General features: G+C 57.6%; 2 protein-coding genes across 14 annotated transcripts in view; both read left to right on the top strand.

The window, feature by feature from the left end:
* The window catches only part of GPR20 (G protein-coupled receptor 20), a 12,207-nt gene extending 340 nt beyond the window's left edge, over nt 1-11,867 (top strand). For both annotated transcript variants that reach the window (XM_072774684.1, XM_072774685.1), the window contains exon 2: nt 10,373-11,867. In XM_072774684.1, the coding sequence (XP_072630785.1) occupies nt 10,399-11,469 (1,071 nt within the window). In that variant the 5' untranslated portion in view covers nt 10,373-10,398 and the 3' untranslated portion in view covers nt 11,470-11,867. The remainder of the gene's footprint in view (nt 1-10,372) is intronic.
* Nucleotides 11,868-48,219: 36,352 nt separating this feature from the next.
* On the top strand, nt 48,220-130,497 carry SLC45A4 (solute carrier family 45 member 4). Of its 12 annotated transcripts, XR_012006929.1 has the most exons (10): nt 50,350-50,489; nt 87,100-87,198; nt 90,199-90,919; nt 118,070-118,258; nt 120,072-120,251; nt 120,804-121,840; nt 122,457-122,556; nt 123,642-123,853; nt 125,712-125,791; nt 125,900-126,038. XR_012006929.1 is itself a non-coding variant. In XM_072774674.1 (9 exons), exons 3-9 carry the CDS (start codon nt 90,667-90,669, stop codon nt 126,254-126,256), a joined length of 2,328 nt encoding a protein of 775 aa, XP_072630775.1. In that variant the 5' UTR covers nt 48,220-48,332; nt 87,100-87,198; nt 90,199-90,666; the 3' UTR covers nt 126,257-130,497. The 12 variants fall into 12 exon arrangements, 11 of the variants coding, with proteins under 11 accessions (XP_072630775.1, XP_072630776.1, XP_072630774.1 ...); XM_072774674.1 differs by lacking the exons at nt 50,350-50,489; nt 125,712-125,791 and adding an exon at nt 48,220-48,332 and having other exon boundaries at nt 125,900-130,497; XM_072774673.1 differs by lacking the exons at nt 50,350-50,489; nt 125,712-125,791 and adding an exon at nt 49,171-49,219 and having other exon boundaries at nt 125,900-130,497.
* Nucleotides 130,498-138,695: the final 8,198 nt, after the last annotated feature.

Genomic DNA, 138,695 nt, shown 5'->3' with positions numbered 1-138,695 from the left:
TAGGTGGAGAGAGGGGAGCGGGGACTCCCGGGGGCTGTGGGGGCCTCCCTCCTGACCCCGGAGCCCCACCCTTGCTGCTCCCACGCCCCCTTCCCTGGATTTCATTCATCCGCGCGCTCATTCATTCAGCATCTCACTGCTGGGCTGCGGGCGCCCAAAGCTGTGCCTCAGTTTTCACACCTGTGGAGGCACAGGGGCGGCGGCGGAGGCCAGGCCCCGGGAGGCCCGGTGCTGAGCAGCGTTGGGCCGCTGGCCTCCGGGGCTGGGGCAGGGCAGGGGTGCGGCTTCGAGGGCTCGGGCTCTCGAGGGCTCGGGCTCCCGGCTCCCGCTCGCAGCCGCGGGGAACCTGAGGCCTGGGGCGGCTGGCCCCCCGCCCCCCGCGTGAGCCCAGGAGCTGGCACTGCCCCCGCCTGGCTCGGGCCGCTGCAAGCGCCCTGGGAGAAGGGCTGCGGGAACAGGGTCCCGAGGGGGGCGGGCGGGTTGGGAACTGGCCTGTGGCCAGGGTGCCGGCGGGACAGACAAGGAGCAGCTGTGCAACCTCGGGCGCGCCGGGGCTGGAGAGCCGGAGGGGTGGTTGGGGAGCTTGCGGCCCTCGGGCCGCGGCTGGGCCTGCCCACTGGCCCCCGAGTGGCCACCCCCAGCCGGTGGGCCGCCCGGGGTGCCCCCTCCCCTCTGACGGCTCCCCCGCCCAGTGGCCGTGGGCAAGTCGCCGCCCCTCTCTGAGCCTTGGCAAAAACAGGGGTGGGGGTAGGGGGGCTGCTGCCCCTGGAGCCCTGGTGTGTGTGGGAGGGGGTTTCTCAGAGCACCTGCACGCGGCTCTCGGCCCTCCCGGGGCACCTGATGTGAGGGGGTGCGTCTCCACACACCCGCTTCACGGAAGATGGAACCAAGGCCCAAAGGGGCCATCAGGTCATGCAGCCAGCCCAGGCCCTGCCCTCCTGGGACTGCCAGCCCCGCAGGGGAAGACGCGCAGGGGAAGACGCGACACAGGAAAGGGAATGACCGCCAGCCGCCAGGTGGTGGGAGGGCAGCGGAAAGACAAAGCAAGGCGGACAGAGAAGGTGGCCCACTGGCTGGGCGATCTGGGAGGGCTTCCCTGCGGGAGGTGCCCTGGGGTACGAGGAAGCCCCAGCAGGGCCCACCGGCCCCGCCCCGCCCCGCCCCACCCCGCCAGGGCGCTGCCCCGCAGCGAGCGGAGCCCAGGCTGACCCTCGGGCCTCTTGAGGGTCCCGGCTCCTCCACTGCCCAGAACCTCTGCTCCCCAGGTCCTCTGGGGCCCCTCCTGCGCCCGTTGCTCCCGAGCCACTTTCTTACCCACACCCCCAACCTCGTCCCCAGCCCGAGCTCCGAACGGTGGAGCCAGCCCTGCCTGGGATCCTCTGTGCCCTCTGCACCTGCTCCACTGGGGCTTCAAGGTCAGGTGTGACCCCCCCGAAGCTCAGGGTCCTACCTGCGAGTTGGACCCCGATGCAGGGCTGTGGGGCCTGGGGCGAGCTGCTGCCCCCCGCCCCCGACCCGGGGCTCCGATCCCCCGTCTGCACAGGGGGCTGCAGTCAGCCTTCGAGGCCTGGGGTAGGCAGGAGACTCCACGGGGCACAGTTTAAATCACAGCCTCTCCACCCCCACCCCACCCCCGAGTGACCCGGACACACCGCCTACCATCCTGGACCCCAGCGTCCTCACCTCCTCACCCTCAACGGCAACGGCAACGCAGAACAGGGGCATCTTGGGAGGAGTCAGCGGGAGCCTAGGAGGAACTAGGAGGAGTGGTCTGGGGCGGGGAGCCCTGAACTGCGGGATCACAGCTCTCCCTCGCTGGAGGGGAGTGTAGGGCCTGAGGGAGGACCTCGCTAGCCGGGGACGAGGGGCCTGCAGCAGGTGACACGGGCAGAGACACTTGCCGGGCAGAGGGAACAGCAGGTGCAAGGGCCACGAGTGCCGCCTGAGGATCTGCCCCCCAGGGAAGCAGGGGTGGGGTGCGCCGCTGTGGGCACCCCAGGGTTGTGAGCACCAGCGGGACCTCCACGCGCAGCCCAGCCTGGAGCCGCCCCTCCCAGAGAGACCACGCAGATGGTGGCCTGTGAGCACGGTCAGGCCTGATGGCGACCAGGTGCCCTTCTCGACAGCGCTCCACCCGCCCCCTCCAGTGACCCCTGTCCCTGAGCCAGGTGGAGGGAGCCAGGCCCGGATGGGAACCTAGATTCCGGCTGCCGCCACCTGGGACCTGCTAGGGGACCCAGGGCCAGGCTGGCCCCTGTCGGGGACCTCAGTGGGGACCCAGCAGTCCCTGGATGGAATAAGCAGAGAGGCTCAGACCAGCCAAAAACAGCAGGCGATGTTCTAAAGCAGATGCCGTGAAACCAAGAATAATCGTAAAAATAAACAGGCAGATGGTTCCCCCAATAATGGCTATTTTGGCCTCGGGAGGTTATGAGGGTCACCCCCCAGCAGCATGGGCACGCACAGGTACGTACGCCCCGGCAGTGCCCTGGTGCCCAAGCCCCAGGTCCACAGATGCCAGCCGCCGACCCTGGTCCCTCTCCTGCCTGCGCCCGAAGCAGTGGACCTGGGTTTGATTCCCAGCTCCGCCAACTTTATGCTGTGCGACCCAGGGCACGTTGCTCAGCTCTCGGGGCCTCTGCTCCCTCATCTGTAAGCTGCTGAGTGGCTTTCAGGCGTCCTGAAGGTGCCTGGGCCACCACAGATGCTCTTGGCACTTCGGTCAGGGACAGACTGGGCCTGCCCTCCATGCCTGCCCCTCTCCCCCCGACCCTGCACAGACCAAGCTCCAGGCTGCCACCTGCCCCCGTGCCCTACATGGCTGGCTGCAGGCAGCGGGCTGCAGGGTTGCTGTCCCCAGGGGTCGAGGGCAGCCTGGGGAGGAGCCAAGATGGCAGGACACGCCCACCTCGGCCAAGGAGGGGACCCCCAGGTCCCAGCTCCTGACCTTGCATGCGTGTGGGGCACGGGGCACAGACCAAAGAGCTGAGAGCCGAAGCAGGGGAGTGCAGCCCCCGCCGCTTGGCGCGGCCACCAAGCTGGGTGGGGAGGACAGAGGCAAAGGACTCCCTGCTCTGGAAGATTCCCAGGGCACGAAAGCAAGCATCACAGAGGCTCTGAGAAGCCAGGCTCTGAGCGCCCTGGATGACCCTTCAGGTGGGGACTCAGGTGCCTCGGAGCTAGACAGAGATGACACCCAGCATCTGCGGTGAGGAAACCACTCCACAACTCTAGCTAAGCCCTGTTTGACCAGCACCAGGGGCAGGGTGACAGGGACGGGCCGGACCCACCAGGGTAACTGGGTGGGCTCCCTGGAGGAGGGGACAGCCCTTCCTGGCTGGGAGGACCGGTGGAAGCCGAATCCAGGTTGGCGCCCAGAACACCAGGTGGGTTGCGAGGGCCCAGGCCAGGGGTGGGATGGGCGGGCGCTGCAGGCCAGGGTGAGAGGTGGCCTCGCCCTGCAGGCCTTGGCAGGGCTCAGTGACGTTCCCTCAGCCCCGAGAGAGATGGATGAGGCTCTGTGCTGGGCTGTCGGGTGCTGGAGGTGCAGATGGGAGTGCGGCCCACACTCCCCCTGCAGCCCCACCCCTGCCCTGTAGCCCCACCCCTCCCTCCAGAGGAGCCCCCACCCTCCGCCCTCCCCTCCAGGAGGGTTTCCTGTGGAGGGCTGGCCCAAAGTCCCAAAGATGGGAGGGCAGGGAAGCCTTCCAGGTGGAGGAGTAACTTGGGCAAAAGAAAGAGGTCAGAGGGTACACAGAGGGCCATCAGACTGTTGGGGTGCTGGAGGACTGGAGAGAGGGCCCCCCACCTGCCGGGGGCCTCAGGTCCCTCCTGGGAAGGGCCCCGACCACCGGGCTTCTTCTGGAGCATCTCAGCCAAACTCTGGGAGGCCTGTGATGCCCTGCTGGGGGGGAGGGGCCTCCCCACCTGCGGGGGTCAGGGGAGTTGGGGTCAGAAGGAAACACTGCCCTCACCACGCTCCCCCTCCTGCCCCCCTCCCCTCCACCTCTGGCCACACCTGCACCAGGTGCTCTGGGGCGGAGCCCTCCTCCAAGGCTGGCTGGGGCAGGAAGTGGTGCAGGAAGGAGGCCTAGAGGTCACCCCTGCCCAGGAGCCTGCCACCCTTGGGCCGGATCCTGTGTTCAAGGCCCTGTGAGGGTGGCTCCTGGCTTCAGCCTCCCAGGCTGCTCACCCAGGCTTCCACACCTGCGAGTCCGCTGTCTCCTCCAGGAAGCCTTCCCTGATCCCACGGCCCTGTGGCTCCCAGCCACCATGCCAGCTGGTGGCCCATCTGCTCCACCCAACACACCCTGCAGGTGTCAGGGGAACCCTGGGGCAACGGGGGGGTGGTCAGGCCTGGCTCTAAATCGGACCCTGTTCCCCCCCCAAGGCATCAAGTTCTCACCTGGAAAATGGAAGGCCTGGCATAGGGGAGAGAACCCCAGGGGCCCCCACAGAAACACCCCAAGGGCTCTCTGCATGAGAAAGGTTGCCTTCAGGGTCACCCGTGGGGGTGGCAAGCCCCGAGGCCCAGCTGGGTAACCCCAGCTTAGTTGCTGAACCCCCCGTCTCTGTGTCCTGTGTCCTAATGTGCTCAGTCCCCGTCCCGATAATAGCAGGAAGCCAGATGTCCTTTCCACTTGCTCCCCTCTCGCTCCCGGGGGCAGGCGGCAAGAGTCAGCAGGTGGGGCCAAGCGGAGGGGCCGGGGGCCCTGGGCTGGGCTCGCGGGGAGCCAGTCGGCGCTGCAATAGAGGAAGACTTTGTCTTCCGAGCAGCTGAACAGGCAGCAGGCTAACCGGGTGCGAGCTCCCCATTCTCGGAGGAGTGCAAGCTAAGCTCTCAGGAATCCGCCGCTCATCCCCTCGAGGGTTCTGAATGTCTCTGCAATCCTCTCCTCTGCAGAAATTCACGGACGGGCAGGGAAACCAGGCAAGTGGCCAGGCAATGACAGAGCCACGGTGCTCCAGGGGCCCAAAAGAGGCCACAAATGTACTTGGGGCAACCAGGGAGGGCTCCCTGAAGGAAGGGGCATCTGAACAGAAGAGATCCTGTGTGGATCAGAGTGTATTGGTAGGATTATTTCAGCCACAAGCGATGGAAACTCAGCTCAGAGTAATGTAGGTCGAAGAGGGGGAGGATAGTTTCATTTAACCAACAAGCCCCAGGATGCCAGCTTCAGGCAGGGCTGGATCCAGGCACCAGAGCCACCTCCTCAGGACTTGGTCTCTGCGCTTGGTCCTGGCGGCCATCAGCACCTTGAGTCTCACCTCCAACCGGTGGGCCACCCCAGGGAGAGGAGAGCTGTGGGTGAAAGTCCCCGGGGGACTGGCCACCGCAGCCCTGGGCAGCTCATCCCCGGGGCTCAGTGCTGCAGGGGCCCAAGAACAAGGCTGAGGATGGAGCAGGACCAAGCCACAGAAGGGCTTTAGCCCACAAATGGGGAAGGGAGGCTGAGCCATCCTGCCCAGGGGTGTGCAAGGGCCTCCTCCCACCCCAGGGCGCCCTGGGCCTGGGCCTGGGCCTCACCCCGGCCCCCAGGAGGCCCCCATCCCTCCTCTGCCCTGCTCCCTGGAGGAGCCGTTTGGAGCACTCCTGAGACAGGCAGGGCCCCCAGCTGGCACGGACGTTCCAGAAGGGGCTGGCGTGTCCAAGCCCTGGAGCACTTCGGAGCTGCAGGTGCCCGCTGTGCAGATGGCAAGACAGGCATGCGGGGGGCCTGGGAGGGTCCTCCCACTGAGACCCCCCACTTCCGTGAGACAGGCAGGAGCAAGACAGGCAGGAGCGGGAAGAGGGGAGGAAGGAAAGAGGCAGGGAGGGAGAGGCCCCTGCAGAGCTGGAGCCCGTGAGGGGGAGGAAAGCCCCGGGTCTCCACCCCCTCCCACCAGGACCAGGACTCACACCTGGGGGCCCAATGTCCGGCAGAGAGCCCCTGCCACCGAAGGGGCCCCCTCTTCCTAGCGCTCACCTGTGTCCGCACGTGGCCCTGCCCCCGCCCACCAGGACCCCTCCAGCCCTGCCCCGCTGCCTCCTGACTCCCCGCCTGGGCCCACTTACAGGTGAGGGCACTGGGGTCTGTTCTAAGAAGAAGCGGGTTTAGGACTGGTGATGGCCCCCGCGCCCACCCTGCCGAGTCCTTCCCGACTGACCCCGAGCCCCGGAGAGCAGCCTGCCTCCCTCTATTCCGCCCGGAGAAGCACCTGACGGGTGTTGGCGGAGCCGGTGGGGCAGTGGGCAGGCCAGGGGCTGCGAGCCCAGGACGGTTGCCCTACAAGTTTCTAGGCCCCGGGCTGGCACCGTGCCAAGCACTACGAGGACGTGGCCTCTGCCCGCGGGGCTCCAGCCAGCTGGCCCCGGCTCTGAGGTCTGCTCCACCTCAGCCAGGCCCAGGACACCTGCCAGGAAGGGGGAGGGGACAGGGCTGTGCCACCGCTGTCAGACTGGCTCCCAGGACAGCCGCGCCTCCCCCCTCAGGCAGCGGAAGGCACTAGTGACCCCACTTAGCGGATGAAGGGAGACAGACTCCGGGGCAGGGCCGAGGACAGCCGGAGGTCGCTGGGCCCGGGCGTGCCTCGCCCCACTGGAAACCGGCCCTGGGCCTCTGCTCGCTCACCGCCCAGGCCCGTCGAGGGCCAGGTCTGTGCCTCTGCCCTCCGCCTGGGCGGGCAGGCCCGGGGCCAGGCTGTCCCCACAGAGGAGCAGAACCTTCTCTCCTTTCCCCTCATTCCAGGCTATATTTAGAGGCCAAGCAGAGAGCGAGGCACGTGGGGAGTGGGTGCCGTGGGCCTGCCGCCGGAAGGGGCCGCCAGCCTGGGTGTCCCCGTCCTCCCTGAGGACCCGGGGGCTGGCTGTGGGCTCGCCCCAGGCAGACCCAGGTTCGAGTCCTGGCCTGTCCCTCCCGGAGCTTCGGTTGCCCTGAGAGTGAGCGCAGGAGGCCCGGGACGGTTACCCGGTTACCCGGCACGGGGAATCCGCTCAGAATCAGCGGGAGGAAGGCTCTGCTCAGAGAGGCTCATCTGCAACCCCAGAGTGGCGGGTGGTGCACAGGACCAACCTCTGCTGGCCACGGCTACTGTGCAAACGCTCCCATGACACGACGGCTCTGGCCACCGCCCACTGGGACACCCCCCACTGCCCTGACTCCCATCTTCCTGTGGGAGCATGCACAGGCCCTGGCCGGCAGGCAGGGTGGGGGCCCTGTGTGGGCACCGTGGGAGAGCGGGCAGGGAGAGGCGAGGGGGAGCCGCAGGCCTGGGTGGCAGGAGCACAGGGGTGCTGGCCATGTGTCAGGTGGAGCGGGATGCTTGGCTGAGGGTCACATCCTTGACCAGAACAGATTCGGGGGTTGTCAGGGGAAGCCACCTCAGTGAGGTGTCAAGGAGTCGTGGGGAGGCCGACGGAAACTGAAGCCCAGAGAGTGTAAGTCCTTCCTGAGGCCGTGTGGGGGAAGGGGGAGAGGGGGCTCCTCGGCCCAGAAGCTCCCAGCCCAGCTCCTCCCTGCCCCAGAGAGGGGTGGGCCGGGTGCCATGGGGCAGGATCAGGAGACCATCAGCGGGCCACTGCCCGGGGGACCCGCCTCCACAGACCAAACATGGGGTCAAGAGTCCTACAGTTGAGCTCCTCATTGTTCAAAGCAGAGTGAACAGATGCTCTGGAGAGGGATCGTTACATAAGAATGGCACATAGAGGTGAGGCAGGGGGGTGGGCTGTGCTGGGGGCGGGGGGTCTAACAGAGGCAGAGACAGAGACAGCCAGACTCAGAGAGAGAACAAGAGACGAGATGGTGCATGTAGAAAGTCAGGGATGAGGGCTCAGGCTGTGACCAGGGTCAGGGGTCAGGCTGTGACCAGGGTCAGGGCTCAGAGAGTGACCAGGGTCAGGGCTCAGGTTGTGACCAGGGTCAGGGCTCAGAGTGTGACTGGGATCAGGGCTCAGAGAGTGACCAGGGTCAGGGCTCAGGGTGTGACCAGGGTCAGGGCTCAGAGTGTGACCAGGGTCAGGGCTCAGAGAGTGACCAGGGTCAGGGCTCAGAGTGTGACCAGGTCAGGGCTCAGAGTGTGACTGGGATCAGGGCTCAGTGAGTGACCAAGAACAGAGCTCAGAGTCCGATCTGGATCCGGGCAGGATCCTGTACAGCAGGATCAAGGTTCCTCATATTACTGGGATCAGGGCTCAGCTTTGTTTGGGATCAGGGTTCAGACTGCGCAGACACGTCCATCTCTCCTCACCTGTCAGGCCCAGGGGCGTCCTGAGCACCCTGCCCACCCCCACCCCCGGGCCGAGCACCCTGGCAGCCCTGGCCTGGACCCTCGGGCACCTTGAGCCGGCCGCTGACCAGCGTGTGAGGCTGGCCGGGAGAGTTTCCTGGAAGGGCAGGATCCCCGGGGCCGGCGTCATCCTGGGACTGTCTCCCAGAGGAAACGTTCTGTAATGTTTATTATTTGTCTCTCCCTGTGACACTGAGTCGAACCTACTGCAGACACATTGGAAAACCAAAAAGCATGTGGAAGGGAATCCAGAACACTGCTCGCCGTGCGTCCCTGGAGCCAGCGCCCGGCGCTCCTCCAGGCTTTGCCAAGGCTCATTTATTTTCTCGCGGTAGAGAGACAGGCTGGGAGGCATCCGTCGCCTCCGCGGGAGCAATCCTGGGGCCCCCCACGGCCCGAGCCTCCGGGTTCCCAGCCTGGCGGCCTCCGGCTCCTGCTCAGCCTCCGGAAGATCTCTCCCCGCCCGGACACCCCTCGGGCCTCCCCGTCTGCCCGAGGCAGCATCCACACACACGGCCAGCGGCCCCGCGTGTTCGGGTCCACACAGAGCACAGCCTGGCCCAGAAGGATGGGGCGGGGGGCTGAGCCCAGGGCCCCCATGGAACGGGTGTGGCCCGGGCCCTGGGCAGCTGGGGGCCCAGAGGCAGAGCCGATGGCCTCAGCAGGTGCTGACGTCTCTGAGCCCAAGGGCAGAGGCACCGTCTGAACCCCCAGCCCGCGCCTCCTCCAGGCCAGGCGGGAGCCCGAGCCTCAGGCAGCAAGGACTCCTCCGCTGCGCCTCCCCCCTAGGCTGCCCACTTGGTGCCCCCCCTCACCCCAGGAGAACTCAGGATCCCCAGTCCCGGGGCGGAGCTGCCACAGTGAGCCTGCTCCCCGAGGCCAGGCGGCAGCTGGGGGGGCCATGGGCACCTGCTCACATGTCCGGCCTGCTCACAGCGACGGCCCACGGCCACGGGCCACGGGTCACGGGGCTGGGGTGGAGGGTCTTCCTTTCCCCTGGCAGGTGGGGGGAGGGCACACTGCGGCCAGGATGACCCGCTAGGCACCCTTCCTCCCCGCTTCTCCCCAAAGTCAGCTCCTTTCTCCTGAAAAAGTCAGAAATGTCCTTATTTGGAGCATCAGCCAGGCCGGGGTGGGGGCAGGGGGCCTGTTAACCCTTCACGTATAAATAGAGATAAATCTCGGCAAGTTAAACACGCGGCGCAGGAACATAAACAGGGGGGGCGGGCCTTGCGCCGCAGGGAGCGCAGCGTTTATTTAACTCACACCCGCCCCACTGCTGCAGGGCAGGGGCTCGGGGCTCCAGGAGGGCAGGGGGGCGGGGCGGCGCTTGGACCCCGGGCCGGACACTGACCCGCCACCAGCCTCAGAGGAGGCGAGGACAGATGGCTGGCCTGGAGGACGGGGTCTGACGCGTGGGGGTGGGGGCGGCCAAGGGGGGCCATCACGACCCCAGTTGATCCCTCAGGAGCTCACACTGGGGTTTCTCCGGCGCTGCTGGGCTCGGCTGATCCTCCTGGCGGCTCCCAACCCCTGCCATACAGGTTAGGACGGAGCCCAGAGAGGTTAAGCGACTTGCCTGAGGCTGCACAGCAAGTATGGGAGGAACCCCGTGGAGTCTCCAAACAGACATGTCTCTACAGCTTACCTGTGCCACCCCCTTCGTCCTCCCCGGCAGTCCTGGGCCGGGGCTGCACAGCAAGGGCCTTTTCCCTTTTTTTAAGATTTTATCTATTTATTCATGAGAGACACAGAGAGAGGCAGAGACATAGGCAGAGGGAGAAGCAGGCTCCCCGCGGGGGGCCCAACACAGGACTCGATCCCGAGACCCCGGGGTCACGCCCTGAGCCAAAGACCCCCCAGGCGTCCCCAGCGCCGGGCTTTACTTCCTGCTACACTGAGGAGTGAGGAGCAGGACTCAGGACACTCACACTCCGCTGAAGCTCCACCCCGGCAAGTGCAAGGGGGAGGTCCCGCGGAGGGCAGAGGGCAGAGGGCAGGCATTTTAGGGCCCCAAAGGCCCAATGATGGGAATGCTGGGGACTCGGTGAGCAGGTAAGCAGGCCCAGCTCTGACACCCAGAGGTGACCCGTCTCCTTCCTTCCAGGCCCACGCCGCGTGCCGGCCGCCGTCATGTCCTCTGCGTCTCCCGTGGGGTCCTGGGCCCCGGCGGCCCCCAACGCCACGGCGGCGGCCAACAACAGCGAGCCGGAGAATCCCCTGTTCCAGCAGTTCGCCCGGCTGGACGAGGAGCTGCACGCCGCCTTCCCGGGGCTGTGGCTGGCGCTGATGGCCGTGCACGGTGTCATCTTCCTGGCGGGGCTGGTGCTCAATGGGCTGGCGCTGTACGTCTTCTGCTGCCGCACCCAGGCCAAGACGCCATCGGTCATCTACACCATCAACCTGGTGGTGACCGACCTGCTGGTGGGGCTGTCCCTGCCCACGCGCTTCGCCGTCTTCTACGGCACGCGCGGCTGCCTGCGATGCGCCTTCCCGCACGTCTTCGGCTACTTCCTGAACATGCACTGCTCCGTCCTCTTCCTCACCTGCATCTGCGTGGACCGCTACCTGGCCATCGTGCAGCCCGATGGCTCCCGCCGCTGGCGCCAGCCCGCCTGCGCCAGGGCCACGTGCGCCTTCGTGTGGATGGCGGCGGGGGCCGTGACCCTGTCGGTGCTGGGCGTGGCGGCGGGCAGCGGGCCTTGCTGCCGCGTCCTCGCGCTCACCGTCCTGGAGTTCCTGCTGCCGCTGCTGGTCATCAGCGTGTTCACGGGCCGCATCGTGTGCGCCCTGTCGCGTCCGGGGCTGCTGCGCCAGGGTCGCCAGCGCCGCGTGCGGGCCATGCAGCTGCTGCTCACCGTGCTCGTCATCTTCCTCGTCTGCTTCACGCCCTTCCACGCCCGCCAGGTGGCCGTGGCGCTGTGGCCGGATGTGCCGCACCACGCCAGCCTCGTGGCCTACCATGTGGCCGTGACCCTCAGCAGCCTCAACAGCTGCATGGACCCCATCGTCTACTGCTTTGTCACCAGCGGCTTCCAGGCCACCGTCCGCGGCCTCTTCCGCCGGCACGGAGCCGGGTACGAGCCCAATAGCAGCAACATGGTCAGCATGCACAAGAGCTCCCGGGGCTCAGGCCACAACCACATCCTTGGCGCCGGCCCCAGCGCCTTCACACAGGACCTGGCCGACGGGCCTGGAGCTTAGTGGGCAGGTCGCCGCAAGAGGACCAGAGGCCGGGGCTGGCCAGGCCAGGGCAAGGGCAGCGGAGACATCAGCTCTGCCCAGGAGGGCGGGCGGGCCAGGTTCCCCCAGATAGATGGGTTACAGCCCCCCGGGGCACCGCAGGGAGGGTTCGAGGCCACACGGCGCCGCGTGAACAGCACCGTCTGCCACAGGCTTCTCGTGGACGTGGCCATCTGACAGCGGATGCTGACCATCCCGGGGGCACGGTCCGTGTCCAGCCAAAACTCAGAGGGACGGTGGGGGTGCTGCTTCTCCCCTGGCCCCTCCTCACCCTGCAAGGGATTCCCCAGAAACAGGGACAGAGGTCTTTTTAGGTCCTAGGGGATCCCACAGAGGCTCCCACCCCCTCCCCCACACCCCGGGCCCCACCCCCCGGGCCCCAGAGAGAGCCAGGACCGAAGGGGAACGTGGGGATCACACATGTCACTTGAGCAGACAGACGGGGACAGGGGCTCTGCGCCTCTGAAAGACAGGGCTTGGGGCCCCGTGATTACAAGTGAGACGGGGGTGCGTGGCTGGTGCCCGGACCCGCGGCACCTCCCGCACGGAGAGGCTGTGCTCTGACCATCCGGTGCAGGAGGGGACGAGCAGCAGGTGCAGGTGCCCCCGCGGGAGGGGGGGGCCGTAGGATCAAAACCCCCCTGGAGGCAGCTCCGACCTTCCCGAAGTCCCCACCCCAGGAATGCCCGGGGGCGGCGGGGCTCACGGCCCCATACTGTGGATGGGACAACCAAGCGCAAAGACCTCGGGCAACGAAGCCAGGCCTACCAGCGGCCCGCAGACAGAGCCCCTTCTCATCCTCGGGGCCAGAGCACTCTGACCCTGCTCTTGCCTGGCTCGTTCCGCTCCTGCCCTTCCTGGGGGGGGTGTTTCTGACTTAGGTCTCTGATGGCCTCCTCTGAGCTGGACTCCGGGATGGCCTCCACATGCCTTCTGCTGAGAGCCAAGCTCCCTGAGCCCTTTGTAGACGGCCGTAGGGGCAGGGGCAGGCTGGGGGAGAGGGGCCCGAGGCTTCCAGGCAGCAGGCCCCACCCTGGCCCGCGGCCACGGCCCCTGAACAGGGTGTGATGGAATCCGGCCTCCGACCTGCCCACCCCAGCAGAGAAGTCCTGCAAGCCAAGCTCCAGGCCTTGGTCAGCTGGCTCTGGACTGAGTGCCCCGTCCTCCACGCTGGGGGCCCTGGAGGGAGGCCCTCCCGGGAGGCAGGGAGCCCATGCCCATGCTCCAGATGAGGAAACTGAGCCCGGAGAGGAACGTCCCAGCCAGGGTCACAGCGAGCACTGGGCACTGCGGGGCCAGCACTGTCTCTGCCACCAGCCCCACCCGGAACCCCACGTCAGCGGCTCCTCCGACCCCAGGACACGTCGGCCCAAGGCCTCCCTGCTGGAGACCGAGGGGGTCCACAGCTTGCTCACAGGGTGCTGGCGCTGCCGGGCCCTCACCGGGCTGCCTGCTGGGCCTGGAGGCCTGGTGCTCAGCATTGCCAGCATCCACGTCCTGGGCCCCGACCGCAGCCAGGCTCCGTGCCGCAGCCTCTCCCCGACCTCGCTCAGCGCAGGCCTGGGGCTCACCGGGGACCCAGAGCTGCCCGAGGTGGAGGGGGCACCTGGGAGCTGCCTGGGTGCCAGGAAGCGCGTGGCAACTGGAATGCCGAGCTGAGGGCCAGTGGGCGCTAGGGGTGGGTTTTGGGGCTGGGAAGCTCCCACAGAGCCCCACCTGCTGTCCTGGCCCCGCATCTGGCCGCCGGGGGTCACTCGGCACAGGAGGGAGGGCTCTCGTCCTCCACGGTCAGCGGCCCCTGGTTCTCACGCTCATCCACGCTCAGGAGTGAGTGTGTGACACCCACCGGCTGCTGTGTTTGGCGGTGGAGGGGTTGTGATTTTTCTGGAACAACCCCTTCCTCTGGAGGAGGGGTCTCTGTGGTAGGTGAGCCGGTGCAGACCTGGGTCCAGAACCCGGGTCTGTCCCTCCCTGCTTCCCGGCTGTCGCCTCCATAATCCCCAGCAGTAGGAGGGAAGAGCCGCGGGCAGTGCTGGGGTCCATGCCCAGGACGGCACCCGAGGCCCCGGCCCGAGGCCCTGAGCTGGAAATCCCAACATCCAAGCTGGGTGCCTCAGGGCCCCCTGGGCGCAGGGGGAGGCTCCCACCACCCGAGCTGGAGACAGAGCCCACCTGTCCCCTGAGCTGGGCGGGAACTGGGGGCAGACCTTGCTCCTCTGAGATCGCGGGGTCACAGCCCCCCCACCACAGAGCTCTCTCCAGGCAGCCTCAGCTGCTCCCTCCTCTCCTTGGCGTCGCAGCTGGAGGTTAGGGGGCCGGGGGGGTGGGGGGAGCACCCCACAGCCCCCTCAGAGGCCTGCTCCCACCTCCTGAGGTCTGGCTCCCTCCTACCCTGGCCTCGTGGGGACCACGGGGCTCCCCGAGGCTGACTCGGCCTGGCCTTGCTCCCATTGGGGCCAGGGTGGAGGTCTCTGCGCCCCCTCCCCGTGGCCTCTCTTCCCCGATTTTTCGAAAAGCCGAAGTGACATAACAGAGCGAGTGTATTTATATCTGATGTAAACAATCTCCTTAGCGAGAAGTCCTCATCCTGAATTAAACCTGTTTATTCCCTCCGTGCCCTCAATTCCGGGAGCCCAGGGTGGCAGGGGTGGCCGTGGGGCACTGAGCCGGCCAGGAGCCCACGCGGTCCTCCAGCCCTGTCACCATCCCGTGGGCAGCCCGGCTGTGTGGTTTCAGCAGCCCCACCCGACCTGGGCTTAGGGGATGGAGCCCTGCCCCCCAAGAAGGGTGGAGGGGTAGGAGCAGGGGCGGCAGAGCTGTGGGCAGGGTATGGGTGCAGCACGGGGGTCGGGGCGCGGACCAGCAGGACGTGTCGTCGCCCCAGCCCCGTCCCAGCCTTGCCCGCCCGGGGAGAGGTCGTGGGTGACATGGGTCAGCTGGCGGGGGGGGGGGGGGGACAGCACTACCCCTGGGCCTGCAGAGTGCCACCCGGTGTCCTGTTCTCTGAACCGGCCCAGACCCCGGGGAGGTGGGCATCGTCCTCTCCCTTTCCAGGTGGGGAAGGGGGGCTCTGGGGATGCAGGATGGGGCGGGCCCTGGGGCGCGGGTCCTGGTCCTCCCGCCTCTGCCCCAGCCCTTGGGGGAAGGGGTGTGCCTGGAGGCGGCTCATCACTCTGCTGTCTGGCACCCTCTGAGGCCGGAGGCGGCCGGAGGTAAATATTAGGGCCTGTTTAGATTAAGCTCCATTAATAGCAGAAAATGTCACGGCGGCGCCCGTCCCAGCTTCCTGGGGGCCTCTGGTGCCGGGGGCGGGCGTGGAGGGCCCCGTGGGAGATGGATGTCCCCCCTGATGCCCTGGATCCAACTCCACACACCCCGGGTCCCCCTCCCTCAGGAGGCTCTGTGTCCCCCCACCCAGCCCGCCAGGGGGCCAGGAGGCAGGTGCCAAGGAGGTGAGGACACTCCACCGGCCAGGGGCGCCCCCACACAGTTCACAGAGGAGCGCACCGAGGCCCGGAGGTGTGAGGGGACCCCCGCAAGGCTGCCCAATGCCACCCAGGAGGAGCACCGTCCAGACAGACTTCCTGGTCCCAAAGCCAAGGCCGTCCCCGCCCCGACCAAGACAGGAGCCAGGGAGGCTGGGAGGGAGGAGGCGGCCCAGGGAGAGGGGAACGGATCCCCCAGCCTCGACCCCTGCTGCTCCCTGGCTGTGTTGTCCCCCTGCCCCCCATTTCCACATGACCCCTGCCCCGTGGAGCCCCCCCACCTCCTCTGCCCTAGAGCCCCTCTCCTACCCTCCACACCCCCTCCACACGCCTTCCCTTCCCAGTCTCTGCCCTGTACCTGCCCCAACTGTCCACCGTTCGGGTCCTGTCCCTCCCTCTGGGCCCGGGGCCCGCCTGCCGGAGTCCTTCCCACCCAGGACCAGCCCCCACCTGACCACTGGGCTTGGTCCCTTGCTGAGCCCTCGGGGACCCTGCAGGAGAACCCCCAGGAGTCCGAAGCCCGGTGGCACAGCTGGGGTGCTCAGGGTCCCGTGCTACGCCAAACAGGACCAGCCAGGCAAGGGCATCAGGGGGCTTCCTGGAAGGGGAGGCTGGAGGCCCTTCCCTCCGGGTCCTCACGGCGCCCACCTGGCTCGCCGCCCCCTCCCCGCTGGGCCTCTCCCGGAGGCTTCAAGCATCGAGGGCTCCGGAGCCTGGGCAGGCTGGCAGGGCCAGGACACTCCACCCCTGTATTGCAGATGGAGAACGGGAGGCCCAGTGGGTGAGGGGCCCCGAGGGCCACGCACAGTCCCCAGAGCCACTAGCTCTGGGCCCCCTCCAAGCCTCAGCCCCCCTGTCTATGAGCAGGAGCTCACTGCCCGGTCCTGCTCCCCAGGACTGACACAGCCCCGGCCCCCTGCAAAGGCGACGGAGGGGGGACAGCGGAACCTGGCAAGCGGAGTCCCTGCGAGGGGCCCTGAGACCTCGGCCGCATCCTGCCCCTCCAGGCCTGGTGCCTCAGCTGTAACCCCGAGTTCAGACCCAGTGTCTTGCCAGCGCAAGGCTAGATCCTGGGGTCCAGCTGACAGAAAGGACTTAAATGGGAGAAGCAGTGTCTGTTTATAAACTGGCCAGAGCCTCTGCCTCCCTCCCCCTCCCGCTGCCCCTCAGCTCCCACTGCTCTAGCTGGGGGAGGGGTGCCTGGGCAGGGAGGGGCACTCACAAGGCAGGGCGCCCCCAGGCACACCCCAGGCCGGGCAGGCCTTCCCAGGGCGCGGTGCACCAGAGTGGGGGCTCCGGACAGGGTCCCGCAGGAAGCGGGGTGGGGCGTGAGCGTGATGGGAGGAGTGGGCCAGGTGCACGGTCACCTGCCCTGCACTAACCCAGGCATCAGTACGTCCCCAGGGTGTCCCAGGGTGCCCCAGACCCTCACATCCAGGGACTACGGGAGCCGAAGGGCATCTGGCCCCTGCGTGCCCCAACTGCCCAGACGGCACCAGGGGCCTTTGGGACCTGCTTCATGGAGAGTCCTGGGGCGCAGGAGGGCCTTCCTACCCCACCTACCCGGTACCTCTCCTTGTGGCCTGCTGCGGGGGGCAGGGGAGATCGAAGGTCAAGCTCTAGTCTCTGGGACTGAGGTCCAGGGGTCTGACCCCAGCTCCAACCTGTCCTCTCCAGACCAAAGCCATGGGGGCAGGTGTGGGAGCAGCTCCGGGACCCACAGAGAGGGCGTCATGGCCCAGCCCAGCCCAGGGTGCGCCTCCAGGGACAGAGTCCAGGGAGGTAACCGGGTGTCCCGCCCAGGCCAGGTCCCTTCTCCAACCCGAATGAGTCACCTGCCGCTCTGGGCCTCTGTTCCCTCTTCTGTCAAGGGGGTTCTTTGACAGCCTCCGCCTTTAGGCGTGGTGTGAGAATTGTGTGCATGTGTGTGCGCATGTGTGCGGTGAACACACATGCATTGTGTGCGATGTGTAGTCCCGTGCATTTATGGTGTCATGTTACATGTGTGGTGCACGTTCGCATGTGCGTGTTTGGTCCTGTGTGTTGGTGTGTTTGGTGTGTGTACATATGATGTATGTGAGCATGTTGTGTGAATGCGTGTGCCTGTGTGTGCATATCTGTGTGTGCTGTACGTGTATGCATGTGTATGTACTTGTTGTGTGTATGTATGCAAATGTACATGTGCCTTGTGTGTGTGTGGCATGCATGTGTGTTTTGTATGTGTGTGTAAATGTGTATGTGCTGGGTGTGCATGTGTGACTGTGTATCTTGTGTGCATTTGTTGCGCGCATGTGTGCATGTGTGTCGTGTACTTGTATGTGTGTTGCGTGTGCATGCACATGTGTGGTGTGCGCATGTGTGTGTGACATGTGTCGCACCCCTGCACCCCGTGCCGGTGACTGAGACCCCGCGGGTTAAGCCCTACCCCCGAGCTTCCCGGGCACCCGCACATGCCGTGAGGCGGGCAGCGGTGAGAAAGGCTCAGGCCCAGGGCGGGAGGGGGCGGGCAGGAGTCCCGGGCATTTTCAGGGGACCCCCCAGACCCGCCCAGCTCCTGCCCCGGTCAGGGAGGCCTGCCGGACAACGGCGTCTGGGGCCGGGGCCACCAGGTGGCGCTGCAGGCCCGGGAGAGGCCGCCGGGGTGCCTGCACCTGCAGGACTGGGCCTTGGGGGGACGACCCCAGCGGGTGGACGACACTGGGAGGCTCAGAGGAGCCGGCGTCCGGCCCCCCAGGGGGCAGCGTGGCCTCGAGGCAGGGCCCCCCCTCCGCCCTGTGGCACGGGCTGCGCTGCGCGGGTCACTCGGGGAGCTGAAGGCCCCGAAGGCCACACGGGGTCCCCGGGTTAGAGCCTCATTCCCTCTCCCGACCCTGAGGGGGTCAGACAGTGGCCGGGCCGTGGGGCCGCGCGTGGGCGGAGAGAGCAACACAGCCGGGCTGCGATGTCCTGGCGCGTCCCCAGCCCCAGCGCCGGCACCTGCCGCCGAGCCGGCAGCCAGGAAGCCAGGCGCCCGCACCAGACGAGGACACAGCGACACAGCGACACAGCAGCCTGGCCGCGAGCCCCTCGGGGGTCCGGGCCCTGCCGTCGGCCGAGGGACAGGCCCGTCTGTACTGGCCAGGGTTGGCCTGTGCCCAGCTGTCCCGTCTCTCCCTGGAACCCGTTTATCTGCGTGGTCAACCGTCGCACTTAGTCAACACTCTCACTGACGTGTGAGTGGTTGTAAGTTGGAGGCCTGTCCCCTTTCCCTGCATTTTCCTCACAACCACCTGAGAAGTTAGCTTCTCGGCGCATCACTCACCGTTGATCAGTCACTCGACAAGCATTCACGGAGCACCTGCTCTGCTGCTTGGCATTAAACAGGAGGATGCGGGGATGCATGAGGTGCAGTCCCCGTCCCAGAGAGGCCACTGCTCTAATCTGGGGGGCGAGGTCCTGCAGAGGAAGTGATGTGGAGCTGGGTTTTGAAGGATGAATAGGAGTTTGCGTCTCGGAGAAACAAGAGGGGACATCTCCAGCAGCAGACACCGCGGGGGTCGGGGCTCAGAGGTGTGGAGGGGAGGCCAGGTTATGGCGAGCACAGGGGGGCCAAAAGCCTGGTGGGATGGCACAGGGACCTCAGGCGGGGTCACTTCTCTCTCTGGGCCTCGGTTCCCTTGTCTATAAAATGAGGATGAAAACACCACCTCCCTGATGCGCTGATGGCTGTGGAAAGTGCCAGGCGAATGCTAATGTTCCCTATTTAATTTTCCATGCTCTTTTTTGAGGCCAGGGTTATTTCTGTCCACACTTAGCTATTTCCAGGCCCAGAGCTCGTCCTTTCCCACAGAGGACTCCCCGCTCCCAGGCCACAGTGGGAGGGCAGGGGTGGGGGCATGAGGGCCAGACACCGAGTCTCTTCCAGGAAGAGCCGCAGACCCCATCGATGAGGCAGGAGCAGGCTGGGCACCCCCCCCCCATGTCCCGGGGAGCCCAGGGCACCACCGGCCCAGCCTGAGAACACCGGGGGCACGCGGCTCCAGTCCCGAGCCCCTTTCCCAGATAAGGTGGGACCGAGGCCCAAAAGATGTCAGGGGAAGGGGACAAGAAGCATTTACCAACATGAATGATCTCATCACCGCCTGCCCGGAAACCGCCCTGCTGCTGCCCGGCTGGCCTGCAGATGAGCCTCCCCGTTGCCATGGTGACCCCCTGGTGGGCCCAGCCCCTCCCCCCGGCCACCCTCAGTTCGTTACAGATCCGGATCCGGATCCAGATCCGGGGAGACTGACCCATGACCCAGGGGCGTCAACCCTGGAAGGATGAGGTGGGCCCCTAAGGGAGGGGCTGGAGTGCAGGGTGCCACTCCTCCTGCGAACCGCCAGCCTGGGGTCTTCCCGGCACCAGAGAGGGCCCACGGGTTCTCTGCTGCTGGCCCAGCGCCCCGGACAGCCTGGGCGACCTCTCCCAGCCCCCACCACGTGTCCCCACTCTGAGACCCTGCGGGCCCTCCTGGGAGGACATCCCTTGGGCTCCCTCCCTGCAGGACCATCTCCATAGGGTCCTCCCTCCACATCCCTGGGGGTCCCTCCCTGCAGGATCTTTCCCATAGGGTCCTCCCTCCAGGTCCCTTCCTAGCTGTCCAGAGGCCTTGCTGGGGGCAGGGTCGGGGGTGGCATCTAGGCCCTCTGGGGTTAGCCAGGAGGGAGCAGGGAAGGGCCTGTGGGTGTGCAGAAGGATGCAGAATGAGAGGCCAGGAGGGAGGGAGGACTTGGCAGGAGTAGGGCCGTTTGCACAAGGCGGGGCCCACTGACCTCAGCACAAGGCCCTTGCAGGGGCGCTGGGAATGCTGCGGCCCTAATAGTGATGTTTGCAGTTGGGGTGCACGGAGTGGGGACACATATCCTGCTCAGAACTCTGTCTCCGGGAGCTGGGAGCTTCAAGAATCTTCAGACCCACCGGTTCTGAGAACTTGGAATTGTGGAACTTGCCAATTTGGGAACATCAGGCAGGAAGGTCCCCTGCAGAATAGCTCATGAGCTCCTGCAGCCTGCAGGGACCGGGCACACCCCTGGCTGACCCCTCCCTGGCCCATCCTGCTAGGGAACTGGGAGCCACCAAGGCCAGGCCCCCAGGCCCACGGGGAGGACAGGCCTAGAGCAGAGAGGGGTTCAGGAGAGAGCACGGCAAGGACCCCACAAAGACGGGCTCCAACCCACACGGCTCTGGGCTCCTGGCCGGCCACTCCGCCCTCTGCTCCAGGACCCCCTGCCTGACCACCCAGAGCAGACACAGACCAAGGCAGCCCAAAGGTCCAAGGCAGCCCAAGGCAGCAGACGGGCAGATACAAAGCCACGAAGGGGAGCATCCCCTAACCCACAGAGGGATGAAGCCTGGGTACCCAGGTCACAGGCCCAGGGCGTGTGATCCCCTTCACATGAAGCATCCAGAGCAGAAACAGCCACAGAGATGGGGGGGCCTGTGAAGGGGGTGGCCAGGTGTTGCAGGGTGGCCTGGGTGGTCGCTTAGTGGGCGTGGGGCTTCCTTTCGGGGTGATGGAAATGTTCTGGAAGGAGATGGAGGTGGTGGCTGCACAGCATCACGAGTGTGCCAATCGCCACTGAATTGTTCACTTTAACATGGTTGATTCTATGTTACCTGAATCTCAATTATAAAACAAAACAAAACAAAACAAAACAAAACCTATTTGGGACACCCGGGTGGCTCAGCGCTTGAGTGCCTGCCTTCAGCCCAGGGTGTGATCCTGGAGTCCCAAGATCGAGTCCCGCATCAGGCTCCCCGCAGGGAACCTGCTTCTCCCTCTGCCTCTGTCTCTCTCTGTGTGTCTCTCATAAGTAAATAAATAAAATCTTAAAAAAAAAAAAAAAAAAAAAAAAACAACCAACAACTAAGAAGACCTCCTGAGGGTGCCTGGCTGGCTCAGTCGGTAAAGCATGTGACTCTTGATCTTAGGGTCTTGGGCTTGAGCCCTGCATTAGGTGTAGAGGTTAGTTAAAATTTCATTTAACGTTTTTATTTTTATTTATTTTTTTAAAGATGTATTTATTTATGATAGACATAGAGAGAGAGAGAGGCAGAGACACAGGAGGAGGGAGAAGCAGGCTCCACGCTGGGAACCCGACATGGGACTCGATCCCGGGACTCCAGGATCGCGCCCTGGGCCAAAGGCAGGCGCCAAACCGCTGAGCCATCCAGGGATCCTCATATTTTTATTTTTTTAAAGATTTTATTTGAGAGAGGGGGAAAGAAAGAGCAAGACAGAGAGAGCACGAGCAGGGTGAGGGGCAGAGGGAGAAGCGGGCTCTCTCCTGAGCAGGAAGCCTGATGTGGGGTGATCTCAGGATCCTGAGATCATGACCTGAGCCAAAGGCAGGTGCTCAACCACTGACCACCCAGGTGCCCCCTTAAATAAAAAGATCTTATCTAATAAACAGGGCTAAGGCTATCCCACAGGATTGCTGAAGGGATTAAGCAGGTGTGAAGCAGCCAGCCCTGCCCCCCACCAAGGGCAGAGGAACAGGGGTCACCATGGGAAAGTGCGATCACAAGGACCCTCACTGCTGGCTCTGGATGCTTCCAGGGAAATCCTTTAAAAAAAAAAAAAAGATTTTATTTATTTATTCATGAAAAACAGAGAGAGAGAGAGAGGCAGAGACACAGGCAGAGGGAGAAGCAGGCTCCCTGCAGGGAGCCCAACGTGGGACTTGATCTCGGGACTCCAGGATCACGCCCTGGGCTGATGGCAGGTGCCAAACTGCTGAGCCACCCAGGGATCCCCTTTCCAGGGAAATCCTAAAGGATCATAGAGACTGGCTGGTAGACTCAGCCATCTGCGGCGTCACCCCCACCCTTGCCATCCCCCAGGGACCCCCACGCCACTTGGGTTGGGAGTGCCACAGCGATTTGCCTTAGAAGAGCGTGGGTGCAGCCTGGGGGGTCGGGGGTCACAGGCCTGTGTGCCAGCCCGAGCCCAAGCCCACCCATCTCGATTGGCCATCCTGTGGGTGGGGGCCAGCCAAGGGCTCCTAGTGACCGCTGCTGAGGGTCCTAGGACCGGCCTGACCCCGCGCTGCCACCTAGCGCAGCGCCTCGGCTGGCCTCTGGTCCCAGAAAACCTGCCTAAGTCTCCTGGCCGCTCCAGCACGGATTTAGTGGCTTAAAACTATACACATTTACTGCGTCCCGGTCTGGAGGTCAGAAGTCCTAAGATCAAGGTGGAACTGGGGCTGCCTCCCCCGGAGCCTCCGAGGACAGTCCCTGCCCCTCCACGGCGCCTTCTGCTCCTTCCAGCGGGGAAGCTCCGGCCTCCCCGGGGCCCACCCCGGGCCCCATCACGGCGAGTCCCCCTCCCTCCCTGCCCCCTCGGCACACTGCTGCCCCGAGCGACGCTCGGAGAGGCCACGCTCCCCGGGCCCAGGGCTGCACACGGGGTCTGGCGCCCGGCACACGGGACAGACGTCAAGCCAGGTGCCTGTCAGGGAGTGTCCTCGGTGTCCTCTCCACACCCACCCTGCCGCCCTGGGCCCCGCCTTGGCAAGCCTTCCCGTGTTCCAAGGCCTTGGCCACGCCAACCACTCAAATAAATTAATGTTCCCATGGCCGCTGACTCACGGGTGAGAACACCAAGGCCCTGCCAACGGCTGCCGGCCCCCCGCCTGCCGGGAGCAGCCCCCCCGCCCGGGAGCAGCGGGCCGTGGGCTGAGAAGCCCCAGCTGCCTGCACCAGGGCCCGCCCGCGAGTCTAGGGGTTCCGCACCCAGGCCTGGGGTTGGGGGGCGCTCCTGCCTCAGGGATGAGGACACAGGCTGCGCGGGGGAGGGACCCCAGAGTCCGTGTCCTCCCCTCGCTGTGCCACCGCAGGAGCCTGACCCCGGCCGCTAACCTGGAAGCTGCCCCCTGCCCCCACCCGTCCCCACTCGCACCCCTCCCACTCACGTCCCATCCCCTCCTTGGAAAAGAAGCTTCAGCTCACACTTCTGGGCCTGGGGTGCCCTCAAGGACTGCTGTGGTTCCTTAGCTTAGAGGTGCCCAGGAGAGGGGTGCCTGGGGGGCTCAGCCAGGATCTCGGGGTCCTGGGATGGAGCCCATCATCATCACCATCACCATCGGGCTCCCTGCTCAGCAGGGAGCCTGCTTCTCCCTCTCTCTCTGCCCCTCCATGCTCTCTCTCATTGTCTCTCTCTCTCAGATAAATAAATAAAATTTAAAATTTTTTTTTCTTTAAAGAGAGCCCAGGAAGGGCAGCCCCAGTGGCTCAGCAGTTTAGCACCACCTTCAGCCCAGGGATCGAGTCCCACGTCGGGCTCCCTGCGTGGAGCCTGCTTCTCCCTCTGCCTGTGTCTCTGCCTCTCTCTCTCTGTGTCTCTCTCTCATTCTCTCTCTCTCTCTCTCTCTGTGACTCTAATAAATAAACAAAATCTTTAAAAATAAAAAATAAAATTAAAAAGAGCCCAGGAGAGAACCAGCCCCCAACCCCTCCAAGCCAGGGGGACCTTGGGGACCCCAGGGTCAGGAGACTGAGACCCACACAAGGAAAATGGGAGGGATGTGGAGTGAGAGTCCCCGGGGGGCACAGCCCCCAGGCTCCGTTGCCCCCCACACACACTGCCCATGGGCCTTGCAGGGGGGCCACCTGCGCCTCAGCTCTACCTGGGCGGGAGGGGGGAGAGCCGTGGGAGCAGAAGGCCCAGTGCCCAGCTGTGGCAGGCGTGGGGTTTGCTGGGGCAGAGAGCAGGAGGGTCTCGGGGTGCGGTTGGCTGGTCTGCAGCTCAGACCCTGCTCTGCAAAGGGCCTCGGCAGGGACCACACAGAGCCTGCACCTCCCCGTCTGTAAAACAGGCCGAGCCGAAGCGTGCACCCGGGGCTCCCAGGGCCAGTGGGGGACAACCACTGCCCCAGGACCTTGGCCCCTCGCGGGCAGAAGCCCTGATCCAGCCGGTCAGCTCCGAAGGTGCAGCTCAGGGACTGCAACCCAGCTCCGGCTGGCCCCACAGCCCCCACCGCCTCTCCCCACCTGGACGTGAAGCTGGGAGACGCATCACGCTCCCCAGGCCACCCAGACCAGGGCCCAGGGACCTGGGTCTTTCTGGACGTTTGGCAGACGAGGTTTTTAAAAGACTAGATTTTTAAAATTTCATATTCTGTGAAACTCTTCGGGACGTGCCCCCCGTTTTCCCCAGTGTTGGAGAGCTGCAGGAGCGCACCGACCTCCGCGGTGTCGGCCGGGGTTATTTTCAGCAGACCTTGGTGTGGTCACCGTTTGGATTAAAGGTTCCCGGGGCGTCGGGCTTCGGGGCGCAGAAATGGTGGGACGCAGAGAGGGCGGGGAGTGGTGTCTCCCTCCTAATCAAGGTGTGACTCGGGACACAACAGCTCCTACAGCCCGGAGGAGAGTGGACAAACCGGGAGGGGAGAGGCTGAGACGGGAAGCGATGTTATCGGGGCTGCCGAGATGGTAATTACAGACCTCTCCATTGTTCACAGATCTCAGGGCGCTTTTTATCTCATTCTGCTCACCTCTGCTCTGCCCAGGCAAGCCTGGCTCACGGGGCAGGATGGGGGCTGTTGTCTAGCTGCGAACTGTGCGCAAACAGGCACCGGGACGCGTGGGCCTCAGGAAATCCTGCCAAGGACCAGCTGGACTCTGGGGCCTGGGAGTCCCTGCCCTCCGTTTCAAAAACAGAAATATCTTGGGGGCAGGGGAGGGGTTCCCAGAGGCCCCCAGAGCGTGAATGGGGTCACCATGACACCCCAGAGGGCCGCGCTCGGGCGCTCTGAGAGGTGCGAGCCTGGAGCCCGTGGTACCAGGCATCACCTCGACCAAGTCGCAGCTGCCTTAAGGCTGAAGAAAGATCCGGAATGCGGCCTCCTGGGGTCTCAGCTTCCTCTGCTGCGTGACCTAGGGTGCCCGCCCTGGGCTCAGCTCTCTCCCTGCAGAGAATGAGTAGGCCCTGGGGAATAGTGTAGTCGGCCACCTGCAGCAGGGACCCAGGCCCTTCCCCGCGGGGCTGGGGCCAGTGCAGGGCGGGGCGGGGGGGCTGCCTGCCTGATGCACCCCTTCCTGATCTCCGCCCCCCACACTCGACCCCAATCGCCTCCCACTTCCACACTATGCCTTTGCACTCGCCGTTCCTGCTGCCTCCCATGCCTTTCCCTTGGTGAGCTCTTCATCCTTGGAGACGCAGCTTGGCTGCCACCCTATCCGGGAAGCTTTCTCCCACTCTGGGCCTCTCCGAGCATACGGCTCCCGTGTCCCAAGCAATCCCGGCACCTTGTCCTCATCTCCGTAATTTCGGCCGTGCTGGACGGCCACCACGCAGGTTCACCCTCATGTCTCCCAGAGCCCTGTGAGCCCATAGCTGTGGGTCTCGCTCCCATGAGCTGACATAGGGCCCACCCAGAGGAGCTATTCGTGAAGGCTCAGGGACAGAATGTGGAAGCCTGTAGGGTGGGCTCCCAGGAGGAGGGGCCACAAGCAGGGATGTGGGTTTAGGCTGTGGACGGGTGGATGGTGCGGACACCATTCCCAGGCTGATCTTTGATCATCCACACCAGACCCCCAGGGAGAGGCTATTCTCTATCCCATGCTATAAATGGGGAAACTGAGGCCCAGCGGTGAAGGGTGATGTGACACCAAGGTCACGTCAGGTGTCAGTAGTCATGCCCAGTACAGACCATGGGACTATAGACCACAGGATACGGCACAGGCTCTCCTGACCCTGCTCCCCAGCACCACGCTGCTGACAAATGGCTCACTTTGGCAGAGGACCACTGCCCCCCCCCCCCACTCCTCCCACCCCACAGTGCTGCAGCTCTGGTCTCTCGATGCCCAAGTTGGCGTGAGTGCTCAGGTACATGTGTGCACACGTGCACATGCTCCTTGGGTCCCCCGGACACCCTCTCCAGCTGGGTCTGCCCACATCGCGGCCCAGGTGTGTGCGCAAGGGCTGGGATTGGGGAGGCAGCCACAAGGACCTGTAGGTTGGGCTGGGTCACAGTCAAGGACGTGGGCCAGACAGCTGACAGAGTGCAAAGGGCTCCGACTTTGAGCAGGAACTTGTGCCCAGATCCCTGCCAGCAAGAGGTTACAAACACGGGTACGAGGAAGACACCCCACGCGTGGCTGGCCCTGCTCTCTGGGTCTCGGGCAGCGTGCACCCACGGGGGTGAAGAGTTGGTTCCAGGCCACCGCGTGCCACCTGGAGATGACTGCGCTGAGACATCTAGCTTCAGGTAGTGCTCTGATGTGTCACTTGCTGAGCCCTGACCCTGGCCACACACCAACCCTGATCCTGGTGCACAACGAATCCTCATGGTGGTCACATACTGAGCCCCAATTCCACTCACACGCTGGCTATGATCTTGGTATACAATGACTCCTGATCCCAGTCACACGCTGACCCTTGATCCCAGCCGCAGGCTAAGCTTCCATCCTGGTCCTATACTGAGCCATGATCCTGATCATACTCTGAGTCCTGACCTTGCTCACAAACCTGCTGGCCAGACCCAGTCATGTGTCCCAGCCAGTTCAGGGATGAGGGAGGGATTAGGGGAAATGCAATCCTTCTGGACCTAGAAAAGAAGAGAACTGGTTCTCTTCTGCGGGGTCATGTCTGTGAGCCCGAGGACCTGTATCTGCTCCGAGGAGCCTTGTTCTAATACACACGGAGGGCTCTAAACCTTGGGGTGGGCCCCGGCACAGCCTCCCAAATGCCCAGGACCTCACTTTGGCCCTCCCAGAACACCACTCCCTGCTCTGTGCCCCCACTGCTAGAAGTGAACATAAAGGCTAGTGCAACGATTTATCATCAACCTAAATAAACAGGCTCCAGACTCTGGCAGGATTTCCCCACTGAATCCTCACAACTTATTTTGTAATTATATCTCAGTAATCCATTTAATAGGGGAGGACACGGAGACTCAGAGAGGTGAAGGAACTTGCCTGAGGAAACACAGCCCATTCACAGCAGAGCACAGTTTGAATTCAGGATCATGGGACCCCAAGAGCAGCCTCCCTCCCCGTCCACCCCAGCTGCCTGGCTAATCTGCTCATTCAGCCTGTTCCAGGGTCCTACTGCCCCTGCCAGGGTTGGGGTGGGAGTTCTAAAGATGAATCAGGGTCCTCTCCACCCCATAAGCATGTAGGCTGGTTTCCATACTGTTTCTGCCACCCAGGAGCTCAGTGACCTTGGGCAAGTTACCTAACCTCCCTGAGCTACTATTCCTAGTCTGTAAATGGGCTATTAAGAAGATTTATTTTCTGCATAAATAAGAGATAATGCCAAAAAAAAAAAAAAAAAAACCGAAACCTCAGCACAAAGCCTGCTACACAGGACATCCTTAATAATTGTCAGCTGCTGGCAGCATCTCATGAATGTTTGCTCAACACTGAAAAAGCCAGGAGTGTTATAGGATCAAAGCTGTGTGACCCCAATGATGGGATTTCAGGTACTGAGCTTGCATTTGGGGAAGGGAGCCCTAGGAAGGCCCCTGAGGCCCATGTCAGGGCCCCTCACTGTCTGGTAGGTTACCGGGAAGTTGGTTAAGGAGATTATGGGGCCCTCAAGACCAGTCTCCCTCTTCTCACCCTATTAGAACAAGTGTTGCCCTCTGCTCAGGGAATTGATAACAAACTCATTTCTGCTAAGCGCTGGCCTGTCTCCAGAACCTGGGATGTGACCATCATCGCAGCCGCATGAGCCCTCTTATATCAGAGTCCTGAGGACAGGAACAGGTGCTAGCTCAGAGCCCACCACTTGTCCCTCATCTTGCCTCCACTGCCTGTTTTGTCCCCATGCCCGGTTCTTGGCCCCAGAGCCCCTTCATACGGACCCGGGACCCACACTTGAAGACTGAGCTAGTCTGGCTCCGCAGCATGGGTGCTGTTCTCCCCGTGTAGCAAGTGGGGAAATGAGGCTCAGAGGGAGAAGGAAGTGCTGAGGGCCACCGAGGGACGGAAGGGAGGGCCTGTGGGGCTCCTTCTTCTTCCCTAAACTTTCAGCCCGGCCTGCCTGTGCCCACCGTCCAGCTGCAGCAGGGCCTTGGCGGGAGCCCCATCCCCGCCTCAGGGTCAAACGCTGCCCATGCAGACTGAGCAAATGCTTCCTCCTGGGCGGTGGATCCATCCTCCTCTCTCTCCTCCACAGGCCCAGTCAGGCATCAGGCAGCCAGGATAGGGGCGTGCAAGCGGAATACAGTCTGATGCATTTGAAATGGGGAGCAAAGATCCCAGTTCCCAGAGCTTGGGCAGGGCAGACGGCGGGGAAGGCGAGGTGCAGCCCTGGTGCACCCCTGGACGCCCCACTATGCACCAGCCAAGTGCACGAATCCCGACGTGCAGCATGAATTCTGGAACTCGAGGTGGGCAGCGAGTCCTGGGGAACAACCCCCAGCGCACCTGCCGCCCGGGTGCCCACCTGGACTCTGGCTCCTCCCTCCACCACCCACCCGTGCCCAGCAGGTGATTCCAACCCCCCCCTTCCCCTAACTTAGTTCTCACCGAGCAAATAAAAGAATAAGGCATATGGACAGTCAGGGACACCAGAGAGGGCGCTCAGGTGCACGGCCACCGTGGGCGACCCGTGACTCAGCGGCCGGAGCCACCGCGGAGAGGCTGCGCTGCCTGCGGGCAGGACCCCAGCGCCGCGCATGCCCAGAGGGCACACCGCCCGCGGGCGGGGCTCCCGGGGCCGGGCATGCGCAGAGGACGCACCGCCCGCAGGCCGGGCTCCCGGGGCCGGGCATGCGCAGAGGGTGCACCGCCTGCGGGCGGGGCTCACGGGCTGAGCATGCGCAGGGCCTCTCCCAGACCCGCCAATCAGGGGAGGGGGGGCGGCCGAGCCCCGGGGACAGCGGGGTCGCGGGCGCGGAGCCCCCGGGGGCGGTCAGCGAGCCCCCCGCGCCCGGCCGGCCTGGAGGCACACCTGGAGGCACACCTGGGGGCCGATCCTGCAGACCTGCACACCCCCCCACGCCCCGACCTCTGTCTGCCTCCGGCTCCCGTTGCTCCTGCAGAAGACCAACGTCCCCCCACCCCCAGAAGGCCTGCAGGCAGTGTCCTGCCCCTGTCCCCAGCCTCCCGTCACAGCCCAGCACCTGCTACAGGACATTTGCACTGGCTGCTCCATCCCCCGTCAACACACACACCTCCCCTGCCACGTGCTTCCCCAGGCTTCCCCTAGCCCTCCGTCCCTCCACTCTTTGCCCTCCTGATGCCAACCAGCTCCGAAGGCCTGGGCGCTCCGTCTAAGGGATTAATGCCTCCTCCAGGAAAGCTCTGTTCCCAGCTACACCCCCAGTGCCTCAGCTGGTGCCTGGCAGGCAGCAGGTGCTCAGTCCATACTAGTGGAGGCCGGGGGGCTGCGGAGATGGACACCCGGGGGTCAGTCCCCGTGGACAGTCCTGGCGGCCGAGTTGCAGGATCCCGAGGGCTTACTCAGAGGAAAGATGATCAAGGGGCCTGATGAGTTCACTCGAGTTCACATCCTGGGAGTTGAGCTCAGGGAGAGGACTCCATGCACCAGAAACCTCTCAGAGCGTTGCCATCGTTAGCTGTCCTGTGGGGACGGACATGCGCACACATGAGCCCCCTGAGTTCTCACCCTGGCCCACGAGAGAAGCAACTCAGTGCCCCCATTTCACAGCGAAGCGGCTGGAGGCTGGAGGCTCGGGGAGGTGGATGCCTCACCTAGGCCACGCAGCTAGGATGCTCTGCGGCCCTGAGCCCAGGGCAGGGGTCTGGGCTGCAGAGGAAGCAGGCCTGCTAGCTTGCTTTCATGTCCCCTGAGAGCTCCAGCTATCTCACGGAGCAGCCCTGGTGCACCCCTGGACCCCAGTGTGACCCAGATGCGACCCAGGTGCTGGCGCTCCCGGCCCCTGAGGCTCGCCTCCTGCAGCTGCTGGGGGCTGTTCCTGGCTGAGCGCCCACCGGAGTGTGAAGTGCTTCCCGAGGACTCCCCGGGGAAGCCCCCGCCAGACGCCTGCTGTGCAGTGCATCAAGGAGGAGGCCTTCCTTCCGGGCTCCTCCGCCAGGGCCTCAAGGGTCAGGCCTCGGGTCACCCTCCAGCTGGGACAGGAAGCCTCACATTAGTCTGGAGTCTGGGGTGGGCAGAGGCCGCAGGGCTGAGGACACTAGTTGTCTGTGCTGACTATGACACCAACTGGAGCAGCTCTGCTACACTGCGACCTGCCCCGGGGACACTTGGCACTGCCTTCTGTGCAAGCTGGGACCGGCCATTCCAAGTCCCTCCAGTGCCCCGCCTGGGCTGGCACCTGGAGGGGGAGCCCCGGGCCTGCCACAGCTCTCACCGGGGAGACAGAGGCCTCCCGCCAGCCTCCCTGCCTCCACTGCAATCCCTACACCTGTGCTGTCCGGGTCGGGGTGGCTGCTGGCCCCTTGTGAGCTCTGCAAGTGCCGCTGGTCCAAATTGAGATGCAATGTGTGAAACACGCAGCGGGATCTCCAAGTCCAAGTATGAAAAAAATAATGTAAAATATCTCAATATTTTTTGTATTAAGGACATTTTGAATAATATTTTGGATATATTAGGTTAAGTAAAATATATCATTAAAATAAATTGCACCAGGGTTCCTGGGTTGAGCGTCCAACTCTTGATTATGGCTCAGGTCATGATCTCGGGGTCATGAGATCAAGCCCTGCATCCGGCTCTGTGCTCAGCAGGGAGTCAGCTCCACAGCTTGAGATTCTCTGTCTCTGTCCCTTTCCCTCTCACTCTCACTCTTGCTCTCCCTCTGCTCCTAATCTCTCTCTCTCAAAAATAAACAAATCTTTAAAAAAAAAATTGCACCCATTTCTTTTTTCTTTTTATAACATGACCAACCAGAGACTTTAAGGTGACTCCTGTGGGGCCGCCTGGGTGGCTCAGTCAGTGAAGCGTCTCCTACGGCTCATGATCGCGGGGTCCTAGGATCAAGCCCCATGTCGGGCTCCCTGCTTAGCTGGAGTCTGCTTCTCCCTCCACCTCTCCTCCTGCTTGTGCACGCACTCTCTCTCTCTCTCCCTCTTATTGTTGAATAAATAAAGTCTTAAAAATAAAGAAAATAAAAAATAAAGTGAATTCTGTGGCTGGCATCCAATCCCCAGCAGGGAACACAGTTGACAGAGCTTTCCAAATCTAAATCAGCTCCCTACCTCTCCTGCTCAAAGGCCCTCATGCCCAGTGGATTGTGGTCCTGACCCAGTGTCATTTCTCATGCTCGCCCCACCTCACGCGCCCATCCCCTTGCCCCTGAGACTTTGCACAAGCCACTCCCTTTGCCCGAATGCCCTTCCAGATTCCCCCTTTGGAGTGTCCCCTCTTCCTCAACACTCCACTGGCCACCTCCCCCAGCCACCCTGCGGCCCTGGGCTTGAAGAGGTTTGGTAGGAGGCACCTAGGTATGGAGGTCATGGAGGCAGCCACCCCTGGGAACGGAGCAGTGAATTTAGAACCGTTTCCAGAGCCCGAGCCTTGTGCTGAGCTCAGATCCTGCCGGTGCTCTGTCTGGGCTCCTAACCCCGGGCTGCCCAGGGCTCCCTGCCCAGCCACGCAGAGCCCCTTGAGGGCTGCTTCCCCAGCTGCGGCACCCTGGGTCGTGGCAGTTGTTTTATTTTGCCAAGAAGTGTGATGTGCTTTTTAATATTAATGCAATCGCCCACACTGAGTGAGGCCCGCATCTGCCAACCGTGCCTGGCACTTCATTACTTGAATCTGAATGATCTGAACAGCCGCCCGTATTAGTTTGCTCGGGCTGCTGTAACAAGCTCCACAGGCGGGGCAGGACCCAGTGTTTCCTGTCCCCTGTCGGGGGCGGATCCAGATCCAAGGTCAGTGCCCGGCAGGCCAGCTCCTTGTGAGGCCCTGAGGGAGAGCCCGGTCCAAACCTGTCCCCTCGGCTAGTGGACAGACAGCCGTCCCCACGTCCACATGGCGGCCCCCCGGCACACCTGCATCCACATATCCTGTCTTCCAAGGACACCGGTCAAGGCGGACCAGCACCCCCCCTCCGCAGGAGCTCACTAATACAGTCACCTCCATAAAGGCCACGTCCCCAAATACGGTCCCGCCCTGGGCTCCTGGGGGCTGGGACTTCAGCCTATGAATCTGAGGATGGAGATACAATCTGAGCCATGACCCTCCCAGGAGGAAAGCCTCAGCACCCTATGTCACAGCCGAGGAAGGCCTCGGTGGTCAAGAAGTGGGCCAGGTCCCCACGAGGTGCTGCAGGGTCGCCTTCAGGGAGGGAGGCTTCAGGCTCCAGAAAAGGCGGATCCCCGGCTGTGGGTGAATCGAGTTCATTAGGGTGGTTGTCATAGTCAAATTTCAAAATCCGGGCCCTTGCAACAGCCTCCTCTTCCTCCTCCCCCTCCTCCTTCTCCTCGACTAATTGGCTGTGGGTGCCCAGGGTGGTATCGGTTTCTTCCCCAGGTCCCGGGTGACACCTCCCACAGATGGGCGCAGGGCCAGCCCTGCCTGCAGAGCAGTCTTGGCACCTGTCTTCCCGACCGTCCCACTCCGGGGCCACGATGCTCTTTCCCTCCAGGCTCGGGTCCCCAGCATGCCCATCAGGAACACGGGCTGCGAGGAGGACTGAGCTGGTGCCCCTGGCACGCGTGGAGCCGGAATCTCGGCAGGAAGTGGCCCAAGGAGCTCTGTGAGGAGCCTGCGACTGGGAAGCCTCAGTCTTGGGGCTCTGCTGACCTCGGCCCCTCTCTCCGCGGGGGCAGAGGGGCTGCCCGACTGCCTCGGGCAGAGGAGCAGGCTCAGGGCCGGGCAGAGAAGGGCAGAGCCGGGCTGGGCTGCAGGCTCCACCCCAAGTCCCCCTCTGCTGCCCCTCCCGGCCCCCCAGTCCCAGGGCTGAGTAGAGGCCCCCGGGACACCTCTCTCGGGAGCTCCCTGGGCGAGCGGGAGTATTTTCACGCTGGTCCCAAACGCTGCTCTTGGTCTTGGTGGTGGCGAGGGAAGCCTTTGTGAATGAGGTTGCGTCTTGGCTTAGTTGGGTGGGGAGAGCTGGGCCGGGCTGGGTGGCATCCGGCAGGAGATTCCGGCCCGTGAAGCAGCTGGGAGGGTGGCCAAGTGTGGACTGCGGCCCCTCCAGGGCCCCCTCCTGCTCCGCACCCCCACCCCACCTCACTCAGGCTCCCTCACTCCCAGGGGGCTGCCTGGCCTTGAGCAGGACTCCAGGCCTCAGTGCCCTTGCAGCTGCTGTTCCTTCTGCGGGGATGCTTTCCGCGCCCACTGATGCAGCGGCCCTTCCTTACCCAGGCTCGCCCTCCCCGGGCCAGGATGGCTCCCTGAGCCCTAGTCCTCGTCACACAAACTGCAGCGTGCTCTGGCCGCACCCTCGCCCGCAGGACACAACCCTGCCCCATCTCACAGAGGAAGAAACTGAGTCATGGAGATCGGAGAGCCCACGGGAGCTCAGTCAAGGCCCCGGTGCCGTTCTCTCTGAGTTCTCCACCTCCTGCCGGGAGGGTGGGAGGGCCCATGGGGCCCACGGGAGGGAGTACTGGTCAGTGGCAGGTCCCGCGCTGCCACGTGAGGCTCTGAGCCAGGTGGTGGCGGCCGAGGTGGGGCTGAGGCGGCCGGCTCAGCCGCGGACCTCATGCCTCATGACCTGGGGGCTCCTGGGGCCGCTGTCCTTCCCTCTTGGCTTTTCCGAGTGCAGCGCTGCGGGCCTCCCTGGGTGTGGCCCTAGACCCCATCCTGCCCCGCACTGGCCACCCCCCCACCCCTGTGGCTCCAGCGGGTGGGACGCTGCAGAGTCCCAGGGCACAATGCTTGAACCTTGAATCAGCCGCAGGGAGTCTGAGAAGCTTCTTGAAGGAGCCTGTGTCTCAGCAGGGGATGAAGAGTGTAGGTCTCATCCTGGTCTCTGTCACAGTCTTCCTTCAGTGAAGGCGTTCCTTTTCTGTTTTGTTTGGTTGTTTTGTTCTCTTGTTTCTTTGTAGGGTTTTGTTTTTGTTTTTTTAATTTAAACTCAATTAATTTACATAGAGTGTATTATTCGTTGCAGAGGTAGTTTAGTGATTCATCGGTCTTCTGCTACACCCGGTGCTCATCCCATCGCGTGCCCTGCTCCATGTCCGTCACCCAGGGACCCCGTCCCCCACCCCCCTCCCCTCCAGCCCCCCTCAGTGTGTTCCCCAGAGTTCAGAGTCTCTCATGGTTTGTCTCCCCCTCTGATTTCGTCTTGTGTCGACGGCCGTACCACCCTGAACGCGCCCCGTCTCGTCGGATCTCGGACGGTGAGCAGGGTCGGGCCTGGTTAGCACTTGGATGGGAGTGAAGGTCATTCCGTGAACAACCTTGTACACCCTCCCCTCGGGTCCTGTGGCCCAGGTGGGAGCCAACGTCTCAGGGTGGTTAAGTGTCGGACCAGGATTCCAGGTGGTCAAAGGGGCCTGAGGCCGGGCACGCCCTGCAGAGGAGCAGCCTGGTGCCCCAAAAGGAGGGGCCCCTGGAGAGCCCCCCCAGGGCTGCCTCTGGGCCCAGGGGTCCACAGGGTGCTAGCAGAAGGCAAACCGAGCATCAGCCTGCCAGCAGCGGGCACCCTGCGGGTTTGGGGTGGGGTGGCCTCAGCTTGTGGGGGCCCCCACTGGGGCCCAGGAAGGAGGGCTCCGGTTTCTCTGGAGCTGCCCAAACCCCCAGCCCCAGGGCTGAGTCTCAGGAGACATGAACTCCAGAAGCAGGCATCCAGAAACGGGGCTGAGGACAGAAAGGCAAAGCCAAGTAAGTGCCGTGCCAGCTCTGAGGTGTGCCTGGGGACTCGGGCGTGGAAGACCTGAGAGGCTGTGCGTGTGAGCAAAGGCCAGGACAGGCGTGCTGTGTGCTGTGTGGGACGGGAGGCTGCAGGCGCTCCCAGAGGCGCACGGCATCAGCGCTGGAGCTGTGGGCACGTGTAGGTGCGTGTGCGTGGTGGCTGAGGACAGCGCGTGGGTGTGCACATGCTTGTGCATGCACATGTGTGTTTACTTGCGGGTCTGAGGGCAGTGGGCGCATATGAACAGGGATCCCTATCACGTGCCCTGGGGGACCCCCAACGAGGCACCGGGCTCTCTCCACGGCATCAGAGAATTGAACGCTCCCCACCATCTGTGTGAGTGCCACGTGCTGTGACGGTGGGGAAACCAAGGCACGGAGAGGGAAGCAGGTTGTCCGACTCATGGCCAGCAGGGTGTGGAAGGGACGTGAACAAACGTCTGCACCTGATGTCAGCCCACGCCCTTTGACCCCCACCCAGAAGTGGGGAGCGAAGGCCCACTGAGGCCAGGTGCTAGCCGGCCCTCACCCCGGTCTCCTGCCAGGCTTCTCGGACAGACGCTCATTGCCTAACGTAGCAGGTGTGGAAACCAAAACACTGGGCAGCGATGTGACCTGTCTACGTCGCAGTCGGGGCCGTCTGCACCCTGAGTGGGGCTGCCTCGGGGCTGTGCGGGCCCTGCGCGCCCGTCACTGAACACCTGCGCTCACTCACGGGGCTGGCAGCTTGAAGCCCTGCCCAGCTTCTCGAACCCGCGCCCCTCCGGACACCGAGGAGGGTCCCATGGCCCCACACCCACGGTGGCCACAGCGGTGGCCTCAGCAGACTCTGACAGTCCCTGCTCTTGGAGACAGCCAGCGGAGAGGGCGGAGAGGGCGGAGAGGGCGGCGGGCAGGCTCCCCAGGCGTGGGGCACTGGCAGGGCCAAACCAACCCAGCAGGTTGGGCGGGAACCGGGTGGGCCTCGTTCCATCCCGCCCCACCCCTGCAGGAGGTGGTAACCCTATTCCTGGCCCTGAGGACAGCCCGGGGCAACGAACAGAGGGGTCAGGGATCTGCTGTCACCGCTGCAGAGAGGCCAGGCCCCGGCACCACGGCTCCCAACCTTCCTTCCGTATCAGTCGGTGATCAGAACGTGGTCCCCAGATGGCGGGGCCATGAGGCAGGGATGAAAAGGGCTTAGCACAGAGTAAATGCTCAATAAACGCCAGCTGTTAGATCGGGCTCGGGTGACACTGTGAGAGTGACAGGTCACACCGGTGTGAGGTCCCCAGCAGGAGTGGGGGCAGCAAGCAAGGCCCTCTGGGGGCCTGACAGCGTGCTGGGGGGTGCCCCCCCATTGCCCAGCCGCCGCTGAATTCACACGTGGGCCCCCCCCACCCCCATCCGTCGCCTTGAGCGGCACTAGCTCCATTCTAGGCCCTGGCAGCTCCTGAGCTTCGGAGCTCGGACGCCGGGGTCACGGGCCTAGACAGCAGCGCTGGCTCTGCCCACTGGCTGGGCCGCTCCGGGTCACGGTTTCCCCACATGAGCAAAGGGAGGAATGGTCGCCCGGTCCAACAAATGGGTTCTCAGAGGATGGAACAAGGGGTTGTAGTTGTGTGGCCCTGGCCCAAAGTACCCCCATCCTGCCTGCACCCCTGGCCTCCCTGCCCTGTCTGCAGGCTCAGGCCTCCCCCTCTGAGCCCTCTGCCTCCCTGCACCCCACCCTGCCTGCACCCCACCCTGCCTGCACCCCTGGCCTCCCTGTCCTGTCTGCAGGCTCAGGCCTCCCCCTCTGAGCCCACTGCTTCCCCACCCTGCCTGTGCCCCCACCCTGCCTGCACCCCCGGCCTCCCCGCTGTTGGGCCTCCAGATCTCCCCCTCCCCTCCGGTCCACGGCCTGGGAAGCAGCCCCTACCCCTCTGCCAACCTGCCTGTCACTCCCAGAGCCCACCTCCCCAGGGGCTGCCTGAGGTAGGATGGGGAGCAGTAGAACGGCAGGGGGCTATGCAGGGCCAGGACCTGGTCCCATCGTGCTCCAGGAAGGTGACACTCCAGCTCTGCCAAGGGTGCTGTGAAGTGGGCTGGACCAATGCCAGAGCCGAGGTCTGGGGCCAGGGACCCTGCACACGCCTGCTCCGGGCTGGGGCACAGCAGAGGGACCCCAAGGCCGAGGCCCGCCAGCTTGGGGTGGGGGCAGGGTACTGGAGGCCAGTGGGTCAAGTGCTCAGACACGGAGCCCTACCGTGTCCCAGGTCCCCACCGCAGGGCCCTTGCTGACCGTGGCCTTCTCGGGCTGGCCGTGCCCTCACCCACTCTGTGCCCTGGCCTCCACCCACCCTCCCTCGCCCATCAGCCATGCTTGTCACCTCCAGCACTCATTCCTTCCCCGTGTCTGCTGCATCTGGTCCTCCCAAGGTGGGTGTCCTCCGGGGCAGGGAGTGCTCGCCAAAGCAGTCCTCTGTCACCTGGCGGGAACCGGCTGGGGCCGCCTCCGGGCCGTGCACCGTGGCTCCCTGCCCCCATGAGCCTGGCCCGAAATGCTCCCTTGCTATGGCCTGACGCTGGCCAGTGCTCACTTTGGCCGCCTGACCCCCGTGCTCTGGGCCCCCCAGCCCCCCAGCCTCCGCTGGAATGGAACCCGGCTCAAAGCCTTCTCCAGTAAGCCTCTACTCCTGGGGCAGAAATATGTCCTGGTCCTTCCTGGGGATTGTCTTGTACAATGGAGACTTGACTGAACCAACTGGGACGTAGGAGGAGGTCCCTTCAGGGCTGGGACTGCAGCTGACGGAGCCTTGAGTCCGAAGCGCCTAGAACACAGAGCACGTGATTCGTGAATGAAAAGAGAGAGAAAGATGAATGGGGCTAAACTGCAGAGAAGAGACTCATGAGCCCTGAGCTCACCGCAGGCTTAGAGCTGCCCCACCGGCCTAAGAGCTCCAGCCCCCTGCTGAGTCCTGATCCCACCCACAGACTGACCCTGATCCACGCTGAGCTCGGAGTTCTAGTGACACACTGAGCTTTGATCCCCGTCCCAGAACGAACTCTCACCTTGTTCACAGACTGAGGCTTGACCCTTGACACAAACTGCGTCTTGATCTCGATCACACACTGAACCTTGACCCTGGTCACACAGAGTCCTGGTCCTACTTACATACTGAGCCCTAGTCCTGGTCACACACTGTAACCTGATCCTGGCCACACACGGATGTTGACTCTGACCACACTCTGAGCCCTCTTATTGGTCACACTCTGAGTCCTGATCCTAGTCACACACTGAGCCCTGAGCCCTGTTCACATTTAGAGGTATAACCTCGGTCAGGCACTGAATCCTGACCCTTGTCGCATACTAAGCCTTGACCCTACCGTCAATTTCTCACTGGCTCTAGTTTAACTGACTGAATGCTGACCGTTTGCTCTGTGACTGAGCCTGGCCCCGTGCACTAGTCGTGTCATGACCCCCTTATATCTGTCTGCCCCACCCCTTCCTTACCAAGCAGCCTGAAGAAAGAGGTCTCAGCCGAGTTCCACCCTGGCCCCCAGCTCTGAACCCAGATCGGAGGTGGGCCTGGGAGTGGTTCCCCAGGACGACAGGTTAGGGAGAGACTGAGCCATGCACCTCTCCCTGGCACCTGCTGCCTCCCTCCACCCTTCCCAGCTGGCCTGGCCGCCCCTCCTGCTCCCTCCTCACCTCCAGCATGCTGTTAGGGGGATGACCCTGGGAACATGGCCCAAACACTCAGAGCTCCTTGGAGCTGGAGGAGTCAGCGAACACCATGGAAAACAGGCCTCCTGGCACCACTGCCTTGCAAAATGGGGTCAGGCCTCTGTGCAGCCTGCCGCTCTTGGCTCTGGACTCCGGTTACCCCCAGCAACCTCGCCTGGACTTTCCCACCTCAAGGTCAGACAATACCTACCCTGCCACAGGCAGCCGCCCAACACCTTGATTCAAATGACATTCCATTAGCACTTCATTGCTTTTGGCTTCAGGATTATTCCCTCCCACTTTTTTTTTTTTAAAGAAACCACAGTTTGTGCAGCACCTATTACGAGCCCAGCCCAGTGTGAGTACTGAGGGGGCCACAGCAAGGCTGCCTGCATGACCGGAGGCGGACTCCCCACCCACACTTTCTGGGGTTTCTCATCAGCGCCTGGGCACTGGGGTCCGAGCACCCCATTTCAAAGCTGAGAAAACTGAGGCTGAAGGAGGTTTAGACACACCTTCACGGCGAGTAATGACTCCGCTGCCCTGTCCCATCCCGCAGTCAGCCTGTGGCTTGGGTGTTGATGCAGAATCGAGCCACTGCCCGGCTCACCGTCACCTATGGGGCCCCCTGCACTGTCACCGAAGCACCCTGGGGGCTCCCTGCCCTGCTTCCCCCCTGTAAAGTTTGCTGTGCTCCTCCGACGCCCAGACCCCCCTCACCCCACTCAGGGGGCTTCCTGCGACTCGGCTGTGGGTGGCAGCTCCCCTTCCCGCCACTCCTCGGCTTTTTCTTGCTGGTGTTTGGAGCCATCACTGTTGGTTGCTAGGTCTCCGCACCAGAATGGAAGCTCCCGGAGAGTGAGGACTCGGTGTGTGTGGTGCACACCTGTGCACCTCACGGACAGCCTGTACTATTTGCTGGAGGAACGACCACGTGGATGCATGCGCAGGTGTGTACGCCCTCAGGAGGGCAGCGGGGCCAGGGTGTGCGCATTGGGCTCACTTCTAAAGGGTGGCTCTAACTGGCGTGGCCTGGGGGGGGGGGGCTGCTTCCTGTAAAGCATCCGAACCCTGCACCCCGGCAAAGGGGCATCTGTGAGCAGGGCCGGCATCTGCCCCCTGCCTCCACATCCCCTCGTTCCCTGATCCTGCATTGTGCCAGGCTCGGCCCTGGCAACCCTGGGCCCCGGGGACCAACGAAGCAGGACAGAGACCATCCTGCATGGCCGAGAGGGGTGCAGGGTTGGTGGCCGGGGCAAGGGAGAGGGCCCAGCAGGCAGGGCCGGGGAGAGCTGCAGCAGGGGCCTCCTCGGGGCGTGTTCAGGGTGGGGGCGGAGGGGCACAGCCCGGCCCCCCATGGGAGACAGTCTGGCTTCCGGGGTGGACATCCTTGGGGCTGTCCCTTCCCTCCTTCAGGTTTCTCCAAGTCCCCTCACCTGCGATCTTGCCTGATGCCCCCCTCGGGCTTCCCCCCACTTCTTGGTCTGCACAGAACCTGTCACCACCTCACTCACCACCTGACTTGCCGTGCACGGTCTCTTCTCCCTAGGACGCGGCTTGCAGGAGGAGGGACTGTGTTGGTCTGTTTTCTCGGTGCTGCTGGCACAGCATCTGTGTCGGCGGCTGGCACAGAGTAGGTGCTCAGTCAATGGTTATTGAGTAAACAACTGTGTGGAAACACGGGGCAGCCCTTGGCACCCAGGCAGTTTTCGGGAAGGGTTGGCACGGGTGCAACTGCACCCTTGTGTGAGCTCACACCCTCCCCTTGCCTCCTGGGTACCCATCTGCAAAACGGGGACAAAACTCATCTGACCCCATTAGGGTTCCTGTGAGGTTCAGTGAGACACGGACAGAAAAATACTTTGTGAAGTGTACATTGCTCTGTAAATGGTGATTCAAGGCACAATCAAAGCCCGGCTTTATTTTTGGTGTGCGCTGGGGGAGAGGCAGGAATTACCATGCACTTGTGTGGTCTGGAAGGCTTCCTGGAGGAGGTGCCCCAAGGAGGAGAAACGACACTGCTGGAAAGAGGAACAGTGTGAGCAAAGGCAGGAGGTCAGAGGGTCGGCCCGGGGGTGCTGCCATCCAAGCAGGGGTGCCAGTGAGAGTCCTGAGTCGAGGCTGGGCTGAGGGCTGCCACTGAGCTGGAGCAGCCCAGGGGCCCACTGTGCACTATTGACGTCAGCAGGTGGGGCCTATGCCTTGGGCCGTGGGTGGGGTGGCCCCATGCATCACCTGCTTTCACCCTTCACTCCGAGAAGTTCTGCTAGACGCCCCACCCTGCCACCTGCCAGGGCAGCTGGCTCCCTGCCTCGTCTCCAGGTCACCCTGGTCATCTGGTTCCCGGCTGGGCTGAAGGGAGCCTGGCTCTGCCCCCCTCCCTCCCTCACTGTGCTGGCAGGTGCACTCACAGTGCAGAGCAGATGCCGCAGTGCCTCCCCACTCTGATGGGCCAGGAGCTCCTCGCAAGCCCTCAACCTTGGTCAGAGGGCACAAGGACGCAGAGCCAGGCAGCCTGGGTTCAAGTCCCAGCTCGGTTACTTACCTGCCATATGACAGCAGGCCTGCCACCTGACATCTCTGCACTTCGGCTTCCTCTTCCAGCAGAAGTGCACCCAAGTGCCGTGTGCAGGGCTTGGTCAGTGCTCCGTCCCTTACAGTGCCATCCCCCATGGCCCGGGCTCTTGAGTCAAGCCAGGCCTGAACTTGTGCACCCATTTTACAGATGAGGAAACCAAGGCACAGAGCAGCAAAGAGACTCATTGGCAGCTGGGCCCAGCTGCATAATTTTTAGGCCAGCGTCAGACGAAGAAACGGGGATCCTGGTCCATCAATAAGCTCTTAGCGATTACAAAACAGCATTTGGCAGAGCATGAAACCAAACGTGGGGCCCTTTTGAGCAAGGTGCGCCATGTGCAGCCGGCAAGGAAGGGATGAAGCTGGGGCTTGAGCCCAAGGAGGCTGGCCCCCAGCTGTCCCCATTCCAGGACTCCTGGGTCCCCTCTAAAGGAGGCCGGTGGGCCCAGGAGCCACTTCCTCCAGGAACTGCAGGTAGCATGTAAGACAACCACAGAGAAGGCACAGCACAGAGACTTACCATGTGCCCTCTCCTCAGACCCTGGATGGTGGGGTGGCGGGGGGAACCTGCTGTCCCCTGCAGCCCATCCCCACTTGAGGCCTTCCCCCGCCCGACCCTCCTCATCTGGTCCCGGACAAGCTGGCCAGGCATTCCCTGGCACCTGCCGCTCCCAGGCTGGAAGGCCCTCCCCCATTCCGTGTGGAAACCCTGCAGGTCTGCCCCGGCTGGGAAGGTCAGTGCTGTGCTGAGGGCCACAGCTGGTCTCCCCAGGGTCACAGCCACTCACTGAGCACGGCCTGGCCTGGGTGCCCACGAGGCCTCTGTGCAACCCTTCCTCATGCTCCTCACTGCCCTGTCCCCCAGGCACAGATGTCTTGTCCACCGCACAGATAAGGACACGAAGGCTGAGAGGGGGTGGGGTCACCCAGGACACTGGGGATGTAGGATGGCCTAGAAGAAGCCTGAACCTCTTCTTTTTTTTTTTTTTTTAAAGATTTATTTATTTATTTTATGATAGACGTAGAGAGAGAGAAGCAGAGACACAGGAGGAGGGAGAAGCAGGCTCCATGCCGGGAGCCCGACGTGGGACTCGATCCCGGGACTCCAGGATCACGCTCTGGGCCAAAGGCAGGTGCTAAACTGCTGAGCCACCCAGGGCTCCCCACCTGAACCTCTTCTGAAGACACACAGTGGCCCCAGTGTCCACATGACCCAGGTAGTTGTATCACCCTAGGTGGACATACGACCCTAGGGCGCCCTATGACCAGGCAGCCATATGACACCAGGTGATTGTATCACTCCAAGAAGCCCTATGACCTTAAGAAGCCATATTGACCCCAAGAAGCCATATGACCCTGGTAAGCCGTATGACCTTGGGCAGCCATATAACTCCAGGTAACCAGATGACCCTGAGAAACCATACCTTAGAAAGCTGTATAACCCTGCATAGGCATATGACCCCGGGAAGCTGCACAACCTCGGGAAGCTGCATGACCTGGAACGTCTGTAGGAGCTCAGGTGGCTGCACGACCTGGACAGCTGTATGACCCTGCATGACAGTACGTCCCCAGGTATCTTTATGATTCTGGGTGCTGTATGACCCCAGACATCTCTATGGCTCTGGGTAGCCACAGACCCCTGAGAAGCTGTGGGACCCCAGGCACTTCTTTTTTTTTTTTTTTTTTGACCCCAGGCACTTCTACGCCCCACGCAGCCTGCTGCTCTCTTGCCAATTCCAGTGCCTGGAGGTCCTGTCATAGACTTGTCCCCCTGGAACTGAGGCTATTCTGAAGGCCATTCACTGCTCAGGACACCTGGGCAGGCCTGGTCCTATCAGGCCTCACGTCCCATCATGGGCACCTGGGGTGCTCGGCCTTGCTCTAAGGTCTGGGACCTATAGGACCCTGTGTCTCAGGAAGTCTGCACTCCACTCTGGGGGGCCCATCCTCTCCATTTTGCCTGGGGACTCACAGAGATGAGGTATTTCCCCCAAGGTCACACTGCGGGAAGTGGCAGGGCTGGAAATCTGTCCCTGGGCTCTCTGCTCTCTCCATCACACCTAAACTCTCAAGAAAGTGGGGAGCAGGGAAGGAGGGCGCCGTCAGGTAGACCGGGAGAACTAGTGGAATCAGGCCCGGCTCAGAATACCTGCTGATAACTGAGCATGCTAATTGAAATACTGGGTTTTGCAAGAGTTTGTTTTAGAAAGTGTTATTGCTCAGGGGCGCCTGGGCAGCACAGTCGGTTAAGCATCCAACTCTTGGTTTCCAGGTCGTGATCTCAGGGTCATAAGATTGAGCCCCACGCTGAGCCCCTTGGGCTCTGCACCCAGGGCAGAGTCTGCTTCAGACTCTCCTCTCCCTCTGCCCCCCACCCCAAGCAATGCTCTCTTTCTCTCTATGAAATAAATTTTTTTATAAAAAATTATTTATTTATTTATTTATTTCAGAGAGAGAGAGAACAAGCATGAGCAGGGGGAGGGGTAGAGGGAGAAGCAGGCTCCCTGCAGAGCAGGGAGCCCAACGTGGGGCTCCATCCCGGGACCCTGAAATCCTGACCTGAGCTGAAGGCAGACGCTTCACCGACTGAGCCACCCAGGTGCCTGTCACATAAATAAATCTTAAAAAAAAAAAAAAAAAAAAAAAAGTGTTATTGCTTAAAAAGGAAGGAGAGCTTTGCAAAGGATGGGAGGAAGCATCCCCTGAGGACCGCGGTCTTGGCTTCTACACTCGCTTCTGTCTGCAGGCTGCACTGGCCTCACCCCCGGGGGTACACACTGCAGCCTCAGTGGAGGGCTCAGGTCAGATCTCTGAAGGGACCAGTGAGGCCTAGGAGGGGCCCGGTGCACAGTAGGCCCTCGGTGATGAGCCAGGTTGCTGTTGGTAAAAACAGTGAAGCTGAGTGGTCCCAGGTAGCTGAGTTCCACACAGGCCACCCCCTGCCCTGTCCAGCCCTGGGAACTTGAAGGTCACTGTTTATCAGCCACTTAGATGGCACTCACTGGCCTCTACAGATGCGAACTCATCCATTTCCAGTAACAGCCCAGTGAGGCAGGTGCTCTCCCTCTGTCCTTCAGGGGGCTAAGGACACCCAGGTCCAGTGAGCCGAGGTGACCCGTCCAAGGTCACCAGGCTGGTGAGTGGCAGGGCCAGGATGTCAGCCCAGGCAGGCAAGGGCATGTCTGTGCTCACAACTTCCACCCTCTCCAGGTAAGGTCCATTCCACTTCGTAGGCTGAGGCTTATTTACAGCGAGGTCAAAGTTCAAACCCAGGCCCTGTGACCCCCGGCCCCAAACCTTTCTGCTGATTCCCTTCCATTTCCCCAACCCTGACCTGCCCCAAATCCTGCCCTCCCAGGCCAGCACTCCTGTCCTCTCTGCCTCCCGGTGCCAGGGTCCGGGGTGCCAAAGGTTACAGGGGCCTCGTGCCTTCTGCAGGTGTCCTCAATCTGGTGGGGTCACACGATGACCACGAAAGCTCTGGAGCCATAGAGGCGTGGGACTGCGGGGAACCCCTAGAGCGCTGGGTCCGGCGTCCAGCAAGTGCCTGGCCAAGGTGGCTTCACATGGTTTCAGGATTCTGTGGACGCTGCAGTGGTTCTCCAGGGGCCCTCGTTAAGAGGTGCCTTTTCTCTCTTTCTGTCCCCGCTACCTGCAAACGTGTCTGCAGCCCCACTGTGGGCTGCCCTGGGACACAGCAATGGACCTGACCTGGTGCCAGCCCCGTGGGCAGGGCTTGCAGACCACCAGAGGGACAGACGTGCCCAATTACAGTCGGGAATGAGCTATGAAGGGGCAGAGTGCCTCAGAGCTCCTGGGAACGAGCCACTCACTCCTGTAAGGCGGGCTTCCTGGAGGGGGAAAATCCTGGCAAGTCTCTGAAAATGGTCAAGGTTACCATTTTATCAGTTCTTAGGCCCCGGGGGTCCATGGTTGAGAAGGACACAACTCTGCTCCAAGGGACCCCAGGTGAGGTAGGGACAAGACAAGGTCGCAGAAGGGATGGAGATGTCATGCCCTGGCTTCTGGCTTCCCTCGAGTGTCCCAGGGGTCACTGTGCTGACAAATGAGGATGCAGGATGGGCTCCATAATTTGTTAGAAATTAAGAATTTTTATTTTTTTAAAGATTTTATTTATTTATTTATGATAGACACAGAAAGAGGCAGGCAGAGACATAGGCAGAGGGAGAAGCAGGCTCCATGCAGGGAGCCCAACGTGGGACTCCATCCTGGGTCTCCAGGATCACGCCCTGGGCTGAAGGCAGATGCTCAACCGCTGAGCCACCCAGGCATCCCAGAAATTAAGAATTTTTAAAGGGATACCCTGGTGGCTTAGTGGTTGAGCATCTGCGCCTTTGGCTCAGGGCATGATCCCGGGGTCCTGGGATCGAGTCCCACATCGGGGTCCCCACAGGGAGCCTGCTTCTCCCTCTGCCTGTGTCTCTGTCTCTCTGTGTCTCTCATGAATATAAATAAATACAATCTTTAAAAAAATGAAAATTAAAAAAAAAGATTTATGTATTTTTTTTCAGAGAGAGAGAGAGGTAGAGAGAGAGAGAGAGTGTACTTGAGCGGCGGGGGGGTGGTTGGGCAGAGGGAGAAGGGAAGCAGACTCTCCACTGAGCAGGAGCCCACACATGGGGGGGGGTCCATCCCCCAGATCATGACCTGAGCGGAAACCAAGAGTCGGATGCTCAACGGACTGAGCCACCCAGGCACCCCAGAAATTAAGAATTTAAAGACAGGACAGCCTGGGTGGCTCAGCAGTTCCGTGCCGCCTTCAGCCCGGGGCGTGACCCTGGAGACCCAGGATCGAGTCCCACATCGGGCTCCCTGCATGGAGCCTGCTTCTCCCTCTGCCTGTGTCTCTGCCTCTCTCTCTCTCTGTCTCTCATAAATAAATAAAATCTTAAAAAAAAAAAAAAAAAGAATTTAAAGACAGTCACAGCAGAGCTTTCAACCAGTCACAGAGTGCTTCTGAGGTTGCACACCTGTGACAGGTACGGGCCCAGGCACGCCCTGCTCTGGAGCCAGGCCAGAGTCCAGGTCTTTCTGAGTCTGGGGCAAGGGGGCTTCCTACAGGTCAAGCTCTGTCCTCACAGGATTGGGGGGGGGGGGTGTCTGTGGTTAAGGAGGGAGTGAGGAGAAGCTGTAGGGCTTTGCAGCCCGTCCCTCCTCCCCCAACCCCTGGCGGTTGGAGGGAAGTGGGCACGAGCTACAGACATATTTTACCCTCAGGCTGCTGTGGCAAGACTACGCAGACCAGGCAGCTCAAACATCTGACACTTAGTTCTCACACTTCTGGATGCTGGGAAATCCTAGATCAGGGTGCCCGCGTGCTTGGGTCCTGGGGACGGCCTCCTCATCCGGCCTTCCTTGGTGCAGGTACACAAAAGGATAGGAAAGGAGCTTTCTTTTGTCTCTACTTCTTTTAAAGATTTATTAATTTATTCACAAGAGACACAGAGACACAGGCAGAGGGAGAAGCAGGCTCCATGCAGGGAGCCCGATGCTGGACTCGATCCCGGGACCCCAGGATGACGCCCTGAACTGAAGGCAGACACTCAACCGCTGGGCCACCCAGGTGTCCCTCTCTTGTCTCTTCTTATAAGGGCCCTAATCCATCAGTAGGATTCCAGCCTCATAATCTAATAACTCCCTAAAGGTCCCCACCTCCAAATGTCAGCTCCTGACATTTGGGTGAGAGCTTCTCCATGAGTTTTAGGGGAACACAAACACGCCTTCTACAACCGACACCCTTCTTGGTAGTGGCAGCGGGACAAGGGCCCCAGCTGGTGAGGCCAGGAGGGATCTCTGGCAGAGTGGCCCTGCCCCACCCACCCTCATGCACACGTGCACGCGTGCGAGCACACAGGCATACATACCTGCGCACGCACATGTGTGGTGACCTTGCTCTCTGCCCATTCTCTGTGTCAACCTCCAGATTGTAGAAGTAAATTAATCTGATGTTTAAATTTTATTCACATGAAAGCTTGTGCAGACACCTGTGTACACGCATTCGTTTGCTTTTTCAGAAACATTGACCTCCGAGGAGCAGATCCTGTGCTGGGCTTCCCGGCAGCAGCCACCAGCAAGCATTCCTTTATCATCTGTGCTTCCCGTTCTGCTGTAAGGATCCCTGAGATGGGAGGGCGGATGCTCTAGTCCCAGCATCTGGCAGGGCACATGGCACACAGTAGGCACTCGGTAGTCGGTTGCTGAATGAACGAAAATAAAGTAGATTTGGTAAGTAGCAGCATTTGATGTGTAGGGAATAATTAAAGTTATTAAGTCCTTACTCTGTACTCCTTACTGTACCAAGTTTTTAAAAAACGAGTCATTTAATCCCCATGACAACCTGGTGACCTAGGTGTTATTAGAAGGCTCATTTACAAATGAAGGCTCTGACAGATTAAAAAAGGTGCCCAACGTCACAGCATCTCTGGGATTGTCTCTGCCTCCATCCTCTGGCCATAGGAGCCAAAAACGCAACAGAGGAGGTAGATAGTTATGAGGCACACACCACGTCTCGGGGACCACGCTGGGCTCCTTATGCACAGCCACTGATGTTCTTATTAACCCCTCGCTGAAGTATGACATGCACACCCATGTAACCAGCCCCCACATGAAGAAATGGCATCTTAAGCACCCAGACACTCTTGGCTTCCTCTTCCTGGCTCTGGCATGTCTCCCTTTAATGTTAACCACTATCCTGACTTCTATATGAACATCTACCACTTTACATACATGGAACCCTATATGCTTTGGGGTCTGGCTTTTCTTTCTTCAAAATCATGGGTGAGAGTCCTCCGTGCTGTATGCGGGTGTAGATTAGCCACAGCCATGTGGTCCTTCACTGCACCAACAGGAGAACGCAGTCCAGATATCTGTTCTATGGTCGATGGCCATTTGGGTCCCAGCCCACGTTGGGTTATTACCAACAGTGCTGCTGAGAACAGAAGGAGGATCACACAGGTACCCATCTCGGAAGGGGCACTGCGAGGTCCCGGGGTTTGCACATCCTCGGGAGCGCTTGTGCACAGACTTCAGCAGAGGCATCATCCTGCACCCCCACCAGCGGTGTGAGAGAGTTCCAGTTGCTCCACTTCCTCACCAACACTTGATATCGTCGGATTTTCCCATCCTGAGTGTTCTGGAAGGTGTGCGGTGCACCCTATCCCTCTAGATCCCTCCAGAGGCCCCTGGGGACGGATCCGTGCGTTGCTCTCAGAGGCGCGGTGGTTCGTTCGCAGCCGCTTGCACCCTGGCGAGGAGGGCACTGGGCTGAGGCCCATAAGATCGTCTGTCTGTGCGGGTCAGGCTGCCTCCCTCGACCTCGTCTCCCCGCCTCCGGGGTGGGGGTGGGGGTGGGGGTGGGGGCGGGGCCCATCCTTGGGCCTGTAGCCATCGCGCACGAGGAGCCCTGCGGGATCGGTGTCCCGGGCTGGCCTGGGTCCTGCCCCACTCCCTAGAGGGGGCGCAGGGGGCGCGGGATGGGGTGCGGGGGGACGGCCCACCGCCTGGCAGGGGTTCCAGGACCGAGACCCGCCGCGGGAGGCCGGGAAGGCGTCCTCCGCAGCACCTGGGGGCGGACCCCCGCCCCCCATCCGGCTCGGAGCGGGCGGGGAGGAGCGAGCTCCGGGCGGGGCGAGGCTGCCGGGGGCCGTCGGCGGGGAGGTGAGCGGGGGAGGGGCGCGGGCGGCGGCGCGGGGAGCCGGGGCTGGGGGCGCGCGGACGCCCCTCCCCCGAGCAGGGAGGCGGGACGCGGCGGGGGGCGGGGCCGAGGGCGGGGCCCGGGCCGGCGGGGGGCGGGGCCGCGCGGTGGGCGGGGCGCGCGGCGGCCAATGGGCGCGCGCGCGGCCGGCCCCGCCCCCGCCTCCCGCGGCGGCTGCTGCATAGTCATGAGCGCAGGCCGGCGCTGCGTCAGCGGAAGCGGCGCGCGGCGGCTGTTTCCGACCCGATAAAGCGGCGTTGTCCCCGCGCGCCGGCCGCAGCCTCGCAGCGCCCCGTCCGCGCCCGCGTCGCCCGCTCCCTGCCCGCCCGGCCGGCCGGCCGACCGCAGCCGCCGCCGGGCCCCGCCGCCGCCCCGCCGCCCCGCCGCCGCCCCCGCGCCCGGGGCCCCGCGCCCCCGCCGCCTCCGCCCGGCCCGGCCCGGCCGCCCCGCCGCGCCGCCGCCCCCGCGGCCCCGGCCGGAGGAGACAGGTGAGCGGCCGCCTCGCCCGCCCGCCCGGGCCCCACCTGGGCGCCCGCACCTGCCGCCTCCCGCCCCCGCCCCCGCCCCCGCGCGGCCCGGCCTCCGGCTCCCCGGCCGCCCGCTCCGCGCCCGCCCGCCGGCACCTCGTCCCCGGGGAGGGACCCCCCTCCTCCTGCCCTTCCTCCTCCTCCTCCTCCTCTTCCCCACCCGCCGGGCCCCCCCCTCCCCGGGCTGCACCTGCCGGAGCCTCCCGGCACCCCCCCCCCCGTCCCCGCTCGCTCACGCTTCTCTGCCCGGAGGGGAGCCTCGCGCCCTTGCCCCGGCCCTGCCCCCGCCCCCGCCCCCGCCCCGCCGGCCTAACCTCCATCCATCCATCCATCCGTCTCCCGACTTCTGAGAGTCCAGCCCGGCCCCCTCTGTCTCGGCCTGCCCCCCTGCGCCCCCCTGCACACGCACACCCTCAGCACGCCCATCCAGTACTGCACACCTCGGCTCCGAGCTGCCCCCCCGGGCCGTGCCTGTCTTACGGGCATGGCCCCCAGTCCGTCCCTGTGAAGGCACCTTGAGCCCCCGTGGCCAGGCTGGTGCCCGGAGGACACGGGCCAGTGCATCCGTGCATCCAGGTTGGAGCCCCTGCCCTGCACCTTTCTCTGCATCTCAGCCCCGTTTTCCCTTTAGCCGCCCCCCCCCCCCCCCCAGCAGAGCAGCTCCTCCTCCTCCTGGAGTTCTCGAATTTAACCCATTCCTCCCTAAGGTGTGTTGCTCTTGACCGGGTTATTGGGGAGCACTTTGGCCTTTCCGAGGGAGACCTATCAGAATATGGGGGGCGGGCGGGTGGTTTGGAAAAAGCCCAGCCCTCTCGTGAGATTATCTGTAAAGATTCTAGAAAGTGGTGGGGTGCGGGGGGAGGGGCAAGGTTGCTAGGGAGAAGTAGGAAGGGGCCCTGGATCTCCTGGGGAGAGTGTTTTGTTTTTACAACGGGGGCGCTGATGGGTCAGACCAGCCACCCAGCCCCTTCGGATACCTTCGCCAACTCCTGCAAAAGGGGCCTTGGTGCTTGTGGTTATTGGGGCGTCTCCTGGCCCTAGGCTCTGGGAAGGGAGGAGGGTTTGGAGGATGAGTGACTGAAGCAGTTGTTGTGGGGTCAAATGATTGTGAGAATCGAAGCCTGTTTCTGCTGGAGAAACCCAGGTCGGATCTTGCCAGGGGTATGTGTATGTGCCCCGCACTTTCCTTCTCTACGACCATCTCACTCCCCGGCCACGGACAGACAGACAGGTAGGGCGTGGGTCAATCTGTCCTCTCTATCATTTTGTGCTTGGAGAGAAAAGGGAAGAAAATGAAAAGCCGGAAGGATCGGTTTATTGATTAAGAGGTGTAGTAAGTGGTTGGGTATCAGAAACTGTAATCCCTGACCTCCTTTAAAAAAATATGAGTAATTTCCTTGCTCTTCTAGATCCGAATTAAGTATGAAAAGAGTTTATTTTAGGCTTGGGGAGGAGATTTTTGCAGAATCCGCCTGAAGTTGAGTAGTGGCAGCGTCTGTAGCCTGGAGCTCTGCAGGCCCCAGGTGGAAAGACCCAGGCTTGATCAAGATCTCAAGTGCTCTCGGGTGAGAGGGTGGGGAAATAGATTGTCTTAAAAATCAGGAATTTCAGTCGCTTGCAGGCTAATTGTTTTTATGGGCAGCAGCTGTAAAGGAAAGGCGTGGATCTTTTGAGATGCATTTGGAATGCATATTAGGTATTTAGTGGTGCTTTTTCGTGGCCTGGGTGCCCCCCAGGGGAGGCTGCCCACCCGCTCGGTGGGGGTGGTGGGGGTGGTGGTGGCGAGCGTAGTGCCTGCTTCCGTTGCAGACCAGAGTGTTGCAGCCTTGGCCCCTGTCGCATCGTGGGGAAAGCGGAGCAGAGATTGGACTGGGTGAGCTCCAAGGTGGCTTGCAGCTTTCAACATCCTGGGGCTCTTTCTGTTCTTCAACTTTGCTTATTGGAGAGGAGGGGAGCTGGGAAGGGGCGGGAGGAGCCTGGGAAAGGGGCCCTGCCCTCTTCGAGTCCGGAGATCCCTCCCTGCAGGTCTGCAGGGGAGGAGGGGCTGCGGCAGCGGCAGCTCCCCCATCCCCGGTGGAGGAAAGGAGTCCAGGAAGGTATTTTGGTCAGCGATTAGGCTGCTTGATGCCGGACTGGTTTTATCTGTGTTGTCAGAGGGATGGCGGGGAGAAGCGCGGGGGGCTGCGCCGGGGTCTGGGCTCTGCTGTTTCTCCCCGTCTCCGGGGTCCCTGTTCGTCCCTGTCCCCCATCTGCACCCTGTGCCCCGTCTCCCGTCTGCTCGGCCCTCAAGCCCCTGGAGCCCAGCCCCCGCGGAGCCGTTAGGGGTGCTTCTCGCGGCCTGGCGCGGGGTGAGGTGGCTGGCGAGCGCCGTAGGTGGCAGACAACCCCAAATTGCCGGTGCCCTCCTCGGGAACACCCCTGGCAGAGCCCCGTCTGTGATTTGTGGAGCTGGAATGCGCTGGAAGCCGTGTTCCCGGGGAGGGTGCTGCTCCGCGGCTGTAGCCTCTGGCTCCCCAGATTTCTGTCACAACACACTTGTGTTGATGAAGGTGCATTCAGTGAAGCCCCATTAGGAGGGCTGCCTCCGCTCCGAGCCAGGAAACCTGAGAGCGTTTCGCTTTGCGGAGTGGAAATCTGACCAGAGGGAAAACGCCGCCCAGATGCAGAGCAGCCACATGGAAAGGAGGGGGTGGGAGAGGACCCCGGAGCCCCAGCAGCCAGTGTCCGCCCGGGGGGGGGGGGGGGGGGTCGCTCACCGGCCGAGGCCTGGCCCGTCGCACCTCCCCCACGGGCGCCCACACAAGGCCCCCTTGTTTAGATTAGCTTAATCACCCCACCAAAATCAATGAACAAGGATCTTTTTAAACGTGGAACTTTCAAAATGTGCTTCGAGTGGCTTTTTTTTTTTTTTTTTTTTTTCATTAAAGGTATCAAATGCTAAGCCTTTGTGAAATACGGCACTTGGAGGGAACTGGGGGATTGTGGATCTTTTCACTGTGTGCGCGCAAAGGAAGCTTCCCGGCCCTAAATCAGGAGGAGGCTTGCCAAAAGTCCGACTTGACCAGTGTGCACGAGAGAGAGTTCCTTCCAACCCGCTGCCGGTGGGGTAGCGGTGACACTGGAAACATTTAGAGGGGGCCTAACGGCATCTGTGAGCCTCCTTCCCTGGCAAGTGACTTTTAGAGGAGACATTTTAAGAAGATTAAAACGTCCACAGACTTCGAGGGCAACAGCGTAATCCACTTAGTGTTTTCATGTCACGAATGGAGCTCCTTTGAAGCCCGGCGTTCCTGCAGGGGCCCTCGACTGCAGCCCGGGACGGGGGGACTGGGGGACCGGTGGCGTGGGGACTGGGGGACCGGTGGCATTCCCACCTTCGCCGGTGGGCAGGCAGCGTGAGGGAGGCTGTGGGAAAGGACACAGACCCACGGAGTTGGGACGGGGGGGGGGGGGGGCTCAGCTCTGTTGTGCTGATTTGGGGCCTCAGGTGAGCGGTGGACTCTAGGGGACCCCCAGGAGGGTGCGCCTTGGGCTAGGCCTGGGGGTGCCGCTCCCCTCCCCAGGTGGGGTGCCGCCACCCCTGCCACTGGAGGGGTTTGCAGAGCCCTTTCTAGTTACCGAGAGCAGCGCTCCCTTGCCCTCCCACCTCTGCTTGGCCCGAAGCCCAGGTGAGGGAAGCATTGTTCAGACCGAGGTCGTTGGGGTTTTCATCCTCCCAAACCTGTTGAAGGATTTTGCTGGCGGGAGAGGAAAACTGCATTCCTGAACCCGTGCCCGGGGGGTGCTTGCTTTTGCTGCATTCAAAAAAGTACCTCCTGACCTGGGGTTCCGCGGTGTGGCTGTTTCTCCGCGGTTTTGCTTTTGAGGGGGGGTTGCTTGAGGGTCTCTCCCCGGGGTTCTGCCTCTGAATCTGGAGCCAGATGAATTGGCCACCAAATGCTTCCCATTGTAAAGACAGGATACGGAGCAGACCCTCAGACCAGCCGACCAGGAGGAGGAGCTGGGACAGCGTGGTTTATGTGGTCCAGATGTGTAGTGGTCACTGTACTCGACATAAAATCTTATCTCCGTTTTGAGCGATTGGTTGGACATTGCAAGGCCAGAAAGCAGCAAATACTCTGCCTCTCGTTGCCAACATTTTAGTCATCGTTGTAGGAAAATCTATTTATCCAAAAGAGTATGATTTTTGCTTTAAAATGGGAAGGAAATATTTTTCCACCAATTATTTTGAGGGAGGGGTTTTGCTGGTTTCACACCAAGAGTCTTGATCCAGGGTTCACTGGACATAATAAGGCGGGGGGCGGGGAGCACATTCTTCATCGCGACTGGTTAGATGACGGGTCTTTGAGAGTTTTATTGCCGAGATCTTCAGGCGTTTCTGCTCATGTTCTGTAAAATGACTCTGGAAACTGGGTGCATTTCTAAGTGGACATTGAGCTTATTGCTGATTTTAAGTAGCTGAGAATTGGATGTAATTTCTGGTGTAGTGTACACGTGGACATAGACGTTCACAATCAGACCGCTCTTGTAAAGGATCCAGTTCGAGTAAGTACACTACTGATTCGATAATCCACTAATCACCCTTTGAAAAATGAGCATGTTAACGGTTGTAACATGTGCATCTTTTTTTTTTTTTTCCTTCAACTTGTATCGCTCCATTTTCCCCTCTTGGACTTTTAGCCTAATATCACACGCCTTTACACGTCAGAGTCTTGCATTGATCTTCACACTCGTGACACAAGTGTGTATAAATCGGAGTTTAAGCCGTTTCTGTGGTCATAAGGCTGGCTGTGTTAACCCCATCCAGAAGCACTTTGTGTCATTGTAATTATCAATACAGAATTGATCACAGAAGCATGCGTGTGTCTTTGATCTTCATGATTACTAAATGCACAAAATACAAATACGTTGGAGCGGCATGTCTTAAAGAGCTGAGTGGGGGCGCAGTTAAAGGAATTAGGGATCTGCCCTTGCTGCTGGAACATTCCCTGAGAGGAATGCCTCCTGCTGGTGGGGCCGGAAGGGAAAATGAAGGCTGAGGCTTCCCCCACTGGCCACAGCTCAGCCAGTCGTGTCTGGGACCTAGAGATCTAGAAATTCGGTCTCAAAGGCATCCCACCTGGGAACCAACCCCAAAAGTGCTTCTGCTGAGTTGTGTCACTGCGCCCAGTGGGTGGAGCGGTAAAGAGCATTTGCCACTTCGTTAAATTATGACATTAAATGCTGACCCAGGTTTACTATTTAATTGCATGTTTCCTAGACTTAGGTGGTTAAAGGTCAGAAGATGATGCATCTCAGGAACATGTATGTTTCAGCCAGGGGGCATTGACTTTTTATTTGGTCGGATTAAAATTTAAGCCCATAGTATTGTGCCTTGAGTTACATTTTAATTTTCCAGAAAGATGTGTTAGAAGCAGAAAAGACTGCTTGGCTGGGTGTTGGATTCCGAAGAGGTTTTTGTCAAGCAGGAATCCGGTGAGCCTGCTGTGCTGGTCTCCTTTCTGGAAGCTTTTTCGAAGCAATAGTCCGTGTGTTCTGTGAGGAGGAGAAGGGTGTGTTGTTGGCTTTCCTCTACTAGGGTGAGGGCTCTTGGGGTGGGTGAGAGGCTCCTGGGCTTGCAGAGGCGCCTGCCTGCTTGGGGTTTGCAGAGGTGGGGCCTCTCTCCCTGAGAAGCCTGGATGTGTACCCTGAGAACTTCCTCAGACTCAGACTGTTTGAAAGCCCTGGGCTGGTCCTCTCTCAGGCGAGCTGGAGATGCTCTCAAAGCATAAGCGTTTACTGTTGTCAGCCCAGAAACAGAAAGTGCCTTGGATGGAGAACTGTAGAACTTTGTATTACCCGGTGGTTTTATGATGCACAGGGAGGCTGCAAGTAACAAGGGGTCTCTGGCTTCATCCAGCTTCGTAGGGGAAGAAGGGAAGCCACTGGCCCAGCTCCTGGGATTTTGGTAATGTGTGCTGACCCCAAGTTTTATCTGTCTTCTGTCCTCGGGGCCGGCTGTGAAAGAATGCACTTAAGAATGCCTCACCACGAATTTGGATTTGTAAATATTTGGGGACAAGTCAGGTCCTTAGATTGTGAGGCACTACCTTTGTTCCTAGAGTTAGGTAGAGATAGGAGCTAGTTTCAAGATCAGGTTCTAGGAGCCCTGTGGTTTCCCCTGACCCACCCTGGTGGGGAACAGGGTGGGACAGACCTCCTGTGGACCCTCCATTGATCTCTCAAGCACAGACCCTTGTTTACACTTTATTAACATTTGGGGCCTTGATACTGAAATCAAGCTTTCAGGCTCCTAAAACAAAGGCTTGGGCTGCTGAAGGTGAACAGGGGCGCCCAGGTGACCCCGCACAGAGGGGTTCAGTTCTAGAAACCCTGCAATCACCTGGGGCCCAACTCAGATGCCAGTCTGCTCCCAGGCAATCACACTGTGCAGAGCTGGAATAACAGGCACTGGTAGTGGTTCTTCGAGCGCCTTCTCTAAAACCCTTTGCAGTAGTTCAGAGGACAAAATCCTCCCCATCAGGCCCTGCACACCACCACCCTCTGCTGGATGGAGCCCGAGCTTCTGGGCGGCCTCTCCATCGTCCTTTAGCACTCGGGTGTGAGGGAGCTCAGATCTGGTGCGGGATGGATTCTAGAAGTGAAGCCTTGGGGTATGGAGTTGCAGCCTGAAGCTGCCTGGTTGTTTGCTTTACCAGCATGGGCCCCGGCGAGCCTAGTGGGACAGGGAAGCTGAACGAAAGCTCAGAGCTGTTTCAGACGTGTCTAGCTCATTCTTGAATTATTCAGATGTCTAAAGTGTTTTTTTAATTCTTAAGGGGGAAGGGAGGGGCCCTGCACCTTTTATTCAGCAGAAATGTCGTAGAGCCTGGCGTCCTGTGGGGTGCAGGGACCATTTACATCCCCGGCTGGGCCATCCCTGGCTTTGTGACCTTGGCCCAGAAGCAACCCACTGCTCTGAGCTTCAATTTCTGTGTTATAATCTGGGAAGCATAATGAGTATTTGTTCCTGGCAAGTAGCAGACCCTGAGAAATGATCCAGGAGGCCAAGTCCTGTGCAGAACACTCAGCCTCATTCTCTGCACAACCCAGTGATGGCTGCCTGTTACTACCTGCCTTTTACAGGGAGGAAAAGGAGGCACGGAGATGTTAACTAACTTACTTGTCCAAAGCCACATACAGTACGTGGCTGAGCCTGGAGGTGAGCCCTGGGACCCACGCATGGGGTACCGGGCCCCAGAGGTGTAGCACGCCTCCACCCGTATGGAAAGCTGGGCTTACAGGTGTGTCGAGAGTCTCTGTTTTTGCAGTTTGGGGTATCAGTGTTTTGTCTTGGCTTAGTGCATATGAAATATCGGTGATGATGTTTAACAGAAATCAGATGCAAAATGAAATTGGGACCATGTATTCAAGTGAACTAGTCGCTTGAACTAAGTAAGAAGAGACTGTGCTTTCTGCAGTATCCCGGAGGACGCAGGTGAATGGAAGCTTCCAAGGGGGGGGGGCGGGCGGTTACCAGTCCTCGGTTAATTCCTGACTGTTTGAGCAACCTCTGCAGAAGTGAGGCTGTGTGTGCACCGATAAGAGTCCTGCCGATGGTGTCAGTTTGTGGCTGCAAAGTTCAAATAGGTTTTTGATGAAATCTTGTGGCTCTGTGGGAGAGAGGGAGCCAAGTAGATGCAGGCCGTGGTTTCTGCCTGCGTTTGATATGGTTTTGGAAAAGGCTTGACAATTTTAATATGGATTTCCTCGTGATCCCCTCAGAACCTTGTCTTCCTGGCGTTTTATTCTTGCCCACAGTTCTGCCTCGGCTCGGAGCCCTCGGATGTGGACTGGGATCGCAGGCCTGCCTCCCCGCAGCACCGCCCGCTCCCCACCAAATGGCTGGCTGTGAGGCTGCGGGCTGGTCCTCTCCGCTCTGCGGCATCCCTTCCCCGTGCGGTGGGGGTCTGCGGTGCCCTTGGCTTGAATAACCCAGTTAGGGGCAGGGGACAGCTGTGATGTTCACACTTTGTAAAACACCAAATGGATTGTATGGAGAAGAATCTGGATTTACTGAGGCCATCGCTGAGCAGAGCATGTTTCCAGTAGAGTGTGGTAAGCATGGGGGGGGGGAGTCCTATCTGGTGAACTGAGTCACCATTAGACGCCAGAGGCCCCGCACTGTGAGTGCTGTTGGGCTGGGCCTCCTCTGGCCTCTCTGGGTGTTGGTGGAGTCCTCATAGCCCCATGGCAATCCCGCGAGTGTCTTGGTCTCAGATGGGCACCTGCGAGTAGGAGCCATGGGCCAGGTTCTGTTGTCAGGTGCCATCGTGATTCACAGTTGACTTCTGGATTTCTCTGACCGCTCTGTATGGAAGCAGTAGTATCCACATTTTATAGATGAGAAAATCGGTGCCTGGAGGTCTTCTGGTCCCTGCCTGGGATTTTCTGACTGAATGCTCTGCTAGGAGACATACGAGGGACAGTGGGAGATGCTTACGGAGTTTTAGCATAAGCAGAGAGGGGCCAGCTGAAGATTAGTATGTAGACAAGAGTGATGATGTTCTTCCAACGCGAAAGATAACTAGTACCATCCATCCTCAGGCAGGGCTCCTCAGGGAGGGCTTCTTGGAAGTGGAGGCCCATTTAACTGGCTTAGGGAGAAACTAACCTCGATCCCGGGGCCTGAGGATGTGGTTCCTGCTTTGGCCTTGACGGGCTGGTGGCCTGCACTGTCGGGGAGTGGCAAGGGCTCGGGGCCAGGGCTGGACTGCGAGGGCCCCCGATGCCCTGCTGGCTGGTGTGGAGTCCTTGGACCTCTCTCAGAGCCGTTCAGTTTAGGAGATGTGTCCCAGCTCAGTGCCTAGGCTGTATGTGGTGAGTGGCACCCGCGTGAGTGCCCTGGCAGCTTGTGGCTTGCTCGGTGGGACGAAGACTCCTTCTGCGCTTCCTACACCAAGGTACACGCGGCTGCAGGTAGACCACTGCCAGTGTGTGCCCTGCCCTGGCCTGCCCTGCCCAGCCGCTTTCCCAGCCTCACGGGGGGAGAGGGCCTGTGGAGCTGCTGGGGCTGGTCGAAGCCTGTGCAGCACCCACCCTTCTGGACACCTGCGGGGCTACTGATGGAAGATGGGTGCTTTGGACCAGCTGTTTTTTGCATTCCGCTGCAAGATAACAGGTGGAAGGGGCCCAAGGAAGTGTTCCATTGGGCCTGACTTCTGAGCGTCCTGTAGTTTTCACACACGGCTTCTGATAACTCGTCTTCTGACCACAGAGCTGTTTTAAGTTTAAATGTTATCTCCATTTTTAAAATGAGATCTTCTTGTCTTTATTGATGGGATCAAGGGACTGGCTGCTGGTCATACACTTGGAAGGCCGTGCCCCTAGGAATTCGGGCTATGTGCCCTTGGACCATACCTACCAGCTGGTTTGCGGGGGAGCAGCTGAGGCCAGGAGCAGCAAGGAGGCCAGGGCCACTGGAGACTGGACCCTGAGGGCTGCCTCCCTCAGGCACTCTGGGCCTTGAGAATCATTCATTAACCTGTGAGCCCCAGGACCTCCACCCAGAAACAGGAAGAGGGTCATGGGCCTGTGTCCTAGGCTGCCAGAGGACCAGCGGGGCTTGGAGTGTCTGAAAGCCCCGTGAGCACCTGCATGCCTCCCATAGCAGGTTCACAGTCCGTGGCCCGAGTTTCCTGGCACTTTGTGGGGGTGCAGTAACCAGGTCACTGTCTTCACAGTGCACAGCTCATTCGCATCAGCCCGGGCCCACATTTCCAGTTGACATGCGGGGGGGTGCCTTTGGATTCCATTTCCTTTGCATTGTCCCCAAGGAACTGCGCATGCCGGTGTCTCCTACCCATTTTGGTGACTCCTAGGTAGTTGGGGCCCTTCGGGCGTCCAGGCCTCTGTTCTGAAGTGTCTGGAATGCGCTTACCCATCTTACCTTGCCTCTGAGAATCCCTTTTGAGACCGATGGTTCTCATCTTGATTTGATAACTCGAGAATCACCTTCTTAAAGAGTCACTTCTTTATAACTCCGCAGAGGTTTTGGTGTTACTATTGCCAGCTTCTGCCCCTGTGGTGACTGCGCATGTGTGTCCACGTCATGGAGGGACATCGGCCACTGGATGTATCATGTCCTGTTTGCAGGAAGAAGATGGGCATCGCAACTAGAATGGTGACTGTTAGGGCCAAACAGGGGTGGGCAGGTTAAGGACACCAGCAAGGAAGGTGACACCCCATGCTGGGCCCAGGGGCTTGTGAGAGAGGGGGGCTGCTGGAGAGAGGGGTGGCCTTCTGTCGAGGGGCCTTGTCAACTAGTGGTGAGCCTGGGAGGCCAGGGCCTGCTTTTCACTGCACTTATCCCTGTGTCCTGCTTGGTTGCGGTGGTGGAGGGGGCATGGATGTGTAACCTGGCCCCGGGCATGGTTCCCTGCTTCGTGGGAGCTGATGCCTATGGGTTTATAGTAACTTGGGATCTTGGTAAGGGGGGGTGGAAGGAAGGAACTCGGTTGGCCAGCTTAGCTGAGAAACCCAGGCCGAGTGGGCTTTGGTAGGTCCAGAGGCCGCTGTGACCATGCTGCCTGGGCCACGTTCTCTTTTCCTGGGCTTGGCTGGTTTCCAGTTGTCTGCCGGGTGGCCTTGAAGCAACTTGAGGGCAGTCTGGACCTCTCTGTGTATGTACAGGGGGAGCACAGTGAGCAGATGGATGAGGGAGGAGGGCCCTGGTTAGATGGGGTGTCTGTGAACTGTGGTCCCACTGCCCAGTGTCTGGTGACACTGGCAGCTAGCTCTCAAGCCAGACACAGCAGAAGGAGCACAGCTGTGCTCTGGATCTGAGGGAGAGAGTCGATGCCCAGACCCCTAGTCTAAATGCAACATGCATGTGATCCATGCAGATCGCATGAAGGTTTTATCTGGAGCCTGGCTCATATTTTGGTTATGAAACGTGAGAGCGGTGGTTCTGCTTGCTGGCCTGGTTTACCTTGTCCAGTCTTTACCTGGCTCTGTCTGTCCTGGGTTACTTTTCAGGATGAATGAGCTAACAGTGTATACAGGAGGTTCAAAACAAGCTCATCATCACCCTCACGAGCCAAGTACGTAACATTTATTTACCCAGAACTCCCCACTCCAGACACTGTGGCCTGACTGTTGGAGAGAATGACAGCCGTTTTACTTGCAATGGTTCATACTTTTGTCCATTCCTTTAGGATTGGTTCTAGAAATTGTGGTTTGGCCTTTCTGATGTCCCCAAATGTTGAATGAGCTCTAGAAAATTCTCAGCTCTGGCCCTTACAGTTTTTTCCTAAATTTGGAATTTGTCTCTCTAGTTTTGTTTCTATCTGCCCTTGTCCTCCCCACTTGTATGAACCTAAACTGTCCAACTGAATTCTGAAGGAAACTAAAAGGGAGGGCTGGCTTTTAAAAATCAGGAAAAGCTGATGCAGTAACTTGTCACAGCAAAAATATTTTTAACCAGCTGTATGACCATGGATACTTCCCATTTCTAACTGGGGTAGTGCTTAACCTTTTTTGGGTCAGGGATTCCTTCAAAAATCTGAAAGTTGGACCTTTCCCACAAAAATGCCAAAAGACACCATTTAGTGTATACTTTCTGGGTCTCCACACCACCCATCCAGGGATGAACCCTCTCCACACCCCATCTCTGGACCTCAGCTACGGAAGCCCCGTTCTGGAGCCAGGGCTGCAGACTCTGCAGGGTGGGCTGCCTGGTGGGTCTGAAATCCCGAGGGGGCGCCGCTTGGCCGGCCGGCCGCCTGAGACCTGCATTTGTTGGCTCCGGAAGCAGGCAGGCTGGCGCTGTCCTTGGGCTGGTCTCTCCCCCTGAGGAGTGTGCTGGAGATAACCCCCAGGGGTGGTAGTTGGCTGTGCTGTGACAAGTGGCAGCACCCGGGGACTCTGAGCACGGTCTCGTGCACTCCCGAGTGTCTGAGGTCCGGTATGGCATTTGGCCCCCCGGAGTGGCTGTTGGAATCTCTTCTGATGGTGACATTGGGATGCTCCAGTTTACTTTGTGGGGAAATATAGGGTAGTTAAAATTAGCAGCGAGAGAGTCAAGTCAAGGTTGTCTAAAAGAATTAAGCAATGTCACATTGCGATAAGACTGGGGAGCGGCTGGGTGGGATTCCTCACTCCAGGCCGAGCCCCGGTGGAAGGGTCAGGCTTGCAGCAGCACGTGGGACCTGGGAAACGAGCCACCCGCTTAGACCTCTGTGTTCACCCCATGGCCAGCTGCGCACTGTGGCATAGAGAGCGCCCTGGACTTAAAAATACAAATTCATTGGAGGTCTTATGATGTTGGGTTATAATGGAGTATATACACTCTAATTATTAGGTAAAGTTACGACGTCTGTTTTTATTTAACTATATGACACAACGTACTCTATATAATAGTCATGGGGTGCTGTTGTGTCTGATGCATTGTAATACTGTATCATACAGCATAAGGTCTCATCATAACCTAGATTTTGCTTAATTAAAGTTCTTGGTGAGGAGGACATCTGGCTGCCTGGGTTCAAGTTCTCCACTAGCTCATTTTATTTTTTCTTTCTTTCTCCCTCGCTCTCACTCTCCCAGATCTTTAAAAAGAGAGAGAGAGGGATCCCCCCTGGGTGTCTCAGCGGTTTAGCACCTGCCTTTGGCCCAGGGCGTGATCCTGGAGTCCCGGAGTCCCGGGATCGAGTCCCACATCGGGCTCCTGGCATGGAGCCTGCTTCTCCCTCCTCCTGTGTCTCTGCCTCTCTCTCTCTATGTCTATCATGAATAAATAAATAAGATCTTAAAAAAAAAAAGAAAATCTAAAAAAAATAAAGATTGCTTTAAAAAAGAGAGAATGAATGGGGGAGGGGCAGAGGGAGAGGTTGCAGCAGACTCCCCAGGAAGCAGGGAGCCTGACATGCCGCTCCATCCCAGGACTCAGACAGTGACGAGCGGAAGGCAGATGCTTCACCCCACAACCAGCTCATTTTCACTGACGTGAGGGACAGTGTGGTTCACAGGAGGACTGTGATCCAGAGTCTGAGCCTGCACCACCAGGAATTCTCAGGACCGTTCCTTGTGCCCTGGGCCTGGTGGGCAGAGAAGGTTCTTGGCTGGCTCCTGGTTCACAGGAATTCTGGGGTCAGTGAGGGTCCTGGTTTGCCCTGACTCCCTGCTGGGCTGGAATACCCAGGTCTGATGGTTTTCTCTGCAGAGGCCACAGCCACTGGGGGCCCTGCAAGGCTCTAGCACGTGGCCACTCTCCTCTCCTCCGTTTTCTCTCTCCCATGGCGGCAGCCAGCCTCTTGGCAGAACAGGCTAGCTCTTTTTTTTTTTTTTTTTTTTTTTAAGATTTTAAAAATTTATGAGAGAGAGAGAGAGTGAGTGAGAGGCAGAGACTTAGAGGGAGAAGCAGGCTCCATGCAGAGAGCCTGATGTGGGATTCGATCCTGGAACTCTTGAGATCATGCCCTGGACTGAAGGCAAACGCTCAACCGCTGAGCTACCCAGGCATCCCAGGCTAGCTCTTCTAAGCTGGGAAGAGCCCAGAGTTCCAACTGTTTGTAAAATCAAGGTTTCGTATGCTTTAATCAAATAAGGAGAATGTGGCTTTAGTATGATCAGTTACTGATCATAGCAATCTGCTAACCCCATCTGTGGCCCTAAAGATTAGAATCCTATCTTAATGGGAAGCCACGAGTCAAATGTCATGTGTGTGACTTTACACATTACTCTAGTGGTCATGTATTATATATGGGAGGTGAAGTGAAGGATTCTTTTACTGATTTATTTTTTATGTATTTACTTTTTTTTTAAATTTTATTTATTTATGATAGTCACAGAGAGAGAGAGAGAGAGAGAGGCAGAGGCAGAGACACAGGCAGAGGGAGAAGCAGGCTCCATGCACCAGGAGCCCGACATGGGATTCGATCCTGGGTCTCCAGGATCGTGCCCTGGGCCGAAGGCAGGCGCCAAACCACTGCGCCACCCAGGGATCCCTGTATTTACTTTATAAAAAGTAATCTCTGCACCCAACTTTGGGCTTGAACTCCCCACCCCAAAAATACGAGTCCCAAGCCCTAGAGTCCCAAGCCCTACCGACTGAGCCAATCAGGTGCCCCAGGAAGGATTGTTTATTTTTTCTTAGGGAGCTTGCCTGGGGGAGGGGAAGGGGGAAGGGGCAGAGGGCAGAGGGAGAGAGTCTTAAGCAGGCTCCGCACTGAGCCCAGAGACCTCACGACCCTGAGATCATGACCTGAGCCAAAATCAGGCATTGGACGCCTAACTGAGCCAGGCAGGCGCCCCAGTAAAGGCCTGTGTTAAACTGTTTTTGTTCAGGCCTGGTTTTAATTTCTTGAGTTAAACAAACACGATCCTCTCTAGAGCCACACCTCCCATCGACAGCTGCTCTGCCCCTTCCAGGTGTGTGTGCGTGCCCCGGTGTGTGCGGGTGCCCCCGTGTGCACGCGTGCTCCTTCCCTGGGGTCAGCGCAGCCCCGGTTGCATCTCCAGGCTGCGGACCCTGATGTCTCGTGCGGCCAGGCAATTCTGGGTGCCCGTGTTGAGCTGCTGACCTCACTGCTCTGTTGGGACAGGGAGGGTTCCCTCCAGAAGTGAAGACCAGGACGGGGCTCCTGCATGTCTTCTGATCCCCTCCGCCTTTCCCAGCCTGGCAGTGACCTGGCGCTGGGAGGAAGCACCGTGTCTGCCGCGTGCCGGCCGCGCTTCCAGTCCCGCATCCTCTGCGCTGGACTTCGTGCTGCGGTTCCCCCTTCTGTAAGTGGGGCTAATGCTAGGATCCCCTGTGTCGGGGTGTTGGAGGGTTTGGTGCGTGCGTGAGCGCGCGCGTGTAGCATCTGGAGTCGGGATCGGCTCGTAGGAAGGACTCTCAGACTTGCAGCTAGTGAAGCCCCCACGCGAAGCCGTTTGAAGGTTTCGGTCTGCAGAGAGACTCTGCGGTTCCCGGGAGAAAGGGGGTGAGACCATGGGGGCGGGGAGACTGGAGGCAGCCCTCTCCTGTGCTGGAGGGGCAGGGCCAGGCTGGGCTGCGGGAGGCTGCTTGTCCTGGCAGGTGCAGCGGGATCAGGAGGGTGGTGAACAGACGAGGCCGTGCGAGAGCCCGAGGTTCTGGTGGCCGTGGTCTCTGCGTGTCAGCTCCTCCTGTGGGCGAGCCGGGCCCCTCGCGCTGTGGGGCACTAGCTCGGGGTTAGGGACTTGCCTGGGAGAGGGGGTTAGGGGAGTTGGAATTGTGGGTGCAGCGGGTGGGGTGGCGGTCAGAAAGGAGCTGCTGAGGTAGCCTTGGCTTGGAGTAGCCTCGGTGGAGCCCCGTGCGAGCAGGAGAGGGGGAGAGGATCCTGGGGGTTGGGGCCTTGGCACCTGTGTCCTGGGAGGCCCGAGCGCACAGGCTGGCCCAGCGTGGGGACTGCTGTACCTGCAGGACCCCTGAGGAAGGCGTTTCTGTTAATAGACCTAGCGGGTGCCTCAGGACAACCTCTTTAAATACATCGGTGTTTAAATTAAAATACATCAGTAACTTTCATATTTGTAGTTAACTGCCCTTAATCGGCTGTTCAGCCAGGTAGGCCTCAAGGCCAGCATCCTGGCTGGCTGTGGGGTGTTCCCTGGGGGGGCACATTTGAAATCCAGGGGTGCCATTAAGTGTTCATGAGGGGGCTTCGAAAGACCTGGAGGAGGGGGGCTGGGGGCATTCGCAGCGGGCTCTCCTTGCCTCGTGCGGAGGTGTGGGCTGTTGCCCTGTGGAAACACCAGCGCGCATCCAGGTGACCTCACCTGTCAGGCAGTCGGGGCAGCTGAGTCATGCTGCTGTAAATTATATCCGCAAGGAAAGGTTTGTTAGCTGCGGTTATGTCTTCTCCCTGTTAAAATTAGCCTTGAAGACAGAGTGAGGTGTGTTGAGTTTATAGCGCGTCTATTACAGGCTTCCTGCCGGCCCTGCGGGCCTTTCTCCTGTGATGATAGCGCCCTTGGTGTGTGGTTTTAAATCGTAGAATCGAAGCTCGTGGAGCGGAGGAGAAGGGACAGGTGCTTGGTTCACACCCGGCCTTTTTGCTGGTGGCCTGGAGAGGTTCGCGACTTGGGTCAGGGTCATGCGGTGCCTGATGCTCGTAGTGTCTGCTGATGAAACACTAAGGGGGGAGCCCCGTGGCTGACCGTGAGTACCCCGCTCCCTCAACCTCAGACTATTGCATTAACTTGGCTGCTCCCTGGAGGTGTGAGCAGCTCCTTCTCCTTTCCCCCATAGTCTTTTTTTTTTTTTTTTTTTTTTTCATTTATTTATGATAGTCACACAGAGAGAGAGAGGCAGAGACATAGGTAGAGGGAGAAGCAGGCTCCATGCACCGGGAGCCTGACGTGGGATTTGATCCCGGGTCTCCAGGATCGTGCCCTGGGCCAAAGGCAGGCGCTAAACGGCTGCGCCACCCAGGGATCCCTCCCCCATAGTCTTAAATTTTTTTTTTTTTAATTTTTATTTATTTATGATAGTCACAGAGAGAGAGAGAGGCAGAGACATAGGCAGAGGGAGAAGCAGGCTCCATGCACCGGGAGCCTGACGTGGGATTCGATCCCGGGTCTCCAGGATCGTGCCCTGGGCCAAAGGCAGGCGCTAAACCGCTGCGCCACCCAGGGATCCCTCCCCCATAGTCTTGAAGTGACTTGGGGAAGGTGTGGATGAGCTAGAATGCAGTGGTGTGTGTGTGGGGGGCGCTGCCGACAAGTGGCCCGCTCCGGAGAGCCTCCTGGTACCCTGGAGAGAAGGGGTCGTGCTCCCTTGGGGTGGGCTTCTGAGGACCCAGCTCAGGCATGAATGTGATGTGTTTTCAATGTGCCTTGATGGTGAAACACTTGCTTTTGAACTGTAACTGTTACTCCGTGTATGCTCCTTCGCCTTATTCTGGAAAAGATTTAAGACGCTTTAAGTAGACAACCGATTTAAGAGGCACTTGTAAAGATACTAGAAAGATGTGTTTGCAGGCTTGCCGCGCGCTTCCCTGGCTGTGCTTTGGCCTGTTCCTCACACGTGCGCACACACAACTGCCTCCAGACTGTGCTTCCTGGGCCGCAGAGGGAGAGCCTCGGTAAGGGCTGGCTGACGGGCCGTAAACCACCGCCGCTGCTCCTTTTCTGGCCCTAAGTCCCTTCTTTTTGGAGGGATCATGAGCTGAGACCCCAACCCCCTTGGGAGCCCAGTAGGGCACAGTTAGAGATGTTGGGGGCCTCAGTGCAGAGGCTCCCCAAAGGCTGGAGAAGGAGGATGTGATTGGGGCTCCCCAGTGAGCGGCAGCTCACCCAAGCCAGCACGGCTGCCTCCCCAGGATACGGTGTGTGTAGTCAGTGACAGAGGATCACTGTGGACTCTGGCGTCACTGGCCTGAGTGATCCCCTCTGGGACCCTCCCCTCATGCTGATGACCTTAGTGCTTTCCTGAGAAAGAGTGTCTTGCAGATGCCCAGCTTCAGGACTTATGTCAAAGGGATGTCTCCAGAAGTGTTGTAGGTGCTCCTTCTAGAATTATTGCTAAAATTCATTATTTAGCATCTTTACGACCTCTGCACAAAGACTAAATCTCAAGTTTGCACCTATCCTGGGCCTGAGAAGCTACCCGGGCAGGGGGCAGGGGGCAAGGGGCAGGGGTGGGCCCAGAAGTGTGCAAATCCCTGTGCAGGGCTGCTCCTTCCTCTGCCTCGGGCTTCCGTGCTCTGTATCGGCCTCTGATGGGTTTTCTGCCTCTGTCTGGTCTTGTCGGTCCTTGTTTCTGGGGCATTCTTTTGTACCCAGGGTGTGCACACCCTTGGGAAAGGCCTTACAGGAAGGTGGGCATGGATGTGCAATGACTGGAGCGTGGGCCTCACGGTCTGAAAGAGTGATCCGACTGAGGCAGGCTGCTTTGGTGGGGTTCATGCTCTGGTCTTCTGAAACAAGAGCTTCTGCAGATCAGTGGGGACGCTACTGGCCTGGGCTGGGCACAAGGCCTGTCTCTCCCCGGTGGGGACTCGGCACTGGGGGTGCTGGGGAGAGGGCAGTGGGGGCTGCCTGAGTCCCAGCACAGGCGAGGGCTGACTGTGGCATGAGGTCCCAGCTCTGCACTCGAGACCTGGAGGCCGTTGGGGTGCCGTGACCTGAGGAAGGCCTGCTGACCTGTTGAGTGGGGGTCCTTGCTTAGTGGCGGCCAGGACCGCAGAGGGGGCTGCGTGGGTGGGGAGCTGCTGGCTCCTTCCCACAGCCCAGGCCATGCTGGAAGCCACCCTGGAAGCCGTAGGGTGCAGGCAGGCCTGGAGGGAGCCTTCCTGCGGTGGGGAGTCCTGAGCCCCACACTCAGCCCTGATTCTGGGTCTGCACAGGCCTTTGCAGATTGCTCACTGCCTTGGAGCCGGCCTTGCTGGGTCGTGGGGGCCGGGGGGGGGGGGTGCTTTTCTCCCACGTGAGGCCATGCTGGGGACAGAGTCCCCAGGGTGGGGAGGGGGCTGGCACCCCGAGGACCTGGCTGGGGTGTGAGAAGCGCCTGCGGCCCCGCCCTCCCTACAGAACTCCGACAAACACAGGCCCACTTGGTGTATTGGATTAGGCTTTTATCCCCCAGGAGAGTAACCAAGTAAACAGAATAGAGTTTCTTTGGGCTCCTGGCCAAATGAGAAATATTTTGGATCTGGTGACCTTTTTCTTTGGGTCACTATTCACTGTGGAAGGTTTCGACCCGTATTGCATTTCAGAATAGGAAGAACGGCTTATTTTGCCGAGTGGCAAATAAGGAAAAGAATGAAAGTCTCTTGGAGTCTCTGCTTCCAGAGGCTCCCCTGGGAGGAACATTTTTATAGACACCAGACGTCCTCCCCAGCTCTGGCCAACTTTCCATGCCGCTGGCGGGGGCGCGCCGAGGGCCGGCCCCTCCTCCTGAGCCGGCGGCCTCGGTGTGCGGAGCCTGCACGGCCCGTGGAGCCAGGTCCTTCCCCCACAGCCACGGCACCACCGCCCCCTCGTCCCCAGGCCCCGGCCCCTGGCTGCCCGGCTTCCCCTGGGCTTGCGGGCTCTCCCCTAGGACTCTTCCCACATGGATCGCAGTCCTGTGTTTCCACAGTTGCGTTGCAGCAGGTCACCTAATCGAAGGTCGCGGTCCTAATTGAATTGCAGGGTAAAGTGCTTACAGGCGTAGTTAAAAGCCAGTGAAGAAAATCAGACTTAAACCATTGGTTTCGTTTTGTTGTTTAAAGATTAATTAATTAATTACTTTGAGAGGGGGCAGAGACAGAGACAATCTCTGACGGACACCCCTCCCCCCCAGTGTGGAGCCCGACGCGGGGCTCCATCCCATGACCTGGAGATCATGATCTGAGCAGAAAGTGAGTCGGACGCTTAACCAGCTGAGCCACCCCGGTGCCCCAACTTAAGCCATTGTTAAAGCAAGTCCATACTGTTCAGCATGAAAACATCCTGCCTGACTTTTTCTGTTGTTGTTACGTAGCATGTGCCGCAAAGGAGCGTGTTTGTGAGATGCAGCCGAGGCTCCAGCCCAGCAGCAGGTGTGCAGGGCTGGGGTGCACGGACACCCTCTGAACTACTGGTATTGGGGGCTGCCCTCTTCCAGTGCCACCCGCCTTCTATCGCGGGGACTCAGGTTTGCACATGCGGTGCCATGGGTCCTCTGTGGAGTGCAGTGCACGCAAGACTTGACCTGTGTCTCCGTTGCCACCTGTCCCCTGCGCCTTCCAGCCGCAGAGCTGCCACTGCAGGAAGATCCTCGAAGCCCTGGGTGCGGGTGGGTGATCGCTGAGTGAGCGCAGCCCTGCTCGTGCCCCTGGTCTGGTGGGCCCCTGGCACCGCCCTGAAAGTCCAGGCGGAGCTGGAGCTGATGCGGATGCCTGGGATGTCTGGAGCGGTTGAGACATTCTGGGCTGCAGTGTCCAGGGCTTCCTCCTGTGCTCTCCACTCTGCCTTCCTCTCCTGCCTCTCCCAGGGCCTATAGAGCTTTCAGGCGGACAGGGAATCCAGAGAAGAGCTCAGTGCCCCCAGCTTCTCCCAGCACACAGGCCCTTTGGTAGCCGTGGGACACCTTAGGCTTAACTTCTGAGAGGCTTTGCACAGGCCCAAGACGTGGGGTGTCATTTGGTGACGAGGTTGTGGGTTTAGGGGTAGTGGTGACTTTGGATGGATTTTGGATACAGCCAGTGGTAAAATAACAGCCATCCCAAGGGTGGTTGGGATTGATGCTTCCTACACCCATGCCCTTGGCCAGAAAACACCTGCTGGCCACCTGGCGTTGGGTATGAGGCAGAGGTGGGCCGGTAGCTCTGTGGGTTGTGCCCGTGCCAGCCTGCCCTGCTGGATTGGGTGTCAGGCTCCTGCACCTCTAGTTCCCATCTCATCCAGCTTGTCCCACTTGGAGACACCCAGGTGAGAAGTAACCCTTGGAGCTTTAGGAAGAAAGGACGCTAGGTCAGGCCCCAAGACCGGGGGCCGCTCATTCCAGCACCAGGGGAACACAGCAGACTCTTGTGGCCTTTCCTGGACTTCAGAAGCGTTGCCATCTGCAGGGGGAACCTGGCTGATGTTGGGGGTGGGTGGGAGGCTGTGGTTTGCAGTCAGGGCCTTGGACGCAGGAGGACTTGTGCAGGTTTGCTGTGCTTGAGGGGTGAGGAGGGCGAGAACAGAGGGAGCTGAAGGGGAAGGGGTGAGGGGCGGCTAGCAGGAGGGGCCAAGCTGGGACAGAATGTCCTGGCCGTACCTCGTGCTAGGGACAAGGCAGCCGGGAGCACCCAGTGGCGCAAACACAGTATAGGGGGTGCAGCCAGTGGGGGCTGGACTCCAGGAGGAGGGAGGGGCGGCCTGGAGAGAGGGGCCAGCAGCTGAAAGGGAGCGCTGTCCCCGGCCACTGGCAACCGGGCTGCCGTGCACTGTGCGGGCAAGTTCCTCTCGTCAACGGTGGTCCGGCAGCCCTGCCCTGGACACGTGGCCAGCTCTCAGGAAGGTCGAGGAAGCCGTGGCAGGGGGGACACCTGGGAGGGCAGAAGTAGTGTCAGCACTGGCTCTGCTCAGTGTCTCGGTCATCGATGGATCCCTGGGCCATCGGCCGTTTCTCCTCTGAGGTTCGGGTGGGGCTGGACCATCCCTGAGGGTCTTACCACCGCTGCTGCCCTTTGACCTGGAGCCTGTTATGTTCCCGGATGCTTTGTCGCCAAAGGAGTTTCAAAACTGTTCTCTTATTTGTCCCTTGAAGCCCCCACGGCTGACCTAGGTCACATTCTCCCTGTGCTGGTGGCCTCCTACCCGAGCGCCTGGCCCTCCTGCCGTCGTCTGCTGCAGGCCTGGACAGCACGTGTCCGCTCCCAGGCTCCCCTGCCGCTGGTCAGTACTGGTCCTTTGAGGGTGTCTCCCTGGGCTGAGCCCCTGCAGGGCAGGTCCTGCTGTCGCGGAATGCCCAGCACCTAGCACCGTCCAGGGTGGAGTGAGCTAGCTGTCCTGCTCCTGCGGAAAATCAGGTCTAAAACCCCGCGCCCTGCACTACCCCTGGACCTCTGAGTGCAGCCACCCCCTGGGTTGGTCTGGGCCTGCCTGCTGCCCTCTGTTGTCATGTGGGCCGCCTCCCCACCTCTGATACCCTGGGAGGGGTGGGGCGAGGGGGAGGGGAGGGTGTCAGGAGGTCTCACTGGCTGTGCCTTTAGGTGACGCAGCTCCTCTCCACTCCCCCCTCCCCGTTTGTAGGTTCCATGAAGGAGGGACCCTGTCCTAGACCAGCAGTGGTTTCTTTGTGTCGAATAGCCTGCCTGCTCCACAGGTGGCCTGGAGGGGGTAGTCCTGGTGACCTTGTGAACCTCCGGCCTCATTGGTCGGTGTTCTCAAGCTGCGGAAGGTCCTGGGCCTTCGTGGTGTTCTAGACCTAACCTGTGTACCTGCCTTGACGGCGAAATCGCCAGCTATGCTTACTTTCTGATAGCTGAGTGGAACCACTTCTTAACCTAGATTTTTGTTTTTCCAACAAAGAATTTTTCCCTTTTAGTGACAACTGTAGGTAGAAGTTCCCATGAAACGAGTGGTATTGTCATGATTTGATTACTCTTATTCTTCAAGCCATTCAAACAAAAATTAGACCATGCTTGGTAACTGAAATTCTGAGATGGTTCTCTTTTTGTGATTGATCTCTTTTAGGGCTGTGTACCTGAGCGCCACACTGTGATGTAGGTTGAACAAAGGATTTGGTTTACACAGAGAGCTTTCTTGCTTTCTTGCTTTCTTCCTTTGGACACAGAGGTAGAGGGAGAAGCAGGCTCCCTATGGGGAGCCCGATGCTGGACTCGACCCCAGGACTCCAGGATCATACCCTGAGCCCAAGGCAGACACCCAACCACTAAGCCATTCAGGCCTCTTAGGAGTTTTCTTTTCTTTTCTTTTTTTTTTTTTTTTTAAAGATTTTATTTGCATAACAGAGAAAGGGAGAGACAGAGCAAGAGCGGAGGGGAATGAGCAGAGACAGGGAGAAGCCGACACAGGACTCGATCCCAGGACCCAAGGATCATGACCTGAGCTGAAGGCATAGGCTTAACAGACTCAGCCACCCAGGCGGCCCCACCCAGGAAGTTTTCAAGACTATCTTATCCAGACGTAGGCAAAGGCAACCACGGTCCTACTGCAGAGGGTTGAGGGTGGTGGCAGCTGCTCCCTTTGCCGAGAACCTGCAGGGTTTGGGCTCCGTGGTGATCCTCGCACTACTTGGTCCTCTGCACGATCTGGAGGTGTCATTCCCATTGTAGACGGGGACATGAGGGCTGAACGTCTGAATCTGCAGTCACGAGAGACCCAGTTAGTGATTGAGGACCTCAGTGATTGGGGACATCGCGCCGACCGTCACTCCACCCCGCCGACTGCAGGCCTGGGAGGAAGCAGAACTTGTTTCGAGCATTACACACTGCTCTGTTTCAGAGGAGTGCGAGAACCGAGGGTGGCCTTGAAAGATTAAGGGGGTGGGAGTCAAGGTCCAGAGCCCAGGGCCTGTGGTGGGCGAGGCTGTGATCCACAGGTGCTCAGTCCCTCCCGCCCACCTGGCTCCGCAGAGCCCCACGCCCAGCGCAGAGCCCCACACCTAGCGGTCTCCCTGAGCGGTCTCTTGCTGGGAGGAAAGACTTGTGTGTCACCCGCGTGTCACCTATGTGGTGGCTGGCTTTGTTCTGACTTTGCTTCCAGTTCCTATTGAGTTGCAAGCTACTGTGTTAAAATAAAAAGCTCCCCCCCCCCCCCGCCCCACAGGTGAAGTGAAGGGTAAGTGGCATCTTATTCAGATGTCTGCTGGGGTATTGGCAGCACAAAAACGCCGCTTGCCCACCCAGCCTGGCACCTGGGGGCCAGCTGCTGATGGCCGGGCCCGCTATCCCCTGGCTTTCTACAGTAGGCTACGCAGCCGACGTAACTGTCTTTCAGGAAATTAAGTTTAAATCAGATTGAAGTTATGATGCTCCTTGTTCTTTTCCATCCCAACAATTATCTTAAAATCTCTCCTTTTAATTAACTCTATTTTCCAGGTCTTTTTGTATGCCAAGTGGTTTGTTTGTGGAGTGCCTGGCGCTGTGCCCCCGATCTGGAGACAGAGCTGCAGCCCTGCCCTCCTAGGCGGCCCCGGGACGGGTGGGGTACCAGGGGCTTGGCCGCCCGGCCTTGGCACAGCGCTCAACGACGCAGGGCAAGGGCCCAGTCTCCTTCCCATCAGCCACGGGCAGCTTGCTACCCTGCCCTCTGGCTGAAGCCGCTCTTTTTTTTTTTTTTTAGAACTGCTTCTTTGGCAGCTTTCACTTCTCCTGTAGGCAAGTCTCAAGCTAATATTTATCCTGCAAAGTATCTTAAAAATGCTGGAGGGCGAGTATTTGTGGAGAACTCTATCAATCCCTGAAAGAGCGTTATTGTTGCTTTGATAAACTGAGGCACTGTTTACAATAGCCAGATTGTGTTTGAACTTGCAACCTTTAATTCAACAGTTAGTTTTTGTTAACAGATGGAATTGTTTTGGCTGTCTTCGCCAAGAGATCTTTTATCCCTGTGGTTTTTGTTTTTTACTGGCGGGCCTTTGGCCCCTGCTGGGGGAGGGGAGACCTGGGCGGCTCAGGCTCTAATACATTCAGGTGTTAACTCATTTTATGGCTGGCAGGCTTTTCAGGAATGTGGACCTTTGTGCTTGGAGCCCGCCCTACCTCTTTATGAGTTGTCTCTTTAAAACTGGGGTGCCTCCTTCCACAGGGAACACTGGCCTCACCCGGAGAACAAGGGAGGTAGATGTAGCCAGAACGGGTTGCGGTATTGTTCGCCTGCTCAGGAGATCTCGGGTCTGAAGGAGAACACGGAGAGTGAAACTTCTTCCTTAAAAAATGAAGTAAAATCTTTCCTGTGGGGGTTACTTTTCAATAAAAGGAGCCGCGTCCCAGATCCCACCAGAGCCTGTTTCCTCCTCCCGCAGCCCTCTCTGACTCTGAAGTGGTAAGCACCTGCTGCTGCCCTGGGGACAGAGGGGACCAGTGCTGGGCCTGGTGGGCTTGGGCAGGAGGCGGGAGGAGCGGTGCTGGAGAAGTCCGGGTCCTGCAGAGTGTCACAGTGCTTCCCCCGTGGCCCGTGGGGGCTGGCCAGAGCTGGCCAGGGCAGCCTGTCCCCGGGGCTGGGGGCGTCCATGGCGGGGTGTCAGGCCGGTTGGGGCTGGTGCACCTGGCCTTGTGCGGGGGCAGAGGGGCCAGGGTGGGCTGCCCCCGGGGGGGGGGGGGTGACATGTACGATGGGCGCCTAGCAGAGGTCACACGGGCGCGCCCGGCGCCTGGGAAGGCCCGGGGCCTGGCTCTTGGCGCCTGCGGAGTCCTGTGTGTGCCCCGGGGGGAACATTGGGGAACATAGGGACCAGTACTTCCTCCTCCATCGGCTGACTCATTCTGTCCTGCTGACTTGCTCTTCTCTGCCGGGCTCCGGCTGCCTGTGTCTCTGTCTCTGTCTACGTGTGTCTCTGCCTGCCTGCCTCCCTCCTGACTCATGCCCTGAGTGGGAACTGCCGGCGATGGCAGCAGTGCTGGGGGGCAGGGTGTCCTGGGACTCCTGCCGCGCCCATGAAGCCCAGACATTGGTGGCTGGCCGAATTGTTTGGGGATGTGCTCTGAGGCCCTACAGGGACAGGAAGCCCACTTCCTTGCTAGTATGACTTCCCAGATCATTTTCTAGATGTGTTCTTCATGTTGCATTATTGTCCTTTTATTTTTGGCAAAATACACCTAACAGAATTTACCACCGTAACCATTGTTGAGGGTACAGTGGAGCGGCCTGAGTGCAAATTCACAACGTAGTGCACCGTCAGCACCGTCCATCTTCAGAACCTCTTTGTCTTCTCAGGGGGAAATGGTCCTAAGCAGGAAGGTCCTGGGTTGGTGCTGTCACCATCCAGGATTCTGGCTGTGGGAATAGAAGTCCCCCAAGGTCCGAGGGAGATGCAGGGCTGGGTTGCAGTGTAGCTGATCTCGGAGGGAAAGTGACTTTTTTGTGCATTGTCATTTATCTCCAGTAGATGTACAGTCTAACCTGTTTTACCCCATTCGTTTCACACACATGGTGTCTGCCTGTGGGAGCACATCCGGGTCCTCCTCTCGGGCTGAGTTTACATAAAGCAAAATACCATCAGTTTATGTATTTGAGAAGTCCATTGTGCCCAGAGTAGCTTTCTTTCTTTCTTTTTTTTTTTTTTTTTAAGATTTATCCATTTATTTATGAGAGAGAGAGAGACCGAGACAGAGACACAGGCAGAGGGAGGAGGAGAAGCAGGCTCTTCGAAGGAGCCTGATGTGGGACTCAATCCTGGGGTCCCGGGATCGCGACCTGAGCTGAAGGCAGCCGCCCAATTGCTGAGCCACCCAGGGGACCCTGGAGTAGCTTCGTTTTAATGACATTCCTGGGGCTTCAGTTTCACGAGCTCCTGACCAGCCCGGTGGCCAGGTATTCGCCTCTGGGGAAAGGCGTTGGGGATTCTCTCTGCTTCCTCAGTCGAACATTCCAGTCGATATCTGACTTGGGTCAGCTTTAGGGGGAGCCTGCCCCTCTGCCAGAGTGGTGCAGGGGAGGCGAGGGCCACGTTGGGCTTCCTGCGCGTGGATCTGCACTGTCTGCGAGGGAAGATGGTACGCTTGGCCCCGCTGGCGCTCACCTGCATGGCAGGCATCTGGGGAATCTGGGCTTTCCCCTCGCTCAGGGAGGCCCGGGCTTGATCCCGCTGCTGTTTTTGGCCATGTTCTCTGCACTGGCTGGAGGCAGCCTTCTGCTGGCTCGCAGACGGTAATCCAGTCCCGGAGGGCAGTGCTGAGAGGCTGGGGGACGTCAGCACCCACAGATTGATGAGTGGGAGAGGTGCCTCTTGGTGCTGTCAGCTGAGAAACACACACGAGGCCTGTGGCCTCAGGAGCCCAGTGCTGACTGGGTCGCAGGCAGGGAAGGATGCTCTACATCACCTGGACAAGATCAGGGTTTCTTAACCCCACCGGGGCCTATTTCAGACCTTGACACAGGACTTCTCTGTCTTGCCTCTCACCTCAGAGAGTAGAGGAAAGAGCAGTTGACGCCTTTCTCCTTGATGGGCACAGGGCCTGGTAAGGCTGGCTGACCCAGGAGCACCCTGAAACACAGAATCTGTGCTGACCAGAGCAGATGGCTGTGTTGGTAAGGGTGGGTGCTTGTCTCGAGTTCGGTGGGGAGAAGGCTAAGTCGGCAGTGAATAGGAGTTGCAGGGAGGGGTGAAGTAGGTGCTGTGGACTGGAAAGCCGTGGGATTGTGTTAGGAAACAGCGGGGTAGATGCTCGGGGCAGAGCCAGCCAGGGGAACGGTAGGAACGGATGGTCTCCGTGCACCCAAACATGTGAGGGGTCTGCTGCTCGCCTGGGTGGGGTTAGAGCGCAGTCTGTGTCTTTGATGTCGAGAGGAGACTGGGAGAAGCTCTGAGCTGGTTCCTGGTAATTAGCTTTGAATCTGTACTAATTAAGTGGACCTGCCAGTAGCTCTGCATCCATAGGCGGCTCTTCAGACCTGCCTCTGTTGGCACTGCCTGGGCCTTTTGAGATTTGACTTTGGTTGCAAAACAAACACTCCTGAATGTCCCGCCACACAGCAAGGTCTTAGTCTTATTCTGCATTTGGAGAGGACAACCAGAAAATCCATTTTTAAAAGTAATTTACGTTTGTTTGTTGTTGTTCTTTTTTTTATTTTTATTTTTGTTCTTTTAAAGATTTATTTATTTAAGAGAGAGCATGTGCAAGTGGTGGTGGTGGGGGTAGAGAGCGAGGAACAGAGGGAGAGAGAGAAACCCCAGCCAAATCCTGGACTCCTGGTGAGCCCGACGTGGGGCTCCATCATCCTGACCCTGAGACTATGACCTGAACCAAAATCAGGAGTTGGGCATTCAATCGACTGAGCCACCCAGGTGCCCTGTTTCTTTTTAAGTTAAAAATACAATTAGGTCCCACAGAAGCAGAAAGACTGTAACTATAAATCACCCTGAAGTGACTCCTTTTTCTGTGCTTCTGTACCTTTTTTAAAAAAAACTTAATTATGATCATAATGTGTACTTGATTTATAATCTGCTTTTTGCACTTGATATTAGGTCTATTTCCATCTCAGCAAAGAGTCACGCAGCGTGATTTGTGTGTGGGTGCACCACACTTTATTAATGGATGCTTCAGGTTTCCTAGTGGTGTGATCAGCATGCCTGTGCCTTTGTAGCCTTATGATGAGTTCCGAAGAGGGAGCTACAGGGTCAAAGGGTATTCACATTGTCAGACTTTGGATACGTAGTGACCACAGCTTCAGTTTTTCAGAAGTCCTTTTAATGGTGCCAGGACTGTCATGAGTAATTGCGTGGGGATAATCCTTAGGTTGAGCACTTGAGCTGGGAGGAGTCCCAAGGAAGCCCTGGTTCCAAATAGTGGACTTCTCCAGACAGCACAATGGGTAGTCACTTAGATACCAGCCTGGGTTTCTTCGTCACAGAAAATTGGGGGACCTCCAGGTTAAGGGGTCATTCATGTCTGTAGAGGTAGTCTGATTTACGTTGTAGAGGAACTGGGGGGAGGCTCCCGTCCCCCCTCCCTGCTTCTCTGAGAGCTTGTCTCTGCTCCCAGCCACTTCCCTGAGCAGGGACCCCAGGGGCAGGGGAGGTGGCTGCCGGGCCCTCCCTCCCCCTGCCTGCCCCTCCCCCCCCAGCCCCCCCCCTCCCTCCCTCTGCTCCCTGCCTTCCCTGGGCCTCTGAACTGGGGCCTGGGACCATGTTTTCCTTGATGTAAAACCAACTAGGTGCTGCAAAGGGGTTCAAGAGATGGAGGGGTTTATGAAGCGCCTAGACGCTCAAAAGACAATGTTTTTAGTGTCTCAGCAACACATGCGGTCTCGTGAATGGTGCAGATGCGACCCACCCCATCTGTATACCCGCTGACTTGCATCTCTGGCCTCAGGTGTGCGGAGGGGGACAGAGTGCTGGTTTTATAGCTGTTCTTTTACTTCTTAGGGAATAGGGGTACATTTAACCTCAGGCCACATATAAAGCACATGTAAGGGATCCCTGGGTGGCTCAGCGGTTTGGAGCCTGCCTTCAGCCCGGGGCGTGATCCTGGAGACCCCGGATCGAGTCCCACATCGGGCTCCTGCGTGGAGCCTGCTTCTCCTCTGTCTGTGTCTCTGCCTCTCTCTCTCTGTGTCTCGTGAATAAATAAAATCTTAAAAAAAAAAAAAAAAAAGGCACATGTAAGTTCTACTCATTAAGAAAAACTTCACCTATTTAAAGAAAACTAGTGTTCATTTTACTGCTTCTCAAATACGCTGGCCTTTTAGGTTCACCTCCCCTGGCCCATAATTTAAGTAATTCCATGCTGTTAGACAGCCGCTTCCCGGTCACTCCCGTGGCCCTGCCTCCTTTTTTGCCCAAGGATGACTGCAGAACCCGGAGACTCTTTGGTTTGGTGTTAATATAAATGCCACCGGAAGGTTTCATCGTGGCTTGGCAGCTGTAGTGGTGGTGCTCCTTCATTGTGCCTCTGTCTCTGAGGTCAGTCCTTGATTACATGTATGTAATGGGAGGAGCTTATATTTTTCATTTTTTTTTCAAGACCGTTTGGTGCTTACGAGTGTCCCGAGGCAGCCCGCGGCCTGCCTGCCTCTCGTTTTGCCATGGCCTGGAGAAGAGTTCCTTCACGCCTGGCTCAGCCCTTAGCCGAAGACGGCTCAGATTCAGAGAAATACTATGGGTGTTGGCAGTGGTTGCCCGCCTGGCATTTCAGGCGGCTGGAGGCCGGCTTGCCCTGCGCTCGCCAGGGTCCCGGAGCCGCGCGGTGGACGCACGCTCTCGTTGCCATGGCAGCCAGAGCTGCTCGACTCCAGCGGCTCGCTAGGCACACTTAGGAGGAGGGCAGGGGGGAAGGAAACCACTTGCGGCTTTTTAATTGAAAAACAAAACCCATCCTGCTGAGTTGATGATGCAAATCTGGGGAAACAGATCTAAAAGGTCTGAGGTAAAAAGTCACCGGAGAAAGTCGTTGCAGTTTAGCATAAGGCAAATGTCGAGGGGAGTATTATCTGCTGGGGGCAGCATGTCCTCATTTCAGCGTAGTCTCCTAAAGGTACGTGTGCTGGCTTTCCGAGGGTTGGATGCTGGCTGTGTTTTCCTTCACGTTAGGTAACAGCTTGTTTTATTTTTATTTTTTTTAACAGCTTGATAGTGCAAGATACAGAGGGATTCCGTTTAGAGAGGGGCTTGATGTGGATCCTAATGCCTTGACCCCTAAAATTTAGGAAGAATAAGTACTTTGATTTGATCCAACATTGAAAATATGGTCACGCAGACTGTTGGTCGAGTCTGCCCATTTAGCTCTAGTGTATCATCCTGCTGATTCACTCGGGGGGCCTGTGCTGGGGGATGGTGCAGGGTGGCCGCTGCCCCGAGGGAGGAGGTCCTGTTGGGACACACTGCCCTCGGTACTGGGTTCAGGCACACCAGGGCTTTCCCCAGCAGCACCCGCCCCCCCCCACCCCTGCACCGTGCCCGGCACCTGGAAATGGGGTCAGGAGGGAGTTAAAGGGGTGCTTGCTGTTTGCTCCCATTTGATTCACTCCAGCATCCTGCTGTGTCTTACCTAAGAGACGTGGGGCCTGGATCCCGAGGCAGGCCAGCAACCTGAGGAACCTGTAGCTGTGCCCTGGTGCCGCGGCCCTACAGAGTGGCTTTTGGAATTGGGTGTGCTCAGCAAAGGAGCTCTGGGACCCCGTGAGTAGATAGTGTTTGTCTGTGGCTCAGCAGCTTTTCCGTCAGTACCTTGTGCTGCATCTGGAAGGTCTGTGCCCTGCCAGGAGGACTCTGCTCCTGCTGTCTTGCCCTGCCAACATGTGCATGGTTACACCAGCATGCAGGGTGACGATGGCCGTGAGCTTGGTGAGTCATGGTGCTGTTTGGACCTTTTGTAGGGAGGGCTGCATTTGGGGCCTCTGATTTAGCGCAGAGCCTGAGATGACTTCGCCTGTCCCCTTGCTGTGTCCCCTCGTCCCGATCCCCGCCTACCCTTGGGGGTCACAAATCTTGTGATGGGCTGGGGAGCCCAGTGCAGGAGGCTGCTTCTAGCCACGGTGGAGCTCGGGTTGGGGCAGTGGGAGCCAGCAGTGGCTTGTCTGCTTCTCACAGGGGGACCGGGGAGCCCCTGTGCTGGGAAGGCTTTTTGGTGCCTATGATCTGCTAAGAACGCGGGCCCAGCTGGGAGGCCTCCACTGGGCTGGGACGAGTCTGCCAGACTGCACGGGCATCAGGCTCAGCCCTGAGAAGCCCCAGCAGGTGGCGGGGTGGTGATCTGGAGGATGCCGCGTGTGAAACCTGGCCGTGCGGTGTTTTATGCTCTGGGAGCCCCTGGACTCATGCCGTTTCATTAAAGCATAGGAATTCCTGAGAAGTTCCACCTACGTGTGAAATTGTGAGCTGCTGCGATTTCTTTGGAGGGTGTGGTGCCTTTTGTAGAAAAAAATAACACCTTAAGTAGTGTGTACATTTGAAAGTTTACTTGAATTGCAATATGCCAGTTTTAAGGCATTAAAATCCTCTCGACTATTCATTAGCATTGACACACTGGTTTCTGCTTCCTATTCAGAAGGGAGAGGGATTTGCTTTGAGCTCTGCACTTAGCTTGCTCTTTTCTCTAAAAGGGAAGCATTACTAAAAATTGGTTTTCTTCATTTAATGGAGTAATTATGGGTTGGTCTGGTCCTCTCCTTCTAGTGCTCATGAATTCATTTCTTTCCAGCCACCTGAGTGCCTGCACTGGCTAGGTGCTGGGCCACCCAGTGGTGATCTGAGCCATCCTGCCCTCGGGGTGGGTGCCTCCTGCCTGCTGTGTGCTCAGGCTGCCTGCCTCCAGAAGGAAATGCTCCTCCCGGGACCAGGGTGCCACAGTGGGGAGAAGGGTCCCAGACTGATGAGAGCTGAAGGAAAAGCAGAGGGGCCTGGCCAGCCCAGAGGACATCGTGCCACCAGGGTCCTGGAGGCAGGGAGCTCTGAGTCCTGCAGGTGGACAGGAAAGTAGATGGGCAGGGGGGAGCTGTCCCCACCTCTGGGAGCTTGCAGTGGGGGTGGGGTTGTGGTGTTGAACAGTCAGATGTCCTGGGCGCCTGCGGAAGGAGCATCCTGGCCCGGGCTTCTACTGGAGGTGTACGGGAAGGGGGGGGGGGTAGGTGTGTGTTCGAGGTGTATAGGGCCAGGCAATGTGGTCCACACAGGAGTGGTCCCGGAGGAATGCTGGAGGTCCAGGGATCGGGCCCCTCCTGCTTACTCTGGGATGGGAATCCATTGAGAAACACTTTAATTAGACTGACTTGTTAACAGTGTAGCAATATTTTCATCCCCTTAGCTCCCAGGGGGGCCTCTTTCCACATTTCCTTTGCTTGGGTCTGTTAATACTTAGAAGAGTGTGTACACACACATCTCCCCCCTCTCCTCCCCCTTGACCGACATCAAGTCACAACAAGCTGATCAAAAGGAGTCGAATAAAAATTGATGTCAGGTCTGACGTGTGTTGTGTTTGGTCTCAGAAGTGTCCTCAACTGGGTCTTGTGACACAAGACACTCAAAGGCTGGGTTATTGAAAGGTTTTAAGTCCTAGTGAAGCTTTTGATCATTTGTCTCCAGAGTGGCAAGGCGCTGCCCAGACCCTGACACTCCAGTGAAAAGGGGTACAGTTAACGACTGTGCCGCATACCCCAGCCGTGGTGCTCGGGCCCACTGAGAGTGTCGCACTTGGCTGTCCTGTGGGTGTGTGTCGTAGTGCAGAGTCCTGGGTCCCTCTCCAGAGAGCTGGTTCTGTGGACCAGGTGGAGGCCTGCCTCGACATTTGTAAATGAGCCCCCCGGGGTGGCCTGATTCCCACTGATGCGTGTGGTCTTGGCCACTGGGGCAGCCTACCAAACCCACAGGCTGGGGTGTCCTCAACAGTGGGCACTTACTCCCTGAGGTTCTGGAGGCTGGGAAGTCCAGCCCAAGGTGCTGGCAGATTGACCACTTGTCTGTCTTCTGGGCCTGCTTCCTGGTTCATACACGGTTTCTTGCTGTGTCATCAACTCGGAAGGAGCCAGAGAGCCATGGGATGTCTCTCGTGAGGACACTGATCCCATTTATGAGGGTTCCACCCTCATGACCTGATCCCTCTCAGAGGCCCCAGCTCCTGATCCAGTAGCATGGGAGTTTGGTGGGGGGCACAGCAGCCACAGAGGCTGTGTTCTTTGGGGATACCACAACGTCACAAGCCTTATTTATTTATTTTTTTTAAAGATTTTATTTATTTGGGGGTGGGGAGCACGAGCCAAGGGGAGGGGCAGAGGAAGAAGCAGATGCCACGGGAGAGAGGGAGAGCAGGGACCACCCTCCCTACGCGAGGCTGGATCCCAGGTCTTGGATTGTGACCCCATCTGAAGGCAGACACTTAATGGACTGAGCCATGCAGGTACCCTCCCTCCCCATTTTCAATATATCTTAATTTTATTATCCTTGAGCTCACATTTCCTAGACCGTAGAGGCACATTGATTCAGAGGAGACCAGGCTGGGTTTCTGCAGGTGACACCATAATACCTAGAGGAAGGTAATTTCACACATGAGAAAGTAATTCCGCAAGTCCGGAACATTCGGGATGACCGCCTCTGGAACCCTTTCTTGTCAGATATTTTTGATTGAGTATTCTGTTTTTTTTTTTTTTTTAATGGGAAAGACCCTTACTTTTTTTTTAAATTTTTTATTTATTTATGATAGTCACACACAGAGAGAGAGAGAGAGAGAGAGAGAGAGAGAGAGGCAGAGACACAGGCAGAGGGAGAAGCAGGCTCCATGCACCGGGAGCCTGACGTGGGATTCGATCCCAGGTCTCCAGGATCGCGCCCTGGGCCAAAGGCAGGCGCCAAACCGCTGCGCCACCCAGGGATCCCAGATACTTACTTTTTATTCGTAAACTATTTTTCAGTTTACTGCCAAGTGAGCATAGAGGATGGTGTTCTGCATACCCTCATCCTCCTGAACAGCCAGCCTCCCCCATTATCCACCTCCCCCAGCAGAGTGGGGCATGTGTTAGAGCTGGTGAACCTGTGCTGATGTGTCTTCACCACCCCGGGTCCATGGTTTAGGGCTCACCCCTGCTCTTGGACACTCTGTGGGTTTTGACAGGTGTGTAACAACGTGTGTCTCCCATTATGGTACCTTCCAGAGTAGTTTCACTGCCCCCAAATCCCTCTGCCCGCCCCCACTCCACCCCACTTTACTCCCCGGTAACCACCCATCTTTTTACTGTCTCTATAGTGTTGCCTTTTCCAGAATGTCCTGTGGTTGGAATCCTACAGGGAGCAGCCTTTTGGGATTGGCTTCTTTCACTTAATGATATGTGTTTAAGGTTCTTTCTTGTCTTTTCCTGGCTCGAGAGCTCATGTCTTCTTAGCACTAAATAACATTCCGTTGGGCAGACCACAGAGGATTTAAACATCCACCTGCTGAAGGACGCCATGGTTGCTTCCAGGTTTTAGCAAGTAATAATAAAACTAGACATCCACATGCAGGTTCTTGTGTGGAGATAAGCTGTTACCTCCTTAGGGTAAGTACCAGGGAACAGGACTGCTGGACCACCTGGGAAGAGCATGTTTAGATGGTGAGAAACCGCCACACTGTCTTCCCAAGTGGCTGCGCCATCCTGTGCTCCCATGAGCCGTGAGCGAGCAGCCCTGTTGCTCCACGTCCTCGCTGGCATCTGGTGGCTGTGCCCTGACTTTGGCCATCCTCATAGGGGTGTAGTGGGATGTAGTTGTAGTTTACGGGTGTCTGATGCCACGTGGCGTGGAGCATCTCTCCACGTGATTCCTTGCCGTCGTGCATCTTTACTGAGCGGTCTCTTTGGGTGCCTTGTCTTTTCTTCATTTTCTTACTGTCGCGTGTGCTGTGTGTTCTGGAGAACAGTCCTTTAGCAGATGTGCCTTTTGCAAATATTTTCTCTCAATCTGTGTCATGTCTGTCTCTTGATAGAACATTGATTTTATGTTGGAAGTCCGTGGGATTTCTTAAATGCTTTTCAGGAAATAACCTTACAAACAGATTCGCTGGAATGCTTCTTTCTTACCAGGGATACTTCGAACTTGCTTGATCGATTTTACGTCATTTTAGACTCTTGCTCTAAAAGCCGATGCTGGCCTTCGTTTGGCTTCCCTGGTTTCTGTGTCGTGTGTCGGGTAGCGTTCTGGGCCGTGGTCGTCTGGTGAGAGGGAGGCGTGCTGCTGGTGGTGATGGAGAGCACTGTGCCCCTCGCTATTCGGCACGCTCGTCGGAGGTTAATAATTGATGGCGTTGCAAGAGGAATGTTGGTAGTTGCAGTGGATTTTCTCGAGGGTGTGGATGCCTGGTTTTAGATGGGTGCACAAAACAAACAGCTGTGGCCATGAAGCAGCCACCGTCTCGGATTCGCTGCACGCCCGGTGCCCAGGTGCTGCCAGGGCGCACACATGTGCCTTTGTGCATCGGGGGGTGTGGAGGCAGCCGGGACGTGTTTGAGGCGTGTCGCAAGTGCGCATTAACTCCTCTCTGACCGATTTCCAGGAGATGGATAGAACCTCAAAGTTGAACCGAAGCTGGCGGGGCCTGAGATTGCTCCGCAGTTAACTTTTTGATGGCATTCCGTTAACAGCCGGCTTTCCACAGAGCAAATTGTAGGAAGTCACATGTTCTGGCATCGGTTACCCTTAAATTAGAAACAGGACAATAGAGGAAGTTGTTGATTGGAACAATGGTAGTTTCACTGGTCTAAGTGCATCTGCAAATCCTACCCAGGTCCTTGTCCCTGAACGTGGCGACAGTCCCCGCGGAGGGAAGCGCGTTTTCTCTGCTAGGGGAAAACCTGTCCATAACGTGTTTCTGGTCTTCCGATTGGATAATGCTGGAATAAGTCACGGCTTAAGCTTCACGTTTTTCAACAGCTCCAGAGGAGGCTCTTTGCAGCACATCCTTGCCCGTGCTTTGGGGAAGGAGCAAACCAGTCTTTTCTCTTGAAGCTGTTTCAGTGTATTTGTCGGGGTTTAGCGTGGCCTCATAAGTTAGGTCCTTCAGAAGAATGTTCGTAAGATGTTTTATTGTAATGGTTTGGTTATTTTGGTTAATATTCTACCATTTACATAAAATAGCTTCCTCAAAGAAAACAGTCTGCCTGCAATAAGGAGCTTTGTGGACAGTGGAAACCTGGTTTGACATTGTCTGATTGCCTTCCTCGGGGATGACGCAGCCTCGCCCTGGCGCTTGGCTGATGGGAGAGCCGCCCTGTGCACCTGCCCCTGTGCTCCTGCCTTTTCTTCTCAGCTTCTTTCTTTTCCTTTTCTTGAGTCCCCATGGAAAGGGCCCTAGAAATAGAACAAGTGTGGGGAGACCATCTCAGGTTTGGTACCCGGGACAGGTGCAGCCGTATGCCACATGGGTCCTTGTGCCTCGCTCCAGAACAAGTGCTGTGATTGAGTTCAGTTCACACCGGGAGGGACCGTGGGTTCTGTCTCCGAGGAGCCGATGATCAGGTTCCAAGCAATGCACACGTGAACTTTGGAACATAATCCTGTGTTAGCCGAAGCTGGGGATTATACATAGCTTGGTAATGGTTGGTAGGTTTGTCGTTAACTCGGTGATAGCCTTTTTGTCCATTCGCAGGCACTTAAAGAATTAGATCACCAAATTAAAATGTAAAGATCATTAGCCTTAATTGCAGGGGAAGGGACATTCGGGGACTTGCCAGAGTACTGGAAATGGTCTGTGTCGATATAAATTTGTCAGAATTGATTGAACATGGCACGTTTTCACTGCATGTAAGTTACAGCTGAGCAAATGAACAAACAACGCTCACTAGCCTGCTTGTAGGCTGACTATAAACAGTTGGAATATAAGGGAAGAGAAAATCCCATCTACAGTGGCCACAAATAAGATAAAACCGTTAGGAAGAACTTAACTAGAAATGTGCAAAACCTGTAAAAAGGAGCATGAAATTTCTTGAGAGACATTGAGGTAGTGTGGGACAAAGAGAGAGCCCTCCTTCCCGGATTGGTGTCCTGGCGGTCTATGATGGCAGCTCCCCAAGCTAACCCTAACAATTAATGGAATCACAGTAAGAATACCAACAGGCGCACCTCGGTGGCTCAGTCGGTTGAGCATCTACCTCTGGCTCAGATCATGATCCTGGGGTCCTGGGATCCAGTCAGGCTTCCTGTTCAGCATGGAACCTGCTTCTCTCTCCCCCTGCTTATGTGCACGCTCTCTCTGTCAAATGAGTGAAATTAAAAACAAAACAAAACAGCAAAAAATATCTTTTTTCCTGAGCTAGTCTAGCTCTTAGAGCTCATATGCTTATAAACAAACATCCAAGAATAAACAGGGAGATGCTAGATGCTAGGGAATGAAGCAGTGAGAGGGTATGGCCTCAGCAGAGTCTAGAACCTCCTGCGCACTTTGTTCTTAGAGCAGTGGGTTACTGGGCGTGAGCAGACAGGCACGCTGGCCGGACATAATAGGAAGCTGGGAAACAGACCCAAGTACTGATGGAAATTTGATGTATGACAAAGGGGAGTCTCAGTGCTGGAGTGGACTTACCAATAAATCCTATTGACATGATCCGATGGCCACGGTGAAAAGAGAACAGTGCGTCCTGACGTCACGACAGCACACACGAGAATATGGATCTGAGACGTGAAAGGTACCCACTAGGTTTTTCACTGGGAATGAACGGCCGAGTTGGCCATCCTACAGCCTGTGTGTATAGCCTGACCTATCAGAGTTGGCTGGTACACCTTCCCGGTTCCATGGACCCCTCGACTGTGGCTTTTTTTTTTTTTAATGATTGAACTTGAGAGAGAGCACATGTGAGCATGAGCAGAAGGAGCAGAGGGAGAGGAAGAGAGGATCCCCAAAGTATCTTTTATCATTCCCTAAAAGTCTTGTAAACCACCCCCCCCACCCCCGGATTTGCATAGTGTTTGGAAACTGTCTCCACCGAGTGTAAGCTGCTGCTGAGCAGTTGGGTGTTGTCTTCAAGGTGCCTGACTGTAAACCGGGTTAGTCAGATCTTTGGGGAACCCCAGTGTCCTCTAACAGGAGTAGGTTTTGTTAGTTGAGTCTCGTTTCTAAGTTAGCGGTTGGAAAGCGGCTTCCGCTCTGGGAGTTTGTGCTGATTTCTGTGGGCATTCCTGCCGTGGCTTCAGAACGCGAACGTGGGTGAGTCTGTAGAGCTGCGAGATGTCGATGGACTTGTATTTACTAACTGCTACCTAGAGTCAAGCTAACTGAAGATGCTAACGCTATTTGTCATTTTCATCAATATAGATGACAGTGAAGTTGCCTGTGTAAAACCTATTCACTGCGTTTGCACGGCTTGAGGAAGGGAAGCCAGCTGTGTTAATGCCTAGCCTCCTTGAATGACAGGTAAACCCCACGCCACGCTCATGCCATTTCATGCGGGCTTCCCTGCAGCCTGACCCCGGTAGCCGGCCACCCAGCTACCCTGGGTGTCACTCTTCGAGAGAGCTTGGCACGGGTGGGGGGTGGCTTTCCAGCGCACACAGCCCCTGGTACATTCTGGTCAGCACGTTAGCTGGCTGTCATTCATTCATTCATGTATTCATTCACTCTTTCTGCGATCTGCTCCGGGCTCCCACCGTGGGACCGGGGGAGCACAGGTGGTGGCCTCTGCCATGGGAGCTTCTCTCTGCCCGGGCCAGGGTCGTGTTACCTGGTACGGTCACTGCACGGCCGCAGTGCATCTTCCGGGGAGGGCTGGGCTGCAGAGGGGTCTTCAGACTGGACCCACCTGAACTTGGTGCGGGAGGCTGCGGCAGCGAGCTGGGGGTCTCTGGGGCTCCCCAGAGGAAATAGCCGGCACCTTTCTTCTTCCTGCCACAAACCGGAGCCCGGAGGCCACCTCCTCCTGCGCTGGGAGACGGTGGTGTGAGCCCACCTGCATTTTCCTGTCCATTTTGAGCAACGCCTGGTTTTGGTTCCACAAAGAGGCAGTGATGTGGAATTTGCCACATCTGGCCCAGTTGATGGATTCAAAACGTAATCATGTAAAATGTAGTGTTTCAGCATTTCTGGAGAAGACTTTTTCACATTTATTTAATAATAACCTTCGAGCAGAGTGTTTCGACTTCGACACAGTTGATACTTGTGGCCAGATCATTCTCTACCACGGGGCCGTACTTAGCAGTGTCCCTGGACTCCACCCAAGGAAGTGACAACCAGAAATGTGTCCAGATGCTGCCTGGTGTCCTCGGAGGTGCAGAATTGCCCCCGGTGGAGAACCAGTGCCTTAGGAACAGCTCCAGTGTACTTAGTACCAAGCTCGGCTGCCTGATTCCTGGCTGCTGCTGAGATGGCCTTGGCCTGGGCCTGCCGATTTTCAGGCGTGGGTGTCGGGACGGCTGCAGCTGTGGGTCGGGGGCGCTGGGACGGAGCTCGAGGGTTGTGTGTGACCCATAAATGGGTCACCAGGATTCTTAGAAAAAAATGACTGTCATTCCTGCCCCCCAAGCCCCTGGTCATCAGCATGGGCGTTGAAAACCTGTCTGGATACACGTCCTTCACGTAAAAATGACCCATCTTATTTGGTGGAAGAAAGCATTTAAAATCATGAACCCATATTGTGGTTTGACAGGTTGACAAACAGTTTTCTTCTCTTCTATTTTCTTAGGACAGGAATCACTCCGAACGTAGGGATGGAGTGAGAGTGCAGATGTTGGTAATTGTTAATGCTGAGCGATTTTGTTTTTAGATACTGTTTTATTTTGTAGGTTACAAGTAGTTTCATAATATGTTTTCTAAAAAGATTTGAGGTTAGAAATCCTGGTTGTTTTTTGTTTTGTTTTTGTCCTGTGGTTCTGAGAGAGAGCCAGAGCGAGCGAGCTGGGGGAGGGTCAAGGGGAGAATCTCCAGCAGGCTCCACACCCAGTGTGGAGCCCAATTCTAGGCCTGATCCCATGACCCTAAGGTCATGACCTGAGCTGAAATCAAGAGTCAGACTCTTAACTGACCGAACCACCCAGGTGCCCCCAAACCCCACTTTTTAATTGAGATGTTATATGGTAGGGGCCACTTGGAAAGTTGGAGAGCAGTCTTGAGGACAGGGATTGTCAGTGAAGTGTCGCAACATTGGGGAACATGAGAAGCACCTGTGCAGGCAGGATGCAGACTTGCTGTCCTCAGGGATCCTCGTTGCAAGAAGAAGTGGCCCTGAGGGAGCCCTGGAATGGTGACATGGTGAGGGAAGGAAGGACCAGCTTTGCCTGAGGCTGGGGCTCCCTGTGGGGGCGCTCCGTGGGAAGGCTGCCCTTGGTTCCTTGGTTGCCCATCCCTTGGGTGGGGGAGGGAGAAGGAGCTAATTAAGATCATGTTTGGTCCAGTGACTATTAACTAGAAATATTTTTGTTTAAACCAGTTGTTGAAAATCCGGTGAGATAGCAATTCACAGGCCTACGTTAGAATAAGTAAGATGGGAACACCATTTGTGTGATTTTCGGGTCCCCTCATCTAATGCACTTGAGGTTGAGGAGAACCCCAGTGCCTGGAGGCCTGAGTCCAGCCGAGTGCATGGGCAGACTTGCATCCTTAGTCCTATCTTGTGTTTTCCTAAAACCTTCTTACGGGGAAATTTTAGTTAGTTGCAAGGCAGTGGACGCTTTATTGTGATGTGTTCCTCTGGGTAGAGAATGCATCACAGAGCCCAGGACAGTGGGAATGTGGGCTGAGGAGTTCCACCCACCAGGAATGCTGTATGTGGGTCAGGAGGTTGTGAGCCCCTGGACGGGATATTCAGTTTGCGGTGCAGGTACTTTTCCCCTGGAGAGGGGCTGTGATTTTCATTTGATGATCAGAAAGAGTTATAACCTGCCAAGGTCAAAGACCATCCCTGTAGATAGCCCGCACGCTCGTACTTGGCTGCTTTTGGGGGGACTTTGAACATCCTTCCCCCACCCCCTTTAGGGTGGCAAGTCACCCCATTCTTGCTCTACCCATCCTCCCACTACCCATCTCTGCTCCTTTGTCCAGCCTCCCTGCTTCCCCAGCCTCTCCATTCCCACTCCCAGGAGGCTGACAGCTCTGCTCTTTGCTGGTTCTCGCCGGCTCAAGAGCAGAAGCTGAGCTCTCTCCAGCTGTCTGTCCGTCATCTCTCTGGCTTCCCACCATGGTGTTGTCTTTACCCCCCTGCCCCAGGGTTAGCTCTCTACAAGAAGCCATCTCCAGGAATTAGTGTCTTTGTCCACAGCTGACCCCGAGTAAGCACCAGAGAGCCGCGGCGGTCTGAGGTCAGGGTCTCCAGGTGGCCGAGGACCCATCCATGGAGCTCCTGGACAGCCTGGGGGGGGGGGGGGTTGGCCACATGGCGGCCGCCCCCGACTGACTCTGCTGGATTGTTTTCCTCTTTTGCAGATCAACCAGTCACTCGATGGGGAGCAACGGTGGACCTCCTTTTTGTGTCACCTTCCCACCTCTCTGTAGCAAGAAAAGTAACTTCAGCACCTCTTCAATAATAATGATGAAACTGGTATTAACTGAATGGCAATTATGGATTTTTAACTCTAATTCACAGTAAACCAGCAAGCCATATGTTTAAAATCCAACCAAAAATCCTTTTGTTTTGCTGCGTGTCTCACCCGATTGTGAGAAGTTGCGAGATCTCTATTTGTACAAAGAGGGATATAAGCGTTACTTGCCGGAGGAACCCAACTGAAGCAGAAAGAGAAGGCGTTCTAATTTATCCTTAAAGATACACGATAGTAATTATTTATATAGGTAGAGGAAATATATATATATACACACACGTATATATATATATATACACACACACACACACATATACACACACACACACACACGCACACGCACACATATACATATATGCTTTTGGTGGTAATGAGAATGGCCCCGCAAAACGCCGACTCGGAATCTATGCAAGTTCAGGAGTTGCCTGTCCCCCTGCCGGACCTGCAGAAGCCCGGAAGCGCGGACACCCACGATGAGACCATCAGCGAGGGGTCCATAGACCGGATCCCTGTGCGCCTGTGGGTGATGCACGGGGCCGTGATGTTTGGCAGGGAGTTCTGTTACGCCATGGAGACGGCGTTGGTCACGCCGATCCTCCTGCAGATTGGTAAGTGCCCGGTCCTTAGCACTGAGCATCAGTGTTCGTGGTGTGAACTCCCGAGTGGACGTCAGCACACGGAGCTCGTCACCGGCTGGAAAGTGTCAAGAACCCTGGGAACCAGCAACCTGGTCTTTGCTCCCCTCAACCTACTCTGGCCGTTTTTTTCCCTCTCATTCTGAAGCAGGGCTGGAGAGGCGGGTGGTCCTTGGATGTTGACGAGGTTGCACCTGCTGTGGCAGGATGGTCACGGAGCGCTGGCGTGTATGTAGTCAGCTTTGATATGTGCTAATCCCGGTGTGTGGTACCTCCTGCCCTGTTCCTGCTTCCTGGACATGGTCACCAGCCGTGTCGTCCTGCCCTGTTCCTGCCTCCTGGACATGGTCAGCAGCCGTGTCCTCCTGCCCTGTTCCTGCCTCCTGGACATGGTCAGCAGCCGTGTCCTCCTGCCCTGTTTCTGCCTCCTGGACATGGTCACCAGCCATGTCCTCCTGGGCAGGCCAGCGAACCTCCCTGACTCTCCCTCAGCTTCCTTTCCCAGAAAGGGGGGGATGGTCTGCGATTGCAGACCACCCCCTGGCCGGGTACAAGGAGAGTGCTTGGAACAAGGCCTGGCCTAGAAAACCCTGAATAACATGGTTCTATATTACCAGCTTCTCGTTGCTGAGCACTTAAATCTGAGTTTTCGTGTGGACTTCGGTGGCTGAATGACGAGCACGTCCAGAAGTCCTGGAGTGCACAGAGTTACCCTCAGTGGTAGAAGCCCAGTGTGAGAACACACTGACGTGCTAACTTCGGCCCTAAGCATTCTGTCCATGTTTCATTTTCCCTGTTGTTTAAAGAAGTTTGAAAATATAATTTTCCAGCTGCTGGAAAATTACCCCTGGGTAAGGGGCTGAGCGATTTAAAATACTCTGTTTCGTTTGAGGATTCCACAGGTGTGTTGTTTCTGCTTATTTTGGTTGTTTTAGGAATGTTTCCTTCTCCAAACATAATGTTTCCTGTTGCGGTGAACGCTAACTAGGCCCTGTCTGGGGATCGGTTAGTGAAGCCCAGGGGTCCTTCAATTAGGATCAGAACCGCACCGTCACTGTCGTTGGGAGGAGACTTCATTTCCCGTCTCAGCGGTGGCAGGTGTCTGGTGGTGGCAGGTGTCCGGCGGTACTGCTGAAGCTCGGGCTTATTTCCGACGGTGGCAGTTACAGGAGGTCCCGCGCCCCTGCGTCTCCTTAGCACCTTGATTGATGCTCTCTGCACTGAATTACTGTCATGCCACATGTTTTTCTCTCCGCTTTTTCATCTTTAAAAACATCCTTAGAAGGATTCACAAGACCTCAGACAAGGTTAAGAGCATTTCAGGAGAATGGGGACCGTGGAGCGTGAGCCACATAGGTCACTCTTGTTCTTTCACCCTCCGTATTTGTCATCTCTGCAGTTATGCTCTTCACGGCCCGTGGGTGCCCACCGCATGCCAGGGCACTGAGGGGGGACAGGACGTCACGGCTCTGCTCGCACAGCTTGTCCCTGGTCCGGAGGTGGGGCAGCGGCCAGACGAGCGAGAGCTGCTTGGGCACCGTGAGCAGGAGGGAGCAGGGGGGCTGCAGACCCTCCGAGGGAGGCTTGGCTGCTTGGGAGGCCTGTCAGTGCGGGGGGGCTCTGGGCTGACCTGGTGGAGAGCGAGCCGAGGGCACTCGGGGAATCAGGCTTGGGGAGCTCAAGAAACTAGAAGCCTGGCTTTGTGGCCAGACCTCGGGAGTCTGGTGGCAGTTAACTTTACCAGACGTTTATTTATTTTGTCCCTTCAACATATAAGGACTTGGGTTTGGCACCATGGTTGAGGTCATTACAAAAGCAGTCATAACTAAGTGGGGTGGTTACAATTAGAAATGGGGTGCTATTAGCCAGTTTCTAGACCACTTTGTGGTTAGGATGACAAATGTAGAGTTCAGGAGCTCTGGTTACTGAGAAATAAGTTGTTCTAGAAGTACAGATTTGGGAGCTGTTATTCCCAAATTTTCGTCATGGTGGGTTATGTGTGTTTTGGCTTAAAACCCTGGCACTTAAGACTCCTTGGAATGTGTCACTTTATAGGTTGGGAGTCTCAACTTCTATACAACTCCGCACATTTCATTGTTTGGGTGTGAGTGTTTAATATACTACGTGAGACTCGTATCAGTTTCAGGTAATCTGGGATCACAAGCACGTAGCCTGTGTTCTACTATAGAACACGACGGCATGTGCTGTGTGTTCACAGTAGCTTTGGGAAGTCGTGTGTGTGCGTGCTGCATGGGCACCTCCGGAAGTGCTGACTGTGGAGTAGGGGAGGGTGTTGCCCCCCGACTGGGGGGAGCGGAGTGTACTCCTAGAGGAATGGTTCTTCAGGAGAGCCGCGCTCATGTGGCCTGGCGCCGGGTCCAGAAGCCGAAGGCCAGTTTGTTTCCCAGGGTTGGGCTTCACACTCAGGGGTGACATAGTGACTAAAATTTCCTCTGAGTGGAGTCTGACTTTTCTCAGCAGAGTCAGAGGCACGGTGTTGATCGGTGAGTTTTGTGTATCAGTAGTTACTGAAGCCGATACTGAGACCAGACCGTCAGGTTCTTCCTTCAGTCTACCTGATTCGAGTCTGCAGTGACTGCATGTGTTCCTGGCACAGGTGAGGCCGGGTGTGTTCTTGTCACCCCCTAGTGACCCCTCACATGCAGGCCCCCCCAGCCACCACCAGCCTGCCTCGGTCAGTTGTGCCCTTTTTGGAGTCCCATATAAATGGAATCAGGGTGTGCGCTCCGCTGTGTTTCAGTTAGCATAACGCCCTTGTGATTGATTCGTTTCTCTTCCACACGAATCAGTACTTTGTCCCCTGAATGGACACACCGTCCTGTCTATCCCCTCATCAGCTGATGGATTTTGGGTTGTTTCCATTTAGAGGCGATTATAAATAAAGCTGCTCTGAGCATCTGCCTGCAAGTCTTTGGATGGATGTGCATTTCATCTCCCATGCAGGCCTTGGCGTGGGATTGCTGGGTTGAATGGCGGGCGCAGGTTTGCTTCTGTGGGAAGAGACCGGTCCCTCCAGCAGGTGCAGGGGTCCTGTTTTCTACAGCTCCCGGATAGCATTTGAGTTTCCCAAATGAACACTGGTGTTAAATGAGTTTTGATGGGCTTATTGGGGTATTCGTTTCTTTTAGGTGAAGTCCGTGTGTTAAAACGCTCGGCTGTTACTTTAGTTGGGTTCTATCATTGTGTTGCAAGAGTTCTTTATATATTCTTGATGAAAGTCTTTTTTTCAGGCAGGTATTATTTGCAGATCTTCTGCCAGAGTCTGTGGTTTCTCTTTGTGTGTGTGTGTGTGTGTGTGTGTGTGTGTGTGTTTTAAGATTTATTTATTTATTTGAGACAGCTCCTTGTGTGCATGAGGGAAGGGGCAGAGGGAGAGTGAGAAATCCAAGCAGACTTTCTGCTGAGCCCTGGGAGCCCTTGTTTTGGCTTTTGTGGATCTATCACATTTCCATATAAATTTTGTTTTTATTTTTGTGAGATTTTATATATTCTTGAGAGACAGAGAGAGGCAGAGACACGCAGGCAGAGGGAGAAACAGGCTTCATGCAGGGATCCCAAAGTGGGACTCGATCCCAGGACCCTGGGATCACACCCTGGGCCGAAGGCAGACGCTCAACCACTGAGCCACCCAGGCATCCCTAAAAGCATTTTTATATTGCGTTAGTGATCATAGAAAAGTTGGTCACTTACTAGTTGGGTACCTCTTAATGTCTGTAAGGTCTGTAGTGATGTTCTTTTCTGTCTGATAATGGTAATTTGTATTCTCTTTAGTTCTTGGTTACTTTGGTTAAAGATGTATCAATTTTATTTATCTTTTCAGAAAGTTAGCTTTATTTAATTTCTCTGTTGTTTGTCCATTTCTTTTTTTTTTTTGTCCATTTCTTATTTTAATGGTTTATGCTCTTTTTTTCTTCTGCCTACTTTGTTTTTTAATTTACTTTTTTTGGTTTCTTCAAGTCAAGCTTAGAACATTGGTTTTTGAAGTTCTCCATCCCAATAAAATCATTTCTAAGAAGTCTCTTATTAGAAATGACCTTATTTATGATAAAATTACCATTGCATAGAGGGGTCTGGAGGAGAGTAAATGGCATCCAGAGCCCTGGGTTACCTGCTGTGGTCAGCAGCCTCTTAGATGGTGCCCAGGGACCCCTGCCATCTGGTTTTCTTGGCCCCGTGAAATCTCCTCTTGAGTATTTTCTTTTAACAAATAGACTATGGCAATAATGAGTGGATGTCACCTTTGTGACTAGATTATAAAAGAATGTGGTTTCTCTCTGGTCAGAAGACTTGACTCTCTTGCCCTGTTGGCTTCTATACTTTGATGAATCATGCTGTGTTCTCGGGGAGATTTATGTGGCCGGGAACTGAGGGAGCCTCCAGCCAAGAGCCAGTGAGGCTCACTGTCTACGAACCTACAAGAAATAGAATCCTTGCGTCAATCAAGTGGGTGAGCATGGCTCCAGATCTCCCCTGCCCACCCTCTGAAGCCATGAAACAACTAGAGCTCTGGGAGAGACCCTGAGCCAGACCACCCAGCCAAGCCCCACCCAGGTTCCTGCCCCAACAGAAACTGAGAGACAGTAAATGTTCTAAGCCACTATATGGCACGTGATTTGTTACACGCCAGTAGATAACTAATGCATGTGCTCTGTGGGGTAGAGTTTCTGACTGCACTAGTCCACTACTTTCAGTTAGAGCATTTAGTATTTTTTTTTTTTTTTAAGATTTAATTTTTAAGTAATTTCTACATCATTGTGGGGATGGAACTCAGAACCATGAGATCAGGAGTCAGGCGCTTCACCGCCTGATGCAGCTAGGTTCCCCTAGAGCATTTGGTATTTTTCCCACTGCCTAAAATACTTCTCATGTTAGAAGGTATGTAAATGCTCAGCATAAAAGTTTATGTTTTAAGTTGTGTTTGAAGATATCAATGATAGAGATCTTTCATAAGGTTGATTTTTCTCCAACGAAAACCCCCTTGAAATTCAGTAAACTGAAAGCTATGAAAAAAGTAAATTAGTTCAAGGGATCCCTGGGTGGCGCAGCGGTTTGGCGCCTGCCTTTGGCCCGGGGCGCAATCTTGGAGACCCGGGATCGAATCCCATGTCAGGCTCCCGGTGCATGGAGCCTGCTTCTCCCTCTGCCTGTGTCTCTGCCTCTCTCTCTCTCTGTGTGTGTGTGACTGTCATAAATAAAAAAATAAAATAAAATAAATTAGTTCAAGCTCTGCTATCACAGAGATTAGGAAGAAAGTCATTTTTCTTTTTCTTTTTTTCTTTTTTTGTAAGATTTTATTTATTCATGAGAGATAGAGGCAGAGACCCAGGCAGAGGGAGAAACAGGCTCCCCATGGGGAGCCCAATGCAGGACTGTACCCCGGGACCCCGGAATCCAGGCTTGAGCCAAAGGCAGACGCTCAATTCTGAGCCACCCAGGTGTCCCAGAAAGTCATTTTTCATCCAGGAGTAGGTAGCTAATTGAGAATGTGCTCTCTGAAGCTATTAAAGCAGTGCTGTCCTGTTTTGAGCGTGCCTGTGCTCATCAGTGTGTGATCTCCCGTCCTTAGAACGTGAGCAGTGATGGCCTAACTGAAGACACAGCCTGGCATGTTGCCCAGGAGCGGTGGTGGCCCCCAGGGAAGAAGTCCCTGCTGTTTGCTGTCCTTTGTCTCGTGGCCATCCTGGGGCTCAGTGGCTGTTGACCCGGCCCACAGACCGAGCTGCTATGCACAAGAAGGGCCCTCCACTCCTGGCTGTTGGTGGGCATCCCAAACAGCCGGGTTAGCCTACCTGGTCTAAGGCTGGTTCTCAGGCCCCTCCTCCCAGCTGGCCTCCCTGGAGCTCCTTGAAAGTGCTCTGGGGTTGTGCCGTTCCTCCATAAAATACCAGCCTGCATTACACAAGGGTCTGGGCCTTGCAGCCCAGTGTCCTCTGAGTTGTCTGTCTGGGGTACCTTTGGTGCCTCAGCTGTGCAGAGACTGGATGCTCCAGAATTCAGAGGCTACTGCCTGTGCCAGCCCCCAGGAAGGCAAGAAGTGAGGGGCTCAGGGAAGCTAGCTCTAGGCCTCGGCTGTGGGGACATGACCACCTGGTTGCTCTTGTGCTTCATGTGGGCCAACTTTGGTGCTAGTGATGGTTTTAGTTTATGGGGCACAGATTTCCTGACTTTTGTGGTGTTTGGTGGGGGAGTTGGGAGGCAGGGCCAGCCTCCCAACCAAGTGTTGGCTGTTGGAGAAGCCTACACTGCTGTTCTGCATCTCTGTAGCCTTATGTGTATCTCTGGGTACCAGCACCTCTTTCTCTCTGAATACAGCTGATGGGGATGAAGCACAGGGATCCAAGCCTGCATGTCTGAGGCCCTAACCTCGGCCTGCTGTTGTCCTGTCCACACCCCCCATCCTGAGCCCCCTTAGCCTCCAGCTCCACCTGCCGGGTGATGCCATCATGCCGGACCACTCCGGACGTATCATACTCACTTGTGAAGTGGGAGGCAGTGTAGATGTGTCTGGGCCAGGCTTGTAGATCAGCTGCTTAGAGTTCATATCTGCAGGGGACGCCAGGCTATCCTCAGACTCACTGCGGGCAGCCCGATCACGTCTCCTCCACAACCAGGATGCTCCTAGGAGTGTCGCTCCATTGCTTGTCCCCACAGGTCACCCCACCCCCATCCCTGGCATCGTGATTCCCATCGGGGCAGGTTCTCACTCACAGTTGGACCTGGAGTCCAAGGAGACGCTCACCTTGTGTTTGGTGAAGAGGGGAAGCTGACATGGCTCACACGCCTGCCATGTCCACCAGCTCCTGTCTAAGCCCGAGGCCTGGCCCCCTGTGTGTGTGGTGCACAGGTGAAATCACGGGACTCCCTGGGGAAGAGGCCTTTAAGATTTAGATACTACAGTTAGCACCTGTGTTACCCCAAATGGAGCTTCCTTGTGGCCCTAGGATGCCCTGGGTATGCCCACTTCAGTTGGGAGCTCACTAGGATGGAGAAGGGACTGAAAGTCTCTAGTAGCCCAGTTGGCCTGCTGGGGAGGGAGATGGACATCATTAAAATGTGGGACGTGTCCAGCAACACTTTTGGGTACATACACTCGGGGCTGAGCCGTTTGGTCGTCCTGGCAGGTGGAGCAGTGGGTTTTGCCACAGTCTTGCCTGGTGTGTGGTCCTAAAGCCATCCATTACCACAGGGGCCTTTCCTTTCTCTTTACTGTGGCTGCTGGGCTGTGTGCCACCCAGAGCCGAGAGGTGGCCTGCGATGGCAGCTTCTGGTGTCATGTCTCCCCTTTGCCCTGGTCTCTAAACTGAGCCTGGCCCTCCATCTCTGGCATCGCAGGTGTTGGAGGACTCTCTCTGGACAGGGAAGGAAGACCTAATGTTTCCCATCCCACAGCCTCTCAGCAGGGAGGACAGATGGGGCAAGGGTGGCTGTGCTCAGGGTGGACTGAGTGTGCAAGGCCCCAGGGGAATAACGACCCTGCTAACTGCGGTAAGTTTGCCTGGGGTCCCTAATAGCATGGACACAGCTTGTCTCTTCCGTGATGGCTGTGTCCGCCGTGCAGAAGTCCAGCTTGGTAGATAGGGAGAGAGCCCTGGAGTCCTCTCAGGGAGGTGACACACCGCGATGAGGGGGCGAACTGCCGTGTGGTCTTGGCAGAGATGCTAAGGAACAAGCTGAGCTTTGGCCATCTCCCCGTCTCAGGCACCCTGCCTTAACCTTCTTGGGTCTCTCAGGATTGGCATAATTTTGTGGCATACTAAAGAGTAGTGGCTTTATTTTTTAATTTTTAAAAATATTTATTTATTCATTAGAGAGAAGCAGAGACACAGGCAGAAGGAGAAGCAGGCTCCATGCAAGGGAACCTGACGTGGGACTTGATCCTGGGTCTCCAGGATCAGGCCCTGGGCTCAAGGCGATGCTAAACTGCTGAGCCACCCAGGCTGCCCAAGTAGTGGTTTAAAAAAAAAAAAAAAGTACTTTCTGTTAGGTTGAGACAGTTATTTCCTAGTGTTCCAGTAGAATCTATACAGCTTCTGCAAGCCAGCCAGCCAGCTGTGCTTGGCCGATGGGAGGTGCTTCAGGAGACTGTCCAACAAGGACTAGTGTCCTCTCTCGGGAGAGGTTCCCATCGCCTGGTCTGGGACCTAGGCAGCCCACTCTATACACTCTAACTCTGTGGCCATGTTTTAGGGTACGTTAAGCAATGGCAGTGGGGACCCAGATTTAGGTTGAAAGCCCCCTTCTAGGCATGGATCTGTGTCCGCACAGCTCTGGGATGGCAGTGGCCAGGCCGCACAGATTCCAGGGGAAGGCGGTGTCACCAGCCTTCCTGATCATCTTGCGAGCTGAGTGGGTTTGACTTCATGGGTCAGCAGATGGGTGGCCCCAAAGCAGACCAGGTGCCCTGTCACCTGGGACATCTGACACCACACCATGGATCTCCAGCAGGTGACCAACCAGCTAACTTTTATTTTTATGAGAATCTCACGTTCTCTTCCCGGCTCCTGGTATGGTAGAGTGAGGTGCTCTGTTCTTGATGGTTGGTCCCACAATTATGGTTGCAACTCACCCCCCCCCCACTTCTTCTCAGATTATTTATTTGAGCGAGCATATGAGTGGAGAAGGGGCATGGGGGGCAGGGAGAGAATATCCAAGCAGACTCCCCACTGAGCTGGGAGCCCCACGCAGGGCCTGATCTCATGACCCCGAGATCATGACCTGAGCTGAAACTAAGAGTCGGGTGCTGACCCGACCGCATCCCCAGGTGCTCCACTCAGCCTTTTCTTATGTGGACGAGCTTTGTAGGCACGCAGTGTGGAAATCCCCTGACCACTAGCAGCCCCCTCGTGGTGCATGGGGAGGTCAGTGGGGCTGGCCCATTGCAGGCCTAGGTTGGAGAAATCAGAGAAATAATAATAACTCTAGTATGTACTTTGTTTTAGTCCTTAACTTCTGTTTGTCGCTCAAGCTGGGCCCTAAGGATTTGGGCCCAGGTATTTGGTTGTCCTCCTGCTTGTGATTCTTAGCCACGTGGGCTGGTTTTCCTCTCACAGTAAACCGGGGTCTTGGGTAGTCTTACATTGGGTTGCACGCTGTCTCCCGTGACCCTCACTCAGCCAAGTGCACATGTGACAACAGTGAGACTTGGCAGGACTGGTGTTTCCATGCTTTGGGGATGACGGAGCCCATCTGTCTTCACGTCACTCTGGCAAGGATGGGGTCTCATGTCCCCTTTCTTCTCTGACTCTGGAGCCGCACATTGCTGTCCATTTGGGCTCTTGTGCTGCAGGATCTGTCGGTGTTGCGTTGTGAAACTTGTTCTTTAAGAGGCGAAAGAAAAATTGGGGGGAAGTGCCAGTTTAAATCCAGTCTAAGCCTTGTGTGTGTGTGTATGTGTGTGTGGCACTCGAATGAAGCATGTGCTCCCTGATGCCCAGTAAGCGTAAGGAGCGCCACAGCACCCCTGGCCATCCTCCCCACAGGAAGCTCTGCCACAGGAAAGCTGTCGTCCCTGCTTTACCTGGCCAGGTAGGGACCTGTTGTCAGGTGCCTTGATCCCAAGTGACCACCTGTTTTTTTGAAAGGAGCCTTTAGACTAGAAGCGAGTGTCATTCCTTTGGTAAGAATGCTGCCGAATTTGCCAGGCCCAGGAGGTGGGGGAGGTGGTGGGGCCAGCCCCCTCCTTCTTCCCGCGGCTCTGGCTGGCAGCGGAGGGGCAGGACGTTGGCACGGAAGGGACACCAGTTCTCCATGGAAGATGCCAGCCAGCAGCCCCTGAGCAGTGTCCTTGGAGCAGGCCCAGCTTAGCCCAGAGCACACGCCCACCGTCTGAACCCTCCTCACTCACAGGGGACACTGGCTTTAAATTTAAGATAGAGTTTTCTTCATTGGTAGCATTTCCACCAAGGTCAGAATTCAAAAGTTCTGATCATTCAAACGGTGAGATTTCTATCCCTCTCCTGCCCACAATTTACAGATTCATCCCTAGAGGCAGCCAGTTTCTTGGATCTCCTTCTAGAGACTTCTACAGGGGGGAAGACCCAAGACAAGTGCCTCTGTGACTTGTCACTGTCCCCATCAGCAGCTCCTGCCAAGCGTCCCAAGCAGATAAGGATCCTGATTTCAGGTCAAAGCAAAAAGCCTGTTTGTCCTGGCGTCTCTGGTGCCTGCGGGCTGGTCCCAACTGCGCGCTTGTAGCCTGTCCCCTGTGGCCTGGGCCCTGTGGCTTCAGAGTCCTGCCATCCCTTCCTCACCTGTCTGAGGGGCCGCGTTTCTTAAGCACCAGATCCCCATCCCACTTACTGAACAGGTCAGCTTTTGGAGGAGACTTTGAAAACTACATTCTTAGGCCCCAGGCTCGAAGATTCAAGTCAAGGAGATGTAGGTGGCAACTCCATGTCCAGGTTCCAGGTTTTTTTTTTTTTTTGGTAGTAGTGCCAAGGCTGCTTCAGCCCTTTCCAAAGAAGATGCTTCCTGGGAGCACCCACCTCAGTGGTCTGAGGGCAGAGGAGGGGCCGCCCAACCCTGGAGGTGAGCTGCCCGTCAGGGCAGTGTGCGTGGGTCTGTGCACCTGGTGGATCTGGCGATGGTGAGGATCAAGCAGAAGTAATATGGTCACTCTTGAAGGGCTGGGCAAACACCTGCCCCCGAGCCCTGGAGCAGCCCTTCCTACAAAGCAGGCACCTCTCCTGGGCCTATTCCCCATCCAGCACCCTTTGCTTGGGAAAAGTCTGCGTTCCCCTGCCCCTCCTTGGTCCCACGTGTATCCTCCAGGGAGAAAGAGAAGGAAAGCCATATTAAAGAAAAGAGGCTGTTTTGTTGAGGTCTCCCAGTTTAATGGATTAGAACTGGGTTATCTTTTTTTTTTTTTTTTTTAAGATTTTATTTATTCATGAAAAAGAAAGTGGCAGAGACACAGGCAGGGAGCCCGAAGTGGGACTTGATCCTGGGACTCCAGAATCACGACCTGAGCCAAAGGCAGATGCTCAGCCACTGAGCCACCCAGGCGTTCCAGAACTGGGTTATCTTTACAAGCTCCTAATTCATGGGGAAGATTAGATTTCAGCTTGTCTGACTGCTTCATCCAGGATGCGGGGCCAAGCTTGTGTGCATTCCATGCAGGTCTATTAAGAAAACCCCAGACTTTTCCTCATCCATCGCAGCTCAGCGTGAACCAGGATTTCTGGGCTGATGCGTTGTTACCGGAAGCTCACCTGTTCCTTCTGCGGGAAGAGCCTACCCTTGGGCAGCCTGCCTTAGAGAACAAAGGGCCTGCAGTGCTCGTCACCCGGCTGTGCTGCCTGGATTGTTGGTGGAGGGCTGACATTTGCAGGCGGCTCTGGCAGGGGCAGCAGTGGGACTGCACCCCACGGGCGGCCTGGCGGTGAATTGTGTGGGCTCAGGGCCCTCGGGAAGGCGGACTCCCTGGCCGGGCCCTTGCCCTGCAGCCACTACCTGCTTCTGCAGCTGACTCTCCATTAGTGGAAATGCATCTGGTGACTCTGCGTGTGCCTGAGAGAGCGTGGCTGGTGTTGACATGGTGGCCTGTTGTGTGGTCAAGTTACTGTTTTTCCTGCAAGATGCATTTAACTTGGAGCTTCCAGCAGGTGTGTTGGAAGCTGGGCAGCAAGTACGGTGTTACTGTAACTCCTCCTGCCTGGGAGGTAGCAGATTATGTTAACTGTACTTTCTGCAATTCACTCGCTCTTGCAGCCTTTCTTGGGAGTCCCCTTACGTATAATGACACAGTCTAAAGGGTCCAGAGAAACCTTTGTATTTTGTCTGAAGTTACTGGTGTTCCCTGGGCCTTCTGCAGATAACACTTGGTTGGTTTTCTTGTTTTGAAAAAGCAGACCCAGCAGCTGGCTACCCTGTTTCCTCAGTGCAGGCGGCATTCCTGAGACACACCTGCCTGGTCGACGCAGGCCCCGTGGCACCTCTGTCGCAGCATCTGTGGTGCTGAAACAGCCCCTACAGAAATCGACCCAGATGCTTGAACCCAGGGACACAGCATGAGTCACCTCTGGTGCCTTGGTGCTGGCCTGGACTCTTGCTTCTGCTGAGGCATGGCTACCCAGGTTTGCAGAATGTGCACACGGACTGAGACAGGAAGGGAGTGGTGTCATGTAAGGGCTATTTCAAATAATCAGGTGGCCCTGTTAGCCTGAGGAAGCCGGAGCTCAGGAAGGCCGCGGCTGTGGTCTCTGAATGCCTGGTAAATGGGCAGGTGGTAGAGGTGGGAGCTGTGCCTGGGGCTCAGAGCCCAGAGCAAGAGACATGTCGCAGCTCACACCTGACTGTGCACCTGCTCCCCTAGCTGCAGGGATGTCCTCCAGGCCCGTCCCTCAGGCAGCATGAGGACCCTCAGCCTCACAGTGGCCAGGAAGCCCTGGGCAGTGTGTGGGACCCTTCCTTGAACAGAGGGGATGTTGTCTGGGAGTTTTTGGATTTTTAATTCTGCATTCCATTCTCCTGTTTTTTTTTCTCTGGCAGCTGAACATCAGGCTGGGCGTGGCTGTCGCCTGCAGGCCGTTGAGGCTCATTATCTAACAGTTCTTCCCAGATCAGTGGAAACTGAGGCTGTACAAGTCTGGGGGAATTTTATCAGGCTCTCTTGGGTGGAACCCCAGGACCCCACCCGTCCTTCCTGCCACTTGGCTCAGCTCTTGGCTGATCGTTGGTCGCTTGTCTGCAAGGCCCTGGGGCAGGGGCGGGTCTTCCTTGTTCCCCCGAATCCCTTGACTATTGCATCCTGCGTGTGCACCCAGCATCTAGCCTCAGGCCTGGTTTGGGGGAGGTGTGCTCAGGCTGCATCCAGCTGGAATGTGGGACATGATTGTTCAGTAGCTGATGCTGTCCCCGGGCGGGGGCAGGGAACGCTGGACTCAGTGCCTTCCCCTACTGTAGGGGCTCCGTAGGGTGTAGAGGCAGGTGTACCCCGCATGACTGCAGGGTGGGTTGCGGGGCTGGGCCTCCAGGCTGGAGGTCCTGAGGAGCAGGGGTATGGTTGGTGCCCGAAATTGGACGGACCCTCCAACACACTAGTCTCAGTGAGACAGTCCAGGTGCAAAATGACAAATCCTGTATGATTCCACTTTGAGCGACCCAGAGGAGTCAAGTTCCTAGAGACCCAAAGTGGAGTGGTGGGGGCCGGGGAGGACAGGGACGAGTGTTTATTGGGGGCAGCTTGAGCTTTGCCAGAGGAAAGTATTCTGGGTGGATCTTGGTGACGGCTGTGCAGCAACGTGAATGTCACCAAAATGTACACTTAAAAACGGTTAAAGTGGCCAATTTTAGCTTATGTATATTTTGCCACAATTTTCAAAATGTGGAAAAAAAAAGGACGGGCCCCACAGACTATCCACCTAAACATTGGATTTCCTGCTGACTTGAGACTAAGGAAGCCTGAGGGGTGCCACGTGGCCCAGGCTTGGACACAGCAGACTACCTGCCCTCGTCCAGTGGGAGAGGCTTCCACGGCCCGCGGGCCTGGTGTCCTTGCCTGGAGTCCCGATAGGAAAGCCCACCGGGGTCAGGGGACCCTCACGGTGCCCTCAGAACACCGCAAAATGGGCTCTGGAGGACAAGCAGCATGCCAGGAGGACAGGTGCACGTTAAGGCAGGAGAGGTGGTCATAATCTCCTGAATTTTGAGCAAAATAATTGAAAAGGTTTGTGTGAGACTGTTTTGTTTGGACTGGGAAGTCTGGATTTCCTTGTGTTTCAGATCATTGTATTTTAAAAACAATGACCTGTCAGCTGTAGTCCTTTTTCCCAAGGAATTATGAGGCCTGTTATTCTTCCATCAGGCACTGAGGGAGCACCTACCTGCTAGGTGCTGGGCATGGCGCCAGAGTTCAGGTGGAGACGCGACATGTGACCAGGACAGTTGGCTGGGTGAGGTCATGGGTGGGGAGTCTGGGAGTGCGGGAGCCTTTGAACCAGGGATCTAGGGATTCTTCATCAGGGAAGGCCCGCGGGGGCTTATCTGTTCCACGAGCCGGCCCGAGGGCGTGCCCGAGCCGGGTGCCCTCCCAGGGCCTGGCTGAAGGTTGTGATTGATGGTCTGGAGAAGCAAGATTACGAGGACAGTTAGGTACTAGCTGCTGGCTGCTGTTGCAGGCAAGCATGGGAACAGCAGACAAGGCTCCCCACCTGGGTGCGGGGAGGGCATGACGGGAAGTCAGGAGGCTGTGTGGAGGAGGGCACAATGGGCTTCCTGTTGCAAAGAGTAAGTAGATGTCCAAAGTGAGGCAACGGTGAGTCAGCGCATTCTAGGCTGTGATGTAGCCGGGAGAGGTGTAGGGTGTAGGGTATGGTGCGGCTCGGCCAGTGGCAGAGGGCAGGAGCTCACCACAGTGGTGTGAGTGGAGATCCGGCCTCTGGTAGGAGGGATGGATCACAGGGGGCGTTACGCGCCGCTCTAAGGAGGTGATTCAGAGAGAAACGTGGACACAGAGAAACCTTTTTTCATATTGAGCATATGAGCATTGGTACAGCAACGGGTTTTTAGAAGCCTTGATAGTAAGCAGTGTATTGTAGTAGTTTCCAGACTTCCCAGATCGGTCTTCAAAACTGTGGTGACAAAACATGAAGCTGCTTTCCTCTAAGTTCCTTTTAGACTGTCATCTGCTTACATCTTGCGGTCTTTTATTTTTATTTTTTTAAGATTTTAAAATGTTTATTTATTTTTTAAATTTTTATTTATTTTTAATTTTATTTATTCATTCATGAGAGACACACACAGAGAGAAGCAGAGACCCAGGCAAAGGGAGAAGCGGGCTCCATGCAGGGAGCTTGATGTGGGACTTGATCCTGGATCCCGGGACCATGCCCTGAGCCAAAGGCAGATGCCCAACCACTGAGCCACCCAGGCGTCCCTAAAGATTTTTTTTTTAAGAATTTATTTATTCATGAGAGACAGGTGGGGGGGGCGCAGAGGGAGAAGCAGGTTCCATGCAGGGAGCCCGATGTGGGAATCAATCCGATCCTGGGTCTCCAGGGTCATGCCCTGGGCCAAAGGCAGGTGCTAAACTACTGAGCCACCGAGGGATCCCTCTTGCTGTCTTAAACACTTGTCTGAGAGTCACCGCCTGTGTTGATGGTAATTGTGTTCACCAGCAGCAGCAATTTCATGTTGTGCTCCGCACGCTTCCTCTTCCGCCCGTCCCCGGGGAGGCCTGAGCTCAGAACCCTTCCCCGTTCTCATTCTTACCCGTTCTCGTTCTCACCCGAGCCCCTGCCGCCTGGGGCCTCCTACGGGCGGCCCCGTATTCTCACCTCTGCTAGATGATGACAGCAGGGCCGACTTGAATCACAGCCAAGCCGGCTTTGCGGGCTGTGTAGGCACAGCTGCGTTGTGGCTTTGAGGGGCTGTTCTCTGCACCACTCTGACTTCACACTCAGGATCTTTGTTTATTTTTTTCAAAAATTGTTGTTGTTAAAGGTCTTATTTATTTACTTGACAGAGAGCACGAGCACGGCGAGCGGGGGCAGCAGACTCCCACTGAGCAGGGAGCCCAAGGCGGGGCTCCATCCCAGTACCCCAGGGGCATGACCTGAGCTGAAGGCAGACGTGTAACTGACTGAGCCACCCGGACACCCCGACACCCAGGGTTTTACATGGGGCTCCTGTGCATCTGCTGTGTCTTACTCATTCTCCTGCGCCAGGAGGGGACAGGTGTCTGAGCAGAGGAGGTCAGAGGGGGTCGTTGCTGTTGACAGGTGTGGGGCGGGACCCTGGGCCGAGCCCGGTCTTCACCTCCAGGGGTCAGAGTGTGAGGAGCCGGAGTGTGCAGGTCCCCCGTGTTGGCCCAAGCGCTTCCCCTTCCTGGGAGGCAAGGCAACACGAACCCTCCTGTCCTCAGGGAGGCCAGCACTTAGAGGAGGGGACACACACTCAAACAGTAAGTCCCACAGCTGCTGGGAGGAGCACCTGAGCGGAGCCCGGTGTGGTGAGTGGGCCAAGGAGTGCCAGCTCTCCTGGGGCAGCACGGAGGTGCTCTGTCAGTGTCAGGGCAGTCACTCGGGTCCTAGTCATGGCCACGTGGAGGGGCATTTTCTGGAGGCAAGCCATTGGTCTGATCGGGACCAAGGGGCCAGGTAGAGTGGGCACGTTCCCCGACTGCTTCTAGAAGCCTTTCTTGGTGAATGGCAGGTGCTTGTGGGGAGGCTGGGCTCTGTGGGATGCAGAAGGCAATGTCACAGCGGGGAGGCCCTCGCAGCAGAGCCTGCCTTGCACGCTGGCCCCAGGCCTCACCTGCCACCTTGGCGTCTCCCGAAGGTCCTGGGCTAGGCTGCCCTGTGTGGGATGCAGTTTCCTTTGGTTCTTGACTTCAAAGCAGGCTGCCTCCTGCCTGGGCTGGGCCCAGCAGACCTGAGGCTGTGGGAGGTCAGGGAGTAGGGGTCGTGGCCTGGTGGCGAGGGCTGCACAGGGCTCATCAGCCACGATCCGGGCCTCGAGCCTGGCGTGCGCACCTGTGAGCACACCTGTAATGTGTGTGCCCTCAGCGGGATGCTCGCGGTGGCCTTTGGGGGGTTTGTCCACCTCCTTTGAGCTGCACTTTGTCCTTCACTGGCCGGCCTCTCGTCGCCGTCGTCGGGATGGTCTCTGGGAGCTGTGCTGAGCCGCGTCGGTCTGTGACTCGAGGTCCTGTGAGAGCTTGGGCCCCGCCAGCCGGTGCCTGCGTCTCCGGGGGCCTGAGCGCCGGGCTGTGCACCTTCCCGATGAGGGCAGGGTGCTCTCCGGGCCCGTGTTTTCTGAGTGGCCGCAGCACATGGGAACTTCCTGGCCCAGAGACCGAGGGTTCTGCTTCTCCCCCCTGACGGAGCCAGACGGCATACGCTCTGCACTGTGCAGAGGCCAGCGAGCTGCCTTTCTCGTGCCCCGTTGGCTGGGAGCAAGTGGGCTCCCGGAGAACTTGCTTCTGAGCATGTCCTTGGGCTCTCAGGTTGGCCTCCCACCGTTTTAAACTCCCTGCCCACAGAAAGCTTGATGGTATGGCAGTCCCAGCGACACAGGGAGGGAGGCTCGTGTCTTCTAGTGGAATCTGCAGAGGCCTCCCCCCGTCCCTGTGTCCCAGTGTGTAGGGTAGGACCTCCTAGGCCAGGTGTTGGGAGCTGTGGGGGCTTCTGAGTCCAGGACCTCTACTCACTGAGGGTTTTAGGAGGCTGCAGGCTGGTGGGTGGTGGGGAGGCCCAGGGAAGCGGAGGACAGTTGGGAAGCGTTGCACTCAGAGAGAAAATCCTGTCTGCAAAGTGGTGCCATTGGAAGCTGTGGGAGGGCCCAGAGGAGTTGGAGGCCCTGGAAAGAAGAGGGCCGGAGGAGGGGCCTACACTGCTGGGCTCTGGGGCTGCTGGGGTGGCTTCCACCAGCATCATTGGGTGGATGGTGGCCCTTTCTCTGAGTTAGGGGACCCTCGAAGGGATCTCGATTTGGAGCAGCAGATCAGGATATGGTTTCCGCACATGTTGAATTTGAAGAATCATTATCCTCCATCTGGGCCTGGTCCTCTTGGTGGGTGCTGCTGGCTTCTGGAAGCCACGAAGCTGTGAAAGGTGGCAGCAACTTGCACCCATCCTGACCCAGGAGCTGAGGCCTAGCTGTAGGATTAGCCGTGCATTTTGTGCACTCCAGGAAGCTTCTGGAATCTTAGGCTGAGCATCTCGTGATTTCTTGTACAACTAAGGTATCGCGGCGATGCCGTCATGAAGACGCTTGTTGCAGTATGTATTTTGGAGCTGTGGGGTGGGTGGTTGTGCTGGTAGTTGGGGTGAGAGCAGCTGGTGCTCCAGCTGGCTGCGGGCCGTGCTCCCGAGACGCTTCCCGGAAGGAAGGAGCCCGCAGCAGCTGGGCGCCAGGGCAGTGGGAGGTTCGCACCCCTGGCTTTGCAGAGGCGCGGTATCCCGCCAAGTGCATCCAACCGGGCTGCTGCGTCTCCTCCTCAGTTCACATAGGACCGGCACCCCCTGCGGAGTCATCGGGCGCCCCTGGTGGGGGCTGCTGGGGGCTGTCTGTGCACATTATGCGCTGGAGACAGCCCCGCTCCGGGGCCAGCGGGGGCCTGGGGGTGCTTGTTTTACCAGAAGAAAGACCACTTGGAATCCACCAGAATCGAGTGGGGCCCTCAGTAAGCTTGAGGGACACCATTTCTAAACTGCTCCCCTGTGATGTGGCACAGGGAGCCCCCAAGAACCTCTTGAGCAAACTTCTTCATGATCCACCCGCAGAGAGCACGGAACGATCCAGCTGACCGCTTTCCCCTCTGTCCCTGACCTCAGGGGGACCCGTGGCCCCCACGGCCCACCCAGCTGGGGCTGCAGCTCCTGGGTGTCTTAGCCCGCTGTTTAACGCTGGGATGGAGGATACACGGGAGCGCCGCCGGGGTGCAGGGTCGCCTCCGAGAGCAGGCCCGGCTGGCGGGGGGCGTCTGGATCCCTGGGAAGGGCCTGTGTGTACACACGCGCGTCCTGTTCCTCGTCACCTGAAAACGCCACTTGCTGCTCCAGGTGGGGCCCTAGGACCAACAGGGAGCTCCCTTCCCAGGGCTCTGGGGTTCTAGAACATTCTGTGTGGCCCAGTGTAGACCCTCCGCGTGCGGGGACACCTATCCTCCATGGGGCCTGTGCTCTTGAGCCTGCGGCCCCTACACGGGCCTCGGGTGCCCAGGGCCTCCCCAGGGACCCCATGGGGCTCGCTGACTTCGGTTCCTCAGAGGGCATTTCCCACAGAGGGCTGGTTCTCACGAGTCCAGCGTTATCGTGGAATTCTTGTCTGAGAATACAAACATATCTTGATGTGGAAGGCTTTGTCTATTGAGAGAAAGAATGTACGTTCCTATTCCCGGTTCAGATCTTTTGTTAAACATTTATAGGCCGCTTCCCCCCCCCCCCCCCCCCCCCCGGCCCCGTCTGTTGAATGGGAGCCGCGGCGCGTGAGCAGCGTGGCCGCCGCCGCCGTGACCTCACGCGGCCTCCACCGAGGCTGACACACTGAGCATTTCCTGTGAACGGGGAGCCTTCCTGGTCCCACCATTGTTGTCCGCTTCTGCCCGGGAGAAAACAAAAATTATTTACTACGTGCGGCGTGGTGTTTGTTGCTCGCCGTGCTGGGAAATGCGTCGCTGGAGGGGTCCCAGCGCGGCTCGCGGCAGCGGGGACACTGGGGACGCCGGGCTCGCTGGCCCTGGGGCTGCTCCGGGGCACGACGGCACATGCTGGTCCTCCCCCTCCCCCGCGTGCGGGGCAAAGATCGCTGCCCCTGTGCCCAGCTCGGGGCCCCCACCCCAGCCGGTCGGGGCGCAGCCTGGGGTCCGCGTTCCAGAGCCTACAAGAGCGACCCTGGGCTGGCCCGGCTGCCCGGCCCCTGGGCTCACCCTGCTCTCATCCTGCACTTTCCCGCCTTCCCGGGCCTCTGCTCTGTGGGCCCCCCTGTGGGCAGTGTGTCCTCGGGTAGACACTTGGGGTGCCCAGTCAGAGGGGGACCAATGAGGACCCGAAGCCCGGGAACCCCGCGGGCCTGGCGAGTCACTCTGGCAGATGCGTGACGCGGCAGGATCCGGCCCAGCCTCCCCACCCCAAGTGCTCAACTCGAGGATCCCGGCTGAGGCGTCCGAGCACAGGGCTGCAGGCCTGGGGTGTGTCGAGGAGAGCGCCCTAGATGGTGGGCTGGGAGGGAGGTGGGTAGTGGGGTCAGGGACAAGGTGGGAGGCCTGCCCACGGTCTGGGGTTGGGGTTGGCAGCGCAGAAGGGGAGGCAGGGCTCTGCTTGGGCAGGGGGAGCTCCAGGTCGACAGGGATTTGGGGGGTCACAGTGCAGATTGTGGAGGAGGAGGGGCCCCCCAGGGAAGAGAGCCCCCTGGCATGAGGTGTGCTCGGGGCATGGAGTCGGGCTCCAGGCACTGCTGCCTAGCAGCGCCTCCATCCAGCACGTGGTTTTGGTGCCCGCTGTATGCACCAGGCGTGTGATGCCAGCACTCTGGCTTTGTGGCTGAGTTGAACACATGAGGGCCCACTCGGTGGGCAACAGGTGACATTGGTGGTCTGTGCCAGGGCGGACCCGGGGGAACTGTGGGGGTAGGCCGGACTGCAGCAGTGGAGGTGTGAGCCCAGGGCAGGGGCAGGGGCGGCCGGTCAGGATTGGCGCCATGGGGAGAGGATGCTCAGCCCTCTGCAGGGCAGTGCGTTTTGTCTAGGCACGTAGGTCCCGAGCCCCCCTGGAGGGTGGGGTGGCTCCCCACCAGCCCATCGTCTCTTGGGGACCAGCCTCCTCCTTCCTCGGGCTGCCCAGCGCCCTGTGTGACTAGGACCCCGGCCGAGGCACGGTGGGGGGGAGCTGCTGACCGGTGTCCGCTGGAGCGGTTTCCTCGTGTGTTTCTAAGATTTGGGTCTGAGTTACACGAACGTTCGGTCTCAGTCCTGTGCCTGTTCTCAGAAGGGAGCGACCACATCGTGGTGCTTGTCTGACCCACTTCTTGGCCGCCACACCCGTGTTGTCGGAGCATCTACAGGGCCGTGTCCAGAGCGGGGCCCCCACAAGCCCCATGGGGGCCTCAGAAAGGCTGCTTCAGCCCACCTGGCACAGGAGACAGCTCACCGGGAGGAAGCCTTGGGGGGCAGAGTCGGTCCGGTGAGCTCAGTTGGGGTCTGGGGCAGGTGCACCCCGGCTGTACTCCTCCCGTGCGCTGGCCCGTGCCAAGGACAGCACGGGAGCACTAGGGCCCCCAGGGGCGTACACGCCACTTCCCGGCTCATCCAGCCATGGGCCTGTCCCGGACACTGAGGGGCGGTACTGGCCGGAGCATGAGCCTGAGCACACCTTTGGGCTCATCTGCCGCCGTGCCCCCCACCCCCCATTTCTGGGCATCTGTGGGCACAGCACCTGTCGGGGGCAGTGCAGGCTTCTGTCCATGCTTTTGGTCCTTCCACATAGGGGCAAGAAGCCTCGTTTTCCAGAGGGCACCTTCGCTGGAGTGGCTTCCCTGCCTGTCCCCTCGACAGGCCGCTTCTCTGCCCACGTCCGTGTTGTAGCCTGTGCTGGGGAAGGGCACAGGCTTTGTGTCCACCGGACCCTGCTGTGTCTCACCCTTGCTGGCCTCGAGGACTTCGTGGGGATGCTGTCCCGGCCTGCCATCAGCCAGGGGCGGGTGGGCAGTGGGTTAGCTGACGTGGGTCGGGGTCAGGGCACGCCTCCCACCCAGCAGGCGTTCACGGCCCAGGTGGTGGTCTGCACTCCGCAGCCAGTCTTCAGATACTCGTGTCTGCGTGAAGCTGTGCACCTTGGAGATGCTTAAGGATGTCTGTTTAAGTTCAGGAGGGATTACGTGCAAACAGTTCTCTTGTGACCAGCCCGGTGGCCTCTTGGCGCTTGGTCACAGCTCTGGAAATGACTGAGCATGGCCAGAAGGAAGTGCTGGGCTACTGCTTATCCCTCCCCACCTGAGGCCAAGTCTTTAAGGGACTGCTTTTACTCCCAGCTTCCTCTCTGCCTGTTGGCGCAGTGGAACTGGGTCCTGGAGCTGATGCCCGAGTGTGGTGTGCCCAACATTAAAGACCCATCAGGGGGGCGTGCACACCCATCTTCACTTGCGGGGTGGCTGCCTCCTGGTGCCCAGGGGGTGGTACATGTTGCCACGCATGTGTGCTGGAGCTCTGCACCTGCCCTCCGTGTACCCCTCATTCTGCCCTCTTCCTCTGAACCCTGGCTTCCTACCCTGAGGCCCTCACACCCTGCAGGTGCAGCTGGTCACCAGGACCTGGGGGGAGTCGGCCTTCTCCTGTGTGGGGCTGCTTTGCTGCTGGCGCTCTGGCTGGCCATGACGCGTGACCCGACTGGAGGCTGTTTGTGCCCAACAGAGTTGTCAGTGTGGTATGGCAGCAGGAGGATGTGGGCTCTGGTGACAGTGCCGAGTTCAGGCGTCGGGGTGTCACTTGCCTTCAGTCCAGGCAGTTCCCCTCTGAGCGTTGAGTCCCTCACCAGTAGAATGAGTTCAATGGTACGAAGCTCTCTGGCTGCCTGTGAGTATATCTCCGGCGCGGCTGTGCTCTGTAAATTGTCACGAGGTTGTGGTCATCAGTGGGACATGAAGAAAATGGGGTGGCTTGGGGCCCCAGGACATCGGGAGCTGTACCCCCCACCAGTCAGCTACCAGCCCCCCACCTGGACTGCCTGGGCTGTGCTGGTGGCAGTAGCTCACCCACCCACCCGTCACTTAGCCCCTGGGCCATGGGTCCCTCTGTCATCCTGCACAGTTGGCCCCTCTCACAGGAGCTCGGGCTGTGGCAGTTCCTGAATGACACCCTTTCTTCAGTAAATAGTGACTGAGGCAGAGCACACCCAGTCCCTTTCGTCACAGGGCTTACCGTGCAGGGAAGCCGGCCACAGCTTGGATGCGGTAAAGGCACTACTCGGCCTCACAGAGCTGTGCAAGGATCAAATGAAATGCTAGAACTCGACATTAGTCATTTTGAAAACCAAGCAGAAGGAGCGCGGTGACTCGCATCAGAACAACTGTTCTGCCGTTAACAGAATTTGTGGACCAAATGTGAAAGCAGCTCCCCGAAGCCGCTGGAACATTGGGAAACAGAAGGGAACAGTGCTGGGCGAGCTCTCGTCGTTTACAGCCTTCACCCTACAGACGGGCCTTGTTTGATGCCACACGGCAGCGAGGACAGCTGGACGTGTGCCCTGTTGCTGGAAGGACTCAGGGATAAAGTTTGGAACAGAGTTTGAGTGGGGTACCTTCTGCAGCCAGGGGAACCCACGGACTCTGGGGACATCTCTGCTCGTATCTCTGATTTTTTTTTTTTTTTTAATTTAAGTTTTATTTATCCGTTTTAGAGAGAAGACAGGCAGGGGGAGGAGCAGAGGGGTAAAGAGTCTTGGGCAGGCTCCACATTGAGCACATAGCCTGATGAAGGGCTTCATCCCATGACCCTGAGTTCACGACCTCAGCCAAAACCAAGAGTCAGAGACTCAACTGAGCGACCAGGCGCCCCTCTGATGACTGGTTCTTGAAATGTGGATTTATGGGCCAGATTCCAAGCAGCTCAGTGAAAAGAAGGGAACAGATTTCCTGTCTCCTGTTGCAGGAGAAAGTTTTGAGTTTGAGTCTAGCCAAGTTGGTTGTTAAAATGAGAATATCAACACCCTTCAAAGGAATGTAGCAGAATGTAGAGTCTCTACAGTATGTCCTTCATAATGTCTAGGGTATGGCTTGGTATTCTTGGAGATAAGAAACAGGGAAGATGAAAACGTGACCCTTAGTCCAGTTTAAAGGTGATGGTGGAGACTCCTCCCAAGGTGGTGACTCACCTGGGAATCATCAGGCTAGTGTAAGAGTGCTCAAGGACGTGAAGGAAGACCTCCTGGTGGGAAGTAGGAGATCTCAACAGAGAAACTATTGAAGAAAAAGAAGAACCAGATGGAAATTTCTAGAACTGAAAAATATAACACCTGAAAAAATCAGAAGCTGGGGTAGGGCGAGACAACATACTGAAAGCTTGTTGGGCAGAAATGATGGAAGAACGGGGAGGACCGAGTTGGAGAACAGGAACGAGTGGGGCCTCTGGGCGCGTGGGGGCAGAGGCAGCGGGTCTGTCCCACCTGTGGTTGGGGTCCCAGAGGATGGGGCGCAGCAGATAGAACTAACAAAATTTCCCAAGCGTGCTGAAAGGTGAATGTGTACAGGCTCGGGGAGCTCAGCAGAGGCCAAGCAGGAGAAAGGAAAAATAAAACTTTGCTTAGGCTCATCATAGTCCAACTGCTGAAAACCAAACCAGACCGAGAAAATCTTAAGCACCCAGAGGAGAGGAAGACATTTCACATCTCCAGTCGCATGAAATGTCACCGCCTTCTCTGCAGACACAGGGGAACAACCGCCTCACAGCTCCCAAGGGCGATGCGGGAGGAGTTACCCCAGAATTCTTTATCCAGCAAAAATACCCTTTAAGAATAAAAGTGAGAGGGATTTTAGAGAGCACTTGCCGTCAGCAGATTGCTGGAAGAAATGCTGAAGAGACTAAAGACAGTCCTTGAGGCAGAAGGGACGTGGTGCCACGTGAACACTCAGGTCTTCAGGAGGGAAGAAGAAGATGTTGAATAGGAGGTAAAAATAAAAGGTTTCCTTTTAATTCCCTTAAAATAAGCAGGGCTGTTTAAAACAAACAGCACAGCGCAGAATGAGGTTTACGCAGTCTGCGGGTATGACGCATGTAGCACCTGTAGCCTGAGGAGGCTTGGGGACAAAGACACATCCGAGAGGTTCTTGCTTACGTGCTGGGCTTATCATCCGCTAGACTGAGGAGTCGGCGTGTGATGAAATCTCTAGAGCAGCTACTCAGGATAATGCTGAAAAGGCAGCGTGGACGTGAAGGTGGAAGGCAACACGGGATTCAGTTAGCTTGGCCCAGAGTAGGCAGGAACGAGAGGTGCAGAGAAAGCAAGGAATCCCCTCAGCCAGGTAAGGAATCCCGCTGCGCGCAAGGGGACACGATAGTCCAGGAGAAGGACCAGCAGAGCGATGAAGAGCGGCTGATGTGCGGAGGGCCACATGCTTGGAATACGCCGTGGGGCGGATCGATCTGCCGCGCAGGTGGGAAGCCTGAGCCCCGGGGAAGCCACACTAGCATCCAGGTGGACCTCCCGGTAAAGACGGGCGTGGCCTGCAGAAAGGTCAGTGAGATGGGGCACGGGCACGGGCACAGGGATGCGTGTGCTCCTGACACCGCGCTTGGGGATCCCGAACACAAAGATGAGCAGGATCCAGGATTTTGCTGCCACAGCCCCGGGGCAGGCCCAGCAGGTCAGGGGTGCGTCGTGTGCTGAGGCAGGGGCCTTGAAATGTGGTGCCAGGCTGCGGTGCAGCAGGTGGGCAAGGCCCTCTGCATCTTGCTGGAGGCCGTGAGCTTGTCGGAACTTGGGGTCTTGGAAGGGCTTGCCGTCACGGGGTAGATGGATGCAGGCCTGGTAGGGAAGGCGTCCCGGGCTGGAGGGGACCAGCCACAGCCAAGGACTGGGCCGCAGGGGGGTTGGTGGGCTGACCTCTGCAGCCCAAGGATGGGTTAGCAGAGGGTTGGTGGTCAGGGTCTTCTCGCTGGTCCTATAGGCACATCTCAGGGTTTGGTGCAGTTGAACAAACATGAGCCCCTCGGCAGGTCTCCTACCACGCGGGGACAAATAAACCAGGGACCACCGTCAGAAATGCACGGTCTTTGGGGGTTTAGGACTTGTGGAAACCGAGCAGTGGTGGTACTCGGGCCTTGGGGACCTCCAGAAGGTGCTCCCCGCCGGAGCTGCAGACAGCGGGAGGTGTGCAGCAAGGCCAGGCCCTGGGAGGGAGGGCAGGTGTGGCCAGGTCCCCTGGTGTGCATGCGTGAGCGTGAACTCTGCCAGGAGCCACGTGTCTACAGGCTGGCCAGTGTTTGTTAGTCACGTTGTGCCCTATTAAAACCCCAACCAAAGTAAGAGTCCATGTGCCCTGGAGTAAGGACGCGTCCTATCCTCTGAGATAGTGACCGGGTCGGGTCGCACACGTGGGGTAGGTTTGCCAGCGGTCATCTCTTGAGGATCAGGGTGCGGCCACGGGCTCCCGCACGGGGCAGTGCCGGCCTGGCCTGTGCAGTCCGTGTTGCCCCCCCTCGCCCGCCCGGCCCAGGCCTGCGTGGCAGCCGTAGCACACCCAGGGACACGCTCGGCATGCCGCTCATTTCCTGGGACATCCATATGGTCTCTGACTTGAATAGGAACAGCGCTCCCCCTCCCTAAAGCTCTGTACTGTGGAGGCCAGAGCAGACGGCTGCACTGCAGACCGTGTCGCTGCAGGGTCCTTCCCCTGCCAGGTGCGCGTGGCCCATGTGCTGGCCGGCACCCCGTGTCCCGGTGCCTGTGGGGTGCAGAGCCCTAGCTGGGGATCGCTGGCACGCTGAAGCCCTCTCATGCAAGTTAACTTCATTGAAGTAGGACGCAGGTGTGTGATGGGCGCCTGGAGTGAGGTGACCTGTCAGCAGTGGTCCGTCCAGATAAAGAACTGAACACATTGGCCCCGAAGCCCCCGCCCCCAAGGTCGACGACAGCCTATGAGCCCCTGTGGCCTTCACGTGCATGGAACCCAGTGTGCGCTCCTGTGGCTGCGTGTGTGGGTGCAGCCTGCCCCTCCCCACAGCTGCTGCATCTCTGGGGTGTGGGTGTGCCGTTCCACCCGCGATGGGCACGGGGTGTGTGTGATAGGGTGGCAGCATGTAGGCTGAAGGGGATCCTCGCTTCTCACTGTGCGTCTCGTGCAGAGTCCCTAACCTCTCTGAGCTTCAGATTCCCCACCTGGAAAATGGGTGCACAGGGATCCCTGCCTCCCTGGGCGGGCAGGGGATCAGATCAGAGTGACTGTCTCCTGCCAGTAGACACCTTGGCTCCAGCTGAACTCCCGATGATGCCTTCCCTTCTCGTGGGGCCCTCAGTGGTGCCTCGGAAGGCCGCTGCTGGGGGCATTTAGGGCGCCCATGGCTAGGTGGCCCCCTCAGAGGCCCTCCGGGGATATGTTCTGGCCAGTGAGGCCCAGAGTGGCTCCAGTGCAGGTCCTCACTACTCCTGACTACTCCCCTGGTCGTGGGCTGATGTGGGCCTGATGTCTGTTGCCTGTGGGGTGGCGGTAAGCACCCGAGCTGTGGGGTCCTGGTCAGCACTAGTGCAGGAGAGAGCCGCGTGCCACTGGCCCCACGGGGCCTGGTCTCCACGTGTGCGTGGCCGGTCCAGGCTCTGCTTGTCACACCGGGTGCCTGGGTGTGGATGCACCTGCAGCAGGTCCCAGGGGCTGGCCCCACAGCGCCTGGTCTCTACTGTGTGTGGCCGGTCCAGGCTCTGCTCGTCACATTGGGTGCCTGGGTGTGGGTGCACCTGCAGCAGGTCCCAGGGGCTGGTCCCAGGCTGCCTGATGCTTCTCACGGGGCTGTGGTTGGTTCCCATCTCTCTGCTTCCGAGGGAGGCACCAGGACCCCGTGGCGTTTCCTGCACCCAGATGTGTGTGCCCATGTGCATGCGCGCCTGTGCCGGCGGCGCCCGTCCCCAGGGCGCGGGGTCCGCGTGTGTCCCGACAGCCTGCCCGTGTCTGCCGCAGGCCTCCCGGAGCAGTACTACAGCCTCACCTGGTTCCTGAGCCCCGTCCTCGGCCTCCTCTTCACGCCCATCATCGGCTCGGCCAGTGACCGCTGCACCCTGAGCTGGGGCCGCCGGCGGCCCTTCATCCTCGCCCTGTGCGTCGGCGTGCTCTTCGGCGTGGCGCTCTTCCTGAACGGCTCCGCCATCGGTGAGTGTCCCTGCGCCCCGAGAGCCCTGCGGGGGGCAGCCTGGCGGCGGCGGCTGCCCTGGGGCTTCCGGGCCCCACGTGGGAACGCCGTGGGGACCTGTTCGCAGGGAAGCCCTTCCTGTTGTGACCCGCTTGTTTTCCTTGCGTATCTGACAGCACGTCCTGTTTCCAGCCTTGCTGCAGAAATTCCCTCTCCGTTTTTCTCCGTTTCTCAGACTTGGTATTGAAAGCGTCCAGACCCAGTTCCATACTTTTTTTTTGTTTCACGTACTCGTGGTTTGTTCTGCCTTTGTTGTTGTTGTTGTTGTTGTTTGGTGTTTAATTAAAGCAGCTCTTTGTGGGAAAATAGTTTTTGCCCTGAGGGAGCCCATCAAAACTGCCAAAAACAAAACCTTATTTTCTGGCAATGACTGTTTAAGGCGGAGGCTTGATCTATGATCCGACGTAAGCGGGCATGCCCCACGTCTGCGACAAGTGAGGTGGAAGCCAGTGATGTGGGAGCACTCACAAGGTGCCCCAGAAACCCTCCGTTTCCCCGAGGCCCCTGCTCCCTGCTGGCCTGGAGTCCAGGCCCCTGTGGGCGGGGGGCTGCAGGCTCTAGCAGGTGGTCACCTCCTACCTAGGTGGCCAGCGTCCCCTCCCAGCACACGGACCCAGAGGGAAAGCTGTGGCCTCGAAGGCTGCATCTGCACAGGTGGTCCTGCTGGAACGTGGCCTCAAGGGGCAGGGACGGGTGGGCTACGGCCCCGCCCCGACGCCCTCTCTCTTGGGGAGCTCACGCTTCTCCTGGGCTTCTCCCCCACACCTCCTGTGCTGCCGCGAATCTGCTCGGGGCCCCTGTTCTGTACCCGCTGCCACCTGCACATGCGTGGGGACAGGATGCCAGCAGAGCTCAAGCACCAGGCTGTAGCTCCACCATCGGGGTAGCGGGTTGCTCTCTGGGTTCAGGGCATACTCCCCAGGACAGGTGAGACGTGGCTGTGCTTGGAGCTGCTTTGGGTGCTTCCAGCCCACTGAGGGAGGAATGGTGCTTGAGCAGGGCCGTTCACGTCGCTCCTCAGGGCCACGCATTTCTGGCACCCAGGCCCTTCCTAGAAGGTGCTTGACCGGCCCTGGGGGTGGGGGTGGGCGTCGTGAGTACTTCCCATGGTGTCTCGCCCGTGGTTCTGGCCAGTGCCTTGGGTGCCGTCTGCCTTGGGAAATGTTCTCAGTGTTGGCCTTAAAACGTTAACTCTTCTCAAAGCAAATTAGAAAATAAACCCGGGGTCACCATGTAGTGTCTGTTAGACAGATTCAGTCTTTTTTTGGAGGGTGTGAAACCACAGCGGATAAATAGGGACGTGTGTGTGGATGACCGGGGAGACCCACTGAGGGGGCTCCCCTGCAGGCGCTGGGCCAGGCGGGTGCACACGCTCCCCCCCAGGCCCTGGCTGGCAGCTGATCCTGAACCCTGGCAGTGCGTGCACCTCAGGGTGTCACCCATCACCTCTTCTCACTGGTGCTCAGTTAGTGCTCCCAACACCGCCCTGCTTCCCCTATGAGGGTTGGGGAGGAAGGACCGTTTTCCCTCTTTAGCTATGAAGGGTTAAAGATAAGTGAGCTCCTTGAGGTTCACCCAATAGCTCACGTGACTGGGGAGAAAGAATAACCCTACAAGCAACAGAAATAGAAAAAACCAAAGCCCATCTTCTGTCCTAGAGTCTGTCCCAAGGGACATGCCCTTTCTGACCTTGGCCAGAGCGTCCCCACCTCCCCTTTGGTGGCCATCCTGTCCTAGGAGCTGAGGCCTGACTGCCCCTGTGCATTCATTCAGGCCTGTCTCTCGGTGATGTCCCCAACCGGCAGCCCATTGGCATCGTCCTCACAGTGCTGGGGGTGGTCGTCCTGGATTTCAGCGCCGATGCGACCGAGGGCCCCATCCGTGCCTACCTGTTGGATGTGGTGGACAGCGAGGAGCAGGACATGGCTCTTAACATCCATGCCTTCTCTGCTGGTGAGCGCACGCCCCCCGCCCCCACCCCACCCCCAGCCCTTACCCGGTTCCTCCAGGGAGGACCAGCGCGGGGAAGGCTGTTCCCGTGGCTCCCTCCTCCCCACCTTGGGGTGGGGGTGCTGGATGGCTGCTCGTGGGCAAGGCGGTGAGCAGGCCGCTGCTAACCTGTCCCTGCACTCGGGCTCTGTTGACATCCGTTGGGAACAGCAGCTTCCTGAGCTTAGGGCTAACGCGGTCAGGACTGCCCGGAGTCGAGGGCAGCCATCCATTTCCTGTCCTGGCAGAGAGCTGCTCCCGATTCCTTAGGCAGGAGTCTGTTAATCTCCAAACCTAGGGTCAGCTGTAGTTTCTCGTCTTGTTTTTCCTACCGTTTCCTCATTTTCCATCCCCAAAACTCATCCTGACTCAGGACGTAGCTATGAGTGGTGGCCCTGGTCCAGGATTAAGGATAGAGGCCCTTCTAGACCTTTCCTAGCTTCTCCTCCTCAGGGAGGGAGTGTCGAGGCGCCCTGCACCACTCACGGGCTCCCTCTGTCTCTCCCACCTGATCAGGCCTCGGCGGGGCCATCGGCTACGTGCTGGGGGGCCTGGACTGGACCCAGACCTTCTTGGGCGCCTGGTTCCGGACACAGAACCAGGTGCTCTTCTTCTTCGCGGCCATCATCTTCGTGGTGTCGGTGACCCTGCACCTGTTCAGCATCGAGGAGGAGCAGTACAGTCCCCAGCAGGAGCGGGGCGGGGAGGCGGCCGACGCCCTGGCCCCCGCTGCCCGCGTGCACATCCTGGACGGTGGCGTGGCCCTGTTCCCCGAGGAGGTGCAGTCAGAGCATGAGCTCACCCTGGACTACCTGAGTGTGGACATGGTGCGGAGCAAGAGCGACTCCGTGCTGCACGTGCCGGACGCCGCCCTGGACCTGGAGCCCGAGCTGCCCTTCCTGCCCGACATCGAGCCCTCCATCTTCCACGACGGCTCATACCCCGGCACCCCTCGCAGCACCAGCCAGGAGCTCGCCAGAGCCAGGCCGGCCCGCCTGGCCTCACTGCTCAGGGAAACTGCGAAGGAGGATGAGACGCTGCTCGATAATCACTTGAACGAAGCCAAAGTCCCCAACGGGAGCGGCTCTCCCCCAAAAGACGGCCTGGTCGGCTACACCAGGGTGGACACGAAGCCCTCGGCCGCCTCCGGCTCCATGAGGCGGCGAAGGCACATGTTCCGCCGCCAGGCCTCCAGCACCTTCTCCTACTACGGCAAGATCGGGTCCCACCGCTACCGCTACCGGCGGGCCAACGCCGTGGTCCTCATCAAGCCGTCGCGCAGCATGAGCGACCTGTACGACTTGCAGAAGCGGCAGCGGCAGCGCTGCCGACACCGGAACCAGAGCGGGGCCACCACGTCCAGTGGGGACACGGAGAGCGAGGAGGGGGAGGGTGAGACCACCGTGCGGCTGCTGTGGCTGTCCATGCTGAAGATGCCCAAGGAGCTGATGCGGCTATGCCTCTGCCACCTGCTCACCTGGTTCTCCGTCATCGCTGAGGCCGTGTTCTACACCGACTTCATGGGCCAGGTCATCTTTGAAGGGGACCCCAAGGTGAGAGCCCGGGCCCTCGCTTTTGGCAGCCAGAAGGGTGCTGGCCGGGGGGCGTGTGACAGCAGGAGGGACGGTGGCCAGGGGCTCAGCGGCAGAGGAGCTGCTCCCGAGACGGCATCCACTGCCCGGTGCCCGTGTGGTGCAGGGGGGAAGGCAGACTGGGGGCAGCTGGCCACGTGTACCCCAGATTCTGTGGTTAGGGGTATGCGGTGATGAGCTGGAGAGGCTTGAAGGAAGGCGGTACCCCGCCACTCCGTACCCACCTGCCCCTTGCTGCTCGGGGGCAGGGGGTGGAACCCGTGTTCCCTGCGGCCCGGCTCGCCTGGGACCTGCTTCTGTTCCCATGGCATCAGCTGCCTCACACCTGTGGCCTGAGCACAGGCCCGGCCTCCCTCCCCTCCAGGCAGGCCTCCCTCCGACTCCGGCGCAGGGCAGGGGTGAGGCTGCGGGGGCTTAAAACAGCCCGGAGACCAGCCTGAGGCTCCTGTCCCGTGTAGCGCTCAGCACTGTAAACAGCCTGCCCTCGGTTGAGATGGGAAGTAACTTTCCTTCGCCCAAAGGGTGTGGCACATTGTCCTTGCCAGCCCCAAACCTCAGTCTCTCCTTTCTGGAACAGGCTCCCTCCAACTCGACTGCCTGGCAGGCCTACAACGCCGGTGTGAAGATGGGCTGCTGGGGCCTGGTCATTTACGCGGCCACCGGTGCAATTTGCTCAGGTAAGTGGTCCTCTGGGCCGGTGGCGGCGTTCCCTGGGAGATGCTGTGGGTTGGGAAGTGGGGCCGAGGTCAAGGTCATCGTGCTCTGAAGGTGGGCCTGACTCTGAATGCAGCTGTGGCTCAGGGGCAGAGGCGTGGAGACTGGTGTGTCTAGAATTGTGCCTCCCGAGCCCCCATGCAGGCTGGTGTTGTGAGCTGGTTCCTGCCCAGCAGCTCCTCCGAGGGAGGCTGGCTAGGGTCGGGCCCAGGGCGATGGCGGGACTGCCCGAGCTGTGCCCGCGAGCCCGCAGAGGGCTCCGTGCATCTTAGCCAGGAGCACAGGGAGGGGGGTGCCAATCCCACAGTGGGCGTGAGGTCATGAGGTGTGTTCAGGTTCTGCACTGTCGGGGGGCGGGGGCTGGAGGTGCGGTTTTATCATCGAGGATGGGGGTCCAGGTGCCAAGCCCTAGTCTTGGGAGCAGCCTTCCAGAAATGGGGCTCAGCCAGGGCCCGGGGTCTCCTAAACAAGTCTGGTCTGGGTCCTGCCCCGTCTCTACACGAACCATAGAAGGGGAAGGTCAGCGTGGTGTCAACCTGGCCTGGACTTGAGGGTGGCCGAGGTCCAGGCCATCGGACAGCTGGAAGCCAGCCTGACTGGCTGTGTTTGGCAGAGATGCTTCCGGGGGGAGGTGATATTAAGCCGTTGGGTAGAAAGGAGGAGTGGGAGTCTGTCCCTTTAGACCAGGCATTTACTCCTGAGGAAACCAGCCACCCCTCGAGATCCCAAGTCTCGACCAGGTGTGGGTCTGGGCTCGGTGGGCTGCAGGGCAGGGAGGGTCCAGGGAGCTGCACGATGGGACCAGGCTCCCGACGCTGGGACCCGGAGGGCTGACTTTTCCCCAAAAGTGCTGGAGCCCCTGGGAGTTGAGCGAGGGAGGCATGGTGACCTGCAGGTGTGTGGGGGTCGGGGCAGCAGTGTGGCGGCAGGTGGTCATGTGGTCGCGGGGAAGGGCCTCCGTGCCGCAGAGGCGACAAGGGGCAGGAGAGGTGGGCACGCGGCTCAGGGCCTCGTCAGTCACTGTCCTGTGGCCTCGCTCTCTCTGCAGCCCTGTTACAGAAGTACTTGGACAACTACGACCTGAGCATCAGGGTCATCTATGTGCTGGGGACGCTGGGCTTCTCCATTGGCACGGCTGTGATGGCCATGTTTGCCAACGTCTACGTCGCCATGATCATGATCAGCACCATGGGCATAGTCTCCATGAGCATCTCCTACTGCCCCTATGCCCTGCTCGGGCAGTACCACGACATCAAGGAGGTGCGTCCATGGCTGCGGGGGGCAGGGGGGCATGCGAGGGCGGGACACTGGGGGGGCAGTGGAAGAGGGGCTGGGGTACGAGGTCACCAGCCTGAAATGCATGTCAGGTCAGATCATCAGGCTCCGAAGCCCATACTCATTCTCTGCACATCTCTAGGCAGAGCTCCACGCCTTCCATGGGGGACACCTGGGGTGCAGACCACCCCCCTAGGTCTTTGGTTCTGAAGGGACCAACAGAGCCGCCTGCCCGGGTCAGTCCAAGGCACGGGTTTCCTGCCTCCAAAGGCCCTGCTCCTTCCGTGGCCTGGCAGCTGGCACCCCTGCCCTCTGGCACCTGCCTGGACGCTTCAGTTGCATCTTAGGGATTTTGTTTGGGTGCCCGGGGGGCTGGCTGCCCCTTGATATCCCCTCACAGGCCTCCAATGAGGGGAGCGCGACCAGCACTGTCCTGTCCAATAGAGCATGGGCCATCTATCTAGGTCAGGCTACGCTTTTGAGTAGCTACCTTTAAATAGGGGTATAGACCCATAAAATCCCTTTAATGGCATATTCTGCTTATTGCAGCACATTCAAAATACCATTATTTCAACACACGCTCAGTACAAACTATTGATTGATGTGTCCAAGCCTTGAAATGCTGTGGGTATTTCACACCCGCGGTACCTCTTGACTCAGACCAGCCACCTTGCCAAGTGCTCAGCAGCCACAGTGCAGGTGTAGACCGTGGTTCTCAAGCTTCCAACACAGACTCTAGGAGTAAAGGAACACGAGAAAGCTCGTATTTCTTTCTTCCTAAACCTAAACTATGTTTAATCTTCTCTGTGCAATTACAGAAGCAAAGTAAATCCTGTGTGATTAGGTGCCTACCAAACACCAAACTAATGAAAACCAAAATAAAAGCATTATTTCTCAACAAGCCTTCCAGTTAAAGTATAACACGACTACAGGAAAGTACCCAAACTATAAAGGAACAGCTTAGCGGATTTTTCACAAACGAACGAGAAATTAATGCAGGCCAAGAAACCATAGAAGAGTGGTGCTGGTACTAAGCTCTAGCTCCGTGTAGTCATCTTGCCAATGTTTGAACCTTATGTGATTGGAATGTGTCTGCTTTGACTTCACGCCTGTGCTTCCCTCCTGTGCTTGCAGAGGGCGGTTCTTCATTCCCTTTCGTATTTCACCGTATGGCCACAGTTTATTGCTCCATTCTGCTGGCGGTGGCATTGGGTGGCGCCTTGTCCTGTGCGCGCTTGCAGTCCACCTGGGATACATTGTGCGTGTGTGTGGTTTGAGGTAGAAGAGCGTGACTTTATCGTTTTCCCACGGACGGGTAGCTGCGTGACCCAGTGCCACTCACTGTTAAGGGCCACGAGGTCCCCGGCTGCACTGCGGTGCGGGCCCTGTCGGAGTTGGGTGCCCGCGTGGGGGTGGTGTTTCCGGTCCCTCGGTACTCTCTTCCACTGGCCGGCCAGTCTGTCCTCAGACAAGCGTTCCACTGTTTTGTAATAAGACTCAAAACCTGATGCTGTACGTCCTTCAGCTTTGTTCTTCTGTAAGATTGTCTTGGGTATTCTTGACCTTTTACTTTTCTATCTAAATGTTAGATCAGTTTCTGGGCTTTTTAATTGAAAATGCACTGATTATATAGATCAATTTGGGGAGAGTTAAAAAACTTTGTAGTCTTGAGCCTCTCTACCCATAAACGTGGCATACTCTTCTGTTAATTCTTAGAGCATATCTGTAGATTCTTTTGGACGTCATACACAATCCCATCATCCGTGTATAATGAGATTTATTTTTTTCTTTTCCAATCCTTAATACATTTTATTTATTTTCCTTGCCTTATTGCAATGGCCAGAGTCTCCAATACAATGTTGAATAGAAGTGGGACGGGGTCGGGGAGACAGGCTGAGTGGTCGCCAAGCAGCTGAGTGGAAGGCAAGTTTTGTTTCCAGACTTCTGAGCTAATATTCAAACCACGGGAATGTTGACCAATGGTTTAACTTGCCCTCACAGCCCTCACTCTTGTGCTCTCTTCTCTTGCAGTACGTGCACCACAGCCCCGGGAGCTCCAAGCGTGGCTTTGGCATAGACTGCGCCATCCTCTCCTGCCAGGTGTACATCTCCCAGATCCTGGTGGCGTCTGCCCTTGGGGGCGTGGTGGACGCCGTTGGGACCGTGCGCGTCATCCCCATGGTGGCCTCCGTGGGCTCCTTCTTGGGCTTCCTGACAGCCACATTCCTGGTGATCTACCCAGAGGTGTCGGAAGAGGCCAAGGAGGAGCAGAGAGGCCTGTCTTCCCAGCCGACGGGTGACGGGGATGGCGGCGAGAAGCCCACCGTCCTGACGCTGTCCCGGAAGGAAGGCCTGCAGGGGCTGGTGGAGACAGAGTCGATGGTCTGAGCCTCACCCCGGTGCACACACATTCCAGGGGGGGTGGCCGGGGGGGCACGGGTGGCGGGCGGGTTGGTCACTATTGGCTTTGGTGGCAGCACAAACCAGAGTTCTTCACAACACGGTGGGGATGCAGTAGCTGTAGGGTAGGGCTGAGCCACTAGGCAAAAACACCACACTAATTACTTTTTCCACGATTAAAAAATCATTTGAAATATTTTTTTTAATTGAAAAAGATCTTCTAATTTCAACTTGTATTCTGCAGGTGTATTATTCTGCATGTTTTAAAATTATAAGCCAGATTTACAATCGAGACAAGCAATTTAGAGAAAAGTAAGATGTTCATTTCCCAAGGTCATAACCAAACACGAAAGTACGTGCTGTCGTTGCTGCGTGTGCCCCGCGTGCGTCCCGCGGACAGCAGCGTGTAGACCGTGACTGAGCCCTTCCGTCACCTCTCCGGACGCCCGCACGGTCGGGTCGTGCTGTCAGGTGTCCTCACGTTCTGTTGGTGCTGCAGTTATTGGAGAGTATTTTTCTTTACTTATTTTAGAAAAAATTTTTTCTCTCAAAACTGGTTTTCTTAGAAGAAAACAGCATCACGTCTTTTCCTCAGATTCTGACAGATGGCGCGTGGGGCAGGCCTGCCTCTGGGCAGCGGTGGGGGGCAGCGGGGGGCGTGGTGACAGGGACCCCCTGGGCAGGAGAGGGCGATCTGAGCGTGCCCCGCGGGGGCAGTGCCCCGCCAGCAGGTGGGCCCCAGCAGGTGCGCACACGTCCATCCCCGGCCCCCCGACCCCGTCGTTTTCGTCCGGAGCTCCCTGGAGAGGTCGTCGACTCCTTTGTTGCACTTTGACTCGTGTTTAAACCATTCGTTGGGGAAATCATGAGGGCAGAGCCCAGGCGCGGCCTTGCCCCCTGGGTTCTGCTGCCAGGCCTACCTCGGGTGTGTGGGACTCGCCCCGGCGCGTGGGGACTCCACGCACCGGGACTTCTCTGACCTCTTCTGACCTCGTCGCCTGCTCACCCCGCTCGACGCTGGAGTCCGAGCAGTGGCAAAGTGAAGCAAGTGTCTGGGACCCAAGGAAGGTCCGCTCCCCGGAGGACTCTGCAGCGTTTCTGCTTTCAGCGTCTAAGCGAAACTCGGACTTTGGGGAAGCACAGTCACGAGATGCTGCAGCTGCGTGGGAATGCTCTTCAAAACCACAGTCTCTATAACTGAGCAGTTTCTGCTTTTCTTTTGGAATGGTCAGTCCAAGCTTCCTGATGTCACCTGGACACAGACGATGGTATAACTTCGCTGCCTCAAGTTGTTTTTTTTTTTAAATAAAGAACTTTAAGATGCATGAACAATCATGCTGCAATATGATCATTCTAAAGCAAATATATACACATATATGTAATATATATATGTATATATATTTCAAGATGAGACTAAGCAGTTTTTAAATAAATTACTTGAATTTTCTGTGTATTCAAAGGACTGGCTGTCTAGCGTACTTGGCCGGCCTCTGGTCGCGCCGTGTCCCCCAGCCGCTGGTGGCACTGGGCAGGTTGTGTTTCGTGTCCGAGGAGCAGCAGTGCCTGCCCACAGCGGCCCCCCTTGCACTCAGGAGCCCGGGACCTCCGAGAACTGGCGCCAGGACGCAAGCGTTTTCTGTGTGTTGACCGTGAGGCGGCCTAGGGAATGTCGAGCTCGGACAGGGACAGTCCTCCTGCTGCTGGAAGCGCTGCTGGCCTCAGTGCAAAGCCCCAGCCTCCTGTGCCAGCCGGGCCGGGCCCCCTTGGCAGGCCCCGGATCCAGTGCGGCCTGTCCGCCTGATGGCTTTGTGACCCTGGGTCCTCCCACTTTGGTTCCCGGGACCCTAGTTGGGTTGGGTCCTCCAGGTCGCAGCCTGCCCTGCTGGGGTCACCAGGAAAGGGGGTGGCAGGAGAGTAGAGGATTTGGGGCAGGGGTGGATCAGTCCCGAATTGAGATATGATGTGAACCGAACACAGGCCTCCAGCAGGAGGGCCGTGGCTCCCCGGGCAGCCGCCTTCTGTGCCCGGTGCCCCCAGACCTGGAGCCCGACAGCTGTGTGTACGGGACGCGCGGGGCCCAGGCTGGCGTGAGGGTCTTCCAGCGGGACCACCACCAAAGATGTGTGTCAGCCCTTGCAGCCCCAGCCTCACGCTTCCCCGTGATCTGAAACGACAAGGCCCCCGGAGGACACTGTGAGGCCCTTAGGGTCAAGACGCCCTGCACCCTGAAAGCAGCCCAGGGCGGGGTTGCAGACGCCGGTGGCTGTGCAGGTGTTTGCAGGGCATGCAGCCCGGTGGATGCTGACGACCGCTCTTTCTTACTCTGTGGGCCTGGTCAGTATGCAGACCTGCGAGGAGAGGGAGGTGCCTTGTGGTTGGGGTCAGAGTTGTCCGCAGCTGCCGCCTTGGGCTCTTGGTCCGGGTGCGAGCGCGGAGGTGCGCCTCTGCCCTCCCTTGCAGCGAGGGGATTTCAGGATTGTTCAAGGTCACACTGACTCGAGACCCTTGAGTGTCTTCACCTGTGTCTTAAGAGGTGCGAGGAGGAGCTGGCTGTTTGCACAAGGTGGTTGTTGTCTGTGGCTCAGGTGGGGTTCCCAACGCTGTAGCTCAGTGGGGACGCAGCAGACGGTCCCAGGGCCATTCGTGTGCAGCCTAGTGACTGACAGGCCCCTGGGTGGCCTTGGGCTTTTTGGGCACAGCTCAGTGGGCTGGGAGCACGGCCAGTGGGCATGCTGTTGGGTGCATGGCTGTGTAGCATTAAATGGGCTTGTCACCAAAATAGGCTAACGTTGGTCTGATTTGCCCTTTTGTTCCCCATAAGTCAGCAAAGTAAAGAATCTGGCAAAGAAATGACCCAAACACATGCAGTTGAAGTCTGGGTTGTGCTGGAGACTGCGTGTGGGGAGGAGGTGGGGTGCTGTCCGCGTCAGGCCAGGCCCCCACTCTGCGCCCCTTAGCCCCTGATGTGTTGGCTGAGGGCCGTCGTGACCGTGCGGTGGCAGTGGGGGCAGGAGGCTCAGCAGCAGCTTCACACCTGCTGAGCGAGGCGGCCGCTGCGCACTGCCCCTGACACCCAGCCTTGGGTTCCTGGAGCCCTCGGGAAGACCAGGCCAGGCGCAGGCAGGGAGGCAGGGTGACCAGCGCCCCCCTCAGGTGCTCACATGAGTGTCTGAGGTACCAAAGTGTGGGGAAGCAGGTCCCTGACACGCGCCCCCCCCCTCCCCCCCCATCCCCAAAGTGGAGCCTGTGTGCTGGGCCGCAGGCAGCAGGATGTGGAGAGAAGCCGAGAGCGGGCTAAGGGGCAGGGCAAGGTGGTAAAACACAACCAGTTCACACCGGACCCAAACCCGCGTTGGAGAAGACCCACCAAACGTTCCTTTCCCCCACCCGCCCTCCTCGGAGCTCTGCCCACCTCCGGCGGGGAGGGGGGGGAAGCAGGGCCCCGTAGCTGCTGGAACCCCCCCTGCCGTCCTCGTGCATCCACAAGCAGCTGCTCTGCAGGCCCAGCATCCGCCTGCCTGCCTCGGGGCCTGGGGCTGCCCTGAAGGCCCCTCCGTGGGGCGCTTGGCCAGGTGGGTCCCATCGGCACAGCGCTGGACACTCGTCACGTTTGGGGGCCCAGCTGGAAAGCCGCCCGTTACCTCCTCACCGAAGCCAGCCGCCGCCGTCCTGGCCTGAGCCCCGAGCCGGGCCGCTCCGCCGTGACCTCGGGGTGGCCTGGTGCTCCCTCCCCCGGGCTGCCAGGGCCACCCCCCCTCGTGCTGTGGACTGAGACGCGCTCTCGGGGGCAGAAGGACCCATTTGTTGGAAATGCCTCTTGTTACCAGACTCCCCAGGCATCTCGGAACAACGCTATTTAGTTCCATTGTGAACTGGCCACAGGACAACTTTTTTCTATCAACTTATTAAGTTGGGGCAGTATAATAGCTCTTGCTGATTTTAGCAACGATATAAGTGTGTGTTAAACACATAATGTTTTATGAGGAGAAGGGACTATAAAGAAGAGTAATATCGCACATTAACTTTTTTTATTAGGTGGTGAAAAGCAGCCTGGTGTCTGTGTCCGCAGAGCCCGTGGTTCTGTGGTTTCCCAGGTGACCTTGCCTGCATGTCTGCTGCATTTCTGTCCCTTCCTCCGAGGCCAACCTGGCCTCCCCCCAGGGCCTTCCTGGGTCTGTTTTGCTGTAAGTCTGTGGTTAAATCTTAATAAACCTTTCCCTACCAGGTGACCACGTGGGTGTGTCTGAGTCACTTCCCCCGAGGCCCCTCCCTGTGCCTTCCTGTGCTGGGCTGGGGCGGCCTGGGTGGGTGGGGTGGGGGAGGGCGGCTGCCGACTGGCAGGGGCTCCTGTGGTCCCCCCAGACCCCCCTCCCCACCCTGCAGCCTGTAGTCCCCTCTTCCCGGCCGGGTTGGAACCAGCACAGGCCACCTTCAGCGAGGCCCCTCCCAACGCCCCCGGCCCAGGGTGCCGAGGTCACGCTCTGCCCACCTCCCGATGCCCAGGTGGGAGCTCAGCCAGGCTGAGCGGGTCGGGGTGTGGGAGGTGACGCCCAGCCGGTAGCCTGTCCCCCTGGCCCCCTGGCCCGGGGTGGCCGCAGAGGGGGAGCTGCTCAGAGGCGGGGCCGCACCTCTGGCCATGCACGTAAAGCAGCTGCAGCCTGAGGCCCGGGGTGCGAGGGTGCGAGGGCATCGGGCTGGAGGGGCCCTGGAGGCGGAAGCTGCTACCACCCGGGGACTGGATGAAGCCCGGAGGAGGCCGAGGGGGTTGGTGGGGGCCACGGGCTGGTGACCTCGGAATGGGGAGGGCTGCTCGTTTTGGAGTTTGGAGGATCCACTGGCCCTGGGGCACGGGGTGTGGGGGTGGTGAGGGGCGGGACGGGGTGGAGGGAGGAGCCCACGGCAGCAGAGGGGGGTGGGAGCCCTGTGGGCACCTTCTGCGGCCTCGGAGCCACAGCGCCCCCTGCCGCCCGCCTGCCCTCCACCAGCCTCACCTGGGCTCAGCTCACCTGGGGGGCAGGTGCCACCGGCCGGGTGGGGGGGGGGGCAGCAAACTAGGGGCCCCAGCCTGCTAGACCCTCTCCCCTCTCCCCCCGGGCTGACACAGAAACCACGTGTTTTTTTGTTTGTTTTTGTTTTGTTTTGTTTTACAAAAACGGAACTGCACATGGATGGGCTTGCAATCTGCATGTTTAGCAAAATACTTTTTTTTGGAGATTTTATTTATTTGAGAGAGAACATGAGCAGAGGGAGAAGTGGACTCCCCCCGAGGAGCAGGGAGCCCGATGTGGGGCTCGATGCCAGGACCCTGGGACCGTGACCTGACCCGAAGGCAGCTGCTTCACCAACTGAGCCACCCCGGCGCCCCAAAATATATGATCACTGTATTCGCCGGTAGAGGTCTCCTACGTCCTTTCAACAAGATGGACAGAGGCTTTTTGTTGGGGGTTTTTCTGTTTCTGTTAGCGAAGTTTGTATCTGTCTACTGTGTAGATCTCATCTATCTTTCTAAAAATGCAGCACTAATTTAATTTTTCTGGGTGATGAACCTTAGGATTTTCCTGGGAAGGGTGGGACACCTCAGGTAGGACATAGGTGGGCAAAAACAATTTATTTGTAAAACAGTTAAACTCTTCAGGAGAGCTCCCGCCTCTGGCCTGTAGCTCAGTCTGGAGAAGGCACTGGTGGTAATTACCCGTCTTTTATTTGCTTCCACTGGTTCTTTTACATCATTGTGTTACTTGGTTCTTCCAACAAAATGGAGAGAAGGAGACTGTATTATAATTCTTAGATCGGGAAACTACTCTGAGAGGTACCAGAAGGTGGACACATGGTGTTCTATTCCAGGTCCTTAGAAATGATAGGAAACACACACACACACACACACACACACACACACGCCCTCGGACAAGAGGGGAGGGATCCTGGAACGATGGAAACCCGACAATCAGGCTGAAGAGGAACCGATCTGAAATGCTCACAGGGTACCTTTGCTGTGGGGGGGGGGGCGGCGAGGTTCCCTGTGGAGGGGGTTTTGGGGCGTCGCACATGTCCCATCCCTGCCTGGAGGAAAGTGAGGCTCCGGGAGGGAAGCCCATCCCATCGCCGTTAAAGATTTTAATGTTTATGTTTATGAAGGGAAATGGTATCGTATTGTTTTGTTTTTCCTTGGTAATGTCTGGCGTTGGTCGCAAGGTACTATTGGTATCAAAAAATGAGATAGGGAAGCATTCACTCCTAACTTTTAGGAAAAAAATTACTGTATAACTTATGCTTTTTCCTTGTATGTTTAGAAGAGTTCATCAGTGAATTTTTTTTAAAGGATTTACTTATGAATTTTAGAGAACCAGCGAGTTGGGGGGGGAAGGGCACAGAGCAGAGGGAGGGAGAGAATCCCAAGCAGGCTCCAGGCACAGCGTGAGCCCAATGTGGGCCGTCCCCTGACCCTGAGATCAAAATCAGGAGCTGGGCGCTCACCCGACGGAGCCACCCAGACATCCCCACTGGTGAATTCTTTGTGAAATTGTCTTTATGCAAAGGTTCTAAACCATGAGTTGTCTCTTGAATAGAAATGAGGCTGTTGAGGCTGTTTCTTCTGGAATGAGCTTTGATAGTTTGTGCCTTTCAAATAGTGTTTCCGTTCCAGCCAGATGTCAACTTTATTGGCATCAAGTTCAAAATATTCCTTTATTATCTTTTTCAACAGCTGTTGGATCTGTAGTGATTTTTTTGTTGTTGTTCTGGTTTTTAATTGAGGTGAATTTACATATGGAGACAGGCAGTGTACACGTCTCTGGGTTTTGACATATGCACCCTCCTCACACAGTCTGTGTAGAACATCTTCACTCCAGAAGGTCCCCCCTTGAGGCCTTCCGATTCAATCCCATCCTACATTTATGTTGATTAGATATTGGGCAACCACTGGTATGAACTCGGTCACCATGGATTGGTTTTTGTCTGTTTGGGACTAAATATGAGTGGAAACAGAGTCTGTGGCCTTCCCGCCTGGCTGCTTTCACTCAGCTCACTGCCTCTGAGTTGTGCACACTGCTGTGTGCGTGGCCAGCCAGTCTCTTCTCACTGACGTGGAGCGAGGACTCCACTGTGAGGACGCGCCACATCTGCTCTCTGGATGATGGTGTTGCCAATACACGGTTATTACAAATTAAGATGCTCGGTTTTCATTCCTCTCAGGTGATAAACGAGGTGTGGGGGACGCCGGGGGGGGGGTGCTCAGTCGGTTAAGCATCCCACTCCTGATTTCGGGTCAGGTCATGATCTCAGGGTCGTGAGATCGAGCCTCACATGGGGATCCCCCTTCAATGGGGAGTCTGCTTAGGGTTGTCTCTCTCTCCCTCTAAAATAAATAAATCTTAAAAAAAAAAAATAACAACCACGAAGTGGAATTAAGTAACTGGCAAGCAGTTCTCCCAAAGTGGTTATGCTGCTTTTATCCAGCAGTGGGCGACTGCTGTCTTGGTCGGTCCATTCCATTGGTTTCATATCCTCACCTATGTTCACTATTGTGAGCCTTTAATATTAGCCATTCTAGTGACGATCAGATGGTATTTCATGGTGGCTTAATGTCTTTCCTAAATGACTATTTTAAGCATCTTTTCAAATTGGCCATCCATATATCTTCATCGGAAAAGTATCCTTTGCCCATTTTTTAATCGAGCTGTTTGTATTGATTTGTGGAAGCTCTTTATATGTCATGGGTATAAGTCTTTGTCAGGTACAGCACTGTAAATATTTACTCCCAGGTTTTTCTTGTTTTGTTTTTTACTTTCTTAATGTATTTTAATGAGGTCCAATTTATCAATTTTTTTCCTACTTAGCTATTATTGTGTTCTCTTTAGGACATTGTTATCTGTACCAAGGTTGCAAAGATATTCTACGCTTGTTTCTAGAACTTGTAACTTTACATCTAGGTGAACCACCTTGAATTAAATTTTTTGAAGTGAGATTAAGGTTGAGCTTCTTCCTTTTTCCATATATTGGTCCAGTTGTTGCAGCACTATCTGTTGAAAAAAAATTTCCTTACTGAATTGTCCTGGAATCTTTGTTGAATCCCAGCTGACTATATGCTTATGTATCTAGATCCTACATTCTGTTCCATTGATCTATTTATGCCGCATCCCATGCTCTTACCTTCCTAATCACTGAAGCTCTGGGGGGAAGCTTTAAATCACATAGTGTCCGTTCTCTAGCTTTGATCTTTTCCAAGGTTATCTTGACTATTCAACTCTGCATTTCCATGTATATGTGCATGTGTGCGTGAGTGCCTATCACACTGTCAACATACTTTTTTTTTTTAAGATTTATTTATTTATTCATTCAGAGAGAGCGAGAGAGAGGCAGAGACACAGGCAGAGAGAGAAGCAGGCTCCGTGCAGGGAGCCCGACGTGGGACTCGATCCTGGGTGTCCAGGATCACACCCCGGGCTGTAGGCAGTGCTAAACCGCTGCGCCACCAGGGCTGCCCGACATACATATTTTTAAATTGTTTGGGGGACCCCTGGGTGGCTCAGCGGTTGAACATCTGCCTTCAGCTCAGGGTGTGATCCCGGGTCCCGCATCGGGCTCCTAATGTGATAGGCATTAAATCAGTACTTTGAAGGCTATGCTAGTGTTTGATTTTTAATTTTTTAAATCGCTGAGTTACTGATCTAGTTTTCCATATATTTGGGTAATTATCAAGTAATCTGAAACATTTGGCTGAAAAATACAACACTTTTGGCTTAAAAATTACCATCAGTTGCCACAGTAATTCTTACACTATAACCAAAGACCAGTTTTTAAAAGGAAACACCTTTCCACAAACCTATTCCTGGGTTATTTTTGGTACTACTTTTTCTGTCTTACCTGGAAATAATTTACAAAAATAGCTTACTGAAATTGGCACTAAAGAACAAAAGAGGAGAGGAGTCAGGAACAGGATAAGAAGAGGTATGATTGGGGACCCCTGGGTGGCTCAGCAGTTTAGTGCCACCTTCGGCCCAGGCCGTGACCCCAGGGTTCCCACATCGGGCTCCCTGCAGGTCTCCCTCTGCCTGTGTCTCTGTCTCTCTGTGTCTCTCATGAATGAATAAATAAAATTTAAACAAAAATCACATTGGGATTCGATTTAGAATTATATTGAATCTACTGGGTTGACTTGCTGAGAACTAACATCTTTATAATATTTCATCTAATCCATAAACATAGTATATTTTTTCATTAGGCCTTTCAAAGTTTCCCTCAGCGGTGTTTCTGAGTTCTCAGTGTACAGGTCTAGCACATCTTTTTCATTAAATGTATTTCTCTTTGATATGCTTTTACTGCTCCTGAGTCCTATTGTTACACTTTCCAATTGTTTCCTGTTAAAATACAGAAATGCAATGATTATCCTATATTGACCTTGTATCCCACAATCTTGCTGAATATGCTTGCTCTGGTACTTCCTTAAATAAATAGATTCTTTAGGATTTATGTAATCAGTAATGCTGGAGTGAATAAAGGTAGTTTGTCCTTCTAGTTCAATCTTTTCATTATTTATTGTTGCCTTCGTGCCGTGGCCAGGACCTGTAGCGTGGTCTTGAGTGGGGGGGGAGGGGGTGAATGTGAGCGTGCCCGCCCTGTTCCCGCCCCAGGGGGGAGCAGCCAGGGTGCCGTGCACCAGGACTGTGGGTTCCTGGAGGTGCTCTGTGTCAGTGTGAGGAAGCTCCCTTCTCAGTTTGTCAGGATATTTATCTTGAACGATTATTTTATTGTTTTTTTCCTGCATCTGTGGAGGTAACTACTGTGGCTTTTCTCCTTTATTCTGTTAATAAGTGGAATTTGCAGGTTGATTTTCAAATGTTAATTAACCTTGCATTCCTGGGACAAGCCCCACAGGGCCACAGTCTTATCCTTTTAAAATGTTGTGGGATTCAATTGGCTAATACTTTGGTCAGGAATTTTGCATCTATGTTCACAAAGGGAACCAATGTGTAATTTTATTATCCTGTAAGATCTTGGTCAGATTTTAGGACAGCATCATGCCCGTCTCCGAAAGGCTTCAGGAAGTGAGCTCTATACTCCTGAAAGACTTCTATGATTCTCATAATCCATCCCCAAGAGTTTGTTAGAACTCAGTAATGCAGTCCACAGGGCCCTGGGGTTTGTGTGGGAAGGTTTTTGACTAAAGTCAGTTTCCTTGACAGATGTAGAACTGTAAGACTTTCTATTTCTTTTCTTTTCTTTTTTTTTTTAAGATTTTATTTATTTATTCATGAGACACACAGAGAGAGAGGCAAAGACACAGACAGAGGGAGAAGCAGGCTCCATGCAGGGAGCCCAAGGTGGGACTCGATCCCAGGACCCTGGGATCACACCCTGAGCTGAAGGTGGCGCTAAACCGCTGAGCCACTCAGGGATCCCCAAGATTTTCTATTTCTTCTTGCATTGGTTTCATAAAGTTTTTTCCCAAGAAAACTGTACATTTCATCAAATTTATTGCCATGAATTTGTCCACCTGCTGTTTTGGTGTCTAGATTTCAGCCTTTCTGTTTCTGATATTGGTAATTTGTGTTCGGCCCCTTTCTCTTGATTGTTTTTACTAGAGTTTACCAATTACTTTACAGAACCAACTTTTGGCTTTGATTGCTTTCCATTTCATTGATTTTGGTCCTATCTTTATTATTTTCCTCCTTTACATATTTTGGATTAAATATACTTTTTTATTTTTAAAGATTTTATTTATTTATTCATGAGAGACACACACAGAGAGATGCAGAGACACAGGCAGAGGGAGAAGCAGGCGCCATGCAGGGAGCCCGACATGGGACCGGATCCCAGGTCTCCAGGATCATGCTGTGGGCTGAAGGCAGTGCCAAACTGCTGCGCCACCCAGGCTGCCCCTAAATATGCTTTTATTTTCTTGTATTCTTATGACGGAAGTTTAATTTTAAACCCTTCTTCTAATAGAGGCATTTAAAGCAATAACTTTTCTTCTAATCACTGCTTTAAACTACATCCCACAAATTTTCTAGTTCACAATTTCCTTTTTGATATTTTTATTTGACCTATACGTTATTTAGAAGTAATGTTTAATTTCCAACATTTTTACTTGGGGATTTTGAGGTAATTATTGCTGATTTAAGTTTGGTGTAGTCTGTTCACACTCATTTTATGGGCCAGCACACAATCTGGCTTGATGTACACCCCACGGACACGTGGAAAGAAGGGGTGTCCTGCTGTGGGCTGTAACGTTCTGTGACACCGGGTCACGCTGGTGGATGGTGTTGAACCTTCTATGTCATTGGTTTTTGTTTACTGCTTCTATCAGTTACTGAGACAAGGGTGTGAAAATCTCCCAACGACCAGCGTAGGCTTGTGTTTCCTCCTACAGCTCTACCCTGCTGGCTTCACGTACCTTGAATGTCTATTAAGCACATATCCGTAGAGGATTATATTACGTCTTGTGAATTAACAACAGTCTCACTAGGAACTGACTTGCCTCTTTAGTGTGACTCACACCCGTCAGTGCCTTGAGTCGGGGTCTGCTTTGTCCGACCCAAACAGCGACGGCGCCGGTGGCATGGTGTGCTTATTTCCCCCCTGGGGTTGGTGTACGTAAAGTGCGTCTCCTGTAGATGTGTATGTCTGCGTCTTCTCAGGACACCTGTCATTGCGTTTAGGGCCCGCCCTCACCCAGGATGACCTCCTCTCCAGAACTCCGGGGCCACACCACAGGCTCCGGGGTCAGGACTCGGACTTGCCTTTCCGAGGGCACTGCAGCCACGGTCACGAGTTTACAGGCTCTGAGTATGTTCACGAGCGCCCTGCAAAGCAGCCTGGCCGGCCTACTCTCTGGGCTGTTCCTGGGCCCAGCAGTCGAGGGCCCTTCTTAGTCACCAGCCCAGCCCAGGGCTTCACGGGCGAGGCCTGGACCAGGGTCTCAGTCCTTAGGCCTCGGGCCACCTCTGTTCCACAGCACAGAAACCCAGAGCTCTGGAGTCCTGTGCGTGCTCGGGGTCGCCCTAGAGCTGAGCAGTAGCAGCACAGTGAGAAACTAGTTTCCAAGTGTCTGAGCCTCTCCCCTCCAGGCGATCCCATGGCGCTGCTGCACGAAATCCAAACAATTCCAGGCAGCAGAGGCAGCGGGGCAACTGCCTGGTTTTCTATCCATGCCCTCCCCAGCCATGCAGAGAAAGTGCCCCTTTATCTTCCTAAGGAATCTTCTAGAAATAGAAGCCATGCACTTTTAATTCAGATGCAACAATCACATCTGATTGCAAGGTTGTCCTCTGAGAGCAGCTGATGCGTTCACATCTTCAGAAAGCAAATCCTAAAGACGGTACCAGGCGATCATCTGTGCGACTTCCGCAGTAACAGGAGCGGGGTGAGCTCTGGATTGGTGTTGAGAGCCGAGCCCGCACCCCAAAGCACGCTTTCTCGTCTCTTGTTT

Source organism: Canis lupus, chromosome 14 (assembly GCF_048164855.1).
Source record: "Canis lupus baileyi chromosome 14, mCanLup2.hap1, whole genome shotgun sequence".
Classification (NCBI taxonomy): Eukaryota; Metazoa; Chordata; class Mammalia; order Carnivora; family Canidae; genus Canis; species Canis lupus.
The sequence above is the reverse complement of the archived record's forward strand: the minus strand, read 5'-3'. Positions and strand labels throughout refer to the sequence as shown.

What these genes read in the sequence shown, in the direction of transcription:
- SLC45A4 (XM_072774674.1), top strand. Translation starts at nt 90,667, where the DNA reads ATGCTTTTGGTGGTAATGAGAATGGCCCCGCAAAACGCCGACTCGGAA. An exon ending in TCTTTGAAGGGGACCCCAAG is followed by an intron (nt 121,841 to 122,456) that starts GTGAGAGCCCGG and finishes TTTCTGGAACAG; the next exon opens with GCTCCCTCCAACTCGACTGC. An exon ending in AGTACCACGACATCAAGGAG is followed by an intron (nt 123,854 to 125,899) that starts GTGCGTCCATGG and finishes CTTCTCTTGCAG; the next exon opens with TACGTGCACCACAGCCCCGG.